Raw genomic sequence first — 143,023 nt, 5'->3', positions numbered from 1 at the left:
GCCCGTCGTGTAGTGCATGTCGAAGGTATGTGCACTCAGGTCTAGTCCGATAGGCCATAAGTGCGTCGCAGACCAAGATGTGTGTGAGCCATTAACATGGTGTAGTCGGGTGGGGGGCTCGTAGGTCATGAGTGGGAAGTGGGCCAGCGCTGCGCTGTGGCTCGGTGTCAGGCGAGGTTAAATGCGGTCAACTATTTATGGCAAGTCAGTCTGGGGCCAAGCGCGGCATCCACTCGAGTGGTTTCCTTCCAACACGCCCGACCTCCCCTATCAGGTTCTGCCATGCCCGATCCCAGGCTCGGTACCGCAGGGTTTGACTGGGGGTGGGCTCTTTCAGAGTTAACGTATCTGCCACTTCCAACAGACTAATGTGCCCCATCGATCAGGGGCTCTTCCCTCATTGCACTGTCTGACTGGCAAGTTTACTCATATAATAACACTTTCATATGACAAGTTGTACATTTAATACTCGGTCCACTTCTCTCTCACACAGAGAGCCTGAGTGCGTTTGGTTGCAGGACAGTCAGTACAAGGACGTCCTCTCCCGCCCCTACAATTTTGAGAGATAAGTGGAGACAACACTAGGATAGTCCTATCCCAACCCTTGACCCTGAACCAAACAACCTTATTTGAGGGATCGTTCCATCCCGTCCCGTCCTGTCATTGCAACCAAACACACCTGTTGGAGACTTGTTCTCAAATGCTAAGAGTTAAGAACAAGGCAACATAAAAAGTGTTAAATACTAAAGTCCTTCGTCCTTCAAGACATTATGTCCCTTCGGATATAATGAATTCCGGATGAAGGTTGTGAAGGAAAAACCTTCGTAAACACAATAAATGATAAGGAAGAATTCATATACGAAATAAAAAATAATATAAACATTGTCATCAACTTATTTTTATTTGCATTACCATATTCAAAATAACAAATTATAAATGTACCTTCGGTTTGACGGAAAGTAAAGATACAGGCGTGATGCAAAAAGCGAATGCCAAACAGTACGGGGGTACTGTTCATCTATTTATAGGCAAGGGACGCAGCCCATGTAAAATTACATTCATGCCCTTTACATTTGCTAATAACTCTATAGTAATCCTTCGAGGTCTAATTTGCCTTTTCATCTTTAAGTCGGTTCCCCTTTTCTGCTGTCATGTCGAAGCTTTCCTGCGCGCAGCTTCGTGATCACCTTATCCTTCGTCGTAATCATCTTTCGTCTGGCTCAAGCTTCGTCTTAACCATGCTCTGTATGCTCATGATCCGAATCCGAAGATACCTGTTCGCATGTTTCACTTGAAAAACATTGTCAAATCATATTTTTGAGGACCTTCGGAAGCCGAAGGCCCCCAACAACACCTATGTGCATCCCACTCTCAGCTGGCTACTAATGAACATGTCGTTCTCTCTCTCCACTTTATTTCTCTCACTATACCATAAATCTAACTTGACATCCTTTAGTGGCTTATGTCACCTTATTATCCTTGGGTACGTGACATTCTAAGACTAGCTCTAACAAGGAGCTCTAAAGGGTTCTGTACCCTAAATTTAGAGGACGATGACGTCCTCTACTCCCTCTAGCAACGTCCTCTAAACGGTCCTCTAAATTTAGAGAACGCTGCTGGATCCTCTATATGTAGAGTTTCTCTAAACGGTTCTCTATCTATTTGAATACTTTAAACAACCGGTTAAAATTAAAATATGTACAATACATTTGAAAGTATGACAAATACGTATGTACAAAAATTAAAAAATAAAAAATATCTTTAATATAGGTATTTACATATAGAGGACGTGATTTAGAGGATGTTGTTGGAGAGAAAGTAGATATAGGAGATGAAATCTTTTAGAGAAGACTGTAAAGAACGGATATAGATGATGTATATAGAGGACGTTGCTGGAGACAGTCTAATAATCTTTTCTATCGACCCATAATCTTCGGGGCTTCTCTTGCAAGTTCGAAGCATCACTCTTTTATAGATATAAGCGGTTTTAATTAATTTTGTAAATTGATTTTTAAAAATGCATAGAAGAGTTGTGGTTAGAAGTGGTAATGGACTATAATTTTTACACTATAAAATTTAAAAATTGTTAGACTATATTTTACTCATTTTAAACTAAAATTAATTAAGAGCTAAATAATTATTTAAATGATGACCCGTTACTATCCATGGTTGGGATCCATCTTAATTCACTCAATATCAAAGCACTTTCGTCATAAAGATCCCGACTTCCCGAGGGTTCCGCCTCCCTCCGGTGCTTGCATTGCAACACTTTATTTCATCTCTCTATCCTAAAAATAAATGTACTTTCCAATTTAAAAGTAGAAAATCAATATTGTTAAGATAGTATTTTTTATGAAGATGCAATCATTATATTTTGAGAAGGAACAAAGTAAAGGTATGTTTAGAAGCCCTCAGCTTTTAAGAATCTAGTTTATAAAAACTAAGGTGGTTATAAACGTACCAGTTTATAAAAACTGAATTTAGTCTTCCTTAGCTAAAACTAGTTTGTAGAAATTGAGGTGGTTTTCAAACACTATTAACCAATTTTTTTTATAAACCATTTTGTAGAAACTGGTGATAGAACCTGAATTCTTAAAAACTTAGGTCATTTTTGGAAGCAAACCATTTTTAAGAATCTAGTTTGTATCTCCAGTTTATAGAAACCGATTTAAAAAAACTAGTTAATGGTGTTTGGAGCCACCTCAGTTTTTATAAACTGCATTTAGCTAAGTTTATATAAATTAAGGTGGTTCCAAATATACTAGTTTATAACTCAGTTTATAGAAATTAGATTCTCGGTTTCTTAAAAACCAAGAAGCTGGCCTCTCTTAGATAAAACATAGAAACTGGTTTTTTAAAAAATTGGGTTACTTCTAAATAGGACCTTAGTTTTTATAGAAATTAGATTCTCGGTTTCTATCTCTAGTTTCTATAAACTGGATATAAACTAGTATGTTTGGAACTAGTTTTTTTTTTATAAACCAGTTACTTAATTCGATGCTTCCAAACATGTCTTTACTCGCTTCGGAACAGGGCCTAAGAAAAAAGTTGTCTTACGTGTATAGAAAAACTCATTTTGAAATAAATCTAAGGTTAATCTAGAGAATCCGTTGTGCCCGTAGATCAAGTCGGCCATTGGGTGATTGGGTCTTGTGAGCCATTGTGCCCGCCGATCAAGTACATTTTTGCATTGCCATTCAGTGTTTCGATTAATTGCTTTATTTATTGAACCATGGCCTCCATACAACATAATTACTTTATAATAATAGAGCCGGGCAACTTACAACATAAATTGTATAGTGTATACCACTACATAATACAATCGTTTAAACTTTTAAAACTCACCGAACCAAATTACGCCTACACTCATAACCTTCACTAAATCCACTAAATAAATTATACCCAAATTTAAACAATTCAAATTAATAGATAATCTTCTCTTTTACTCAATAAAATTAAATAAATAATATTATTTAAATCATTTCTCATCATCTCCGCGACCCCACAATCCCTCCTTCACTCACTCAGCGCCGCCGTTGTGATTTGTGAACCCATTTACTCTTTAGTATCGTAGCAGAGTCGTAAAGCCGTAAGTACCTTTGTTTCTAACTTTTACGAATCATGTTTCACGCAAACCCTTTTTACTACGGTAAATATCTTTGTTAGCATGACGTTAATTAAAAGGTGATGTGACCACATACTTTCCGTCTTTAAAACCGCAAGCAGGCGTCGGTGTCAGGTCCAGCTTCTGGAGCCTTCGCGTTTAGCGTGGAACCGCAAGCCAGCCAAGCAACTTGCGCCACTCGCCTCGCCTCGCCTCGCCTCGCCCCTGTTTGTTTGCTTCTGGCCGGACCCCTTCCCCTTCTCCGGTGCACGCCACTCTGCAACCCCCCTCCTCTCGAGCAGAGCAGTCGAGCAGAGCGGCAGCCTCGGCGCGCGCCGGCGCCAGCCGACATGACTGCCGGTCAGTGCGGCAACATCCAGGACCAGGAGGCAGCTCCTGGCGCCGACCTCTACGCCGTGCTCGGGCTCAACAGGGAGTGCACCGACGCCGAGCTCAGGGTCGCGTACCGGAGGCTCGCCATGGTACGCCTTCCTTTCGAGCTCGCCAATCAACCGCTCCAAATCGGGAACCATTCCCACTGAATTTATCTACACCTGGTTGCATGCAGATATGGCATCCGGACAGGTGCTCGGCGTCCGGCAGCTCGGCGCGCGTGGAGGAGGCCAAGGAGCGGTTCCAGGAGATCCAGGGCGCCTACTCCGGTGACCACTTCCCGTCTCCCCCTCCTTGCTCCTCCATTGATCGATCATTAGCTTGGCCGCCCAAAAGCGAATTTCTTACATTGCATTACATGATCCATACCGGTCGAAGCAGTGCTCTCCGACTCCAACAAGCGGCTCCTCTACGACGTCGGCGTCTACGACAGCGAGGACGACGACGCTGACGTAACTACTCGACCGAACTCAATCGCATGCATGTGCCCTCAGTATCGTATTTTCCGGCCCAACCGGTGTTCTTCAGGGGTTTGGTTCGCGGGGGAAATTCGATTCGATTTGCTTTGCTGACAGTCTCTTTCTTCTCTGATCGTGCATGCAACATGCATCATCCATACCATACCTTACCATCCGCAGCTGTCGGGGATGGGCGACTTCCTCGGAGAGATGGCCGACATGATGAGCCAGGCCACGCCAACGGTAACGCCCGCACCCGCTGGCCAAGATCTGGAGCACCCCTCACGCGTCGAGATCCGTGCGCTGACCCAGTCCAGTCCATCCGTCAACGTGCAGGAGAGCTTCGAGGAGCTGCAGCAGCTGTTCGTGGACATGTTCCAGGACGACCTGGACGGCGCCGGGTTCTTCGGCGGGCTTCCGACGAGCCGCAGTGCCCAGGGTCCTAGCAGCACCTCGTTGCCACCGTCGACGTCGCCATTGCGGCCGACGCCTCCTGCAAGAAGTAAGGGTGCGCAAACACCGTCGTCGTTTAACGGCGCTGGGAGGCGGGGTTCGACGGCGAAGCGGCCGAGGACCGGTTGGGCTGGCCTGGAACCGGATCTGGGCCTCTCTGGATTCTGTTTCATGGTAAGCTCTTGTTTTGTTGCTCTTTTTTCACAGTTGCCTGCTTTTTGGCTCTGCTGAATGCGATGCGCTCGACGCAGCTGTTAAATTATAGTACACCCCATAAGAATTTTTTAAGTTTTGAGATAAAACAATGGTATTGAAGAATACTGTAGTATTTTTTTTATCGAGAGGTGTTTGGCTATATTGTAGAAAACTCTGTTTTGAATATCATGATTTTGTAGATACTATGGTTTTTTTTTGAGTATTTGAAACCCCACTCTAATCCAAAGTTTTTGTCTATAACTAGTCTAGCACATGTATATAAATAATATGGTTTAAGACACTTTGTCTCCAAATACGTATAACTAGGAGTGATATAAAAATATTATAATTGTGTCATTGTTAAAACCATGGTTCGGAAATACTTCGCTTCTAAACACACCCTCATTAAGGTGTATCTTAATATTACTCATTGTTTATATATTTTATTAGAGTTAGAATTCTTTGACTTCTTGAAAACAAATTTTTTTGAAGTGTGAGAGTCGCCGCGTATACAAATGGCATTCCAAATTGTACTTCAAAAGATCTGTCGCCTGTTGAGATGCAAACATGTTCAGACATGAAACTTGCATGCTTCTATATTCAATGTTAGAATCTTTAGTCGCAAATAATAAACACTACCATCTTCCGTGCAGGTGAGCAAGTCGAAGGAGAGGCCGGCGGCATGGGCGTGCGACGGCGGTGACGAGAGGAGCGGCAGCAAGCAGAGGCTGTCAACGAGCCGCGACGTCTCCGGCTCCGGTGGTGGGATGTCGCGCTCGCGCGGCAGAGCCAAAGCAGTAGAAACTTGTGGGCAGTGAACGGCCTCTAGTCTTGAATCTTGATTAGAGCACCGTTTATTCACTTACTGGCTCGCGTCAGTCGTAGTAGCTCGAGGCACGTTGAAAAGGAGAGAGAAAAGATCTGTTTCATTCTTCAATCTATTCCAAGCTAGCCATAAATAGCCAATCTCTTGCTGCATTGTTTCGATGAATTTTTATTTGGGAGAAATTGAGAGTGGTTGGTAGTAAACTAGTAACAACTTTACGAAGAGATGCGGCCATCGTGCCGAATTAATTGGGCGGAGGTACGGTACGGATAAATAGCGGGTCGTGTCGTATTCGTGGATCAAAGTCTAAGCTTAAACACGGACTAATTAGTTTTTAAACGGTCATGTCGGGCTATTATATCGTATCGTGCTAAATCTAAGGCCTGACTTGTAACAGAGTTCAAAAATAACATGTTTTTTCTTGTTTATTTTTCTATTTTTATAGCATAACTCGAAAATAGCATGAAAGTGATGGTCGAATTGGTCATAATTATATATATGGTGGGCTAAATTAGAATAAATAAGGTTGAGCCACACATGGGTCGTGATGTGTCGTACTTAGTTTGATGAGTTGTTCGTGCCTATCATTGTGATAAATGGACCGGGAGTAAATGGGGTATACTCATGCCGTTCGATGGGCTTGTACTCAATCCCAAACACAGCCCATAACAAGCCTCGTGTCAACTCAAACACTATTACTATCGTGTCGTGCCTGTGCTCGAGCCAAAATGGTCGTGCTTCGTGCCGGCCCATATAGCCCAATCTATTGGTCACCTATAGACCCACCTGTTACTGACTCTGACCTTCTGTGTATATGGTCAAATCTTCAGGTGGCCTAATCTACATGTTCATTTTCATGGTAAATCTCTTTCTATGATTTTTCTAAAGAAAACAACCTTTTATGTTTTTAAACCATAACTCACAAAATTTCTATATAACCAGTGGCTCATATTTAACTCAGGCGTGACAAACCACATAAGTCATACTCACAAAAAGTTTCACACCAATCCCAGTGAGTTTGCTATTTATCTACTAATTTAATCAGCAACTTCACTTTTTAATTCACAAAATTCATTTTCTCAGTAAACATACCACTAACATATTTATCACAGATAGATAATCTTAGGAGAAACATAAAAAAATTAGAATCATATTTTTCTGACCATTATTCAGTCACCAATTTTTTTAGAAGAAAAGCTTGGTTTCCTTGTTTAACTCAAAACTGTGCATAAAAGTATTAGGAACTCGATATGCAACATATTTAAACTTTAGATCTATTACATAGAAGTACCACAAAATTTATTTCATGAAATTTTGTGCTCTAAAACTCGTCGAGTTATGAATTTTCCAAGGTTCTATGCGGTTTAAACCGAAAGAAAAGAAAAGAAAAAAAGGGAAACCCGTTTTGCATGTTAGACCTCGGGTTTTAACCATACACAAATCCTTGATTTTAGGTCCTCGGACACTATTCCCCTGAGTCTATGATGCTTTCCAGAAAACCCCTTGGGTTCTACCCCATTTTCGTCTGCTACCCTTGTCTCCTTTCATAGAACAGAGAGAGAAAGAGAGAGGGAGCAGATTGGCCGGAGGCTCACCAGCGTCGAGGTGGAGAGCAGGGCCGGTCCTGAGGGGGTGCGGCGGGTGCAGCCGCACCGGGCCCCCAAAAACAGAGGGCCCCTCTGGCCACGGACGTTAGCACTTTTTTTTCTGCTAAGCATATCTTCCCTAAACATAAATACGCAAGAGCGATGCGCTATCGATCAGTTTCGTTTAGATTGTTAAACTAATGTCTCAATTACTTATCTAATATTCACTTCGTTCCAAAATAGTATTTATTTTAACTCTTGATTTTTATGTCTATATTCAACTAGATGATGAGGAATCAACTAGAGAAGCAAAATAAATTATATTTTGATACAGAGAGAGTATTATTTACTATATACATGATGGTTGCATCGACAGAGAAGATTTTTAAAATTGAAATATTTTTTGAACTATTTAAGGTCAATAATGACTTATGAGAGGTTAAATGGTTTGGCGATTATATTTATCTAAAAGAAGTTGTTGGATGTGATTGATCTTAATGGTATAAGCGATGATTTGTATCATAAAATATTAGAAGATATTTTTAATGACATCAGATAACAAGTATGTGTTTTTGCTATATTTTATATTTGTCATCTTATAAACTTGAAAATAATGCATAATAATTTGTATACGTTGAATATTATATATATTGTGTGTGGATGGGGTCTCCATTTCAGATTTCGCACCAGGCCCCTAAAAAGTCAGGAACGGCCCTGGTGGAGAGGAGGCGTGGCCGACGAAGGCGAACTTGATGGCGACCTCGGTTTGACGGATGGCGGACGAAGTTGCTCTGTCCACGCGCGCTGGCATGAGCCGAAGCACGGCGATGCCGACGACGAAGCTCCGACGTTCTTCGAGCTTAGGAGAGAGGCATTGGGGCTTCCACCCACACGCGACACTAGATTTTGGTCGTGGAGGATGGAAATGGTGTGGCCACGGAGCTACTCACCGGCATCCATGGTGGCGCTGTGTCGGAGTGGTGGAGAAAGGGAGAGCGAAGGTGAGCAAGAAGGTGCAAAGCGAGAGCGGAGGAAGACGAGAGTGTTGGCGTGCATGACGCAAATGTAGCGGGCGCGGTTGTGGGCTTGCCAACGCGCGAAGACAAGGCGCGATGCGCGCAGAGCGCGACGTCCATGCCTCCAGGCGAGCGCCACCTGGCGAACGCGATCTACCGAGATTGTAAGCGCGAAAACGACAAGAAGACGAGCTCCTCAAGCGTCAGTCACTGTGGATGGATTGTTCCGCACTCTAACAGCTACAACTTTGTTATGGGGCTTAGGGTGATTAGGTTGTTGGTTTACAAGCTAATGACCTTCAAATCTGGGTTTGTCAGGGCTGCGCAAATCAGTGGAAAATTGAAGTCTAGCCATGTCAAAACATATCAAACAATTTCAAAAGTTTGCCAACTTTTATAGGGTGTGACTCGAGTAATTATCTACAACTTTTGTAATTGGAGAAATTTGTTTTGAAGATTATCTTTAGATGGACAGGCCAATGTTTGAAGAGAGGTAAAGAAATGGACTTAGAAAAATTCAGATTTTTCCTATTTCTTTTAACCCATTTCCCCAAATATTTATTTCTGTTGGACTTCATTTCTTTTATAAATTGAGTCCACATACTTAGTAGTTTTATGGAGTTAGATACTTACTCCTTAGGTTTTGGTTCTTAGTAATATCCTTACTTATTAAGCAAAACATTTACTAAACCACACATATCACATACAAGTTTAGAAGATATCATCACATGAAATCAAGTTGAAAAACTAAGCAAAACAAAATCTAAATTTCTTCAAGTTGGTTTAGCTACACATAAGTACTTCTTAATAATCTAAGATTCCATCATATAGGCTTTCCATTAATTAAAGCATGAAATCACTTCACACCAAACAACAAACAATTCAAGATTTTGATGTAAGTGATGCATGATCAATGATGCTTATGATGATGCTTTCATGATGCATATGAAATGTATAAGCATGCTTAGCACCAGTGATGTTACAAGCAGGTATAGGTCCGGGGTCATCACGTGTCTCGGAGGGGGAGACACCTGGGAGCTTCGTCCGCAGGGCTGGTCATGTCGGACTCGGACCCGCGCAGGGGTAGGTTCAGGGCCGCCAAGTGTCTCGAAGGAGGAGACATCTGGGAGTTGTGCCCGTGAGTCCAGACGCCATCGATGGAACTGACGACGTTCGATCCAGATTCGCGTAGGTGGCAGGTCCAATGTCCCTGTATATGTCGTCACTTGCTCACTGTGCTTCTTGACTCCCAAACCCCTTATAAGTAGGGTCTAGGTTCTCGATTCCTTTTGAGATTTTTATCAGGTGCACCCAATGGGTGTAGCCCCCAAGCTTCGAGTCGACTTGAGTAACAATCAACTTGAAGGTCTCAGAAAAAACCCACTTTAGTGGATCATCCTGCAGTCTTCATGCTTGGTTGTCTCGCTAATTGGAATCTGGCCTTCTTGTTCATGCTCGAGGGAAGACCACCTATTTGAGACCCGACCAAACAAAACTTGATTGACTGAAATGTGCTTAATAAATATTGTTGAGTTTGCCAACTAAAATTCAACCGATAAAGGTCGGGCTGATTTTTTCTAGAAAAAGTCTGTCATGGCACCAATGGGTGTGCCCAATCAATGGGTATGCCCAATTTGTGGTTTTGTTGTATTTTCCGTAAAACAGTCCCTGAGTTTACATAGTGTAATGATGTGTGTGAAGCGGTGATCAATCCATTTACTGACCTCTGATGCTGTGTTCGCCGCGTTGTGCTAGGGATATGCTTCTTCATGGAAATCAAAACGGTCTCGATTGCTTGCGACTGTTCATTGTACAATTGGGAATGAAGTGAAGTGACGTCCTTCTTGAAAGGGAATTAGGCTTACACCTAGTTCCTAATTGATTTTGGTGGTTGAATTGCCCAACACAAATAATTGGACTAACTAGTTTGCTCTAGATTATATATTCTACAGGTGCCAAAGGTTCATCTACAACTATACTGAATCGACTGTCTGGAATACCGTAGATTATTCCGGACAGGAGAAGCTTTTTGGAAAAACTGGCCAAGCGCGGATCGTCCGGGCCCTTGCGGCGGACCGTCCGCAACACCAGGATGACCCTCGGACAGAACCAATGCACAAATACAAGTCTACACTACGGACCGTCCGGAGGAAAAAGAAGGACCGTCCGAGACCTTGCGCGGACCATCCGGCCTCAGGCGCGGACCGTCCGGTAGTGAAGCGCCCCAATCCTCTGGGACTCAAATGTGATACAATTACTAGTCCCAGGAGGCTAGTAAACACATTTATACATCAGATGATTACAGATCTGCTTAAACGAGACAAACCTATAAAGGTGGCGATCAACTTTAAGAGTTGGTCCACAACTCGGGACATATCATCAGAGTGGGGCTGAAGCAGCCCGATATACGCAGTGAAGCAAATCAGCGGTCCAACAGCCACAGACAAGGTTGGGAACAGTCGTAACTCTTACCCGATCTCCTTTTTCTGAAAAAATAAATAAATAAGCAAGGGTGAGTACAAACGTACTCAGCAGCCCACCTTCACCCGCGGAATGGGGAAATCAGATATAATGCATGGAATATGTGGAGCTCAGGATATTTTGCAGAAACAGCAATATTTTATGCAGGGTTGTTTTGAAAAACATTTTGTATTTTTGCAAAGCGCATCCTCTCCAAAAGGAGCAGGAAGTTTTTCAGTATTATAACAAAATCCCCTGGACTAAACCATCCAGGTATCTCAGCAGTTTCCCACTGGTTTTCCTTTTCAAAAACAGCTACTGGACTTCCCGTCCACCATAGCTCACGGCTCAACCGCCGAACCTTTTAAAAACCACTTTTCTCAAACGCACCCTTTTTCGAAAACAAAACATTAATTGCCATACCATACCAGACTCGTCCATTCCTGTGGACAGGGACTATTTGAATAGGTTTTCAAACTCTGCGCAGAGGTGTACACTTTACCCACTAGTCCGACTCTGCGATCTCATGATCAGTGAGATCCGAATCCGAATCTCTTTCTTCCCTTGCACGTCCTAACCTTAACGGTTATACCGGAAGGAGTCAGGCCACCGCCATGTCCAAACCGGACAAAACATTCCCCCTCCTTATCCTCCTGGTGCTCCCTAGCCTTTATAACCCTAGGGTTGGACCGTACGAGTTCAGATTGAGTGACTGCCCACACAGTCTCGAGTGGTTGTACTTATCATGAGTACATGTAGTGAAAGATGACAAACCGGTCCTTATATGAGAGGACAATCCTTCTGCTCACGCCTAAACCAGCTGAGCCATCACCTTAGGCCCTCCCCTAAACCAGGGAGTCCCTGATTATCCCTACTCAAAGGTGATAAGGGTGAAAATCCTTCATCATACACATTTTAAAAAGCATTTTCTTTTGAAAACTCACACCTTTCCTCAAATCATTTGTAACAAATATATCAGGGATTGATTGTGGCAAGCGGCTGGGTGGCCATAATAACTTGTCTCAAAACCATATCATGCATAAAATAACAGGCTGAGGGTTGTGGTTGAAAAATCATAGGTAATTTATGCATCAAAGGGATCCAGTGAGCTTGCCGTGCTTATTCGGCGAAGAGGGAAGAGGAGCTCGCGGAACTGGCTTCTGGCTCCACCGCCTGGCGTAGACTTGCAGATCTGGCCTCCACGAGATGGCACGAACGCTCCGATAACAGGAGGGTGGACTGGAGGCGAAGCGACACTATGCGTGTAGCCGGCAGAGCGGAGTAACTGAGTGGGTGGGGTGTTTTCCTTGGCTGAGGGTGTTGAGTGTGTGTGGAGAGGGAGAGGGTAGCTAGGTGTATTTATAGCTGGGTGTATGTGGTGTAGCACAGTGAAGTTCACTGTTGGTGAGAATAGTGACGAATAATCGTCTGACTTAGTATGAACAGGAGAGTTATAGGCAGAATATGGGACGAGAGTATTTTGGGAGTTTTCTGGAATATGAACCATGCTTAAGGGATGACATGGTTGGATAGGGAATAGTTTGATAAGAATTTAGAAACGAGAATTATTGGAATCTGAGTTTGGAAGCCTGGTTCGAAGGAATCTCAAGTTAAGCGTGCTCAACTTGGAGAAACCTAGGATGGGTGACCAGATGGGAAGTTCCTACTAGAAGGAAAATCACAGTCACCGGAGTTTGTATAACTGGAATATGGGTCTGGCTAGTCTTAGGTGGACTGGACAACATGATGGATGAGTAGTTGAAATTTAGGGTGATCGGATGGTCGATGAATAGTAACGGTAAATAGCAACGGTAAATAGTGACGGTAAATAGTAACGGTAAAATAGTGACGGTAAATAGTAACGGTAAATAGTAACGGTAAATAGTAACGGTAAATAGTAACGATAAAAAGTAACAGTAAATAGTAACGGTAAATAGTAACGGTAAAATAGTGATGGTGAATAGTTCGTATGAACGAACGATGAACGATGAATAGGAACTCTGAACGAACGATGAACGATCGAATGATCGAACGAACGGACGATCGGGATTTCGGCAGCATAACGACAGGAAAAAGATTATTTGGACGAACGAACGGACGAACGATCGAAGGAACGTACCATGAACGATCGGACGAACGATCGAACGATCGGACGAACGAACGAACAACTAAGAATAGGGGGACAAACGATCGAAGAATGACCGAACGATCCTTGTGCTAGTGTGTGCTTGTGTGGAACATGGAGTGGGAGTGGTCGTGTGGGTGTGTGGGGGGGAGAGAGTTGCCATGAAATGGCTTGGGGTGGGATGAGAGGAGGCCCTTGCCCCTCTATTTATAGCCATGGTGGGTGGATTAGGGGGAGGGATGAGAGGATTAGTGGGAGGATGAGAGGATTAGTGGGAGATTAGCATGGATTTGTCTTATATGAGTGTAATTAGCTTGTAGAGCTCAACGTATGACACCGGAGGTATACGTATATGTATGAGCATGAAGAAAGTTATGAAGAAAATATTTGTGGGGGCTTGAAAAATGATTCTGAAGGTATTTCTTAGGAAGAAAATACTTGGAGATATATCGGTGGAATATTTGGGTAGTATTTCTGAAAAGAATCAGAGGAGATCTCTGGGGAAATATTTGTAGGATATTTTGAGGAGGATTTTGGAGAGAATATATACCACTATAATTTATTTGTTGATATCAACTTGCAAACAAACATTTTGAACGAAATTTGAAAATCATTTTGAATTTAGAGCGAGTTTGAGAAAATTTCAAGATTTGAATTTTTGGGATGCTACAAATCTACCCCACTTAAAAGGAATCTCGTCCTCGAGATTCGGCTTAGAAGGGTTATGGGTATAGCTTTACTTCAGCTACATATCTTCACTTTGCAACTCTTCGAGGAGATGGAACTTCAACAAAATCTGGCCCTTGCGGAGCATCCGGTTGCTGATTGCAAACACTGATTCTAGCTAATCAAAGATCATCTTCAGGCTTCTAGCTTTCGCTTGGCAGCTAGCTTATTGAAGAAGCAACGATGCCAACATGCAACCTTTCTCTCGCGAACTCCCACATGGATTCCTTCCTTGATTAGTTTTCTGGTGCTTCATCAACAAAACTTGGGTGATCACTTCTCATCCAGAAACTTATATGCTTGGATGATCGGGTCCTCCACAAGCTTGCTACAGGCCTTCTTCTTTTTCTCCAAAGCAGGAACTTTACTGGAACACTACCCCACTTAAAAAGAATGAGGGTAGAACTCTTGAATCTTGGGGATTTTGAAATCCTTGAAGTACCTCATAACAAGGGTGTTACGGGGCCTTCTTCTGCTGTTGCTACTTGAACAGGCTGCGGAGAGATGATTGTCACAGGGTTGATTCTGGGAGAACCTTCTTCTCATCTTCTCTTCGCTATCTTCTTTTCACTTCTCACTTTTCACTTTTCACTGCCTCTTTCTTTCTCTTTGCTCTTCCCACTGGAGGATTCTATCGATGAGTATTACCATCATATAGAGGAGGAAGCCAAAGACTATGAACCATGTACAACAGTCTTCAACCCAAGAATCACCAAGCATTGTGATCTTAGGGGCGAGGGAGTGGGAAATGGGGTTGCTTGCGATTATGACAGAGGGGATTTATCTGGAGTGTGCTTTGCTTTGAGCGAGATGGGAGTTGAGGGAGATGGTGGGGGTTTTATAGGCGAGTGTGGGTGCTCGGGTGCGGAGTGGCGGTGATGGAGTAGGTGACACGAGGCAACAGGTGCGATGGAGAGGGGGGCGGTGTTGCTGGCGGTAATGGCGACGATGGGTGCGCTGCAAAAGGGGGTGGGGCAGTGGTGGTGCGCTGCAAAGGGGGCATGGGCGGCGGTAGTGCGCATGGAGGCGGGCACGCGTGCGGGGGGCACGGGTGAGTGGTGGGGTCGATGACCCTGATGTTTGTGGTCTCTGGTTCCAAGAATCTTTGCCTCTCTGTATGGTAATAACTCCTTTTGTCCTTTTTTCCTGTTTACTTTGACTCACGGCCAGTGCTTTGATTCTCACGGTCGGTCCTTTTGACTGAGCGGCTGGACTGGTTTCTTCTGTAGCTTGTTCCAGGCTTCAAGGGTAAGCTTCCCGGTATCTTCTTCGATAAGGCACTTTTCTCTTGAGATGGGTTAAGGTGAGAATGGGAGCATAAGGTAAGGATTGGATCTAATTTGTGATCTATGTTTTTAGAGAAAACCTTTTTAAGAAAAACGAAAAGAAAACACACAAGCTCAGCAATGATAAGCACAAACAAATCAAATGTTTTGAATAAGGGAAGAATAGAGTTTTTCCAAAGCACGGACTACTCAGATTCGGGGGCTAAGCATAACTACTATTGCTCAGCTCCTAAATTGAGGACTATGCTAACTAGGACTTATGAGCACTAACGTTAAAGCATCACATATGCACTCAAAAGAGGAGAAAACATCAAGCGAAATTCATTTTGAAATGCCCTAGGGGGCCACACAATTAGAGTTTTGCAAAACACGAGTCTACACGATTACCTCTCATACACGCAGGGCTCTAGCCAAAGTGAAGAAAACTTCACTACCCAATGCATGCAGAGGACTGGGCATACTAACTCAGATCTGGCAGCTTCTCTTCTGGCAAGGCTGGCTCACAACTTCAATCTGAGATATCTCCTGGATGGGTCAAGAGGGAGCTGATGTTGATGACTTCTTCTAGCAGCGACTGAGATGGCAGCACGGGGTCGAACTCTTCTTCAAGCTGGACTGGCTCTTGTAGTTCCTCAGAGGGTGGTGGTGCTGGTGGGGTGCTTGCAGCTTCTTCCTTGACTTCAAGGGATGGTGCTGGAATCTTCTTCATGGTGAGGGGCTCAAACAACTCTGGTGGGGGGTCTTGGGAGGACTCGGGGTGCTCTTGCTTATCCATAGCCTTAGGGGAGACTGGAATTCCTTCCAAGACTATGGCTCCTTCCGGTAGTTCCCAAGCCTTCTTCTCTCCTCTGATAGAGACCGGGTGACCTTCAAGAATCTGGGGGTCTTCAGCTCTCCTTGGTTGAACTGGGTTGGATGGAGCGGGCTCTTGGATCCGCAGGGCTCTACGTTGGTTATGGGTTACCATGTAGGCCTCCATCAACTTCTGGACGTGCTCATCCTTGGCTTGCTTCAGGGCTTCAACAACAATGACTTCACGACTTTCCAAGGCAGCTACACGGGCTTGAGCTGTGGTGAGATCCACATGGAGCTTACGGTTGCGCTTCTCTGCTTCTTCTGCTCGGGCAATCATCTGACGGTGGTGCCGAGCCAAGAAATCATACTGGGCATCCAGGGTGAGGAGGTATGTAGTGAGGTACACGACTGTGGGGTCGTCCTCAAGCAGCTGCTGCTCTTCCAATGCACGCATCCTGGCCATCCAAGCGGGACGGTCTCTCTGAAAGGGCGGAAAGAATCTGAGCGGGGTGTCGGCCACTTCTTCTTCATAGATCTGACACAGGGCCCTCAATGCCTTGCGGGCGACGACTTGGCAGGTGTCTCTGAATTTGTGCCCAGCAGCAGTGACACTCCATTCCACATGGTGCGGACTGGATCCAATGTACACAGTCACGACACATTTCTCTGTGCCATGCTCGACAAATTCACGACCATCATACTCTGGCTGGCTCCTGATTCCGAGGCGAACTGTGCATGCTCTCAGCAACTTGGGGAAACCATCTTCATTTTGGCAAAAGCTGGTTTGGCAACGAACCTCCATCTGACTTCTGAGAGAAGGAAAGGGGAAAGCATTTTTGAAATGAACGGATGAGAGCAAGATTTTTTTAAGAAAATAGTTTGGACTCAAAAACTTTTGATCAGGCTAAGGGTTACGTCCTGCGGCCAACCTAACAGCTCTGATACCACATGAAGCGCCCCAATCCTCTGGGACTCAAATGTGATACAATTACTAGTCCCAGGAGGCTAGTAAACACATTTATACATCAGATGATTACAGATCTGCTTAAACGAGACAAACCTATAAAGGTGGCGATCAACTTTAAGAGTTGGTCCACAACTCGGGACATATCATCAGAGTGGGGCTGAAGCAGCCCGATATACGCAGTGAAGCAAATCAGCGGTCCAACAGCCACAGGCAAGGTTGGGAACAGTCGTAACTCTTACCCGATCTCCTTTTTCTGAAAAAAAAATAAATAAGCAAGGGTGAGTACAAACGTACTCAGCAGCCCACCTTCACCCGCGGAATGGGGAAATCAGATATAATGCATGGAATATGTGGAGCTCAGGATATTTTGCAGAAACAGCAATATTTTATGCAGGGTTGTTTTGAAAAACATTTTGTATTTTTGCAAAGCGCATCCTCTCCAAAAGGAGCAGGAAGTTTTTCAGTATTATAACAAAATCCCCTGGACTAAACCATCCAGGTATCTCAACAGTTTCCCACTGGTTTTCCTTTTCAAAAACAGCTACTGGACTTCCCGTCCACCATAGCTCACGGCTCAACCGTCGAACCTTTTAAAAACCACTTTTCTCAAACGCGCCCTTTTTCGAAAACAAAACATTAATTGTCATACCATACCAGACTCGTCCATTCCTGTGGACAGGGACTATTCGAATAGGTTTTCAAACTCTGCGCAGAGGTGTACACTTTACCCACTAGTCCGGCTCTGCGATCTCATGATCAGTGAGATCTGAATCCGAATCTCTTTCTTCCCTTGCACGTCCTAACCTTAACGGTTATACCGGAAGGAGTCAGGCCACCGCCATGTCCAAACCGGACAAAACATTCCCCCTCCTTATCCTCCCGGTGCTCCCCAGCCTTCATAACCCTAGGGTTGGACCGTACGAGTTCAGATTGAGTGACTGCCCACACAGTCTCGAGTGATTGTACTTATCATGAGTACAGGTAGTGAAAGATGACAAACCGGTCCTTATATGAGGGGACAATCCTTCTGTTCATGCCTAAACCAGCTGAGCCATCACCTTAGGCCCTCCCCTAAACCAGGGAGTCCCTGATTATCCCTACTCAAAGGTGATAAGGGTGAAAATCCTTCATCATACACATTTTGAAAAGCATTTTCTTTTGAAAACTCACACCTTTCCTCAAATCATTTGTAACAAATATATCAGGGATTGATTGCGGCAAGCGGCTGGGTGGCCATAATAACTTGTCTCAAAACCATATCATGCATAAAATAACAGGTTGAGGGTTGTGGTTGAAAAATCATAGGTAATTTATGCATCAAAGGGATCCAGTGAGCTTGCCGTGCTTATTCGGCGAAGAGGGAAGAGGAGCTCGCGGAACTGGCTTCTGGCTCCACCGCCTGGCGTAGACTTGCAGATCTGGCCTCCACGAGATGGCACGAACGCTCCGATAACAGGAGGGTGGACTGGAGGCGAAGCGACACTATGCGTGTAGCCGGTAGAGCGGAGTAACTGAGTGGGTGGGGTGTTTTCCTTGGCTGAGGGTGTTGAGTGTGTGTGGAGAGGGAGAGGGTAGCTGGGTGTATTTATAGCTGGGTTTATGTGGTGTAGCACAGTGAAGTTCACTGTTGGTGAGAATAGTGACGAATGAATCGTCTGACTTAGTATGAACAGGAGAGTTATAGGCAGAATATGGGACGAGAGTATTTTGGGAGTTTTCTGGAATATGAACCATGCTTAAGGGATGACATGGTTGGATAGGGAATAGTTTGATAAGAATTTAGAAACGAGAATTATTGGAATCTGAGTTTGGAAGCCTGGTTCGAAGGAATCTCAAGTAAAGTGTGCTCAACTTGGAGAAACCTAGGATGGGTGACCAGATGGGAAGTTCCTACTGGAAGGAAAATCATAGTCACCGAAGTTTGTATAATTGGAATATGGGTCTGGCTGGTCTTAGGTGGACTGGACAGCATGATGGATGAGTAGTTGAAATTTGGGGTGATCGGATGGTCGATGAATAGTAACGGTGAATAGTAACGGTAAATAGCAACAGTAAATAGTGACGGTAAATAGTAACGGTAAAATAGTGACGGTAAATAGTAACGGTAAAATAGTGACGATAAATAGTAACGGTAAAATAGTAACGGTAAATAGTAACGGTAAATAGTAACGGTAAATAGTAACGGTAAAAAGTAACGGTAAAAAGTAACGGTAAATAGTAACGGTAAAAAGTAACGGTAAATAGTAACGGTAAAATAGTGATGGTGAATAGTCGTATGAACGAACGATGAACGATGAATAGGAACTCTAAACGAACGATGAACGATCGAATGATCGAACGAACGGACGATCGGAATTTCGGTAGCATAACGACAGGAAAAAGATTATTTGGACGAACGAACGGACGAACGAACCATGAATGATCGGACGAACGATCGAACGATCGGACGAACGAACGAACAACTAAGAACAGGGGGACAAACGATCGAAGAACGACCGAACGATCCTTGTGCTAGTGTGTGCTTGTGTGGAACATGGAGTGGGAGTGGGAGTGGTCGTGTGCGTGTGTGGGGGGGAGAGAGTTGCCATGAAATGGCTTGGGGTGGGATGAGAGGAGGCCCTTGCCCCTCTATTTATAGCCATGGTGGGGGGATTAGGGGGAGGGATGAGAGGATTAGTGGGAGGATGAGAGGATTAGTGGGAGATTAGCATGAATTTGTCTTATATGAGTGTAATTACCTTGTAGAGCTCAACGTATGACACCGGAGGTATACGTATACGTATGAGCATGAAGAAAGTTATGAAGAAAATATTTGTGGGGGCTTGAAAAATGATTCTGAAGGTATTTCTTAGGAAGAAAATACTTGGAGATATATCGGTGGAATATTTGGGTAGTATTTCTGAAAAGAATCAGAGGGGATCTCTGGGGAAATATTTGTAGGATATTTTGATGAGGATTTTGGAGAGAATATATAACACTATAGTTTATTTGTTGATATCAACTTGCAAACAAACATTTTGAAACAAAATTTGAAAATCATTTTGAATTTAGAGCGAGTTTGAGAAAATTTCAAGATTTGAATTTTTGGGATGCTACAGGTAGGTGAGGAACCGAAAACCCGAAGGTAACGGGTTCGGGAAAATGAATTATAGCGCCCTCGCGGACCGTCCGAGGTGCACGACCGGACCGTCCGCGACTGGCTTTATCTGACATCTGACAACGCATTAAATGCAATATAGCCGTTGATATAGCCGTTACTGCTGACCGTTGCGTTTTCAGCCGTTGATCTACAGGGGCGGACCGTCCGGACCAGGGGCGCGGACCGTCCGCGGTCGGCAGAAAGGTGCAACGGCTAGGAAGTGGTTGGTGGCTATAAATACAACCCCAACCACCTCCATTCACTTCACCCAAGCATTCCAATCTTCAACATTCAATACAAGAGCTAGCAATCCATTCCAAGACACATTCAAAGCCTCCAATCTCTCCAAGTTCCAAAGTTGAGACAAGTGATCATTAGTGATTAGTAACTTGAGAGAGAGAAAGATCCGTGTGTTATTTGCCGCTCTTGTTGCTTGGCTTTTGCAATCGTGCTTTCTTTCGATCTTTCTTGCGATCAACTCAATTGTAACCAAGGCAAGAGACACCAATTGTGTGGTGGTCCTTGCAGGGAAGTTTGTTCCCGTTTGATTGAGAAGAAGAAGCTCACTCGGTCTGAGGGGCCGTTTGAGCGAGGGAAAGGGTTGAAAGAGACCCGGTCTTTGTGACCACCTCAACGGGGAGTAGGTTTGCGAGAACCGAACCTCGGTAAAACAAATCCGCGTGTCACACTCTTTATTCGCTTGCGATTTGTTTTGCACCCTCTCTCGCGACTCGATTATATTTCTAACGCTAACCCGACTTGTAGTTGTGATTAACTTTGTAAATTTCAGTTTTGCCCTATTCACCCCCCCTCTAGGCGACTTTCAATTGGTATCGGAGCCCGGTGCTTCATTAGAGCCTAATCGCTCGAAGTGATGTCGGGAGAACACGCCAAGAGGGAGATGGAGACCGGCGACAAGCCCATCGGCGACAAGCCCACTACAAGTCACGGGAAGGCTTCATCAGAAGAGTCCCGCAACAAAAAGAAAGGGAAGGAAAAGAAATCCTCTTCCCACAAGTCGCATCGGAGTTGCGACAAGAAAAAGAAGATGAGGAAGGTGGTCTACTTCAAGACCGATACTTCATCACCTTCCACCTCCGGCTCCGACGCGCCCTCCATAACTTCTAAGCGCCATGAGCGCAAGAAGTTTAGTAAGATCCCCTTACACTACCCTCGCATTTCTAGACATACTCCATTACTTTCCGTTCCATTAGGCAAACCGCCAACCTTTGACGGTGAAGATTATGCTAGGTGGAGTGATTTAATGAAATTTCATCTAACCTCACTCCACAAAAGTATATGGAATGTTGTTGAGTTTGGAGCACAGGTACCATTCATAGGGGATGAGGATTATGATGAGGACGAGGTGGCCCAAATCGAGCACTTCAACTCCCAAGCCACAACCATACTCCTCGCCTCTCTAAGTAGGGAGGAGTACAACAAGGTGCAAGGACTAAAGAGCGCCAAGGAAGTTTGGGACGTGCTCAAGACCGCGCACGAAAGAGATGAGCTAACCAAGATCACCAAGCGGGAAACGATCGAGGGGGAGCTCGGTCGCTTCCGACTTCGCAAAGGGGAAGAGCCACAAGACATGTACAACCGGCTCAAAACCTTGGTGAACCAAGTGCGCAACCTCGGGAGCAAAAAGTGGGATGACCACGAGATGGTTAAGGTTATTCTTAGATCACTTATTTTCCTTAACCCTACTCAAGTTCAATTAATTCGTGGTAATCCTAGATATACACTAATGACCCCCAAGGAAGTAATCGGGAATTTTGTGAGCTTTGAGTATATGATCAAGGGCTCAAAGAAAATCAATGAGCTAGATGATCCCTCCACATCCGAAGCACAACCGGTTGCATTCAAGGCAACGGAGGAGAAGAAGGAGGAGTCTACATCAAGTAGACAACCAATCGACGCCTCAAAGCTCGACAATGAGGAAATGGCGCTCGTCATCAAGAGCTTCCGCCAAATCCTCAAACAAAGGAGGGGGAAGAACTACAAACCCCGCTCCAAGAAAGTGTGCTACAAATGTGGTAAGCCCGGTCATTTTATCGCAAAATGTCCATTATCTAGTGATAGTGACAGGGGCGACGACAAGAAGGGAAGAAGAAAGGAGAAGAAGAAATACTACAAGAAGAAGGGTGGCGACGCCCATGTATGTCGCGAGTGGGACTCGGACGAAAGCTCCTCCGACTCCTCCTCCGACGAGGACGCCGCCAACATCGCCATCAACAAAGGCCTTCTCTTCCCCAACGTCGGCCACAAGTGCCTCATGGCAAAGGACGGCAAAAAGAAGAAGGTTAAATCCAAATCCTCCACTAGATATGAGTCTTCTAGTGATGATAATGCTAGTGATGAGGAAGATAATTTGCGTACTCTTTTTGCCAACCTAAACATGCAACAAAAATAAAAATTAAATGAATTGATTAGTGCCGTCCATGAGAAGGATGATCTCTTGGACACCCAAGAGGACTTCCTAATCAAAGAAAACAAAAAGCATGTTAAGGTTAAAAATGCTTATGCTCTAGAAGTAGAAAAGTGCAAAAAATTATCTAGTGAGCTAAGCACTTGCCATGAGACTATTGACAACCTTAGAAATGAAAATACTAATTTGTTAGCTAAGGTTGATTCAAATACTTGTAATATTTCAATTCCCAATCCTAGAAATGATAATGATGATTTACTTGCTAAGATTGAAGAATTGAACATTTCTCTTGCTAGCCTTAGAGATGAAAATGAAAAATTGCTTGCTAAGGCTAAAGATTTTGATGTTTGCAATACTACCATTTCCGACCTTAGAAGTAAAAATGATATATTGCATGCTAAGGTTGTAGAATTTAAATCTTGCAAAACATCTACATCTACCGTTGAACATACTTCTATTTGCACTAGATGTAGAAATGTTGATATTGATGCTATTCATGATCATATGGTATTAATTAAGCAACAAAATGATCATATAATAAAATTAGATGCTAAAATTGCCGAGCATGAACTTGAAAATGAAAAATTTAAATTTGCTCGTAGTATGCTTTATAGTGGGAGACGCCCTGGCATTAAGGATGGCATTGGCTTCCAACAGGGAGGCAATGTCAAACTTAATGCCCCTCCTAAGAAATTGTCTAATTTTGTTAAGGGCAAGGCTCCCATGCCTCAGGATAACGAGGGTTACATTTTGTACCCTGCCGGCTATCCTGAGAGCAAAATTAGGAGAATTCATTCTAGGAAGTCTCACTCTGGCCCTAACCATGCATTTATGTATAAGGATGAGACATCTAGTTCTAGGCAACCAACCCGTGCTAAGTTGTCTAAGAAGAAAACTCCTAGTACATCAAATGATCATGACATTTCATTTAAAACTTTTGATGCATCATATGTGTTAACTAACAAATCCGGCAAGGTAGTTGCCAAGTATGTTGGGGGCAAACACAAGGGATCAAAAACTTGTGTTTGGGTACCCAAAGTTCTTGTGTCTAATGCCAAAGGACCCAAAACCATTTGGGTAACTAAAGTCAAGAACTAAAATTGTTTTGTAGGTTTATGCATCCGGGGGCTCAAGCTGGGTAATCGACAGTGGGTGCACAAACCACATGACAGGGGAGAAGAAGATGTTCTCCTCCTACGAGAAAAACCAAGATCCTCAAAGAGCTATCACATTCGGGGATGGAAATCAAGGTTTGGTCAAAGGATTGGGTAAAATTGCTATTTCACCTGACCATTCTATTTCCAATGTTTTTCTTGTAGATTCATTAGATTACAATTTGCTTTCCGTTTCTCAATTATGCAAAATGGGCTACAACTATTTATTTACTGATGTAGGTGTCACTGTCTTTAGAAGAAGTGATGATTCAATAGCATTTAAGGGAGTGTTAGAGGGTCAGCTGTACTTAGTAAATTTTGATAGAGCTGAACTCGACACTTGCTTAATTGCTAAGACTAACATGGGCTGGCTCTGGCATCGCCGACTAGCACATGTTGGAATGAAGAATCTTCATAAGCTTCTAAAGGGAGAGCACATTTTAGGATTAACAAATGTTCATTTTGAGAAAGATAGGATTTGTAGCGCATGCCAAGCAGGGAAGCAAGTTGGTGCTCACCATCCACACAAGAACATCATGACGACCGACAGGCCACTGGAGCTCCTACACATGGATCTATTCGGCCCGATTGCTTACATAAGCATCGGCGGGAGTAAGTACTGTCTAGTTATTGTGGATGATTATTCTCGCTTCACTTGGGTATTCTTTTTACAGGAAAAATCTCATACCCAAGAAACTTTAAAAGGATTCTTGAGACGGGCTCAAAACGAGTTCGGCTTAAGGATCAAGAAAATAAGAAGCGACAACGGGACGGAGTTCAAGAACTCTCAAATTGAAGGCTTCCTTGAGGAGGAGGGCATCAAGCATGAGTTCTCCTCTCCCTACACGCCACAACAAAATGGTGTAGTGGAGAGGAAGAATAGAACTCTATTGGACATGGCAAGAACCATGCTTGATGAGTACAAGACCTTGGATCGGTTTTGGGCCGAGGCGGTCAACACCGCTTGCTACGCCATCAACCGGTTGTATCTACACCGAATCCTCAAGAAGACATCATATGAACTCCTAACCGGTAAAAAGCCCAATATTTCATATTTTAGAGTCTTTGGTAGCAAATGCTTTATACTTGTTAAAAAGGGTAGAAAATCTAAATTTGCTCCTAAGACTGTAGAAGACTTTTTACTAGGATATGATTCAAACACAAGGGCATATAGAGTCTTTAACAAGTCCTCGGGACTAGTTGAAGTTTCTTGTGACGTTGTGTTTGATGAGACTAACGGCTCTCAAGTAGAGCAAGTTGATCTTGATGAGATAGGTGTTGAAGAGGCTCCGTGCATCGCGCTAAGGAACATGTCCATTGGGGATGTGTGTCCTAAGGAATCCGAAGAGTCTCCAAATGCACAAGATCAACCATCCTCCTCCACGCAAGCATCTCCACCGACTCAAAATGAGGATGAGGCTCAAGTTGATGAAGGAGAAGATCAAGCAAACGAGCCACCTCAAGATGACGACAATGATCAAGGGGGAGATGCAAATGATCAAGACAAGGAGGATGAAGAACAGAGACCGCCACACCCAAGAGTCCACCAAGCAATCCAACGAGATCACCCCGTCGACACCATCCTCGACGACATTCATAAGGGGGTAACCACTAGATCTCGGGTTGCACATTTTTGTGAGCATTACTCTTTTGTTTCCTCTACTGAGCCACACAGGATAGAGGAAGCACTACAAGATTTGGATTGGGTGGTGGCGATGCAAGAGGAGCTCAACAACTTCACTAGGAATGAGGTATGGCATTTAGTTCCACGTCCTAATCAAAATGTTGTAGGAACCAAATGGGTCTTCCGCAACAAGCAAGACGAGCATGGTGTGGTGACAAGGAACAAAGCTCGACTTGTGGCCAAGGGATACTCCCAAGTCGAAGGTTTGGATTTCGGTGAAACCTATGCACCCGTAGCTAGGCTTGAGTCAATTCGTATATTATTAGCCTATGCTACTTACCATGGCTTCAAGCTTTATCAAATGGACGTGAAGAGTGCCTTCCTCAATGGACCGATCAAGGAAGAGGTCTATGTTGAGCAACCTCCCGGCTTTGAAGATAGTGAGTACCCTAACCATGTTTATAAACTCTCTAAGGCGCTTTATGGGCTCAAGCAAGCCCCAAGAGCATGGTATGAATGCCTTAGAGATTTTCTTATCACTAATGGGTTCAAAGTCGGAAAAGCCGATCCTAGACTCTTCACTAAAACTCTTGAAAATGACTTGTTTGTATGCCAAATTTATGTTGATGATATTATATTTGGGTCTACTAACGAGTCTACATGTGAAGAATTTAGTAGGATCATGACACAAAAATTCGAGATGTCTATGATGGGGGAGTTGAAGTACTTCTTAGGATTTCAAGTGAAGCAACTCCAAGAAGGCACCTTCCACAGCCAAACAAAGTATACTCAAGATATCCTAAGCAAGTTTGGGATGAAGGATGCCAAACCCATCAAGACACCCATGGGAACCAATGGGCATCTCGACCTCGACGAAGGAGGTAAATCCGTCGATCAAAAGGTATACCGGTCGATGATAGGCTCTTTGCTATATTTATGTGCATCTCGACCGGATATAATGCTTTCTGTATGCATGTGTGCAAGATTCCAAGCCGACCCTAAGGAAGCTCACCTTACGGCCGTGAAACGAATCTTGAGATATTTAGTTTATACTCCTAAGTTTGGGCTTTGGTATCCTAGGGGATCCACTTTTGATTTGATTGGTTATTCGGATGCCGATTGGGCGGGGTGTAAGATTAATAGAAAGAGCACATTGGGGACTTGCCAGTTCTTGGGAAGATCCTTGGTGTCTTGGGCTTCAAAGAAGCAAAATTCCGTAGCTCTTTCTACCGCCGAAGCCGAGTACATTGCCGCAGGCCATTGTTGCGCGCAGCTACTTTGGATGAGGCAAACCCTTAGGGACTATGGTTACAAATTAACCAAAGTTCCTCTTCTATGTGATAATGAGAGTGCAATTCGCATGGCGGATAATCCCGTTGAGCATAGCCGCACTAAGCACATAGCCATTCGGTATCATTTTCTAAGGGATCACCAACAAAAGGGAGATATCGAGATTTCATATATTAATACTAAAGATCAATTAGCCGATATCTTTACCAAGCCTCTAGATGAACAAACTTTTAACAAACTTAGGCATGAGCTAAATATTCTTGATTCTAGGAACTTCTTTTGTTGATTTGCACACATAGCTCATTCATATACCTTTGATCATCTCTCTTTTTTATATATGCTATGACTAATGTGTTTTCAAGTGAATTTCAAACCAAGTCATAGGTGTATTGAAAGGGAATTAGAGTCTTCGGCGAAGACAAAGGCTTCCACTCCACTCCATAACTCATCCTTCGTCGTCGCTCCGAGCAACTCTCCAGCTTTGGTATAATCTTCACTCATATGTTTTATTTGCCAAAGGGGAGAAAAGTAGTTCAAAGGGCTCTAATTATTCTGTTTTTGGCAATTTATGCCAAAGGGGGAGAGAGCATAAGCCCAAAGCAAAAGGACCGCACCACCACCTAATTTTAAAACTAAGGATTTTCAATTGGTAAATTTCAAATTGGTACCTTATTGTGTTCAAAAAGGGGAGGTAGTAGTACTTTCAAAACTGATATCTTAAAACCCTCTTGAACACTAAGAGGAAGATTTTATTTAGGGGGAGTTTTGTTTAGTCAAAGGAAAAGCATTTGAAACAGGGTGAGAAAATTTCAAATCTTGAAAATGCTTCACAAAATCTTATTCATTTACCTTTGACTATTTGCAAAAGGACTTTGAAAAGAATTTACAAAAGAATTTGCAAAAACAAAACATGTGGTGCAAGCGTGGTCCAAAATATTAAAAATAAAAGAAACAATCCATGCATATCTTATAAGTATTTATATTGGCTCAATTCCAAGTAACCTTTGCACTTACATTATGCAAACTAGTTCAATTATGCACTTCTACATTTGCTTTGGTTTGTGTTGGCATCAATCGCCAAAAGGGGGAGATTGAAAGGGAATTAGGCTTACACCTAGTTCCTAATTGATTTTGGTGGTTGAATTGCCCAACACAAATAATTGGACTAACTAGTTTGCTCTAGATTATATATTCTACAGATGCCAAAGGTTCATCTACAACTATACTAAATCGACTGTCCGGAATACCGTAGATTATTCCGGACAGGAGAAGCTTTTTGGAAAAACAGGCCAAGCGCGGACCGTCCGGGCCCTTGCGGTGGACCGTCCGCAACACCAGGATGACCCTCGAACAGAACCAATGCAAAAATACAAGTTTACACTACGGACCGTCCGGAGGAAAAGGAAGGACCGTCCGAGACCTTGCGCGGACCGTCCGGCCTCAAGCGCGGACCGTCCGGTAGGTGACGAACCGAAAACCCGAAGGTAACGAGTTCGGCAAAATGAATTATAGCGCCCTCGTGGACCGTCCGGGGTGCACGACCGGACCGTCCGTGACTGGCTTTATCTGACATCTGACGACGCATTAAATGCAATATAGCCGTTGATATAGCCGTTACTGCTGACCGTTGCGTTTTCAGCCGTTGATCTGCAGGGGCGGACCGTCCGGACCAGGGGCGCGGACCGTTCGCGGTCGGCAGAAAGGTGCAACGGCTAGGAAGTGGTTGGTGGCTATAAATACAACCCCAACCACCTCCATTCACTTCACCCAAGCATTCCAATCTTCAACATTCAATACAAGAGCTAGCAATCCATTCCAAGACACATTCAAAGCCTCCAATCTCTCCAAATTCCAAAGTTGAGACAAGTGATCATTAGTGATTAGTAACTTGAGAGAGAGAAAGATCCGTGTGTTATTTGCCGCTCTTGTTGCTTGGCTTTTGCAATCGTGCTTTCTTTCGATTTTTCTTGCGATCAACTCAATTGTAACCAAGGCAAGAGACACCAATTGTGTGGTGGTCCTTGCAGGGAAGTTTGTGACCGTTTGATTGAGAAGAAGAAGCTCACTCGGTCCGAGGGACCGTTTGAGAGAGGGAAAGGGTTGAAAGAGACCCGGTCTTTGTGACCACCTCAACGGGGAGTAGGTTTGCGAGAACCGAACCTCGGTAAAACAAATCTGCGTGTCACACTCTTTATTCGCTTGCGATTTGTTTTGCACCCTCTCTCGCGACTCGATTATATTTCTAACGCTAACCCGACTTGTAGTTGTGATTAACTTTGTAAATTTCAGTTTCGCCCTATTCACCCCCCCTCTAGGCGACTTTCACTTCTATTTCTTTAAGTAGGCCAACTGTCTATTGTGTGCTTCTACATTCTGCTTCGCCTCTATCTTCTAGGTCCCTTTTGAACCAAAGAAAAATCACTCCCCCAGCACCATGTCCGGCAATAGGTAAATCAAAACCAGAGCCTCCGAGTAGGAGTACTTCATCACACCCTCCTCTGAGCCTTTCGAAGACTCAGAGTACTCCGAGTAGGAGTACTCCAGCTTCGGGAGCGAGTGAGAGCACCTAGAAGTGGGTGAATAAGTGATCCTGAGAATTTGCTAAAAACAGTACAAACTTGGTCTATAATGAGTTGGAGTAAATCAAAACCAGGTTTGAGAGTAGAGAGAATGGAGATTAGAACTCTTCACTTGATTGTTCACTTAAGATAAGTATTAAACTAGGAGCAAGGGGGAATGTCTTTAGCTTCAGTCGCGCGGTATCATGCTTGGTTCGCGACGCGCGCGACACTATGATGAAGTCCCACCTCCGTCGAGCAATCACCGACGTCCCGGCCCCCTGCGCCACGAGTCATGCCGCACACCTTCCCTAGGTCCCTTGTGATAGTCGCCTAGAGGGGGTGAATAGGCGAAACCTGAGATTTACAGACTTTAAACGTGCACTATGCTCGGGGTTAGTGTTAGAAATAATTCGGAGTGCGGAAGATAGTTACCCTTGCTAAGAGTTCTCAATCAATGCGGATAACTTTGGGAGTCAACTCAAATTAATATAAGCAAGGGAACTTTTAGAGAGAGGAAAGAAGGGGAAACAAATCAAGTGCAGATCAACACAAGTGAACATGGTGATTTGTTTACCGAGGTTCGGTTCTAAAGAACCTAGTCCATGTTGAGGGGGCCATAAAGGCCGGGTCTATTCCAACCCTTTCCCTCTCTCAATTAGTCACACAGACCGGTCGAGGTTTCTCCTTAATCACTTGGGTCACTAAGACCCCACAAGGATCACCACACACTTAGGTGTCTCTTGCTAACTTGACAAAGCACTTAGAAGAATAAGAATAGGAAGGAGAAAGCAATCCAAGCAACAAGAGCAACAAAAGAACACAAATGATCCTCTCACAAGTCTCTAAGCAATATAGTTGATTTTGGAGTTTGGAGTGGATTGAATGCTTTGATTTTGTCTTTGGAGTGTTTGCCTTAGCTCTTCCAATGAATGTGAAGTTTAGAAAACTTGGATAGCTTGAATGGTGGTGGTTAGGGGTTATTTATAGCCCCAACTACTATTCTAGCTGTTGGTGTTGATAGCACACCGAACAGTCCGGTGGTGCACCGGACAGAGCACTGTTCACTGTCCGGTGCCTGCTATGCCAGCAGACCATTGGGGTTTGGAGCGGTTGACCATTGAAGTCCCTTGTCCTCATGCTGCACTAGACAGTCCGGTGGCGCACTGGACATGTCTGGTGCGTTCTGACATCGCAGCTCTAACTTCTGACTTATGCACTGTGCACCTTTTTACTGTTCACGCAGTCGACCGTTGGCGCATCTGACCGTTGTTCCGTTGGCTCATCGGACATGTCTGGTGCACACCGGACAGTCCGGTGAATTCTAGCGGAGTGGGTCCCTGAGAAACCCGAGAGTGGCCAGCTCGGGAGGTGCTGGGCCTAGGCACCGGACAGTGTCTCGTGCGCCATTGGCAGCACTATTGCTAGTCTTTGCTCCAAACTTTGTTGAGTCCCTAACTTAATTTCTTTGTTGGTTTATATTGTGAGGATTTATGGGCTAGGCCCAAATTGAGAAAATCAAATAAATCCCAGGAAAATCTCAAAAGCCCATATAAGTGGATGGCTAGGGAATAGGTAGAACCAATAGCACCATATTGCTAGTTCTAGTGGAGTAGAGCTAGCTTAAATATGGAAGCCACACTCACTCACCAACTCATGGATGAGAGGAGAGAGTGTGGAGAGCCACACACGTGCGCGCGCTCGCCTGGCCTCGCATGGCCGGGCCGGGGCGGGGCGAAGGGCACGGGCGCACGAAATGTGCGTGAATGGTCCGCCAAAATCCGGCCCCTCGCCTTGCGGGGGTGCGGCTTCCTTTTGTCGTTTGAATTTTTGGTTACTTGGCTGTTAAGTTTAGAATCCTAACCGATCGCTATAAAATCTAAACTGAACGCGAGATTTTCGCGGGCAAATAAGATCGATGGTAGCTATCTGGTCGTGGACTCGGCCCTATAAAAGGCGCCTGGCAACTAGCATCCAACTCATCCTAGTTTCGCTTTTGCCTCTCGTCATAGCTGAGCCGCATTCCAGTTCCCTTCATCCCGACCGCAGACGTGCATCTGCGATTAGGAGAGCAGGTCTCCGGAACCCTTCGTCTTCTAGATCCTACACCGGGAGAGGGCGAATAAGGTTTTTGGGAAGCATCTTCACGCGACTGCTCATGATCTTCTGACCTCGTAGACCCTGCTGATTTCGCTGCTTCGTCGTCGTCGACCCTGCTGATTCCGGCGCGCGCCATCTATCAGTATGTCTAATTAGTACGCATCATCTGATTTAGCTTTTTACTTCAGTTCTTCTGATTTGGTCATGATTTATATTCGGAATTTAATCTGGAATTTGTCTAATTATTCAACAATCCAAAAACCTTATTGTAGACAATTTCCTAGTTTTTCTATGGCTGCTTTTGCCGACGCGCTGAAGCCAGAAAAGTTCAATGGTATGCACTTTAAGAGATGGCAAGTCAAGGCCACGCTCTGGCTTACTGCTATGAATGTCTTCCATGTTAGTAAAGGCAGACCTGAGGGTCCACTGACTCCTGAACAGGAGAAAGAGTACGACCATGCCAATACTATCTTTACGGGAGCCGTTCTTAGCGCCCTTGTTGATCGTCTGGTTGATGCGAATATTTAGTACACAGATGGGAAAGAGTTGTGGGATGCACTTACTACTAAGTATGGTGCATCAGATGCTGGCAGTGACCTGTATATCATGGAGAGCTTTCATGATTATAAGATGGTTGATAATCGCTCTATTGTAGAGCAAGCTCATGAAATACAGTGTATAGCCAAGGAGCTCGACCACCTTAAGATAGTCCTTCCTGACCGATTTGTGGCTGGGTGCATTATTGCAAAGTTGCCTTCTACATGGAGGAACTTCGCCACATCTCTGAAACATAAGAGACAGGAGATATTAGTTGAAAATCTGATAGCGTCTCTGGATGTTGAGGAGAAAGCTCGGGCTAAGGACACGGGATCTAAAGGAGGCGAGGGCCACTCCAGCGCCAACATGGTTCAAAGGAACCACAACAAGGGCAAAGGAAAACCAAAATCTAACAAGCCCAACAAAACTACCAACTTCAAGAAGAAGAAGAACAAGGCTGAATTGACATGTTTCGCATGTGGCGAGGCGGGTCATTTTGCCAAGGATTGTCCTGATCGAGCGAATCGTCGTGGCAAAAAGGGCAATGTCAACACAGTGGTCGCTAGCAATGAGGAAGACAAAGGGTATGGTAATTTACCTTTCATCTTCTCAGTATTTCAATCACCTAGCTGGTGGCTTGATACTGGTGCTAATGTTCATGTGTGTTCTGACATTAACTTGTTCTCTTCTTATCAGGGCGCCCAAGATTCTTCCGTCCTAATGGGGAATGGGTCACATGCTTCTGTTTATAGCACTGGCACGGTGGATCTGAAGTTTACTTCGAGAAAGATCGTGCAACTGAAGAACGTGCATCATGTCCCTTCTGTACACAAGAATCTCGTTAGCGGAACCCTTCTATGTAGAGATGGGTTCAAGGTAGTTTTGGAGTCCAATAAATTAGTTGTGTCTAAGTCTGGACAATTTATTGGTAAAGGCTATGATTGTGGAGGCTTGTTCCGCTTTTCTCTGTTAGATTTCAATAATAAGTCTGTGAACCATATTTGCGCTAATGTTGATGATCTTGCGAGTATTTGGCATTCTCGTTTGTGTCATATTAATTTTGGCTCTATGTCTCGGCTTGCAACCATGAGTTTAATTCCGAATATCACCATAGTCAAAGGTTCTAAGTGCCATAGTTGTGTGCAGTCGAAGCAACCTCGAAAGCCTCACAAGGCTGCTGAGGAGAGACACCTGGCACCTCTAGAACTCATACATTCTGATCTTTGTGAGTTGAATGGTGTGTTGACAAAGGGTGGTAAGAGATACTTCATGACATTGATTGATGATGCGTCTAGATTTTGCTATGTATACTTGCTAAAAACTAAAGATGAGGCTTTAGACTACTTTAAAATCTATAAGGCTGAAGTTGAAAACCAACTAGAGAGAAAGATCAAACGTCTTAGATCAGATCGTGGTGGCGAATTCTTTCCCAAAGTCTTTGATGATTTCTGTACATAACATGGCATTATTCATGAGAGGACGCCTCCCTATTCACCCAAATCAAACGAGATTGCTGAAAGGAAAAATCGTACATTGACTGATCTGGTGAATGCCATGTTAGACACTTGTGGTTTATCTAAGGCATGGTGGGGGGAGGCAGTCCTGACTTCATGTCATGTTCTGAATAGAATTCCTATGGGCAAAGAAGAGAAAACCCCTTATGAGAAGTGGGTTGGGAGAAAACCATCACTTTCATACTTGCGCACTTGGGGGTGCATGGCGAAAGTCATTGTACCAATTAATAAAAAGCACAAGCTTGGTCCAAGGACAGTGGATTGTGTCTTTCTTGGATATGCGTCGTGTAGCATAGCATATAGATTTTTAGTAGTTAAATCTGAAGTTCATGATGTGTATGTTGATACTATTATGGAATCACGTGATGCTACTTTCTTTGAACATATATTTCCAATGCAAGACATTCATAGCAATTCTAGATACTCTTCTGAGATAACTCCTGAACATAGTACACCTATTGAGAGTTTTGAACAGCCACATGAAACTGTCCTAGAGGAGGATGACAATGATGCTCCTAAAAGGAGCAAGAGACAAAGGGTTGAAAAATCCTTTGGTGATGATTTCATTGTGTACCTTGTGGACGATACTCCTACTACCATTGCAGAAGCATTTGCATCTCCAGATGCAGATGATTGGAAAGAAGCAGTTAATAATGATATGGACTCCATTCTTTCAAATGGTACGTGGGAAGTCACTGATCGACCCTATGGATGCAAACCTGTGGGTTGTAACTTTGTAAGTGGGTGTTTAAGAAGAAGCTCAAGCCTGACGGTACAATTGAGAAGTACAAGGCTAGGCTTGTGGCTAAAGGCTATACTCAGAAAGAAGGAGAAGACTTCTTTGATACTTACTCACCTGTTGCTAGAATGACTACTATTCGAGTACTACTTTCTTTGGCTGCCTCGTATGGTCTCCTTGTTCATCAGATGGATGTAAAGATAGCTTTTCTTAATGGAGAGCTGGACGAGGAAATCTATATGGAACAGCCTGATGGATTTGTAGTAAAGGGTCAAGAAAGCAAGGTGTGCAAGTTATTGAAATCTTTGTATGGTCTGAAGCAAGCACCAAAGCAGTGGCATGAGAAGTTTGACACGACTCTAACGTCTGCAGGCTTTGCCATTAATGTGGCAGACAGGTGTGTATATTATCGTTGTGGTGTGGGCGAAGGAGTTATATTGTGCTTATATGTTGATGATATATTGATATTTGGCACAAACATTGATGTGATCAATGAAGTCAAGTCTTTTCTATCAAAGAGTTTTGATATGAAAGATCTGGGGGAAGCTGATGTGATTTTAAACATCAAGCTGATTAAGACAGATGGTGGGATGACTCTCTCGCAATCTCACTATGTTGAAAAGGTTTTGAAGTGATTTGGCTTCTCTGAGTGCAAACCTTCTCCAACACCTTATGATCCCAGTGTGACACTGCAAAAGAACAAGAGAATTGGTTTAGACCAATTGAGATACTCTCAGATCGTCGGTTCACTCATCTATCTTGCTGGTGCAACAAGGCCCGATATTTCTTTTGCTGTGAGCAAATTAAGTAGGTTCATGTCAAACCTCGGGACTAATCATTGGCATGCACTTGAGCAGGTTATGCGCTACCTGCAAGGTACAATGAGTTATGGAATTCACTATTCTGGTCAGCATGCAGTACTTGAAGGATATAGTGATTCGAACTGGATATCTGATGTAGACGAGCTTTACACCACCAGTGGTTATGTCTTTACTATTGGTGGAGGTGTGGTATCATGGAGGTCATGCAAGCAGACCATCTTGACGAGGTCAACCATGGAAGCTGAGCTAGCTGCACTTGACATAGCAACCGTTGAGGCAGAATGGTTGTGTGAACTCTTGATGGACTTGTCGGTGGTTGAGAAACCAATACCAGCTATCCTTATGAACTGTGACAATCAGACAGTGATTGTGTCGGCGTTTCGAGACAGGGGGGTCCCTAAGCCGACGAGTGAGTGTGCTGCGTGCCCCAGCCCAGATGGGTCGAGCGCGTGGGCGAGCGCGAAGGGGGGAGAGGCGAGGTGGCCGGAGTCGAGCGTGAGAGAGGTGGAAGTCCCGCGGCCTTCGTGTTCGTCCCGCGCCCAGGTCGGGTGCGCTTGCAGTAGGGGGGTTACAAGCGTCCACGCGGGTGAGGGAAGCGAGCGGCCCCAAGAGAGCGCCTGTCCCGTCCTCGGTCCCGCGCGGCCAACCTTCTCTGAGAAGGCCCTGGTCCTTCCTTTTATAGTCGTAAGGAGAGGATCCAGGTGTACAATGGGGGGTGTAGCAAAGCGCTACGTGTCTAGCGGAGGGAGAGCTAGCGCCCTAGGTACATGCCAATGTGGCAGCCGGAGAGATCTGGGCACCCTGCTGGTGTGATGTCGTGGCTGTCGGAGGTGCGGCGGAGCCTGGCGGAGGGACAGCTGTTGGAGCGGTCGAGTCCCTGCTGACGTCGTCCTGCTTCCGTAAGAGAGCTGGGGGCCGCCGTCGTCATAGAGCTTGTGGAGCGCCATCATTGCCCCTCTGGCGGAGCTGGCCGGCTGGGACGCCGGTCTTGTTCTCCGTGACCCGAGTCGATTCGGGGTAGGATGATGATGGCGCTTCCTGTTGACGTGGCGGTCTATGCCCTAGGCAGGGCGACGTGGGGGTTCCTCCGAAGCCGAGGTCGAGTCCGTCTTCTGTTGCCGTAGCCGAGCCCGAGCCATGGGGTCGGGCGAGGCGGAAGTCGTTCGGCCGAGGCCAGGGCGAAGTCCGAGCCCTGGGGTCGGGCGAGGCGGAGTTTCGTCGTCTTCCGGGTCTCAGCCCGAGTCCGAGCCCTGGGGTCGGGCGGAGCGGTAGTTCGCCGTCTTCCGGGTCTTAGCCCGAGTCCGAGCCCTGGGGTCGGGCGGAGCGGAGTTCGCCGTCTTCCGGGTCTTAGCCCGAGTCCGAGCCCTGGGGTCGGGCGGAGCGGAGTTCGCCGTCTTCCGGGTCTTAGCCCGAGTCCGAGCCCTGGGGTCGGGCGGAGCGGAGTTCGCCGTCTTCCGGGTCTTAGCCCGAGTCCGAGCCCTGGGGTCGGGCGGAGCGGAGTTCGCCGTCTTCTGGGTCTTAGCCCGAGTCCGAGCCCTGGGGTCGGGCGGAGCGGAGTTCGCCGTGGCGCCTTTGTCAAGATCTGACTGCCGGTCAGACTCACTCTGTCGAGTGGTGCTGCAGTCGGAGTGGCGCAGGCGGCGCTGTCCCTCTGTCAGACTGGTTAGTGGAGCAGTGGAGTGACGGCGGTCACTTCGGCTCTGCCGGGGGCGCGTGTCAGGATAAAGGTGTCAGGCCACCTTTGCGTTAAATGCCCCTGCAATTTGGTCAGTCGGTGTGGCGATTTAGTCAAGGTTGCTTCTGAGCGAAGCCAAGACCTCGGGCGAGCCGGTGATGTGTCCGCCATAAAAAGGGGGCCTCGGGCGAGACGGAAGTCTCTCGAGGTCGGCTGCCCTTGGCCGAGGCTAGGCTCGGGTGAAGCATGATCGAGTCACTCGTGTGGACTGATCCCTGACTTAATCGTACCCATCAGGCCTTTGCAGCTTTATGCTGATGGGGGTTACCAGCTGAGAATTAGGCGTCTTGAGGGTACCCCTAATTATGGTCCCCGACAGTAGCCCCCGAGCCTCGAAGGGAGTGTTAGCACTCGCTTGGAGGCTTTTGTCGCACTTTTTTGCAAGGGGACCAGCCTTTCTCGGTTGCCTTTCGTTCCGGCGGGTGCGCGCGAGCGCACCCGCCGGGTGTAGCCCCCGAGGCCTCGGAGGAGTGGTTACACTCCTTCGAGGTCTTAATACCTCGCGTAACGCTTCGGCTGGCCTGGTCGTTCCCTCATGCGAACTGGCCGTAGCCCGGGTGAACGGTCGGGGCCCAAGCTCTCGGGCTGGTATGTTGACGCTGTCAACGATTTGGCCGGAGCCGGTTTTTGCGAGAGCAGCCCCCGAGCCTCCGCACAGGGCGAGAGTGTGGGGGATAGATATCCCCTGGGTCCACCAAAGAAGTAAAAGGCCTCACGAAAGGCCCAGGGGCCCAATAATTCGTAAGGTCATTCTTTTGTGGGCCTAGGGAAGGACAGCCAGCAAAGAAAAGAAGACGTGAGACTGATCAGTGCAAACCCAGACGGCCCACAAACGTCGAACGAATGAATCGCAACAGAGACCCGACTTTCCCGCGCTGAAGCCCCCATGCAACAGAGCCATGCGAGGATAAGTCGGCGAGGGTTACGTAGGGATAAACTCAAGAGGTTCACTATCTTTTAGCTACTTGTTGTTATCATATCCACATGTACTGCCCCACGGTCGATTATATAAGGCCTAGGGGGCACCCCTTCAGGACGATCGCTCCTGTTCTACTTAGCCATACACATAAACTCTCTACGGAGGACCCTCTTGTAACCACGCTCATATACTCACCAGGACGTAGGGTGTTACGCACTTCTAAGCGGCCCGAACCTGCAAATCTTGTCTACTGTTCCTCGTGCGACCGGCACGAACCATTTTGCTACAGTCGTCGACACCGTCCTACTCCTAAAAACACCTTGAGGGGCAACCCCGGGTGTGCGGTCGGACCCAAAACACCGACAGCTGGCGCGCCAGGTAGGGGGTGTGTCGACGATCCAAGCTAGCTCAATGGCCGTCACCTTCCACAGCAAAATCGCCGTGCATCCCGGATCTGTATTCTGCTTCGGGACAATCTCGTCCGTAGCAGATGAAGAAGGAATCCTACACCGCCTTGCAGATCTGCCGGAACAGAAGTCTCCTCCAACAAACTCCGAAAATACTGGAAAGACGCTACCTCCGGCTCTTCGGAAAAAGATCGTCTCCGGGGAGGCTGGAGCTAGAAGCTCGCTGACCCGGAAGACTCCGCTGTCTACTTCCCCGATGAAAGAATGGACACGGGTCGTGAGAAAGAAGGAGACCAGGGAGAGGCAAGTCGTTCTTCCCGTTCCTCCGACCTCAAAGGAGAACGGAAAGAAAGTCACCGCGGCAGCAATACCGTTCTACCCCGACGTCCTCTTCATCGGGAGAGCAGAGTCGCCCGCCATCTCCGACGATGAACCGACCGCGCCTGGAGAAGAACCGCCTCAGCGAGAATCCCGCCGACGAAGGAACCGACGCAGGAACGTTCGACGACATCACGCAGCTGGAGAAAGGGATCCGGAGCAGCCTGTCTCGTGAGACGAGGTCTCAGAGATAGGGGAAACTCTGGAAGAACGCGTCTTCAGGGAACGAAGGAACTCTCGACGACGGGATCGCCGTCGGACTCAGGAGCAAGCCGAGCAAGATGCAAGGCAACGACGCGAGAATCCGCTCTTCGGGCGCAACTTGAACCCCGACTTCGCTCGAGCTATGAACACGCCGAGCGAAGTCGGAGGCGTTCTAGCTCGGATAGCTGACGGACTTCCTCGGACTCCCGACGCCGAGGGATACCGACGCCTGTTTACTCAGGCGGCCAACCATCTTCTACCGCTCGCTCACCCGCCGAACGATTTGCGACACACCATCAACAGTCGCCGAGACGCGCGAAGCTCCATCAATGCTTCGCGCGAACGGCGGCATGAGAACGAAATTCGCCGTCGGGAGGAGTATGACCGAGATCATGGCTTCCCGACTCAAAGCCAGGCCACCAGGACTGAGTCGGCAACAGCTTCAACTGGCGGTACCACCCGGGGACGGTCGAGGGACCGCCACCACCACTCCCCTCCCCGGGACAGACGTCATCCCCGACGACAGGAGGACACGTGCGGAGTATCTGCACTTACTCCGCGCCTTAGGGCCATCCAATGGCCTCCCAACTTCAAGGTATCCAATGTTGACAAATATGAACCTAAGCAGGATCCAGGGGGTTGGTTAGCCGTCTACACCACTGCCGCTCGAGCTGCCGGAGCATCCGAAGACGTCATGACCGCGTATCTGCCCATCGTCCTTGGGCAAGATGCGCTGCAGTGGCTGCGACATCTACCCCGACACTGCATCGACGACTGGGGAGACTTCAGTCGACGTTTCATCGCCAACTTCCAGTCCCTCTCTGACAAGCCGGCGCAACCATGGGACCTCAAATCCATCAAGCGCCAGGGGGACGAGACTCTCCGGTCATACCTTAAAAGGTTCCAGACCATGAGAAACCGCAACCCCGAGGTCACGGAGGCAGCCGTGATCGAGGACTTCTACAGAGGATCCAATGACTCGGTTTTCGTCCGAGCCATACTACAAAAGGCGCCGACTACCTCCGAGGAGCTGTTCCGGGAAGCCGACCTCTACATCACCGCCGACGAGCGGGCCCAGGATCTCATCGGAGGAGCAAAGCCTGCACCGGCAGCGCCACGACGTGACGCGAACCCGCCGTCCGACAAACGCTGGGAGAAGAGGCCTCGAGAAGAAGTACACGCCGCCGGACCACCCGCCTCTCGCGCCCGAGGAGGACCTCGTGGAGGCGAGCGCACGCTGGACGACATCCTCGACGCCCAGTGCCCGTACCACAAGGACATGCGCCACACCCTTCGAAACTGCCGGGACTTCAAGCACTCTGTCGGGCACGGCCGACCCTTCCAACCTCTACCGCCTCCTCCGCCGAGGGGAGGACCTGATGAACCACAACAGCCCCGTCGGCAGGAGGAGGGGGGAGGAGGAGCTTTCCCGCGCGTTGACAGGGAGGTCAACGTCATCTTCGGTGGACATGGGTCGCAGGAGAACAAAAGACAACAAAAGCTCAACGACCGCCAGATACTGGTGGCGACCACCGGACCTCCCGCCCCGTACCGGTGGTCGGAGCACCCGATCACTTTCACTCGGGAGGATCAGTGGCTCAACTTCGACCATCCAGGCAAATACCCGCTCCTCGTCGATCCGGTGATCCGAGAGAGCCGGGTAAAGAAGGTGCTAGTGGACGGGGGGAGCAGCATCAACGTCACCTTCCCCCGTACACTCCAAGGCTTGGGGGTTCACCTCAAAGAGCTCCACGAGTCGGACACTCCTTTCTTCGGCATCGTGCCGACGGAAGGGGAATACCCGCTGGGCCACATCTACATGCCGGTCACCTTCGGAACTCCGGAGAACTACAGAACCGAGTTCCTGAGGTTCGAGGTGGCGAACTTCGACTGCGGGTACAACGCCATCATCGGGAGGCCGGGACTGGCCAAATTCATGGCCATTCCGCACTATACATACATGATACTGAAGATGCCGGGACCACGAGGAATCATAACTGTGCGTGCCGACTTCCAAGGCGCCGCAGAGTGTTTCCGAGTGGCCATTCAGGCAGCCCTCACCACCAAGCCGTCGACGGTTCCTTCTACATCGGCGAACTCTAAGCCTGAGGAAGGCCTCACGGTACCAGCGAATGAAACTCAGGCCGCGACCTCTATGCGGCCGACTAAAGAAACCAAAAGAATCAACCTGGGGTTCGCTGACGAGCGCAAGACGGCTGTCATCAGCTCCAGTTTGGACGACAAATAGGAAAGCGCGCTCGTCCAGTTTCTGCAAGATAACCGGGATGTATTCGCGTGGCAACCTGCGGATATGCCGGGAGTCCCAAGAGAACTGGCCGAGCACAAACTGAAAGTCTACCCCCAGGCGAGACCGATTCGACAAAAGCTACGTCGTTTCACGCCCGACAAGAGAGAAGCCATCCGTGCCGAATTAGCTCGCCTAGTCGCGGCTGGATTTATTAGAGAAGTATTACACCCTGAGTGGTTAGCCAATCCTGTTCTTGTACTCAAAAAGAATAAAGTGGATTGGCGCATGTGCGTCGACTATACCGATCTCAACAAACACTGTCCGAAGGATCCCTTCGGGCTCCCGAGGATAGATCAGGTGGTGGATTCCACCGCTGGATGTTCCGTGTTGTCTTTCTTAGATTGCTATTCCGGGTATCATCAGATTAGTTTGGCAAAAGAAGACGAGAAAAAAACGGCGTTCATCACTCCGTTTGGTGCCTTCTGTTATACCTCCATGCCGTTCGGCCTCAAAAACGCTGGAGCGACTTATCAGAGAGCCATTCAAACATGCCTAGCCGATCACTGGGGCAAGCGTGTGGAGGCTTACGTTGATGACGTGGTGATCAAAACTAAGAATCCAGAAAACTTCATCGAAGATTTACAGCTGGTTTTCAACAGCCTGAGAAGATATAGATGGAAGCTCAATCCTGAAAAATGCGTTTTCGGGGTACCAGCAGGAAAGTTGCTCGGATTTATCGTCAGCCACCGGGGAATTGAGGCTAATCCAGATAAGATTGAAGCTATCATGAAGATGGAAGCTCCTCGGTCACAAAAGAAGGTTCAGCGACTCACAGGATGTATGGCAGCTCTAAGCAGATTTATATCCAGACTGGGGGAGAAAGGCTTGCCGTTTTACAAGCTGCTTAAGAAGGTGGATAAGTTTCAATGGACTTCAGAAGCACAAGAAGCTCTAGATGCACTTAAGAAATTCCTGACAACACCACCAGTACTAAAGCCGCCCCGGCGAGCTACGCCAACTCAACCAGCTGAAGATTTGCTGCTATATATCTCTTGCACGACTCACGTGGTAAGCACTGCGTTGGTAGTCGAACGAGTGGAAGAAGGGCATGCTCATCCGGTACAACATCCTGTCTACTTCATCAGTGAGGTTCTGGGTCCATCGAAGAAAAAGTATCCTCAAGTTCAGAAGCTATTATATGCAGTACTTCTAACTGCCCGCAAGCTACGCCACTACTTTGACGACCACAAAGTCATAGTAGTTACTGGTTTTCCAATAGGGGACATTCTTCACAACAAGGAAGCCATTGGCCGAATAGCCAAGTGGGCTTGCGAGTTGGGATCCCATGATATCGAGTTCCGACCTCGCACAGCCATCAAAACTCAAGCACTGGTTGATTTCGTATCAGAGTGGACAGAACAGCAAGTACCGGATAATCCAGAAACCGCAGAAGTATGGCGAATGTATTTTGATGGCTCGCTGAAACTGCAAGGAGCAGGAGCAGGAATTCTCTTCACTGCACCTGGAGGCGAGCACCTCAAGTATGCTCTCCAGCTGCTATTCCCGGCCTCTAACAACGCAGCCGAATATGAAGCTTTGATACACGGATTAAACATCGCCATATCACTGGGCGTCAAAAGATTGATGGTATATGGAGACTCTCTGGTAGTCATTAGCCAGATAAACAAAGAATGGGATTGTTCAAGTGATTCAATGGGAAAATACTGCGCTGCCGTCCGAAAGCTGGAAGATAAGTTCGAGGGTCTGGAATTTCATCATGTGGAAAGGGATCGTAACACAGCAGCTGATACACTATCCAAGCTCGGATCCGGTCGAACTCAGGTCCCACCCGGAGTTTTCGTGCAAGAAATTTACACGGCCGAGTATTTCAATAGACCAAACAGAAGAGTGCAACATCGTAGATCAACCCGAGTCAGACTCTGATGACTGGAGGAGGCCGATCATTAAGTACATAAAGAACGAAGAAGAGTCAGACGACAAGAACTCAGCAGAGCGCATTGCCAGACAGTCGGCTCACTACACACTCATTGGGGAGATATTATACAGAAGGGGTGCATCAGGTGTTCTCATGAAGTGTATTCTCCCGTCCACTGGGAAGCAACTTCTGGAGGAAGTCCATGCAGGGCAATGTGGAATACATGCAGCCTCCAGAACACTAGTCGGGAAGGTCTTCAGGTCAGGATTCTATTGGCCGACGGCGAAGAACGACGCAGCCGAGTTAGTTCAGAGATGCGAAGCTTGTCAATACCTGTCAAAGCAACAGCACATGCCAGCACAGCAGCTATAGACCATACCAGTAACTTGGCCTTTCGCATGCTGGGGATTGGATATGATTGGACCTTTCAAGAAAGCTCAAGGAGGTTATACCCACGTATTGGTGGCAATTGACAAATTCACTAAATGGATAGAGTTCAAGCCCATTGCTTCTTTAACCTCTGCTAAGGCCGTGGAATTCATACAGGATATAATATTCAGATTCGGGATACCAAACAGCATCATCACTGACTTAGGATCCAACTTCACCAGCTCAGAATTCTTCGACTTCTGCGAGCAAAAGAGCATTCAGATCAAATACGCATCTGTAGCGCATCCAAGAGCCAACGGGCAGGTTGAGCGAGCCAACGGAATGATATTGGAGGCACTCAGGAAAAGGGTCTTCGATAAGAATGAAAAATTCGCAGGAAAATGGATAAGAGAACTACCTTATGTCGTTTGGAGCCTGAGAACCCAACCTAGCCGAGCCCTGCATGGAAACACTCCTTTCTTCATGGTCTATGGGTCGGAGGCAGTGATACCTGCTAACCTCAAGTTTGGGGCGCCAAGATTGATCTTCGAAAGCATAGCGGAAGCTGAGGCCACCAGGCTGGAGGATATTGATATACTTGAGGAAGAACGACTGAATGCGGTAATCCAATCAGCACGGTACCAGCAGACTCTAAGGCGCTATCACGATAAGACTGTGCGGCAAAGGTTCTTTTCAGTAGGAGACCTCGTCCTCCGCCGAATTCTAACGGGGGAGGGACGACACAAGCTATCACCCTTATGGGAAGGACCCTTCATAGTAGCAGAGGTCACTCGGCCCGGATCATATCGCCTCACCCAGACGGATGGTACAGAAGTTGGGAACTCTTGGAACATAGAGCACCTCAGAAAGTTTTACCCCTAGCTGTATTTCAAAACAGCCGGGGCGACCATGTACTCTGTAAAGTGGAAATATGTCATCAATAAAGATAGATTTCAAAGATACTCGGTTCGTTTATGATTGACTTGCATTCTTACTTAACTCGGGGTGACCACTATGCCCTACAAACGGAGCAATCGACTTAAGTCGGCAACGACTTAAGGCGGTGCAACATGCTCACGCTTACTTAACTCGGGGTGACCACTATGCCCTACAAACGGAGCAATCGACTTAAGTCGGCAACGACTTAAGGCGGTGCAACATGCTCACGCTTACTTAACTCGGGGTGACCACTATGCCCTACAAACGGAGCAATCGACTTAAGTCGGCAACGACTTAAGGCGGTGCAACATGCTCACGCTTACTTAACTCGGGGTGACCACTATGCCCTACAAACGGAGCAATCGACTTAAGTCGGCAACGACTTAAGGCGGTGCAACATGCTCACGCTTACTTAACTCAGGGTGACCACTATGCCCTACAAACGGAGCAATCGACTTAAGTCGGCAACGACTTAAGGCGGTGCAACATGCTCACGCTTACTTAACTCGGGGTGACCACTATGCCCTACAAACGGAGCAATCGACTTAAGTCGGCAACGACTTAAGGCGGTGCAACATGCTCACGCTTACTTAACTCGGGGTGACCACTATGCCCTACAAACGGAGCAATCGACTTAAGTCGGCAACGACTTAAGGCGGTGCAACATGCTCACGCTTACTTAACTCGGGGTGACCACTATGCCCTACAAACGAAGCAATCGACTTAAGTCGGCAACGACTTAAGGCGGCGCAACATGCTCACGCTTACTTTACCTAGGGGGACCACTATACCCTACTAACGGAGTTATCGGCTAAAAGTCATTTACGGCTTAAACCGGTATAGCATACTCGCGCTTATGCAGTTCAGGGGATGATTTCCATATCCCACAAACAAACTTCATAATCATCATGTAGCGTTACCACAAATTCGAAATTCGGATACAATAAGAAAATGATGATGTCATTTGAATGATAAGCCGATAACCTCTAGCGAGTACTTGATCATGCTAACTGCGCGCTCAGAGCACGCGAACTGTTTCTTTATTTTCCAATGTCTTTCTCAGGAACGACTGACGAAGAAGGGCGATTCGAGGAGTCAGGGGCAGCATTCACATCGGCTCTTATATCTTCAGGGACAACCATGCCGGGTCTTCTCATCAAGATTCGTCCCGCCCGAATGGCCTTGTCCAAGGCCTTATCGCGCTGAGCTTTGAAAGTGGCAGCAGTTTCTTCGGCAACTTTAACAGCCTGCTGGGCAGTTTCTAACTCTTGAGCAATGGATTTCTTAGAAGCTCGGAGTCCCTTGATGATGGTATCCTTTGCTGATAGCAACTGTGTAAGGCGGGTCACTTCGTCCGAGGATTCTTGCAGCTGACGACGCTGATTGTCCAGCTCCTCCATCGTAAAGCGGTGGCTCCTCTCCAAGATGGTCAGCGAGTTGCTGGAATCTTGGTACAATCTGTCGAGGTTGTCGCGAGAAGCAGCAAGGATGCGTTTTTCTTCCTACAAGCAAAAAATCAACTCATTTAGAATCCAAGAGCATGATAAGGCGAAGCACGGGTTCGTAAGCTACCTTCTCAGAGTCAAGCTGAGCATGAAGAGAAGAACTCAGAGCGTTGGCATCATCCAAAGCCGCAGATACTTGACTCAACTCGATCTGACTCTGAGAATACTTCTCCTCGAAGTCAGCGCACCGTTGAGCCATTTCAGCTTGATCTTGGGAATGTTTTTCTTCAAGAACTGCAATCTGCCGAGTCATTCCTATCAAAGGGGAATCAAACGAAATAAGGTCAGAAGGTAAAACAATCCACGAGCAAAGGCAAAGAAGAAGAAGGAAAAGAACACCGACCAGCATTTGTTGCCTCCAACTCAGACACACGACGTTGAAGCGACACTGGATTCCAGCATGCAAGAGACGAAGCCACTTCCGGGACAGAAGCACCATGCAATCTCAGCTGGCTGGCCATCCCATTCACTAAAGCCTGATGAGAAGAACAGATGAGTAGAATGGCAACAGTTCATACAATGAAGAGATCAAGCTACAATACAGCACAATTACCTGGAGGTTGGAGAAGAACGAAGATATTCCCAAATCAGGAGAGATCAGTGGATAATCAGGTGTAAGACCACCACCCGAAGCAGCTTGCAGCAGACCAGCAGGAACGAGCTCAGTACATTCAGCAGAGCCTAACGCCAGACCAGTGGGGATGCTGCCCTCTAAAGCGACCCCCTGATCTGGAGTTTGAGCCACCACCATGCCGCCAGAGTGTGGAGGTGAACCCGCGTGAACGTCCATAGAAGTGCAGGAAGGAGACCCTGCTCGGGCACCCTCGGGGGCTGGGTCACAGTCGGCACTGCCCACCTGAGCCGGATCATCCCCGGCAACACCCTCGGGGGCTGGGCAGTGGCCTACACTCTTCGCCCGAGCTAAGTCACTCCCGACGACATCCTCGGGGGCTGGGCATATATCAGCGCCATTCTTGGGACCCAGGCTCTCTACCGTGACCACCTCTAAGGTTGACGGGCCTTCAACTACTTCCATGGGATCAGAACGATCCAGGTCAGCATCCCGACCCTCGGGATCATGCTCTAAGGTCGACGAGGCACGGGATGACCTCAACCCAGCATCTGGCACGGCTGCACAAGTTTCTGTCGCATCAGCATCTGCAGGTTCCAACAACAAGTTCTCAGGGACCATATCCTCTAGAGCTTGATCAAAATTGGCCATGGACAGTTCTTGCAGACCAATAAGGGCAGACAAGGCGGGAGAAGGAACTCCACTACTTCCACCGCTAGCAACGAACCGCCGACTGTTTTTCCGAGTTAATGGAATTTCATTTTCTTCCTCCTCATCCTCCACAGTAACAGCACAAACAACATCCTCATTGGGGTCAGCAGCAGGCGAAGCACACCCATTGGGATCAATGTCAGCAAGGCCAGTTGCAGTCATTTCTTCGGCAGCAGGAGCTAAGGTACTGGCATCCTCGTCAAAGCTGGACACTCGCCGGAGGCGTCTTCTCTTCTTTTTCTGCTCATCAGCAGAAGGCTCGAGCTGACTGGTTCGGCTAGGGCGCCTCGGGCGAGTACTGACAGGTTTTGGGACATCCAAGGTCGCATCAACCTCTGGAAGGGGCACCACTGCCAGTGTACCATCAGGAGCAACATCGGATGAATCCTCAGCTAGCAGATCGAGCATATCATTTATGTCAGCATCACTGGGGTTCAGAGGCACTTCGAAATAAACCTGCCGTTCATCATCAGGAATTGCCCCGAGCGAAGCAACCAAAGCACTGACTTCCTCGGCAGAAGGTCGCACTCTAAGACCCAAATTGCTATCAGTCACGGGTGGATTGGACACAAAAAGGGTGAAAGCTTTGGGAGAAGGAAGGTTCCAAGCCGAGTAAGCCACTGGAGCACCAACGTTTGAAACTTTACCCCTGAGGATCAGTTCGAGTCGACTTACCAAATCAACAGAAGGAATTCTCCTATTGGTAACTCGGGTTGAGTCGGCCAGCCCTCGGTAAAGATATGCCGGATAGGCCCTGTCTTTCAGCGGTTGAATGTTTTTGAAAACGAAATCTGTGACCACCGCTTCGGCAGTCAGACCTCTCTCTTTCAGTAATCCGATTTCAGTAAGCAGCACACCCGCCTCGGCCACTTCTTGATCCGTGGGAGACTCAGTCCAACTCAGAGTACGAACATCTGGCTGTCTTCCTGAGCGGGGAGGGAGAGAATTTCCATAATTATCAATTATAAACCACTCCAGACGCCAACCTTTAATGCTGTCCTTGAGGGGTATCTCGAGATACTCGGTCTTCCGCCCACGGCGCATCTCCAAACTGGCACCTCCGACCAACTGATGTTGCCCCCCGGCCATCCCAGGACGACAGTGATACAGATATTTCCATAAGCCAAAATGCGGCAGCACGCCGAGATAAGCTTCGCAAAGATGAACGAAAATAGAGATTTGGAGAATGGAATTAGGGTTCAAATGAGTCAGGTTGATGTGATAAAAATCAAGGATGCCACGGAAAAAAGGAGATATGGGAAGGCCGAGGCCGCGAAGAAGGAAAGGAGTGTAAACTACTGACTCGTGGGTATCTTCGGTTGGAACAGTAGTCCCGTGGCAAGCCCGCCAAGAACAGAGTTCCCGCGGAGGAAGAACCCCGATGGAGACAAGGCGGAGAAGCTCAGCTTCAGAAATTACAGACATGTGGTTACCTGCGAAGGGTAACTGGCTGTTGGGGTCGATTGCGGGGATCACTGCAGCAGACGAGTTCGCAGTTTTTCTCTTGGGCGCCATCTTGCTTCTCACTGGCGAAACAGAGTAGGAAGCGGGTGGCAGAGAAGATTCAGATGCGGAAATGCAAGAACTAGGGCACGGAAAGCAAAGGCGGCTAAAAGCGCGACTCTTAGGGAATATTCTTGAGCCAGATACCCTTTCAAAAAAGTGCCCAGTCATCACCCGGCGGTCATCTCCGAAATTCCAGCATGCCACGTGGATATCCGACAGTTATTTCCAAGAGAGCCGACGTGCCATCTCATCACTCGGTTATTTTCCTCAAAATAACTTATAAAGCTGGCTATCATTCGGCGTTACCTCTAAAACGCCAACCACGTGTTCAATCGCTCGGCATTACTTCTAAAATGCCGATGCCGACCTTCAATCACTCGGCGTTACCTCTAAAACGCCGACCACGTGTTCAATCGCTCGGCATTACTTCTAAAATGCCGATGCCGACCTTCAATCACTCGGCGTTGCTTCTAAAACGCCGACCACGTGTTCAATCGCTCGGCATTACTTCTAAAATGCCGATGCCGACCTTCAATCACTCGGCGTTACCTCTAAAATGCCGACCACGTGTTCAATCGCTCGGCATTACTTCTAAAATGCCGATGCCGACCTTCAATCACTCGGCGTTGCTTCTAAAACGCCGACCACGTGTTCAATCGTTCGGCATTACTTCTAAAATGCCGATGCCGACCTTCAATCACTCGGCGTGTCCTCTAACGCGCCGACCACGTGTTCAATCGCTCGGCATTACTTCTAAAAATACCGACGCCGACCTTCAATCACTCGGCGTTGTTTCTAAAATGCCGACCCTGTATTCTTTCGCTCGGCATTACTTCTAAAATGCCGATACCGACCTTCTATCATTCGGCATTGCCTCTAAAACGCGGATCTTGTGTTCGATTGCTTGGTGTTACTTCTAAAACGCTGATGACAACCTACACATCGCTCGGCGTTGTTTCTACTACATTAAAAGAATCAGTTCAACGTTCAGGAAAAGCAACGACAAGTCATCGAAAAGGGGGGATCAACGATAGTTCTTCATTAAAGGGAAGTTAACGAGTTTACAAACCAACTCTTCACGAGTTGGTACTTCCCTACTTCTACTCTACATTATTACTACTACTAAACTACACTAATTACTACTACATTATTCTAACTATACTAAACTATACTAACATCTAAGAAGACCAGTGGCGTCTAGCCACTGGCCCTGCCCCTGCCGCCGTCGCCGCCCTTGGTGCTGCCCTTGCTGCTGCCACCCTTGGTGCTGTCCCTGCTGCCGTCGCCGCCGCCCCTGCCACTGCCGCTGCCGTCACCGTCGCCGTCATCGTCGTCGTCGTCATCGTCGTCGTCGTCGTCGCCTTCACCCTCGCCGCCGCCGTCCGAGTCCTCCTCATCAGAGGAGTACTCCGACTCATCCGAGCCTTCAAGCCCGGAGCGCTCGACGGCCCGGATGTACGTCCAGACCTCCGCGGCTATCCCCTGGGAGTCGTCCGAGTCATCGGACGACGCCGGGGGAGAGACGGGAGCCGGAGACCCCTCGGACTCGGAGGAGAACTCCTCCTCCGAGTATTCCGAGTCACCGAAATCCTCCGATGGAGGAGTCGGCTCACGCTTGCGCTTGTTGTTCTTGCCCATGGCGGAAGCAGACAGAGGGGAGGAAAAGAAGGCAGTAAGGAGCAGCGAAGAGATGTGGAGAAACCAGAGAAGCAAAGGGGTTATTTATAGAAGGGAAAGGCAACCGCTCACTTCTAACCGCGGTCACTGAACAGTCGCAAGGCATTCAATAAGCACTTCCACCCATCTGAAGACACGTCAGACGGCGGACGCCGTTTCATGCAACACTACACCCATTGGGACTCCAGTCAACAGCGCAAAGGATATGATTACACTAGCCGTCCCATCGCATTACTACTCAGAGGCAACCGGCTAAAACACTCAGCGTACCAAGCCGTCCCTTGCCCACACCCATTGGGGGGGACGCCCAAGAATTATCAGTATATTTTTCAAAACGGTCACATCCGTGCAGGGCACGCAGTGAATACCTCAAGACAAAAATGAGATATCAGTAAGGATCAGTGGAAAGCCAAATATAGCCAGCAAAGTACAAGATATGGCCGACAGAAGCGACGTGAAGACTAGACAGAGAACGTCTGTCAAACGTCTAATCAATCACAGAAGCAAATAAATTGCACTACCTAGCAAGATATGGATGGATTGCAAACTCGGCTGCTCAAGACAAAATATACGCTGACCTCTGCAGCAAAATATTGATGACATAATGCTGACCTCCAAAGCATAATGCAAAATAGCCTCGTGCCAGTTTCCACAAGCGAAAGGAAGACCTTCGAATGGATTATCCTTAAAAAATCCATTTGAAGGTCGGGGGCTACACCCATTGGGTGCACCTCCGGTGCACCCCATGGAGTATTATTCTAAGCCGATATAGCGCCGACTTCTAAGGCGTAGAGCAAGACTGAAAAGACCGATCTTCAACCGAGATGCAGGAGCGCGAATGGAGATAACCTTGGGAAGAAGACCTTCGAGTAGATTATCTTCTAAAATCTACTCAAAAGTCGGGGGCTACACCCATTGGGTGCACCTCCGGTGCACCCAATGAAGTCCAAAGTCTTACAATCCAAAAATGCCGACCTCTAAGGCACAAGCACAAAACCAAGCTTTGGTCGAACGAGTGATCAGAGCTAGAGAAGACAGCAGGAAGTCATTTTTTGGGCCTTGGATCTTTAAGTTGATTACTTCTAAATCAACCCAAAGATCGGGGGCTTGTGGGGGATAGATATCCCCTGGGTCCACCAAAGAAGTAAAAGGCCTCACGAAAGGCCCAGGGGCCCAATAATTCGTAAGGTCATTCTTTCGTGGGCCTAGGGAAGGACAGCCAGCAAAGAAAAGAAGACGTGAGACTGATCAGTGCAAACCCAGACGGCCCACAAACGTCGAACGAATGAATCGCAACAGAGACCCGACTTTCCCGCGCTGAAGCCCCCATGCAACAGAGCCATGCGAGGATAAGTCGGCGAGGGTTACGTAGGGATAAACTCAAGAGGTTCACTATCTTTTAGCTACTTGTTGTTATCATATCCACATGTACTGCCCCACGGTCGATTATATAAGGCCTAGGGGGCACCCCTTCAGGACGATCGCTCCTGTTCTACTTAGCCATACACATAAACTCTCTACGGAGGACCCTCTTGTAACCACGCTCATATACTCACCAGGACGTAGGGTGTTACGCACTTCTAAGCGGCCCGAACCTGCAAATCTTGTCTACTGTTCCTCGTGCGACCGGCACGAACCATTTTGCTACAGTCGTCGACACCGTCCTACTCCTAAAAACACCTTGAGGGGCAACCCCGGGTGTGCGGTCGGACCCAAAACACCGACAGAGAGGACGATCAGGGACAGACTCGACTTTTTACATACGCCCCTACGTCGCCTTTCCGGAAGGAGGAGGGGGGAGTGCGCCATGTTACCCTCGATGGGCACCGAACATGGTGTCTCCGGTGAGCTGCAAGCGGGTAATCCGAGTGGACGTCCGTGCCCCGTTCGTTGGGGGTCGGCTAGGGGCCCGGAGGCACGCCCAAAAGTACCTGCGGGTGATTTGCCGGACCCGGTCCCCTGGCGACGGGGTCCGAGGGCTCGATGCCTCCCTCCGATGGGATTCCGTTACAAGATCGTTCCCGCTGGTCTCGGAAATGTCCTAGGGTACCTCGGGAGCGCAGCCCGAGCCTCGGTTATGTATCGAACGTACCCCTGGTCATCCCTCGCTCGGTGTCTGAGGCGACTGTGAACCCTTCGGGGGCCAGCCTTCGAACCCCTGATCAGTAATGGGCGCGGAGCCCGAGTAGCCTGAGGCGGCCATGGAACCCTTCGGGGGGCTGGCCTTCGAACCCCTGACCAGTAGTGGGTGTCGGGCCCACGCAATCTGAGGCGGCTGTTGAACCCTTCGGAGGGCCAGCCTTCGAACCCCTGATCAGTAGTGGGGGGCTCGGAGCCCGGTTCCTTCGCGGAGAAGGATCCCTTTCGGGGCATCCCCCTTTCCCGGTCCCTGTTGCAAGAGATAGAGAAAGAGGAAAACGGAAAAGGATACGAAATCGGACGACGTGGCGTACCTTTTCTGACGCGGTTATTATGGCGAAGGTGAAGCGTCGCGCGCTCCTCCCGTCAGAGACGCCGCCTGTCCCGCCGCGGAGTAAATGCGACGGGGCGAGTGGTTGGCGGGGCGGCCGTTGCGCGTGTGCGATCCGTTCGAGGAACGGGTCACGGGTGCACCGTTTCCACGCCGTGAGAGGAGGCTCTCTTGCTGTCCCGGGATGGGACGTGAGCCTGGCTGACGACGTGACCGCTGCGCCCGCCCGCCGGCCACCGCTATTACTGCCGGCCCACTTTCGGTCGCTTTGACCGACGCGCCAGGCTGGCGCTGTTGGGTTGCCTCGAGTCGCGGCATTGGCTCCGCAACCGAAGAGGCGCGATGGTGGCACAAGTGGCGGTGCGGTTGCTTGCATGCAGCAACTGACGCGCCGGTTGCTCGACGCGTGGGCCTGGGTTCCCAAGCTGACGTGCCAGAAGTTGGAGAAGCGCGTCCACCTGGCGCGGTTGCATGCCGCCTGCATGGCTGCCCGCCCCTTCTGCCCGTTGGTCTGGGCGGAAATGGGGGGTCGCTTGTAACCGCTGGACGGTCGTGCGCACCACGCGCGGCGGTTTGGCTTCTTCTGCCCTGAGCCGGTTTGCATGACATGCGGGACCCAGCCCCCGAGTCGCAGGGGAGGGCCTTGGAGCGTGTTGGAGAAGACTCAGCCTGTGGCGCCTGGGGGCGCACGTAGGGAGAGTTGCCTTTAAAAGGAGGGAGACTCCTTTCGGAAGGCAACCATGTCTTCTTCCTCCCTTAAGCGTCGTGTCTTCCCATCTTCCAAGCCCCCGGATGGGGGGTATCCGCCGCCTTTCCGCCTCCTCGTTGGAGGAACGCAACTCCATGGGAGTTGGTACCTCTCAGCCATCGTTCGGCTTCAAGGATTTTCATCATGCTGCCCGGCTGCTCCCCTCCGCCGGCGGTCACCTGGGATGGCGACCTCCGGCTTGATGGTGGGGGAAAGCGAGCCGGGCTGCGGCCTCTTCCCCTCCCTCAGCCTCAAGGATTTTCATCACCAGGGCTGGGGAGGGGAGTGCGCCGAGTTGAGGTCGGCCCCCGCGGGGGCGGCGGCCCGCTCCTTCACTCAGTGATCGGAAGGAAGGGCGGCCGCCGTCCGTGGCGCTGGCAGCTGCAGCGTGCCTGGCTTTCAGGCGCGAGTGGCTTCGGAGCCGCTCGCGGTGCCGGCATCCGCCACGGCAGCTTGAAGAGGTTCTGCTGCCGGCGGGATAGCCGGGGCCGGCCACGGGCTGACCTCCAACTCTACGGCCTTCTGCCCGTCCTTGCCTCACAAGTTTTGGCATGGGCGGGGGCCTCCTGGCAGCGGCATCGAGCCTGAGGTCGGCGTTGCCGCTGCTTGGTCCCTCGGAGCAGAAGGCGTCGTCGTCGCCGCTGCTGGAGCGGGTGACGGCGCACCATTCGTCGGCCTTCCGTTGCTCCGCAGGCCTTCCCCCTCGGAGTGGGGTTGTTCGTGCCTGCGGAGGGGGGAACCGGAGTTCCGTTGGTAATGGCATCTCGAATGCCAGCGTTTTTTGTTCATTGTGGCTGTCGGGGCCTGAACATGTATGTAATTTCGGCACGGAGCCGTGTTTTTTCCTTATTTTCGAGCACTAAGTCTCGCCGGTTGATTATCTGAACCGCTTTACCAAGCATGAGTCGCCCCGTGTTAAGGTGACGGGTGAGGTATCCGTATCCCGGAGGCGTAGGAATCCCTCGGCCCGTTTGGCCTTGTTGTCTGGGGCTCCTCTAGCTTAGTTAAAGAGACCCCTCGGCCGCCCTTCGGTGGACCGAGGCCAGGGGTAGCGATATCAGTATAAACAGAGGCGGAGTTGGCTCGAGAATGGGTACCTGGTTGGCCGGAGCCTAGTCGTGTTGTCCGTCAGCAGAGCCGACGCCAAAGTCGATCAGTTGAGGCCTCGGGTCGGGCTGGCGCCCTTGGAAGCCGGTTGACCGAGGCCCCGGGGGTAACCGGTTGAGCCGCCTGCTCGGGCCGGATTCCCGGAGGAGTCCCTGGATCACGTCGCCGCCCAAGGCTGGGTCGGACTATGCTGAAGACGTCGTCGATGTCGAGGGTGCTATGGCTCCCTTCAGCGTGAAGACCCGAGCCTGCAGGATCAGATCATCTTGCAGCGTGTGCTTTCTGCGGCCGCCGAGGCCAGAAAAAACACACCCTCGCCGCGCTTGTGAAGCTGCGCCTTTTTTCCTCTTGTTTCGAGCATCTGGACTCTGTCGGTAACAGGGATGTTTGTGTGAGCGAGAGTTGTTTTTCGCGGAAGGGACGAGCGAGGTATCCGTATCCCAGAGGCGTGGGAATCCCTCGGCTCGGTCGGCCTTGCCGCTTACGCGTACTTTCACCCGTCCATGAGGCCCTGTCCCCGACTCAGTCGAGAAAGCTTGAAGGACTGCTTCGGCAGGAGAACTTCCGAACGTGAAGACTTGTTCGGTCCACGGGGTCGCTTTATCCGAGCGCAAGTTACTTATCGCAGAAGGTGATGAGTGAGGTATCCGTATCCCGGAGGCGTAGGAGTCCCTCGGCTCGGTCAGCCTTGGCTGCTTACGTGTACTCCGTCGTTTCCAGGATCCGCTTTTCGAAGTAGTCAAGAAGCACGAAAGAAATCCTGCTAAAAAGAGATCCTTTTTCGAGGAAAAATTCGACGCAGAGGGGGTCTCCCCCCTTTTAGCCCCCGAGGGAGGGTCGGGCTTTGCCGAGGCTAGGCCGACCCTTCCTTGACGACTAAACTTTGCGTAGGTGCGAGGTATATGAACAACTTGAAAGCATCTTAAGGGTAGAAGCGACGTAGCTGTTTGATGTTCCAAGCGTTGCCGTAGATTTCGCCTTGATTGTTGGCCAGCTTGTATGTTCCGGGCTTCAGAACTTTGGCGATGACGAATGGCCCTTCCCAGGGGGGCGCGAGCTTGTGCCTCCCTCGGGCGTCTTGCCGCAGCCGGAGCACCAGATCGCCCACCTGGAGTTCTCGGGACCGGACCCCTCGGGCGTGGTAGCGTCGCAGGGACTGTTGGTACCGCGCCGAGTGTAGTAAGGCCCTGTCCTGAGCTTCCTCCAGCTGGTCCAGCGATTCCTCTCGGCTAGCCTGGTTGCTTTGTTCGGTGTAGGCCCTCGCCCTCGGGGAGCCGTATTCCAGGTCAGTGGGCAAGATAGCTTCAGCCCCGTAGACCAGGAAAAACGGCGTGAAGCCCGTGGCACGACTCGGCGTCGTCCTTAGGCTCCAGACCACCGAGGGGAGTTCCTTCATCCATCGCTTGCCGAACTTGTTGAGGTTGTTGTAGATTCGAGGCTTGAGCCCTTGTAGAATCATGCCGTTGGCACGCTCTACTTGCCCATTCGACATGGGATGAGCCACGGCGGCCCAGTCCACCAGGATATGGTGATTCTCGCAAAAATCCAAGAATTTTTTGCCGGTGAACTGGGTGCCGTTGTCGGTGATGATGGAGTTCGGGACCCCGAAGCGATGGATGATGTTGGTGAAGAATGCCACCGCCTGCTCGGACCTGATGCTGTTCAGGGGTCGGACCTCGATCCACTTGGAGAATTTGTCGATGGCGACCAGCAGGTGCGTGTAGCCCCCGGGCGCCTTCTGCAAGGGACCGACGAGGTCCAGACCCCATACAGCGAAGGGCCAGGTGATGGGTATTGTCTGCAGAGCCTGAGCGGGCAGGTGTGTCCGCTTCGCGTAGAATTGGCACCCTTCGCAGGTGCGGACAATTCTAGTGGCGTCAGCCACCGCCGTTGGCCAGTAGAAGCCTTGCCGGAAAGCATTTCCGACAAGGGCTCGGGGCGCTGCGTGGTGGCCGCAAGCCCCCGAGTGTATTTCTTGCAGCAGTTCCCGACCTTCGGCGATGGAGATGCATCGCTGGAGGATGCCCGAGGGGCTGCGATGGTAGAGCTCCTCTTCGTCGCCCAGCAAGACGAATGACTTGGCGCGTCACGCTACCCGCCGAGCCTCGGCTTGGTCGAGGGGTAGCTCTCCTCGGTGGAGATATTGCAGGTACGGGGCCTGCCAATCTTGATCTGGCGTGGCCCCGCTCTGCCCTTCCTCGATGTTCAGTGCCCCGCCCTCGGGGGCCGAGGGTACCTCGGGCTGTGCCGAGGGTACCTCGGGCCGAGCCGAGGGTACCTCGGGCTGAGCCGGGGGTACCTCGGGCTCGGGCGCGTCGTCGAACTTGACGGAGGGTTGATGCAGATCCCGGGAGAAGACGTCCGGGGGGACTGTCGTTCGCCCCGAGGCTATCTTAGCCAGCTCGTCTGCGGTTTCGTTGTAGCGCCGAGCGATGTGGTTGAGCTCGAGCCCGAAGAACTTGTCTTCCAGGCGCCGAACCTCGTCGCAGTAGGCCTCCATCTTCGGGTTGCGGCAGTGGGAGTTCTTCATTTCCGAACGGCATGGTGACATAGCAGTACATGCCGAACGGCGTGATGAAAGAAGTCGCGAGCTGGTCGGACTCTTTCATCCGGATCTGGTGATACCCTGAGTAGGCATCGAGGAAGGACAGGGTTTCGCACCCAGCGGTGGAATCCACGATTTGGTCGATGCGAGGCAGAGGGTAGGGAACCTTCGGGCATGCTTTGTTGAGACCAGTGTAGTCTACACACATCCGCCATTTCCCCCCTTTCTTCCTCACAAGCACAGGGTTGGCAAGCCATTCGGGATGGAATACCTCTTTGATGAACCCTGCTGCCATTAGCTTGTGGATCTCTTCGCCAATCGCTCTGCGCTTCTCCTCGTCGAATCGGCGCAGAGGCTGCCTGACGGGTCGGGCTCCGGCCCGAATATCCAGCGAGTGCTCGGCGACATCCCTCGGTATGTCGGGCATGTCCGAGGGACTCCACGCAAAGACGTCGGCGTTTGCGCGGAGAAAGTCGACGAGCACTACTTCCTATTTGGGGTCGAGCCCAGAACCGATCCGGATCTGCTTGGTGGTGTCGCCACTGGGGTCGAGAGGGACAGCCTTGTCCGTCTCCGCTGGCTCGAAGTTGCCGGCGTGGCGCTTCACGTCTGGCACCTCCTTGGAGAGGTTCTCCAGGTCGGCGATGAGGGCCTCGGACTCGGCGAGGGCCTCGGCGTACTCCACGCACTCCACGTCGCATTCGAACGCGTGTTTGTACGTGGGGCCGACGGTGATGACCCCGTTGGGGCCCGGCATCTTGAGCTTCAGGTAGGTGTAGTTGGGGACGGCCATGAACTTCGCGTAGCATGGCCTCCCTAGCACGGCGTGGTAGGTTCCTCGGAACCCGACCACCTCGAACGTCAGGGTCTCCCTTCGGAAGTTGGAGGGTGTCCCGAAGCAGACCGGGGAGGTCGAGTCGCCCGAGGGGCTGGACGCGCTTCCTAGGGATGATCCCGTGGAAGGGCGCAGCGCCTGCTCGGACGGAGGACAGATCGACGCGCAGGAGCTTGAGGGTCTCGGCGTAGATGATGTTGAGGCAGCTGCCCCCATCCATCAGGACCTTGGTGAGCCTGACATCGCCGACAACGGGGTCGACGACGAGCGGGTATTTCCCCGGGCTCGGCACATGATCGGGGTGGTCGGCCTGGTCGAAAGTGATGGGCTTGTCGGACCAGTCTAGGTAGACTGGCGCCGCCACCTTTACCGAGCAGACCTCCCGGCGCTCTTGCTTGCGGTGCCGAGCCGAGGTATTCGCCGCATGCCCTCCATAGATCATGAAGCAGTCGCGGACCTCGGGGAATTCTCCTGCTAGGTGATCTTCGTTCTTGTCGTCGTCGCGGGCCCTGCCACCCTCGGCGGGTGGCTTGGCCCTGTAGAAGTGACGCCGCAGCATAACGCACTCCTCGAGGGTGTGCTTGACGGGCCCCTGATGGTAGGGGCACGGCTCCTTGAGCATCTTGTCGAAGAGGTTCGCACCTCCGGGGGGCTTCCGAGGGTTCTTATACTCGGCGGCAGCGACAAGGTCCGCGTCAGCGGCGTCGCGTTTCGATTGCGACTTCTTCTTGCCTTTCTTCTTGGCGCCGCGCGGAGCAGACGCCTCGGGAGCCTCTTCCGATGGGCGGCCCTGGGGCTGCTTGTCTTTTCGGAAGATAGCCTCGACCGCCTCTTGGCCAGAGGCGAACTTGGTGGCGATGTCCATCAGCTCGCTCGCCCTGGTGGGGGTTTTGCGACCCAGCTTGCTCACCAGGTCGCGGCAAGTGGTGCCGGCGAGGAACGCGCCGATGACATCCGAGTCGGTGATGTTGGGCAGCTCGGTGCGCTGCTTCGAGAATCGCCGGATATAGTCCCGGAGCGACTCTCCCGGCTGTTGCCGGCAGCTTCGAAGGTCCCAGGAATTCCCGGGGCGCACGTATGTGCCCTGGAAATTGCCAGCGAAGGCTTGGACCAAGTCGTCCTAGTTGGAGATCTGCCCCGGAGGCAGGTGCTCCAACCAGGCGCGAGCAGTGTCGGAGAGGAACAGGGGGAGGTTACGGATGATGAGGTTGTCGTCGTCCGTTCCACCCAGTTGGCAGGCAAGGCGGTAGTCCGCGAGCCACAGTTCCGGTCTCGTTTCCCCCGAGTACTTTGTGATAGTAGTCGGGGGTCGGAACCGGGTCGGGAATGGCGCCCGTCGGATGGCCCGACTGAAGGCCTGCGGACCGGGTGGTTCGGGCGAGGGACTCCGATCCTCCCCGCTGTCGTAGCGCCCCCCACGCCTGGGGTGGTAGCCTCGGCGCACCCTTTCGTCGAGATGAGCCCAACGGTCGCGTCGATGGTGCTCGTTGCCGAGGTGGCCCGGGGCCGCAGGCGCGGTGTTGCGCGTGCGCCCGGTGTAGACCGAGGCTTCCCGCATGAATCGGGAAGTCGCGGCATGAGGTTCCGAGGGACAACCTTGCCTTCGGGAGGCAGTGCTCTCGGCCCGCCGGGCCGCAGCGCCTTCCAAGAGATTCTTGAGTTCTCCCTGGATTCGCCGACCCTCGGTGGTTGACTGCTCCGGCATCGCACGGATGAGCATTGCTGCGGCTGCCAGGTTCTGACCAACCCCGCTGGATGCGGGCGGCGGCCTGATCCTGACATCGTCGGCGACACGGTGCTGGAGACCTCGGGGCAGGTGACGTATTTCTCCGGCCAGGGGTTGGCCCACCCACGCCTGTCCGACGTCCCGACGGATCGGCTCAAGCGCTCCTGTTCCCTCGTTGAGCCTGGCCTGCGCCTCGCGGACTTGCTCGAGTTGTGGGTCGTAACCCCCCGCCGGAGCGGGGACCACAGCTAGCTCTCGTGGGATGTCGGCGCGAGGCACCGGCCTAGGGAGATCACCGTCCTCCGGCATGCCAAGATGGTTGCCTTCGGAGGGATCCCCTAGCTCGATGTGGAAACATTCGCGGCTTGGGCCGCAGCTCTCGTCGCCAAGGCTGCGGCTTCCATCGGAACAGTCGGATAGGCAGTAGTCACATGCGGTCATGAAGTCCCGCACGGCGCTGGGGTTGCCAAGTTCGGAGAAATCCCAACCGATGCTGGGATCGTCATCTTCCTCGGACCCAGAGGGCCCGTAGGTCGAGACGTCCGTCAGTCGGTCCCAAGGCGACCGCATACGGAACCTCAGTGGGGTTGCACTCGCCTCAATGAGAGCGCCCGCCAAAACGAGGTCGTCTGGCGGGTTGAGGCCGAGTCGAAATGACGCAAGATGGGAGTTAGTCGTTACCTTTTGGTCGACGAGGAGCGACGTAGTCACATCGGGGACTGGTTGCACCATCATCTCTGGTCCGAGGGCGACGTCCTGCAGGCTTTCCGCGAGCGCGCCGGCGCCGTCTTCTTGCTCGGGGTCAGCGTACCGCGGGGGGACGGCGCTTGCTTCCGTCTTGAACGCGAGGTCGACGTCCAGCGTGCCTTCCGTCGGGGTGTCGGGGGCGTCGATTTGCTCGACGGCCGACGAAGCGCGGCCTCCCACCTGGCCTTGACGGCCCCGTCTCCTCCTCCGTTGGCGGGGGAGAGAACGGAGCGAGCCCGAATGTTGCCCTTCCACCACGCGGGGAAGACGTCGTCGATTCCGCCGCCGGCTGGCGGGTTGTCGGTCGCCATTGTCGTAGTCGCGCGGCGGTGGAAGGAGTATCATGTCGTAGCTGCCGTCGAAGGACATGAACTCAAGAGTCCCGAAACGAAGCACCGTCCCGGGGCGGAGAGGTTGCTGGAGACTGCCCATCTGGAGCTTGACGGGGAGCTGTTCGTCAGCACGCAGCGTGCCCCTACCTGGCGCGCCAACTGTCGGCGTTTCGAGACAGGGGGGTCCCTAAGCCGACGAGTGAGTGTGCTGCGTGCCCCAGCCCAGATGGGTCGAGCGCGTGGGCGAGCGCGAAGGGGGGAGAGGCGAGGTGGCCGGAGTCGAGCGTGAGAGAGGTGGAAGTCCCGCGGCCTTCGTGTTCGTCCCGCGCCCAGGTCGGGTGCGCTTGCAGTAGGGGGGTTACAAGCGTCCACGCGGGTGAGGGAAGCGAGCGGCCCCAAGAGAGCGCCTGTCCCGTCCTCGGTCCCGCGCGGCCAACCTTCTCTGAGAAGGCCCTGGTCCTTCCTTTTATAGTCGTAAGGAGAGGATCCAGGTGTACAATGGGGGGTGTAGCAGAGCGCTACGTGTCTAGCGGAGGGAGAGCTAGCGCCCTAGGTACATGCCAATGTGGCAGCCGGAGAGATCTGGGCACCCTGCTGGTGTGATGTCGTGGCTGTCGGAGGTGCGGCGGAGCCTGGCGGAGGGACAGCTGTTGGAGCGGTCGAGTCCCTGCTGACGTCGTCCTGCTTCCGTAAGAGAGCTGGGGGCCGCCGTCGTCATAGAGCTTGTGGAGCGCCATCATTGCCCCTCTGGCGGAGCTGGCCGGCTGGGACGCCGGTCTTGTTCTCCGTGACCCGAGTCGATTCGGGGTAGGATGATGATGGCGCTTCCTGTTGACATGGCGGTCTATGCCCTAGGCAGGGCGACGTGGGGGTTCCTCCGAAGCCGAGGTCGAGTCTGTCTTCTGTTGCCGTAGCCGAGCCCGAGCCATGGGGTCGGGCGAGGCGGAAGTCGTTCGGCCGAGGCCAGGGCGAAGTCCGAGCCCTGGGGTCGGGCGAGGCGGAGTTTCGTCGTCTTCCGGGTCTCAGCCCGAGTCCGAGCCCTGGGGTCGGGCGGAGCGGTAGTTCGCCGTCTTCCGGGTCTTAGCCCGAGTCCGAGCCCTGGGGTCGGGCGGAGCGGAGTTCGCCGTCTTCCGGGTCTTAGCCCGAGTCCGAGCCCTGGGGTCGGGCGGAGCGGAGTTCGCCGTCTTCCGGGTCTTAGCCCGAGTCCGAGCCCTGGGGTCGGGCGGAGCGGAGTTCGCCGTCTTCCGGGTCTTAGCCCGAGTCCGAGCCCTGGGGTCGGGCGGAGCGGAGTTCGCCGTGGCGCCTTTGTCAAGATCTGACTGCCGGTCAGACTCACTCTGTCGAGTGGTGCTGCAGTCGGAGTGGCGCAGGCGGCGCTGTCCCTCTGTCAGACTGGTTAGTGGAGCAGTGGAGTGACGGCGGTCACTTCGGCTCTGCCGGGGGCGCGTGTCAGGATAAAGGTGTCAGGCCACCTTTGCGTTAAATGCCCCTGCAATTTGGTCAGTCGGTGTGGCGATTTAGTCAAGGTTGCTTCTGAGCGAAGCCAAGGCCTCGGGCGAGCCGGTGATGTGTCCGCCATAAAAAGGGGGCCTCGGGCGAGACGGAAGTCTCTCGAGGTCGGCTGCCCTTGGCCGAGGCTAGGCTCGGGTGAAGCATGATCGAGTCACTCGTGTGGACTGATCCCTGACTTAATCGTACCCATCAGGCCTTTGCAGCTTTATGCTGATGGGGGTTACCAGCTGAGAATTAGGCGTCTTGAGGGTACCCCTAATTATGGTCCCCGACAGATTGCTAAAGTGACGAGTTCTAAGGATAATGGGAAGTCATCAAGACATGTCAAAAGACGATTGAAGTCTGTCAGAAAGTTGAGAAACTCCGGAGTTATAAGTGTGACTTATATTTCAATAGATAAAAATCTGGCAGATCCTTTTACCAAGGGACTACCACGTAATGTGATAGAAATCGCATCAAGAGAGATGGGTATGAGACCCATATAAGTTGCCATGGTGGAAACCCAGTCTATGTGATCGGAGATCCCGTGAATTAGGTCCTGGGAAGAACAAGCCTTTGGTGAACTGAGGAGAGTAACCTTTGACCCTCTCTAAGTAAAGATTCAATACTCTCAAATGTTGTAAGGCAGGTTGGCTTTGTGCCTTAATGTGTTCTGTTGGGTTGTATTAGCGAAGATGTTGTCCTGCAGAACATTCTTGAAAGAACACATCTATATGAGTTAGACTGTCTAACGTCGCAGTCTATGGGATTTGGGTGATCTCTAGTAAACTCATGAAGAGACCTTGGAGTACGACGTATATGCTCCACCCGAGAAGGGGACTACTGGTAGCCAAGTACTGGTCATGACTTCAAGTGAAACCCATTCACGCAAAACTTGCAATTCAAGGCATAGTCCATTGTCCAAGTTGTGGGTTGGTGTAGCTTGGAGTTCTAGGCGGAAGTTCAACTTAACAGTCTCTGCTGAAAAAACTAGTATATTAAACAATAGTGAACAGTGGCGAAAACTGCAGATGGGCAATTGAAATCTGGTGGGGGATTGTTAGGATTTATGGGCTAGGCCCAAATTGAGAAAATCAAATAAATCCCAGGAAAATCTCAAAAGCCCATATAAGTGGATGGCTAGGGAATAGGTGGAACCAATAGCACCATATTGCTAGTTCTAGTGGAGTAGAGCTAGCTTAAATATGGAAGCCACACTCACTCAACAAGTCATGGATGAGAGGAGAGAGTGTAGAGAGCCACACGCGCGCGCTGGCTCGCCTCGCCTGGCCTGGCGGCGAAGGGCGCGGGCGCACGACATGCGCGTGAATGGTCCGCCGAAATCCGGCCCCTCGCCTTGCGGGGGCGCGACTTCCTTTTGCCGTTTGAATTTTTGGTTACTTAGCTGTTTAGAATCCTAACTGAACGCGAGATTTTCGCGGGCGGATAAGATCGAAGATAGCTATCTGGTCGCGGACTCGGCCCTATAAAAGGCGCCTAGCAGCCAGCATCCAACTCATCCCAGTTTCGTTTTTGCTTCTCTTCATAGCTGAGCCGCCTTCCAGTTCCCTTCATCCCGACCGCAGACGTGCATCTGCGATCAGGAGAGCAGGTCTCTGGAACCCTTCGTCTTCTAGATCCTGCACTGGGAGAAGGCGAATAAGGTTTTTGGGAAGCGTCTTCACGCGACTGCTCGTGATCTTCTGACCTCGTCGACCCTGCTGATTTCGCTGCTTCGACGTCGTCGACCCTGCTGATTCCGACGCGCGCCATCTATCAGTATGTCTAATCAGTACGCATCATCTGATTTGGCTTTTTACTTCAGTTCTTCTGATTTGGTCATGATTTATATTCGGAATTTAATCTGAAATTTGTCTAATTATTCAACATATTGAACTTTATGTATCTGAGATAAATGTCATCTATGCAAACAAGTTAATCTACGTGATTTGTGATGTACGTCAAACACTAAAACTGATTATAGAAAATGTTTTAACCCCCATTTCCCTTTCACCCTGCTCCCTCTTGAGTCGATTTCCGAGGCCGGACCGGCGGCAGAGGCGGGGTCAACGACGGCCTGCGCTCTGTTGGATGGATGGATGGATCTGATATGGCGAGATTTGCCGACCGGAAGCAACAAACCTGCCCTGGATCCTTGACGATCCTAGCTGGCGGTCAATTCGCCGTAGCCGATTTCGGTTAGGAAGAGGAATCTGGAGCCCGAGGCTGGTAGCAGTAGGGGGGGGGGGGGGGGGGCGTTGTCAGTGCCAGGGTTAATCACTTGGACTGTTGCGGGGGAAAGAAAAATACGGGCGGAAATTGGCCCACGATAGTAAGTTGCTTCTTCTTTTTCTACTAGGTATATGCCCGTGCGTTGCAACGGACGACACTTATACACGCATAGATCATTATTTAGTGTTACTATCAAGAATCAACTTAACAATCGTAACAAATGTCAAAGTCTGTCATTTCGAACAATCAAAATGAATGCCTCACGATTGAAGGCCCTTTTTTTACCTCCTCTGTTTTTACTCCACGCCTCACGCCTGTTTATCTAGAAACATAAATATCACTTGCTCTGTTCTTAGTACTCACTTCCATTCCCTGTGCCCAAAGAGTTTAAAAGTTAATCACAGGTGCTACAGACATCATCATACCAGCCAAATCAGAAAGAAAGTTAAAAAAAGAACTTGCTTTCTGCTCTTTCTGAATTCGACGGTGCCATTGGTTTCTGTGTTCAGAAAATGGGAACTGTATGTATGTTCTGGCCTCTGCATCCTCAGCGCACTTGGCATCTCTTTTGTTACCACTGCACGTCATCGTAAACGCAGGGTCGATGGTTTCAGCCTTTGAAGTAATAAGGGGTGTTTGAATGCGCTAGAGATATTACTTAACTGTTTAAATTAGCTAAAGACATCAGCTAATAGTTCAACTATTAGTTATTTTCAGCAAATTAGCTAGTAGTTAACTAACTATTTATTAGCTACCTAATTCTCCTAGCGATTTTTTATTAATACGATGCAAGCTACCAAAAGATATTACATGGTAGAAATATTAAGAATAATGTACATGTAGAAAAGTGGACCTACACGATAATCATTAGAATGACATCTCAGTAAGCAATGAATCCAAGTGTTTGCACGACACTAAAAAGAGCACAACAAAAGTGAAGCTGTATCGTACCAGGTAGCTTGCATCATATTAATAAAGCTCGTTCATGATGGTTGACTTGCCTACACCGGGCAGCCCAATTACCCCAATCATCACGAAATAATTGTTCTCGGTCAGATACTGCAAAAACACGGAGAGGGTTAGTACGTTTTGAGGGAACAAAATTTATATGTACATATGTATGTATTTAAAAAACACCTGCCATAAATTTTATCACTATTTAAAACCCCATCTCCAACATAGAAGGCATGTGTTGCTCAATGAATCTCAATTCACATCACAGATGCATATATAGGCATGATCAGCAGAAGCCAAATATAACATCTTGCGTCATTATGCGAGAAGGAAGGCATCTACGAAATGATTAAGAACTAACCTAACAAATTAGAAACATACCAACACTCAGAGGAGTCTTTAAAAGAACTAAAAGCAACACATGAAAGACATCGCCAAGAAGTTTGGCGACTCTCCTGCCGAAGGCGTCGTTGGCCATATGCACAAAGCTTCTTATCTATTTGATTGAGGCAACAAAATATAGTAGACAGTCATGCTCTCTATCTCAAAGTGGAAAGTTAAGACATGTCACTGAGATGATAATGTCCAATTGTTACAGATGAGAATTACGTGATAACGTAGTTAATTCCAACTATATCGATGGTGCTAACGTGGTAAAGACATTCAAATGTTCGATGTGACACGTACTAAATTTTAGTTATGAATTACGTGATATTGTTAGCCTACAGATTCTCATCACGTGATAACGTAGTTAATTCACTGAGGGTAGGCCATGTTTGTATCTAAACTTTACACTTTTAGATTTAAAACCTATGAGTCCTTGCCAAGCGAATCTGCGGTATTCCGGTTCAAGTCCCCCCCAGCTTTTAGCAGTTTTCATTTAATTTGATTTTTTTATTGGATTGGTTTGTTTCTGGATATTCACATACTATCTGGATTAATTTTTGGAATTAAGTTGAGTGAAAACATTTCCCACCTACATCCGTCCGTGTCGATGGTCACCTAGCTCGTAGTAGCCCTCGTCAGCCAGCTCTGCTCGATGGCAAGCAAAGTTGTTCGGTCGGGCAATACGCACAAGAGAACAAGGTTAGCAGCTCGCTCGCGAGGCAATATTATTAGGCCACCTAATCCAATTATTTCTCCCGATACCGATATCACATGATAAGGTATCATCGTGAGCAAACAAATTCAGAGGGGCTCCATGTACTGGCCGGCCGGCCGGCCGCGAAATTGTATGAACCGGCCAGCAGGCACGGCAAATCGAATTTGATTTGTGCCTGGGCCCCCCTAATGGTGGTTGTGATTCTATGCTTGTGGAAGTTTTCAGTTTTCAGCTTAATAATGATGTCTATAGGCATATATAATCTGAGTATCTGGATCAGTTGTTTTCAATTATAAGAGACATCCATCAATTGTAAGAAACATCCGGGAGCCTTCGTGATACAATATGGTGTCTTTAAAATCGGTCGCATTATAAATGTAGTTACCATATAATATGTACGAAGGGTCAGATAGAGATGTTTTTTACAAAGAGATCCTTCAAAAAAACATTATATTAAATGAGGTTATAAGTTCCTGAGAGCAAGTGACGGTTTGAACGAAGAAGTGGAGAATCCCGAGGCAATTAAACTCCCGCATTACTGCTCGTCGTCATTAGCAGCGACAATTAAGGTGGATGCGCGGGGCGGCGCTACACACGCAGCGAGCAGGGCTCCCGGGCCGGCCCCCGAGACCCATGGAAGGGGCACGGGGGTGGCCGTGAACCCGAGGCCAAGAACAGAAGACTTTGGAAGGTGAATGGAGCGGATCGATGGCCTCGGTTCCAGGCCGTCGGCCCCATCTTTGCCGGGTGTGGCTTCTCCGATGTCAAACACCCACCCGCCCCATAATCCGAGCGAGCACGGAGCATGCATAGAAGAGAGCTGACCTCCGTACTCTGCATGGCCATGGCTCTTGCTCTTGCACTTGCATTCCAGGTGGCGGCACGATTTTAGAGCTAAACTTGGCTGCGACTGCGACCGTGCGCCAGCTCAGCTGGAGTCCGGTCGGCGGAGCTGTTCTGCGCTTTTTTACTCGACGACTCTACGCATCGGTGCTGTTCTGTGGCACTGTAACTTTTCCGCGATCTTCGTTTTCCCTTTCTGAACCTGTCCATTGTCCAAGCTTTGTCCCGCGGCGGCACAGTTGGCTGGCTCGCCTCAAGCTTTGGGTCTCAGACTCTCTGTCCAGCCAGCCAGCAGCCCAGCACCCAGCAGAGAGTATCACGAGGCAGAGCAGGAGGTTGGCTCCGCTTGCGCGTGTCTTGCTGCACGAGCAGGGGATCGATGGACGCTTTTGGGGCCTGACGCGGCAAAAGGTTTCTGGAATCTGGCCAAGTCAAATCACTGAGCAGTACAGTGGTAGCAGTAAAATCCTGAGCAAATCACCATCGTCCGTCAGCCGGTGGTCAAGTCCACCCACCGGTACAAAAGAAGCATGCGGATCTGAAAGCCGCGCCTAGGGATTGGGGACCATCGTCTCCCTCCTCCGCTCCCTTTGTAAACCGTCTCTTGGTGCTCTACGGGAGGTCGGACGGGAAGATGACAAGCGACGAGGGCAGACGATCGACGACGATATGCGCCCCAGCAGCTCCGGCGGACGATCCGGTCCGTGAAACGCCCTCCGCTCCATCGAGACTCACGGACGGCAGACATTAGTAGAAATATAGGATCACAATATGTACTTGTTGGAATTATAGATTCAAATTTATCTTCTATTGATGGAATTACGTGATATTGTGATGTGGAAACAGGATAGAATAGTCTATGACTGAGCCTAGAGGTTGTTATGATTTGCACAGAACTCGAGATTTTGTGAGCGATAAATATTGTAACTTTGCTACATATGGTGTAACGACGTATGTCGTGTGCACCTATTTCCAAGCTTGGATGCTCATTATTACTTGTACCAAATATTTTAGTTTTGTGGAACTTTGATGCTTTGGCATGCAGGTTGGGGCCATCACCTGGTCATGGACATTCCTCTGAGATTTATGGCCCTGGAGATGGAGTAGGTGGATGCCATCTATCTTGCTGTTCTTATGGTGGACACCGTGGTAAATATCATGCTTGCCACAACCATTCATCGGAATGGGCCAGGCACAACATTTCACCTGAACCTGGTCCTATCAGATCTTACTGGTGATCTCTTGTTCTGACAGTAAATGTTTGTCGTTATGGCATTTCCAACAACTTTTCATACTATTTAGTCCTGGCCATTTAAATAGTTTGTTCCTTAATCTAGGATAACGAAAAGGACTTCCTCCGATCATGTTTCTCATTGTGCAAAAGGATCTGACAGACAGATACGCCCAGCAGGAGGTTATAGGAAGAATTATTCTGCTAACCAGGGGAGTGGCAGTCAGAACAGACCGTATCATGATGATAGCTATCTACCAACTAAATTCCTGGATGACCATTTTCCTGAGATAGATGCTGCAAAACATCAGTCTTACTTATGCGATTTTCAATCTTCAAGTAAGCATATTCCTGTTCACCCCTCACATGGTCAATCATGTCAAAGGAATGAAGTAGCAGAGACCAGTTAATCGATTTCATCCCATCCACCATAAGCAACTTGAGCGCCGTCCCAATGAAGATTTTCATGATTGCTTTGATAGCAGTCAGAAATTCAGAAATGCTTATAATGACAAGGTAGTAAAAAGGAAATTTATAAAACAAGATTTCCTTGGAAACACTTACAATGGTGCTTGTGTTGGTAAATATGATAGAAACAGTTGCAGGAAAAGGAATGCATATCATTTTGGTGGAGAGAAAACCAGGAAGAATGACACAAATAAGGACAGGTCTAAAAGGCTTCGCTGCCCCCTTGAGCAGGACCAACGGCAACAGGTTGAGTGCAACGAGATGAGAAATGATAGTCGGGAGGGAAATGTTGAAATGACCAGGTTAGTGTGTCAAGATGGAGCAAAACGGAACTTCAACCAAAAGAAGAATGCTACAGCTCCTGCTTCTAGTGACTCAACAAAGTGTGATGGGAAAAATATATTAAGTCCCAAGTGCAGCAAAACTATTGCTTCATCACACACACCAAATTTGAGCGAAGGAAGTAATGACATGGATCCAAAATCTGACAACTACGTTGATGGTTGCACTGAAAGAGGTATACTGCAGCATATTCCAGTCACCCATACAGAGAGGAATATACAACTGAAAATATCAGATAATTTTACTCAGTCTGAGGCGTTTCGCCGAGATTGTTTAATCCTGTGGAGAGAAAGACAATTAAGAAAGGATAGTGCTGCTAAGGCTGATAACATCGTGAAACCTGACCAACAACAGACTGCACAAAGAAGCAAGATGTCAACTGGAAGAAGAGTGGGGAGTGGAGGATCTGCTGCGTCTTCTTGCTCAAAAAGCGATAATAAAGACGACTCTGCTCCAGAGTGTTCTGACCAATTTAGTGGTGCAACATCATCTGATAAACTACAAAAGTTTGGTGAAGGAAGAGCTAACAAAAAGTTAGAGCAGACCATCAAATTCCCCAGTAACAGTAAATGCAACAAAAGGCCTCAAGACGCAACAGCTGAGAAAGTATTGAAGTGTAGTCTCAAGCTTCTGTCAGAAGCAGATCCTCTTGAAATTGCACAACCTAAAGGAAAGGAAAAACTTGTTGACAGGAGGCAGGTATCAACCGAACATCAAGATGCCAAGGCGCATAGTAGTTTGAATGGTTGTTCTGACACTTGTAAGGTGGATCAAGCAGCTATTTCACACTGTCATAATAGTGCACATCAGAATATTTCTCAACAGGAGAAAAAAAGTGCTGTTTCGGATGCAAGAAGGGAAGAGAAACCAGGTGTAAAATGTGAAAAGAAAGCAGCAGGCCATGGTGCCAAACTGGCTGAACAATCTACTGGTCTGTATAGTGACCCAATATCACTGGACAAAGAGACTGTTGTTAGTTGTTCAAAGCATGGCACTTCGAAGGTAAATGCACTAAAGGTTCCAGATCATGAGATTGGGAGTACTTCACTCGATGGGTCAATGCTGCCTCGAGGAACTGTGCAAATCATAACGTTGGGGGAGGGGCGGTGGAGGCAAAGGGAGGAGGTGAGGCGGAGAGAGGTCGTGTCGGCGGTGGAGGCAGGGGGCGAGCAACGCGGCAGAGAGGAACGTGCGGGGGGAGGTTAGGGATTGGGTGGTCGCGTGGTGGAGAAGGATGGAGTGTGGGAGACGCAGACACACGATGCGATATGGACGGTCCGGATCCATGGACGGCAGAACGGCAGAACCAGGGAGGCAGACTACTCTTGCTCTCTTAATATGTTGTACAGATATCCTCCACTCCTTTCGTGCTAATGCATACTTCTATCTACCATCATGTAGAGCCTCTGTCAACAAATACATTTACCTAATTGTTGATTATTTGTTTGTTGCTGGTCTTTGTCATAACATTCACACTGTATTTCCTAATAGACAGTGCTGCAGCTGTTTGGTTGCATTTTTCAGTATACGATTTTATATTAAATGCGAATTGATGCCTATTTTATTGTACAGTCACAAGCCTTTTTCTCTACAAGTTCAATGAAATTTGAATATATCCACAATGAGTTTCTCTTAGTCAAATGCCTTGATTATTTTTTTGCACACCAAGTGATCTAGTGGCTCCTTGATGATCTATTCAAGCTCGCAACCAGAAACATGTTTCAAGTAGAGAAGAGCTTGTCAAGGATCAGGTGAGGCGACTCACTTTGTGTATCTGAAATTATGAATGCTTTAAGCGAGTTTTTTTATTTTATTTTTTTAGTTTTAGATAGTGACAAAATTTGAGAGGAAAAGGAGCTTGAATAGCAGGGCTCTAATAACATGCAAAAAGGTGAGGCGACTCACAGAGAGAATGTCTAATGCCTCCCCACTATCATTTTATCTAAAAATTAGCATCAACCGATATATACCGGAAGAATGCATATAAACTTTATACCCCAATAAAAAACCCCCAATACACATAAGCTCGGCATTGTATTACTTAACATATGTCGTATAAAAGTTAAGTATTGAAAAGAAGTCAGTTCATTTTATGTTTGAGCGACAAATTCACTAACATATCGCAGGCTACTAAAGATTAGTTACAGCGACAAATTCGCTTGAAAGTTCAGTGCATCACCGCTGATATATGCCATGATATATTTGAACATAACTGATTGGCGACCATATAATGAACACGCCATGATTTATCCTAAACAAAGCGAGTATATGCAAGTAGCATTTATCAGCGGTGATGCACTGAACTGCAACAAGTTGCAAAACTAAGAGGCGACTCCGAGAAATTATCAACCTCTAGCAACTAAAAACATGTCTCCCAATAATATATCCACAAAGAAAGCAAATTACTTGCTGCAAAATGGAACTACAAGCCAACATGAGAGCAATGTACCTGGTAGAAATTGACAATGACCGGAAGAATGTGAGCTACATAATCTTGTGGCTCCAACAATTTACCAAGAGCAGCACAACCTTCAACAGCCAACAAACGCACTGAATCTTGATCTGAAAATAAAGACCACGATGTTTTAGACATAGCCCGCGAATCGCCCACAAAAGTGTATGACTATATGCAAACACTAACTCAATGATTCAATAATGATTAGATTGTTTCAAAACACAGGTAGATTTAGGTTTTCTTTAGTATGCCTTTCAGAGAAAGATATCTGGCTTTAAGGTATTCAAACATTGCCAAAAAACCGGGCGCGTGTGTTGGCCTAGTGGCGCCACCAACTGATGATGTTCAGGAATTAGAAAATAGATATAACCATTGATCGTCAACGTCTCAATTATCCGGATTCCACGCGCGGATCAGATCGTTCTACCAGCAAGATCCATAATCATTGGCCAGTAACTTATATATTAAACTGGATCCGATTATGATAAACTGAACACAGAGAACAATAGTAGCACACAGTGCGTAATGAATACCTACCCCAGTAAACCCAGTATGAATGAATCAGAATTATTCATAGGATATTACCGTCATGAGGAGGTGATGATAATGATATAATGTCGCCATGATTAAGCTTGGCCGGGGATGAATTTTTCTTGGCCTTTTTCAGTTGATGAATGTGCCATTTGAGCTACATCAGAGATTAGTTCAACAAATGTAGGAAAAGAAAACAGAACTGACAGATAGAGGAAGATTCAGAAGAAGAAAAAACACCTTGTGTCCTTGAGGAAAACAGGCACAGGCTCGTGGCGGTTCAGCTCCCCTAAGACAGTGTCCCTGTATATCTTGCAATGCATCCCGCTGATCAGCTGGGCCGCCACACGTCTTGCAATGCGTTGCAACGGAATCAATATGAATACATTGATATACAATGTCTCACAATCTAGCATAAGTAGAAATAATTGTATAAAGCAGCTGCCGCTATTAAACAAAGATGAGATGGATAATAATACATGTTGCAAAGACCATCCCTTTCATCAGTTCTAGGCTATCAGGCTTGTCATTGCGTTTCCTCGGTCCATGCGTTAATCCTGCAAAAGTAGAAGTCCACTTATTCATAGCTCATGAGAGATGAACTGAATGGAATCACTGGTAAGGAATACAAGATATCTAGGGATCACCTTTCATCGAATGCTTAAACCAGATCTTCAACTCAGTTTTAATACAACAAACTTGGAGTTGGAGAAATGAAACTGTCCAATACAGCAATCGATTTGTCTTTGGATTGAATTCCTCAACCATAACTTTGGGACAACAACTGAATTATCTACAAGGTAAGTAGACAGCAGCACGAATCACTCGTCTTAATCCCTAATAATCGCAGCGTACCGATCGCACTAATCGCGTGTGATCCATCCACAATGGGCCCTACTAACAAATCGCTCGCGCTCATCAACCCTGATATCCGAACACCATGTCACAAAATTCGAAGCTCAAAGCAACAAAAAGGCGCAGAATCTTACCCAATCGCGTTCATGGAGTTCGTCTCGATCCGAATCGTGCTGCCTCCTGTCTTGATCATGCTCACGGCCGCCGCGGCCGTAGTCCCGGTCTCGGCCTCTCCCATCCCAGCGGCGGTCGCGGTCGTCCCTCATCGGAGCAGGAGGGGCCGCATCAGCATCCGCTCGAGCTCGAGGCGGAGGTTGCGGGCATGGTCGGGGTCGTCGGGGCGGGCGAGCCCAGGGAATTTGGCCGACTCCGCGCCAGCAGGGCCCTCGGCGACGGTGGCAGAGCTAGGGTTGGAAGCCGTAGGCTGGAGGATGGCGTGGATGATGGTGAGGAGCGTACGGACGAAGTAGTCGGGGAAGTCGGCGCCCTTCTCCTTGAGCTTGGCGTCGAACTCGGGGACGGTTGTGGAGTCGCGGCCGAGCTCGGTGATGAACTCGGTCAGCACCTTGTCGCCGACGCCGATGTGGGTTTCGAGGTCGGAGCAAGGATTCTTGCCTTCTTCGACGGCGACAGCTTCATCGTGCCGGTGGCCATGGCTCTTCCATCCGTCCTCGCCGCGTGGTGTAGTGCAGGTCGTGCGTGCGTAAGTGGCGGAGCGGTTGAGGTTGTGCTCGTGGGGAGGAGGTCGAGGAGTGCGGCGCGCCGTCGTGGAAGGGAGGCCATCGCCCACACCGAGGATGGCAGGCGCGCTGGGCTGCACAATGGGCCGCACGAAACACTGGGCCGCACGAACACTGGCCTGTATAAACCGTGGCGCTGCTATGGAGTTTTTTTATTAGTGCCATACCGCCCACGGAGAGTATCGAAACGTGGCTTATAAACGTTAGTGTATGTTGTCTATTGTTCAGACTAAAAGCATTAGTGTTGTCTGTTATTCAGATTTTTTGGCGGCGCGAGGCTGTCCGTCGATGGCAGAACGGGCCTTTGGCAGAACAGGTCAAAGGCAGAACGGTCAAAGGCAGACTACTATTGCTTACTTAATAAGTAGTAGAGATTTTTCTGTTTTATATTTTTATTTTTAATTTATTATTCAAATTCAAACTCAAGTCAAGGTTCCAAACCTGAATTAAATGCATCACTCAAGAATTCAGCATGGGTGCATGACTTTATTTTAAATTATTATTTATTAATTAATCTAATCACTTGGACATGATGACTTTTATATATATATATATATATATATATATATATATATATATATAGTTATAGTATTAGAAACCCTGGGCTTCTAGTAACTAGAGGAAGCCCTAGTCTGATAATATATTCTGGTCCATTCATGCCACAATCATTACTGATCGAACCAGATTTTTATTTGGAGGCCCATTATTTCAGCACAAACCACCAGCGTGTTTCTTTACCCTAAACACCGCCCTCGTTTCTTCGTCTCCCATTTTCCTCCACGGCACCGCGCCGCCGCCATCTTCCTCCATTCGCTGATGGGCACCATGCCTCCGCCCATGGCTAGCCACGTCCTCCGTGATGGCATCGATGCTAGAAGCTAGATATCGTCCGTCTGCGCAAGCTTTTTTTGTTGCGCGCTTCCAACAGGTAACAGTCCTTCTCCACAACACCTCCTTTGATCCTCCTCCGTTCTGCGATTTACACAGCACGCCACCAGCACAAGGAGCCTCATCCCTCAATCGTATCTTCACGTCGAGCTGCGTACCCTTAGGAGCCCATCCCCATCCTACCACACATCGCTGCAAGCTCGCCCAGTTCTAGAAGTAGGTCTGCCTCCCTCTCGCTTTGCCTAGCCTTCCATGGCACCCTGCTCTATCGTGAGCTATGGATGGTCACCGAAGAGGAGAAAGCAAGGAGTTTATGTAGGGAGATAGTGAATCATGTACGTATGCTACAAGATCTATCAACACTGCACATTATGTTGTACATTCTGAAAAAAATGTTTTCATTTTGAATTGAGATAAACTTCTTTTTTTTGTTAGTCAACAATCACTATCTGTATCTCAGCTCTCATGACTTGGCTAACGCACTAAAATCTGTACTTTGGTTCTGAGACATGTTTTGTATAATTGCTCTCTTTTAATTTTACCAAATGATTTTTTGTAAGAGATTATAACTATGTGGTCATTTCTCCCTTTTAGTGGATCAGTAAAGAACTCCAAAGGCTAGAAAGATTAATTGACAGGGCGAGTAAGAAAGGTTGGCGCAAGGAATATCCTAAAATCTATATATTGCCTTCGTCCCCTTCATCACTGCCAAAAACTAGCCAAACTTCCTCTATTTCTTCAATTTCAGACCTGCTATTTAGGGTATGATGTTTTTGTTTCGAAATTTCTTAGCATAAGTTCATAATCAAAATTCCACATTTAACTATTACAACAAACCAAGTAAGTAATGATTATATGACAGTAATTGTGTTAAAAATGAACTGTTGATTTATATCTTTATACTGCTACGTTCATCTACATATACCATAAATTCTATGTGTGTGTGTCTCTATATATAGATGTAAAGTCAGATCAAGTATATACATCTGTAGTTTATACCACAAAGGGAAACTAAAAATTAGTTTAAAGGATGGGATAAAGACAAATATGTGAAACATACTCAGCTCTAATGTCAACTTCTATACTTTTGATACATGGATAAACGATGTCAGGAACCAAACCAGGATTTTGTGCAGGTATCATCAGCTCAATACCATCAACATTCTTGATTTTTTTGTCCAGGGAATAACAGACTTGTCCTAAAGGGCATCCGGCAGACTGGCTCATGAGTTATGTAATGAAGTGATGCAAGTAAGGGTGTGCAAGTGCGCCTTCAACTAATAAGAGAAAAGAAGAAAAAAATAGAGCATTCATCAACTTCAGACTTGGGTGAGAAAATCAGCAAATTAGGAAGAATATTGTGTTAATAAAAGGCATGTGTTTTTGACTGTATGCAATACCTGAATCTGTTTGTGATATCTTGCGTGTGATGCCATGTTTACACCTGCATATTGTTCCTAATTTCCTGTTTCCGTTATGTATTTTTTAGTTTCTTGTGTAGGAATAGTAGCAGCAGAATATTTTACTGAAAATCTTAGTTCTGTCAGGCTTCAATTACTTAACAACTTCTCATGCTTGTCTATTTGTTCCTCCATAATTCAGTGCAAGAGAGATGCCAAAGAGAAGTAATTTTGATTAATTGTAGATACTACGCAGAAACTTATAATACTTGATATTCTCGACTAAGTAATATGATTTAATGGACTGTCTCTATCTTGCAACACGATTAGCTTGTTTGCAGTATTTTTTTCTTCCTGCATTCCGGCTTCCAGATTAATACGATGTAGCTGCACTTACGATAGCTGAAGATGTATTATAATTTGTTTACACAAATTGCTCAGCTCATGAGCAACTATTGCAGAAATTGTTTTGCTTGTTTTTGTTGTCTAAATCCAAATAGACCTCATCTATGTTATCCAAAGAAACTAGTGGACTCCAATTGGATTTTAGATTATCCAAATCCACTACCACATATTTGGCTTATAATATCATGGTCCTGCCTATTGCTCTCTATAATGCTTTCTCGCCATTTTTTATTTGTGTAGTAAATCTTATAGTAGTTACATAAATGATGCAGGAAAAGATGGTCGATCTGATCGAGGAGGCTTTTAAATGATCATCGACACTTATATATTTTTTCTCTTTTCCTATAGTTTTGTCTTATTGTAGGTAACATGTGGCGTGTAAATGTAGCCCTCAAGTGTTGCATTCAATAATTTATCTGAATTCGTGAATTAATCTTTTATAGTTAGAGTTGGCAGTATGTTGTGCCTTGACTAAAGGATGCATAATAGATCCTTGGTTCATTACTTTAGGATACATATTTGTATGTTGTTTGGCTTCTCTTGCCTAGCTAATACATTGAGAACTATTAAAGGTCTGCGCGACGATTTATGCTAAAATTCACATTTATTTACGCTGTTTTGGTTTACGTTTTACGCAAAAATCTGCTCGAGCCAGAACCCGCGCACGATCGGACACGCACGATTTTTACACCGTAATTTTTGGGCCACATTCGTCATTATGAAACAGATCTACAATTTATGCTAAAATTCGTACACATTTACCCTGTTTTGGTTCACATTTTACGCAAATATCCACCCGAGCCAGAACCCGCCCACGATCTGACGCACACGATTTTCACGCCATAATTTTCGGGCCACATTCGCCGTTACAAAATAGATATATGATTTACGCTAAAATTCGTAATCATTTACGCTAAAATCTGTCCGAGTCAGAACCCGATTACGATGGGACACACGAGATTTTTACGCCGTAATTTTCGGTCCGCATACGCCGTTTCGAAACAGATCTACGATTTACGCTAAATTTTGTATTCATTTATGCTGTTTTGTTTCATGTTTTACGCTAAAATCCGCCCAAGCCAGAACCTGTGCATGATCGAACACGCGCGATTTTTATGCCGTAATTTTTGGGACACATTCGTCGTTATAAAACAGATCTACGATTTACGCAAAAAATCGTTATCATTTACGCTGTTTTGGTTCACGTTTTACGCTAAAATCTGTCCGAGTAAGAATCGTGCACGATGGGACGCACGCTGGTGCGGGACGTGGCTATACCTGGCTGGGGCTTCCTGGTACTAATGGAAGCCCTGGGCTTCAATTACCTCGTCCCTATATATATATGTTAAATAAGAAAATCCGTATAATGTGCAATCAAAATCCTATCCCTTCTGTTTATTAGGAGGACTCAGGATGACTTATACCAACAACCGGAGGACTACGACTCATGGTGAAGGCCAAGCTTAACCCACACCCTCTGTCTGGAATTGAAAAAATCGTCGAGCAGAGGCATTGAGGTGTAGCGAACAGGACCGTTACTAGATTCAGTCCGTCGTCCCTGACTACCACTGCAGAAAAATTGAAGGGGACAATTTCATTACCAGTCGCCTGGAAATCCATGGATGGAGGGAGATAGTCACTGCATCTGAACGTCGAAGCTGCTAATGGATCCGAATCATCCCTGGAACGAGCTGACATCGGTGGTCGTGGTAGACCTCCACCTCGCGGTTCAACTCCGCCAACGGGAACTCCAACCCCGACCATATGCAATTGGTGGGAAACGTGTGCCGCCGAACACCATATCGTGACCGTCCGAAGCAACTGCTCTTGAGCCGCCAGCGCCACGCAGTGAAGAACAGCAATGTATTCCTTCAATGACGATGGTGTATCTGCCGTCGCCGCCCACCTTTCGTCGAACAAAACCGCGCGCAGCTGGGAAAAAAATTGGTGGGAAGCTACTTGATTACGCGCGCTCGACCGGATTGGGAAGAGTTTTGCTCGCGCATATATATACGGGATCCATCGCTGCCTTTGTGGAAAGCCGAAAAAAATGAGGAAAGGAATAACAGTCTCTTGGAGGCAAGAACGGTGGAGTTTGGACGCTAAAAACGCTATTCGCGTTGATATGCTGCAGCTCTTGGAGTTGCTCTTATGCAATTTTGTCCCTTGCGAAAGCGGAGGAGGAGAAGGTGGTTCGTGCGTAGGCCTGCTAATGGCAAAAAATCCAATCCACTCCCACCCATACCCAAATCTAATTACTTTGATATCCATCCTACACCCAACCAAAAATACTAGAAGTTAAACCCAACCCATCCAATAACATTATTGGTCCCAAACCAACCCGTAATTGGGTGGAAACCCATGGAAAACTCGTGGGTTTAGCTTATTGTCTCACATCAAGCCAACTGCATACACTGATACACAGTGATAATTTTATAGGTAGTTTCAGTGACATACAAAAACATAGTTACATACACAGTGACAAATTTGGTCAATGAACATTTAGATCTCGAGAAAATAACAAAAAACATTTGTTAAAGATCCTTAATCCATCTATGTTTAAAAGAAAAATAAACAAAGTTAACAATTCAATTAACAAGGAGATACATAAAAAAGCCTTTGCTAAACGTGAAGTAGAAGACTTAGAGTAAAATAACTGAATGGTATGTGGTGGTGCTGTGGCCTAATTATCCTGTGTTCAGCCTGTAGTAGCATTAGTAGCTGTACAGCCTGTAGAGAGCCGACATGGCAGACACTACCGGAATTTCTCTCTTTGCCGAGTACCAAATACTTTGTCGAGTGTTATTTTTCGGGCACTCGGCAAAGAAGCTCATTGCCTAGTGCCACACAAAAAACTATCGGTAAAATAAAACACTCGGCGAAGAAGCTCTTTGCCAAGTGTTTTTTTGACACTCGACAAAGAGCTTCTTTGCCGAGTGTCAAAAATATAACGCTCGGCAAAGAGCTCTTTGTCGAGTGCTTTTTTCCAACACTAGGCAAAGACAATTTAAAAATCATATTTTAAAGCAGTAAATTAATTCAAATGAAAAAGTTTTCAACTATAAATTTGTATAATTCATCATGATGTACATTTTATATTTTTAACATTTCTTCATATGACAAACTAAAAATAAATTTGTTCATAAAACCTATATTTCTCTCGTAGTTTATGGAATTACGAGAGATGTGTATAGAATTTGTGCATATTGTTAGAACTATCATGTGAGATGAACAAATGATCAAACAACCAAAATAAACTTTGTAGATCTTGAAAAGTTATAGAAGTTTGTAGTTGACAACTTTTTCATTTGAAGTCATATTGTCAACGAAAACTATGTCTGAATTTAAAAAATTTAAAATTTGAATTTTGAAAACAACCTCAAAAGAAAAAACCACCAACAGGAAAGTTGTAGGTATTGAAGAGTTATGAAACTTTGTAGTTGACAATATTTTGGTTTGAAATCATCTTGTCATGCAAAATTATGTTTGAATTTTGAAATTTGAATTTTTCAAACTACCTCGGATGGAAAAACCACCAAAATAAAAGTTGTAGGTCTTGAAATGTAATGAAACTTTGTAATTATCAACTTTTTTATTTGAAATCATCTTATCATTGAAAAATTCGTGTGAAGTTTTCAAATTTAAAATTCAAATTTTGTAAACGGCATTGGATGTAGAAACTATTAAAATAGAATTTGTAGATCTTAAAAAGTTATGCAACTTTATAGTTGGTCACATTTTCAAATAAAATGGTACTGATAAAATGGTATAGTATAGTGTGTTGTGTGTGACTAAAGAAATCAAATACTTCTCTAAACCTGAAATAAAATGGTACTGATTAGGGTGGTAGTCTGATTGGTGAATACCCATGGAAACTCATACCTATACAAATTCATCTATACCCATGGGTATCAACCATTTTGACCCGTAATATAAAATAAACCCAACCAACCCGTTAATAATTAAAACTCATTACAACCCACTAAAACAAAACTATTTCTTAAATCCACCTAAAATATCCATTTACACCCACCCCATTTACAGGACTATTCGTGCGCGAAACGTGTGTGCGCGGCATATTTCTTTGAATCAACCAGACGCCGCTCACGGGAACCGGAGATTTCTGACCTCGACCACCGCAGGCCCAATTCAGCGAATCCTGATCTGACGGGCACGCTACGTAACGATGGAACGCGCAGTTTTTTACTACAAGGCAAGGCAAGCATCCATCTCTGTGGAGGTTTTAATCCTGCTTGGCTGCTTTCCATACAATCCAACCGCTCCCGTCACTTCACTTCACTTGCTAGTCGTCCTCGTCCCCACCTCATCTGGCTATTTATTATTTTTCGCAGTAGCAGCAAGAGAATATACGCCGAAAGACGTAGCAGTATTTGTATTTCTCATGGTAGGCCTTAGCACGGAACCTTGGAAAAATAAAGACATCGAAAAAACGAAAATGCATCCATCCATCCCAGCATCTCTCTCGGGTTTACTTGCGATACCCAGAATCATCCCGTTTAGATCCGCTCGCGATCCCAGCATCGAACGGCTCAGATTCATTCAACGCCTCCTCCCACTCCTACTGTCCGCCATTTAAATACCCCACCGCCCCTTCCTCTCCCCCACTCCACTCCAGTCTCCACTCACCAAACCCAGCCCAGAGCAGACAAGCGTCTTGGTCCAACCAAAGCAACCGAGAGCTGCGAGTCCGGGAAGCCGGAGAGACAGAGGAGAAGCGCACAGGCACCGCTCGCCGGCGAGACCGACGACGGATGGGCCTCCTGGAACACCCCCTGGAGGCCGTCGCCTTCCGCCTCTACTCCCTCCCAGTCCCGGAGGCCTCCGCGGCCACGGGCGCCGCCGCCGCCTGGACCTGCCTCGCGGCGGCGGTCCTGGCCGCCGCCGCTGGCGTCTGGCGCCTCTGCTTGTCCCTGTCCCCACCCCCGCCCCCGTCCGCCGCCGTTGCCGCCGCCGCCGCGAATGCTTCGGAGCCGGATCGGTCTCACGTGGCGGAGGCGTCGCCGGAGCCGGCCGCGGCCGCGGCGGCGACGCCCAAGGAGCGGTACACGGCGTACTACCGCGACGTCGGGTGCTGCTGCTGCGGCGGCGAAAGCGATGACGAGGAGGACGACGCGGAGGAGCGGGGAGACGGCGACGTGTTCCTTTCGGACGACGACGGGCCGACGACGGATCCTTTCGGGTGGGAGTGGGAGGTGGTGTGGTCGCTGCAGCCTCCTCTCAGCCCGGTGGCGGAGACGACGGGGGGGAGGTACCGGAGGAGCCCGACGACGGGGCTCGGCGGCAGCGTGGTGCAGCTGTGGGACTAGGGCGCCGTGCGCGGCCTGACGCCCGCGGCGCGCCCGCGGCCGAGGGCCCGGGTAGTCGTCGGCACCGTCGTCTCGGCCTTCTGAAAACATATCCGGCGTCCAAATGTGCAATAAAACTGAGCCTTTTCGTGGGAAGAAAGAAGAGATAAGATTATTACGCAGTTGTAAATATGAATCTATCTATCTAATCAGGGGTTCGAAGGCTGGCCCCTCGGAAGGGTTCGATAGCCGCCCCAGAGCACTCGGGCTCCGCGCCCTCTACTGATCAGGGGTTTGAAGGCTGGCCCCTCGGAAGGGTTCGACAGCCGCCCCAGAGCATGCAGAGTGAGGGATGACTCTGGGTACGTCTGTTACATGGCCAAGGCTCGGGCTACGCTCCCGAGGTACCCTAGGACATTTCCGAGACCAGCAGGAGCGATTTTGTAACGGAATCCCACCAGAGGGAGGCATCGAGCCCTCGGACCCTATCGAATGGGTCTGGGTCCGGCAAATCACCTGCTGGTACTTTTGGAGCGTGCCTCTGGGCCACTAGCCGACCCTTATCGAACGGGACACGGGCATCCACTCGGATCACCCGTTAGCAACTCACTGGAGACACCATGTTCGGCGCCCTCCGAGGGCAACATGGCGCTTTCCCCCTTACTCCTTGCGGAAAGGCAACGAAGGGGCGTATAACAAAAGTCGAGACGGTCCTTGATCGTCCTCTCGCTCCGTGCAGAGGCTCGGGGGCTACTCTCGCAACCCGGCTATGGCCAAACCGTTGACAGCGTCAACAAACCAGCCTAAAAACTCGGAACCTGACCATGCACTCGGGCTACGGCCAGGCCGCATGAGGGAACAACAAGGCCGACCGAAGCATCACGAAAAGCATTAAGACCTCAGAGGAGTCAAACCACTCCTCCGAGGCCTCGGGGGCTACACCCGGCGGGTGCGCTCGCGCGCACCCACCGGAACAAAGTATAACCGAGAAAAGCCGGTCCCCTTGCAAAAAAAGTGCGGCAAAGCCTCCAAGAGAGTACCAACACCCCCTTCGAGGCTCGGGGGCTACTGTCGGGTACCGTAATCAGGGGTACCCCCAACACTCCTAAACACGGCTGGCGCATTCAATGCGAGGATCGCCTGACACCTTATCCTGACACGCGCGCCTCAGTCGGCAAGGTCAGAGTGACCGCAGTCACTTCACCCTTTCTCTGACCGATCTGACAGGAATACAGCGCTGCTCACCCCGCTCCGACTGCTGTGTCAGCCACCCGAGCAAGGCCGACAACAGCAAGTCCAGCCTCGGGCGCAACAGGAAGCTCCGCCTCGCCCGACCTTAGGCCTCGGCCTCGGGAGGAGGTCTCCGCCTCGCCCAACCCCAAGACTCGGCCTCAGCCTCGGGCGCAACAGGAAGCTCCGCCTCGCCCGACCTTAGGCCTCGACCTCGGGAGGAGGTCTCCGCCTCGCCCGACCCCAAGACTCGGCCTCAGGAGAAGTCTCCGCCTCGCCCGACCCTAGGCTCGGATCGATCGCGCCACAGGGGATACATCATTACCCTACCCCTAGCTAGCTCAGGCTACGAGGGAACAAGACCGGCGTCCCATCTGGCTCGCCCCGGTAACAGGTAATGATGGTTCCCCGCGTGCGTCCATGACGTCGGTGGTTCTCAGCCCCCTACGGAAGCAAGGAGACGTCAGCAGGATCCCAGCCGCACCGCCAGCTGTGCTTCTACAGGGCTCAGTCACTTCTCCGACGGCCACGTTATCGCGTACGCAGGGCTCAAGCCCTTCTCCGACAGCCACGTTGGCATGTACACAGGGCTCAGGCACTTCTCTGCTAGACACGTTAGCGCATAAGCTACACCCCCCCATTGTACACCTGGACCCTCTCCTTGCATCTATAAAAGGGAGGTCCAGGGCCTTCATGCGAGGGGGTCGCGCGGAGGGACGAGCAAACGAACAGGCTCACTCTCTCTCTCTCTCGCGAACGCTTGTAACCCCTACTACGAGCACCCCCTGGTGCGAGATAACACGAGACGCATTTCCCTCTTGTGTTCCATATTGCGCCAACCCATCTGGGCAGGGGCACGCAGCGACAAAATTCACTGGTCGGCCCGGTTGAGGGTCCCCCGGGGTCCGAAACGCTGACAAGTTTGATCTTTGGATCACTTGAGTGCAACCCTTGACCAAAGGAGGTCACCACAACGTGGAGTAGACATTGGCCGAACCATGGTAAAATTAGTTGTGTCTCTTGTCCATTTTACTTGTTGCGATTACTGTCTTCTTGAGTTCTCTACTCACTTGCAATACTGTCTTCTTGTGTCTCTTGAATTCTCATTCATCTCTCTTCTCCTAACTTGGTTTTAGTTCTCACCAACAGAACTTTGTACAAACCAAGTTTGTGTTGTTTAGAGTTAATTTTGCAGGATCACCTATTCACCCCCTATAAGTGCTCTCAATATATCAAAATCACAATACTTTATTAATAGTGAATAGTAATGTTATACATAACTAGATATTTATAAAAGTCTCCACTAGTAGGCAATCCCCTATAGGCTATAGGCATCAACAATGGAAGATATCAATAAAACCGCATGAGTGTCGACTGGTTGACCACGCGCTTTAGAACTCATGGTATTCTGGAACTCATGATTCTAGGTCTTCTGTTCTCCTCCTTTTGAACAATGATAATAACATGAATTGTGGTAGAAAAAGTAAGATGAGCACTTCCACACGCATCAAGTATCCTATCTTGGGTAAAATGAACTGGCTTTATAGTGGATTAGCTCATGCATTTGCTTTTACTTGGTCAAGTTTGATTCAGTAATGAAAGCATAACTAACATCCCCATTTTGTCAAAACAGTAAGTATCATAAAACAATCACCCTCTGATGACCACAAAGCATTCACTATGCTCCCTAGCGAACCAAGTTTAACAACACTATGTACTCCGTATATAACATTTTAGCTTTATTCCAATTTCACAAACTCCAATATGTAAGGGTCGAAGATGCTCTTAATCGTAAGCATGACTGATATATTAGTTTACACTGTACAGAGGTCACACACATTTACCCGGAAGTTCTATTACCAATATACCATGGTTTGCAAGGCGCATTAACCTCTCCCAAGAAAGTGTGGCAGGGTTCACTACTATAACCTTACAAAGAGCCATCCCATGTGTGTCAGTTCATATCCGCATTACTTAGAAGCAATCTCTCATAACTCGTCCACCCTTGTACCCTTCTACTATGTAGGATCTTGAAGCGCACTTCTGTCCCCTAATATACCTAGCAAAGGATAGAAGTGTCCATAAAAGCAGTTTCCTGTATGATCTAGTGACCACACAAGACTTTCCTAGTTACTTAGTCAAGACTAGATCCCATGATATCATCTTATGGTTGCACTGTTTTCTTGGTTGCACTGTTGTCAAGCCTACATGGCGTCCGGTCGTCGCTGTGAAATTAGTACGGCCGGACTAATATGTGTGGTGTAACCAGAAGAAGCTGGTAAGCTTGTTCGATCCCTTGAGACGATTTTGGCTCGTCTGATCGACCAGCCTATCTTCCTGTTTGTCACGGTCGGTTTCAGTTTGTACTGCTAGTGTGATCGGCAGAGTCAGATGTTGCAGCTTGTTGGACCCAAGCAAATGGGGTATTTATTTGTGTATATGCACTACTTCTTCTTCTTCTTTGGCACACTGCTTATGCAATTTTGTGAAGGTGGTTCGTGCGCGGCATATTTCAGAATCAACCAGACGCCACGCACGGGAACTGGAGATTTCTGACCTCGGCACCACAGGCCCAATTCAGCGAATCCTGACCTGACGGGCACGGTACGTAACGATGGAACGCGCAGTTTTTTTTTTACTACAAGGCAAGCATCCATCTCTTTGGAGGTTTTAATCCTGCTTGGCTGCTTCCAAACAATCCAACCGCTCCCGTCACTTCACTTCACTTGCTAGTCGTCCTCGTCCCCACCTCATCTCATCTGGCTATTTATTATTTCTCGCAGTCGCAGCAAGAGAAGAGAATATACGCCGAAAGACGTAGCAGAATTTGTATTTCTCATGGTAGGCCTAGCACGGAACCAGGAAAAACGAAAATGCATCCATCCATCCCAGCATCTCTCTCGGGTTTACTTGCGATACCCAGAATCATCCCGTTTAGATCCGCTCGCGATCCCAGCATCGAACGGCTCAGATTCATTCAACGCCTCCTCCCACTCCTACTGTCCGCCATTTAAATACCGTCCCCACCGTCCCTTCCTCTCCCCCACTCCACTCCACTCACCAAACCCAACCCAGAGCAGACAAGCGTCCAAGGTCCAACCAAAGCAACTGAGCTGCGAGTCCGGGAAGCCGGAGAGACAGAGGAGAAGCGCACAGGCACCGCTCGCCGGCGAGACCGACGATGGGCCTCCTGGAACACCCCCTGGAGGCCGTCGCCTTCCGCCTCTACTCCCTCCCAGTCCCGGAGGCCTCCGCGGCCACGGGCGCCGCCGCCGCCTGGACCTGCCTCGCGGCGGCGGTCCTGGCAGCCGCCGCGGGCGTTTGGCGCCTCTGCTTGTCCCCGTCCCCACCCCCGTCCGCCGCCGTTGCCGCCGCCGCGAATGCTTCGGGGCCGGATCGGTCTCACGTGGCGGAGGCGTCGCCGGAGACGTCCCGGCGGGCGCCGGAGCCGGCCGCGGCCGCGGCGGCGACGCCCAAGGAGCGGTACACGGCGTACTACCGCGACGTCGGGTGCTGCTGCTGCGGTGGTGAAAGCGATGACGAGGAGGGCGACGCGGAGGAGCGGGGAGACGGCGACGTGTTCCTTTCGGACGACGACGGGCCGACGACGGATCCTTTCGGGTGGGAGTGGGAGGTGGTGAGGTCGCTGCAGCCTCCTCTCAGCCTGGCGGCGGAGACGACGGGGCGGAGGTACCGGAGGAGCCCGACGACGGGGCTCGGCGGCAGCGTGGTGCAGCTGTGGGACCAGGGCGCCGTGCGCGGCCTGACGCCCGCGGCGCGCCCGCGGCCGAGGGCCCGGGTGGTCGTCGGCACCGTCTCGGCCTTCTGAAAACATATCCGCGCGCCCGGGTGTCCAAACGAGCAATAAAACTGGCCCGTCTCGTGGGAGAAAGAAGAGAGAAGATTATTAGACTGTGTTCAACGGTGTGCGCTGGGCTCCCCCTCCCCTAGCACTGTAGCAGATTTAGGGGCTACAGTGCGCCCCCTACTCTCTTCAGACTGTCTTCAGCGGTTCCCCCTAAATTTCTCCCCCTATATCCCACTCACGTGCCACGTCAGCGATCTCTCTCCCCCTATATCTCCACGCTCTACAGCGGTTCCCCCTATATGAATCCTCTATACCTCACCACATTAATATTATATTCTTTCATCATCAACTAACTCAACTACCATCCAATATTAATTTTATTTTTATTTATTCTTTGCACAGTACACGGGCGTATTTTTGGTCCACAATTAATTAGCAAACTTCATAATTACTATTAATACATTAGTATAAATACGGTCGAATTATATGTTATTTTATAAATACAAATTCGCATTCTTCCAGTACACGACTACACTGCTCTGCACAGTAATAACTAATAACAGTGACATGGCATATGCCATACGGAACCTAAGCCAACTTTACTGTCTTTCACATGTTCATGTCATCAGAGCATGACAATCATACTAAAATTTGATAAACAAAGGATACACACCATCCAAACAGTGATTGTTTGTATCTCCTTATTGGAGCTTGGTGCAGTGCAAAGATGCAGTAATGCTCCCTGATTCCAACCCCATAAGTCATAACACGGCAGCCAAAACAAAGAAACTGAACTATGCAAGGTGGTCAAACGCACTGATTCAGATAGAACATAACAGATCATCCTACACGAAACCAAATTGTAAAACAAATGGCTTCATTTCTCACATAAATAATATCTAAAAAAGCAGCAGCAAGAAGCCTAGGAATGGCAAACACTCAGGATGCAAATTAAGAACTAACAGCAAAAAAAGGTAGGTAGCCAAGGCTTCAAGCTGCCTGCAACATAGTGGATCACTAGCGACTAAAAGGACATAATCAACTTTTAGGACCTACTGTAAAATCCCAGCCTCATCACATGCTGCTGGGCAAACAAAACTAGAGCTGAACCAACGCAATAAAACTGACTGCGACATACACTTGATCACGACTCACATAAAACAATAACTGCCTTTTAGCAGCTGTTCCAACTAAGTCAATACTCAATAGATCAGTCTACCTGAGCACAAAATTACAAGAATTTCCACTTGATCCAACGCATTGAACACTCTCATATGATCCTGCACACCAGCACCCTCTCGATGCGTATGAGGTCTGCAAGACCCTACGGGCGAGGCGAGCCGAGGAAGTGAGGACCGGGCGGATGCGGATGCGGTGGCGAGCGCCTACCTGATGAAGGATGAGGAGTTGGATGAGAGGTCAGATGCGTAGAGACCCTCGCTCCCGCCGTGGAAGGAGTTGGCCCGCGGCGCGAAGCCGCCGCCGGCGTACTCATGGATTGAGGCGTCGGCGCCCCGGGCAGCGAGGAGGGCGATGAGGGAGAGGCCGAGCGCGACCGAGAGTGTGGCTCGCCGCATCGTCGCGAGGGTGCGTGCGGCGCCGCCGTAGCCGTCTGGTAGTCGGCGGCAGCGGATGGATGGAAACAGAAGGAGAGGCGGCTCGTCTTGCTGCCAGCCGGTGGAGGATGGTTGCCCTAGGTTCGCCTGGAACTCCGTCGTCGGAGTATTCCGAGCGCGCGCGCTTGTGTGGGAAGCAACCGGCTGCGGGGGACTGAGCGTCCTAGCGTGCCCATCCATTTAGCGGGAGAGAGAAGGAATCGGGAGGGGAGAGGAGGAGGAAGAGGCAAGCGGTGAAGGGGAAGGGGGTGAACTGTAGCCCCTACATGGGCTACAGTAATAGGGGAGGGGGAGGCAAGCGGCGTCCGTTGAAGACAGTCTCACCGCCTTCCTCCTCCTCCTCCTCTCCCCTCCCGATTCCTTCTCTCTCCCGCTAAATGGATGGGCACGCTACGGCGCTCGCGTGCCCTCCGGTTGCTTCCTTCCCAGTGAAGCCCGCGCGGGCGGAAAACTCCGAGGAGCGACCACCACGCGACTCCACGGCGAGCGCACCACCGCCGGAGATTTTTGGCGTCGATCCGCCATCCGCCGCGATTGATTTGGCTTCCTCTGGGCGGCGAGAAGCACACGCCGTCGTCAACGCGGATCCGCTGGGGAGCTTCGCCGTGCGGCGTCACGGTCGATCCGTGCGAAGACGCCGCCGTCGGTCCTCGTCCCACGCCAGTTCGTCGTCAGCGGTACTCACGTCAAGGGGTCATATTCCAATCGGCGACACATCGACGCGCACCAGATCTGCTTCTTTCGAGCTGCGACGTCGAAGGTACGGCCCTTTCTCTCCTCCCATTTTTTCATGTCGGATTCAATCCGTGACCCAAATCCATGTCCGTGTCATTAAACCGCACCGTTTACATGTACATGTACTAGATTTAGTAGCTGGATTAATTTTTTCATGGCGATTTCGCCAGTTAGGGTGTACTGGTTGTCCCCATCGCCTATTGTTAAGCTTTAACACTGACCTGATCCGTCGTTAAGTTGTAGAGCATGTGGAAGCCTAATAGTTTTTCGAGCATACGCAACAACACAAAGAGTCCGGTGTGATTTTCATAGTCGTCATCATGGCGTGCTTATTGTTTGTTCCACGCCCTAAGTCCATCAGCTGAAATAATATGTGGTAATGTCAGACCTGATGTTCATTGCTCAGTCTTCCTGGTACACAAATCATTGTTCATATTGTAATGCCAACAACAAAGCACGAATTACCGTTTATTAGGTCATGAAAACCCCTTTGTTTGATACATATCACTTTTTTTGTATTATGAACAATTTACTATTTTTATGAACTCCACTTAGTTAACATAGAACCCCTTTGTTTGATACATCAGTAAACATTGCATGCAACTAACGAACCCTTCACTTATTATGCAGCTTCAAATATTTATTTCATTATTTGACGTCCACTTCAACTAACTGAGGTTCTAAATCCTTTTTCGCTTTAGTTATTTGTTTATAAAGAACTTGTTAAGTGTACTGTCCATTTCTGAAGTCTGTGCTGCCATGTTGGTTGTGCATGTTCATTAAATTTACAAGCCCCGAACATGGTCACCCAGGCATGGAAAATGTGTATCAAATATGGTAGATGCCATACACATTGCAACCAATAATTGTTGGTAACTAGCAACAATTGTTTATTTGTAACTGTTTCACATTTTTTTTATTGCATTGGTACCAACTTTTCTTTCCTAACTCACATTAACACTTGAATGTACCCAAAAAGTAACCGAAGTGCCCCTAATTTTGTGATCTATGCACCTTGTCTAGCCAAGGAGGAAGTTCTTGATGATTGAAAACAAGATGAGCAGCCATGATGTCAAACTCGTGCAAAACTTGGTCCTCAATCTTGCTTCCTCAGTGGAAAGTCGTGCAGTCAATATTAGGACCTTTTTAGAAGAGGCTTTCCGTCATTTGGGTGACGAGCATTACCTTCTGAATGCTCTACTTGCTATTCGAAAAGAGGTAGACCTGATGGAACAAGATGCAATTGAGAGCAAAGCAAGGTCTGACCCAGAGAAGGATAGGATGGAGGAAGAAATTACCCTTGCTCAGGATGCCAATCCCGTGCCTAGACAAATAACTTTCACTCCCCCATCCTCACCAGAATTGTATGAAGCCAGTGACAATGACTCCTACGATTCCGACAGGTCCACTAGGTATAGCATTTGGAACCTGTAATAAGGGTACGTAGATCCTGCTCGTAGTAGTACTAATGCATCCAAATAAAGTAGGAACCACAGTGGTATGTGTTTGATGCTTGCAGTAACCGATGTAAGAACGGTTCCAGCTTATCTTACTTTTGTACGAACCTGTTCTGGGATGCTTTATCATTTTGTACTAAACTTATTTCCAATGCCTCTTCTCTGTTGTTCGTAATGTCTCAAGCCGATTTCCAATGCTTTCAAGTCTGACGTTTACAGTTCAAGTTTGTTTTGTGTTGTCCAACTTAATGTATTCATGTATTTCATTCCAGAATGGCTGACAACAACTCAAACACTCCTTATCGACCACCTGCTGCCAGCCCCAATACAGGTAACCAAATTTTCCCCCCACCCTTGTGGGATCCTCAGATGTGGCAGCCCCAAGGGTTCGACCCAACACAGGCTTCAACATTTACTAATCCATCAAATTCCCAAATGACAAATCCTACCTGGTCCCAGGGACCTAATGACCCATCTGGATATACATTTCGTACACCATGGAACCCATATTTTGGTATGACAACTCCTGGGGGTCCTCCTACACAAACATGTTTCGGTCCACCACAATTGTATCCACACAATCCATGTCCACCGGTGCCCACCCATGTTCCCAACCAGACTGAACCTACAGCATGTGAATCCGAAGCAGAACACAGCGTCCAGGAAGTTAACAGCCCTAGCAAGCCGTCAGATACACCAGGGACATTTAGGAGGACGAAGGAACAAAACTTCAAACCTGATGAAGACCTGTTGCTTTGCAAAACATGGTTAGAGATTAGTAGTGACCCAGTGATCAGCACAGGGCAGAGGAAGGAGGGGTTGTGGGCTAGAATAGAGAAAAGGTACAACGAACTTAGAGGTGAGTTTCCATTGAGACTTAATAGGGCTCTCAGCAGCAGGTGGGACAAAATAAGAGCTGAAACAGGGAAATTTGCCGGATTCTACGCAAGAGTCCTCAGGGAAAACCAAAGTGGCCTTACAGATAACGACAAGGTAAAGTTATATTCAGTTGTAAAAGTAAATGTATGTTCATGGTAGATGTCAACGTAATGTTTTTTGTGCACTGACAACTTGTCATACATCTTGTGTAGACATCGAAAGCTGCAACTTTGTATGCAACATCACAGAAAAAGCCATTCCATTTCATGCACTGCTGGACTCGCCTGAAAAACGAACCCAAATGGGATGCCATGGTTCATGGAAGCCCCTGGAGAGGAAATGCGGGGACCGAGCCAGTACGTAGTCTTACACCGACTGGTTCTGTTAATGAAGTTCACACTGATGAAGGTGGTTCAAAAGGCAAGAGACCACTAGGACGTGACTCGTCGAAAGCCTCAAGGAAGAAGTCAATGTCCAGTGCATCCGAATCCACGGACTACCTGTCAAGAATCCATGACATTCAGATAGCACGATTGAAGCAAAGTGAAGAAAAAACAGAGCTGAAACAACAGAACATTGAGTTCATGAAGGAAGTTGAACTGAAGAAGTTGGAGGTTCAGTCCAAGGAAATAGAAGTGCAGCAAAAAAAGTTGATGATGGAAGATAGGAAGCAAAAGGCAGAAGAGCTCAACAAACTGTTTGCCATGGATATGGATGCTTTACCAGAAGAGATGAGAGCTGTATACACGGCGATGAAACAAGGTTTAATCGAATATTTCATCAACAATCCTGTGTGACGAGTACTACTGTATATCATAAGATGTTTGTCACCTTTGTATCGGCGAACCGTAGTCCTCTGTGTTTGGACATGTCTATTTTAGAGTGGTTGAACAATTCGTTATTTGTTTGACTTAATCAGTTTGTTTTCGAACATTGTTTCAGTTGACATTATTGATATTGATAATAAGGATTTTCATACATTACTTGAGGTTACGAAACATATTGAAACTTATTTGTACCACAGCCATTACACTAACAAGGAACCATGACTTATGAACTACGGACATACAAACCACAGACGACTACTAAACCTGGTACACATCATGTAGTTCATAATTCAAAGAACATAACATTGGTGTAGCACTTAATTCGGAAACAAAGCATCAACCCATGGCGCCTCGACGAGCCCAGAGGTGTTCTACGAGGTTGTGCTGTAAAGACAAGTATGTTGCCTGACAAGTGATGTCCTGCTCCGGATCGTTGGGTAACTCCGAGCGGATATGATTGTTGAGCCATTCGTTGCGGCCCTCACCAGTATTGTTGCACGGTTCAGGAGGCCCTGTAGGCCCAATGAAGTCGACATTAGCTGCACCATCTCCTTCGTCCTCGACAATCATGTTGTGCATAATAATGCAAGCAGTCATCATCTCTGCGAGGTGATTACGATCCCAACCGTAAGCAGGTCCACGTAGAATAGCCCACCTTGCCTGCAAAACTCCAAAAGCTCGCTCAATGTCTTTGCGACAACTCTCTTGCTTGGTTGTAAAGTGAACCTTTTTCTCCTCAAATGCGTGGCGAATAGCTTTTACAAATGTAGGCCAATTTGGATATATTCCATCTGCTAAGTAGTATCCGAAATTGTAAGTAGTCCCATTAATAGTGAAGTTCACTGGTGGCATCGTCCCATTACGTAACGGATCAAACACAGGTGACCGATGAAGCACGTTTAGATCATTGTTGGTACCAGGCATTCCGAAGAAGGCATGCCAAATCCACAAATCGTACCCAGCGACTGCCTCTAGTATCATTGTTGGCCTAGAATTGCGCCCACAAAATTGTCCGCGCCATGCAGTAGGACAGTTGCGCCATTCCCAATGCATACAATCGATAGAGCCTAGCATACCAGGAAACCCCCTCTCTGCGTTTACACGTAGTATGCGAGCAATGTCGTCGTGGTTAGGGATACGAAGGTATCGTTCGCTAAACGAAGATATGATTGCGCGACAAAAACGGATAAGGCAGTCCCTAGCGGTAGTTTGTCCAATCTGTATGTACTCATCTACCGCATCGGTGGGTAACCCGTACGCAAGAATACGCAATGCTGCACAAACTTTTTGCAATGGACCAAGCCCTGCTAAACCTGTTGCATCACAACGAATAGTGAAGTATTCGTCTTCTCGCTGAACGGCACGAAGGATACGTAGGAACAACGGACGATGCATCCGAAACCTATAAACGAAAATAAACCAAAAAATGAAAAAACAAACCTACAAATGAAAGTAAAATCATAACTTAGGAAATGTACCTTCGACGAAAAACATGTGCTGGATACACAGGATTTGGTCCGAAGTATTGATGTTTGATGAGATTTTCTCCAGCACCGTGGTCCCTATGGATGACTCGGCGAGGCAATGAGGAGCGCCTACGACGCGTGCTCGTGTCTCCTTGTACAAGGTGCTCAACATGTTGGGCAAGCAACAAGGTTTCAATCTCATCGTCGGAATCGTCGGATGACGAGGAGAACACAAGGCTTTTCAGTGACTCCATGACGACCTCAACTACGAGTACGAACTACGGACTTCTTATGGAATGGCGGATGATATAGAAGAGGTGAGTGTGTAGATGAGTGGAGCTAAACCCCAGGGTACCTTATTTATAGGTGCCCTAGGTGTGTGAAGGAAGCCAGACGGTTGTGGCTTCCGGTAGAAGCCAGTCGTGTCGTGCAAGCCACTGGTGTCGTGTACTGGAAGAATGAGAATTTGTATTTCTAAAAACCATAAAATCGTAACGTATTAAAACTAACGTATTAATAGCAATTATTAAGTTCGCTAATTACATGTGGACCGAAACTCGCCCGTGTACTATGCAAATAATTAATAAAAATAATTTTAAGATTTCATGGTAGTTGAGTTAGTTGATGAGGAAAGTATATAATATTGGTGTGGTGGGGTATAAAGGATTGTTATAGGGGGAACCGCTGTAGAGCGTGGAGATATAGGGGGAGAGAGATTGCTGACGTGGCACGTGAGTGGGATATAGGGGGACAAATTTAGGGGGAACCGCTGAAGACAGTCTTATGCAGTTGCTCTCACTCCTCCCGCATCATGTAAATATGAATCTATCTATGGTTTTCGCATTCTCTACCACATTTTTGTACGTGCATGCTAATATGCTATGCTCTCTCGTCTCGTCTCGATCGCTCACATTAATTTTCCTGGTACTTGCAAACGGCATCACATAAATGCCCATGTCTCCTTTCTGCTTGGCTGGGCCCTGGGCCCTGGGCCAAGGCCTAGTACTAGTAGTGTGAAGAAGCATGACCATGAATGAGTATAGTACATGACGTTCGTTTCAATGATGAGCACATCCAGCCAGTCAGCCACAGCGAGACGGACAAGATCCATCAGAAATCCCTTTCACGCGCCTCAACGTGCGGTGCCTCACCCGCACCTACCTTTGCAGGCTTCCAGAAGCCCCCGGCCGTTTTTTTCCCCATCCTCTTCCTCCAGCGCATTCATCACTACTACCACTACTCGCACTGGCAGCTTGTCTCTGCCGTGAAGCGCCACGTGTCCCGTCCGATTGACCGGCGGTGCCCGAGCTCAGCAGGAGTACACCTAACACCTGTTACTACGACAGCGAGCCAGGACAAGTCAGTGAGTCACCCACCGACTGACCGGCGGTATCCGTCGATCGTGATGGATCGCCGTGCGTTTGTTGCTGCTGTTCCAATATACGAGTAAGAGAAAATTCCATCAGTGCCATCAAAATATAAGCCGAATCCCTGTATGCCATCAAAAATTATAGATTCCTTCAATACCATCGATTTAGATTTTAAGTTCCTTCAACCATCACTGTTTATGGTCAGGGGTGGTAATGGATCACGATCTAAATGCTTCTTCGCAATAAGTTAGTACCCTTAATTAAATTTAGTTAAAAAACAAATATAAATAGAGTCCGATCCTAATTTGATTCGGTCATTAGATTTTTTTAGTGTAAAATCTAGCGCCCGTTACCACCCTAGGTATGGCCCATGATCGTGCACAACAATATCAGACTCTAGACGCACACTCTAGACTAATGACATTGATACAACCGTTGTCGATGCAATAACAATAATGCTCACTATTGCACCGCTGTTTAATATAGGCTGAATGGACTTGTGTCGTCGTACATGTGTTGATGCGGGAAACCGGTCGATAGTTGTCGGTACGGTCAACACAGAGGAGCCGGGACATGTCGTTGTTGTTGGGATTGAGTCTCATGTGGCGTGGCTTTGATCGGATACGAGTGCCGGAAATGATCGAACCGAACGTGCCACATGGCTTCACCTGCTAGCCAGGGAACATTTAACCGCCTACCCTGATCACGTGGATTGGCCTATGATAGTCATGTGGATTGGCTCATTTAAGCCAATTTTATCTAGGATCCAGGTAAACAGATATATAAATGTGCATTGAAGGTGACAAAAAGTACAATCCTACTTAAAAACATGTTTTAAACAATCGACTATCCTAGATTGATATATGCTACATGCATAGACAAAAGCAAAAAAAAACGGTCTAGAGAGCCACACTAATTACTCACGCTGGAAACTAATCTCAGGGCCAGATAAACAAAAGATTTGTTTATAGGAACATCCCAAAAAGGAACTACAATGTGCATCTCCAAGATACCCTAGGAATGTCTGCAATCGTGAGCCAATGATCGCACACATGAACTTGGATCCATACATCCAAGGAAGTCAATCTAAAATGTGTCTTGGTGGCATCGCGGGGGGGGGGGGGTATATGCTTCCTGGACACTAACATCATTAATCAACAAAACCAAACTAGGGCATATATGCTTTCAGAAGGCTTGTTGCCCATCTTGGAAACTAGTGGACACCTCTTCAACACCTTACCATTTTGGTCCCTTTCTTCAACCATGGGTACCTTGTGATCAGTACTTCATCCAGTCATCATGCCACTTATTGTTCATGGTAGGATCAATTTTCTTCGCATTTCAACGTAGCTTGAAGCTGTAGCATCCAAGATAGTTAATAACTTTAACACCTTCATTGATGTGGTTCTTAACCTAACAGTACATCTCATTTAGATAATAAAAAGAAGGCATATTGGGAGTTAGTTCTTGAAATTTGATGGCCCAAGTAAAAAGTGTAATCTTTAAAAGACCATTAGGCATCGAACATCTCGGTATTGTATGCACTTAGAATCTCTTCCAACAACCCCTAAATAGGACAACAAAGCCCTACAGTGAAGAATTGTCTAAAGATAACACATTCATCTGCTTCAAGCTTTAAAATTATCTCATTCCATGGAGCACGACATGCCTCATCCGTATGGGACTTGCCAAACCTCAATCATTTGGTTTCATCATCAACAAATTCTAACTCAAAGACTTCGACATCTGCTAAATCATTCTTAATATCAGGTAAAGTCACATGGGGAATCTCTTCAACACCAGACATCTAATACAAAAAGGAGTAAAAACCCATAAATACAACAAACAAAAACAAAGTGACAAGTTAGAAAATTACCTTAGCAAGGCTCACAAGTAACAAGGAGAAAACTTATTCACAAGGCCCACAGACAGCTTAACAAACATGCTTCACAAAAAACTTTGTTTTGTAAAAAACAAACAACAAGACCTCTCTTTTTTCTGAAAGGTATTGAACTGTGGCCCATAAATATAGTATATATAGGCGGTTTCGGTCAAAAGTGTATGCTCATTTTCCATTCCTTGCATACTCGACTTTGATCAAACTTGACTGTTATAAATTTCAAATTGAAATTGTTCACCTTTTAACATCCAATGGCCAAGTTTGAAGCTTAGGGATGATGGTTTACCATTGTTCAAAATCATGATTTTGTGTGATTTATACCTTTATGCTCATTTAATGAGCACTGACTGTATTATGTCTTGAAGAGGACTCAAACCTCCATGCTCATGACTACCATCTCACGATAAAGGCATCTTGAAGTGAATTGTATTCCATGAATATGATACCAATCGAATGTGATATATTTAATATATCACAATTGTGGAGTATTGGAGTATTTCAATCGATTATACATATACATATACATATAGGCTTGTGTCAGGCATCACAAATTCATTTAGTCTTTGGATACTAATCACAAGAATGTGTATTCTTCCTTAATATGCTATTGAGAGGAAAAGGATTAAATGAAGTAAAGTTTTATCAAAACATGGATATAAAAAACTTATGTGTGCCTTAAGTATATCACTTCAAATTCAGTTATTAAAAGAATGAATCACACTTTTACCACTAAAATATACCTCGCTATGTGTTGATTATGATATCAATGGTGCCCTTTATCAAGGAGCAGGCCTTTACCCACGAGCGTCCGGATAAACAGTCCCTAATGTTTTAAAGTTGATTAACAACTTCTTTATTATCTACTTACAGAGATTACTTTGATCGTGTTCTAACATCAAAATAACATCATAGATGGAAGAACCACTTCACAAGATCACGAAGACAAAGAATAATATACAAAGTCATTTAATCCTCTTCGTCGATGTTCAAACGGTAATGCCTATATGAATACTTTCTTGATAGACAAAGTCAAAATAGACAGGGATGACTTAGCTCGCTCTCACAACAACATGAAGCCTCCTCAACGAAGAAGGAAAAAACTCAGAGCTTAAGTTTAGAATTAAGTGACTAGATTATTCGAATTATAAGTAAACAGTGTAGTAGTGATTGGTCCTCGGAAATAGGATACCTCAAATGAGCCCATCACCCATGGCGGCCCAACAAAGGCAAAGGGCCACAAGAGTGAAACCGACCAACTCCCGTCGATCAACTCAGCGAGGTAGAGACGCAAGGGACCACGAGGGAGGCTAGTACGCTTGTGGGCCTTAGTTCCATGACTCCCTAACATGTGTCAGGCAGACGCACGCATGTACCCGTCGAGCGTGGAAATGAGGGGGCACTCATGACCTACGCCAGCCACGATGGGGGCGCCGCCATCTAATGCCATCCCAGTTGACACGACGACACGACCAAGCAGACATCGAGAAGTGAGCATAAACGGGACGGGGCACGCCCGTGTACGGCCTTGGACATCCCCTACACTACGATATGAGACCCACCAGAGCCTGCATCAGGAATAGAGTTCTTGAGATGGGACTTAACAGAGTAACACACCATCCCGTGTGTGCGCCTACACACGCATCAGAAGACGACATCACCAGAAGGACTTCTGTAGATAGTAGGCCCCACTCTCATTTGTTGTAGCCAACCCATTCTCATGTAAGCTTTTCTCTTGAACTATAAAAGGGGGCCGACAGAATTGGAGGTCTCCGTTTTCTAGGACCACGACAATTTATATAAAAATGATAGTAATTGGATAACATGAAAGATAGCATCATTTTGCCTATCGAATAACATGAAAGATGGTATATCATGTGCAACCGAGCTAATTGGTGCAACCATACAATCAAGATACAAGGATTAAGGTAGAAATACCTTCGAGAGAGAGGTAGGAGAGTTGTTTTTTAAAAAATGATATTGTTTTTTTAAATACTCCCACCTCCATCCTTTAACCCTGTGTCTTGGTTGCCCCCATTGATCTGGGCGCATGCACCTAATACGTCCCAACATGAAATAAGAATTCAATTAATCATATTTTATTATTTCAGTTCTTGCCTAAACGATTTAGCCAACATGCTCTGGTTCAGTGGTTGTACGATAAAAAAAAGCATGCTCTGGTTCTAGCTTGCGGCTCTCGACGCTCGTACGGCCATACGTGCTTTGTGGTGGGGGTAGGTCGTCGTCACCGTCGTAGTACTCTACTTTGCGTCGAGAAAAATATGCTACACGATTACAATCTGCCAGAGGAGACGAGAGATGGCGTTTGACGGCGCCTCCCGCAGGGCATCGGCGTTTTGGCGGCGTATGGCCTTGCCCGCACGGTCGGCGCACGTCGGGCGGCGGGCGCCGACGCGGCGCGGTGGCCGTTGTGGTCGCGCTCCGTGCAATGCACACGGAGCCAGTTTTTTATGCTGCCACTCAGCTTCCGATCGGGCTGGCGAGAGATAGGACTGAGCGATGGTCCACCCATTTCTTTGTTTAGATCTCTGGCTGCTAAAGTTTAGCTAGTAGATCAAAACGGGACTACCTCTGGCCTCGAAATGAACAGCAGCATAGGTTGCAAAGGACCAGATATTGGGAACGCTACGACAAATGTTTGTGAGTACACATTGCACACAGAACGGATGTTTATTCGCCCAGATGAAGCACTGTTCTCTCTTCTCTGCAAGTAACCAAGGGATTCATCAAATGAACAAACCCTCAACAAGGTAGTCCGAAGCCACCCGGACCGGACTACAAGTAACAAAGCTGTAGTTAAGTTACAGGTTATAAACTACAAAATTGACTGCTGTAAGAATCCGTGTTCCCCGATATGACCGTCTCTTCAGTGTGGTAGATGACCGTCTCTTCAGTGTGGTAGATGACCGTCTCTTCAGTGTGGTTTCGGTACATAGCCATCTACTGCGAAGTTTCTTGTGGCTACAGGTAGCGCCAGCCGCATGCCATCAAGCTCAGGCTTCGCGATCACTTGGCAGCCAAGGCGTGATCTGAATACAGTTCCAACAAGTCAGATTAGAGTGAAGAAACTACTTTTTTTCTAGATCACTTAGGCCCCGTTTGTTTCCTTTCATTTCGAGGAATTGGAATCTTACTAATGGAATAGGCTATTTTTTTAGAATATGACATTCCACCACTTTCCAAAGTTATCATATAAGCCTACCTCAAATTCATGGGGTGAGAGATGGAAATTGATTCTATAGATTTACATGCTATTTTTCCGATGTACAACTTATAGCACATTCTTCTACTTGCGCCTATATAACATAAATGTAGTATATAACTATCTCTCTCATATGATTTAGGATAATATACAAATATATTACATATATAAATATATAAACTTAATTAGTTTTGTCTAAATTATAATTATTAACATGGAATTCAATTCCAACGAAACAAACGGGCCCTTAGGAGAATTGCGCCTCATTATATATTAAGAATGAAAATAAGGTCTAGAGAAACCAAATACAAGGCAAACAAGCATACAAAAAAGGATCCATCTAGGGATGGCAATGGGTACCCGAAACCCGAAATCCGATGGGTAAAAACCCTATTAGGGCACGAGTATGGCGGATTTTGATACCCATGAGTATTTTATTGGGTCATTTGTTATGCCCATCGGGTACGGTGGACGTGGGTATGTTCTCCCTTACCCCATACCCGCTACCCGATGGGGAACCCGCTAATATATTCAAATATTAAGTATTGTGTATTGAACAATTAGATTTGAAGGCATGATTTTGTCCACAATTTTGTAGAATCAATGCTATGTTTTGTGTGATTTGAAGGCATGATGTTACCATTTAATGTTGAATATTGTTGAACCTGTGATAAAATTATGTTGGGTTCGATACATTTGTTACGCTGGTACTTATTTTTGCGATTCAAATGATCATGTCTATCGTAATGTTAATGGGTATGGGTACCCGCTACCCATGGTGGGTATGGGTATGGCGTAATTTTGTATCCACGATGGGTAGTGGGTATGGGTCAATTTTTTTCTAGTGGATATGGGTATGGCTTCGTGTGCCCACTGGGTACCTTACCCACTGCCATCCCTAGATCCATCAAAAACAACCACACCACGCTAAAAATTGCCCTCAAGACTCAGGCAGAGGGGCTGCCAGATAGGAGAGAAACTATGGCAACCCACCTCTAATAATACTTTGGGTGGGGTCACTGGTCAGCATGAATGAATTTCTTAATGTTGTGATTCATCTAATGTATTATTTCATTGTAAATATGAATTAAAACAAACATTCTGAGCCATCCGTACAGAAGGACCAAATTATTATTTCTTACGTATAAAACTAGCTGGAGTTGTCAATAATTTCGATTTTCATGAACATACTTATTATGCCTACTGCCTAGGTGCCACTACAACATCAGTTAGTTCATGCAGACTACAAACTGGTTTTGGAAACTTTCAAGACTAGTACTGAAAAATACTCAAAATTGAAATGTCTGTCTCCGTTATACAGAGATAGCAAAATTCAGGAGACAGTATAATAAGAGTTACTCTGTTCAAAGGATCTTGACTTACGTTTCTGTGAGCCCAAATGCAAGGTCAAGCATATCGTTTTCTTCATCTGCTGGATCTTCTAACTTGTTATAATATTTTACATCCTGGATAAGACAAAAAATTGTAGTTAGCAGTGAAACTAGAATATCAATGGCAACAATAACAAAACCCCAAGAAAATTAGGGCAGGTTAGACTGCTAGAGATGGAACCCAACATGAGCCACCAGCCCAAAAGAAAAAACATTGATAAAATAAAAAAAATTCATTACTAATAATAGTATATATTAATATAAATTTGAGAGTACATTACGATCATACCATTACTATTACATGACAAGTAGAACACGCAAGTGAGCCCTCACATGCTCCTGCAGTAGCCACAATAGCAGGGAAGGTTATCATGAACTACAGCTGAAAATCAGTTGATGGAACATAAAAAGGAATGATTACAATACCTAATGTACTGATGAAAAATGGTAAAACCACGGAACCAGGTAAATGAACAAGACTAGTTTGTTTTTATTTACAAAAAAGGTGCATATATTCTTATCACCAAGCATGAACTGACTATAGAACCATAAAGGCAAAAACCACAGTGGAAGGGAAGTGCACATTTCCTTAATATCTGTACCTTCAAGCTCTATGTCGTTTTCATGAGCAGCTTCTAACATGGACATTCCAACTGGAACACATATTGTCTTTTCTGAGCCATCCTTGTTGACAAATGTTACCGAGATTCTGTTCACAGTATGGAGAAAAATAACCTCAACAATCATCAGAGGACTGCTTCTACCCTAAATAATTATTGAAAGCTCAACACTAACAATTCAGTAAAACTGATGCATTTAGTGCCATCTATTCCTCTAGATGTGGAAGGAGCAGCTCCTTAAATGGAGAGACAACAATAACAAAAGAATTCCATGTTAGAAGGATCTGGGTAAGGTGGTACCTGGTTCCAAGCTAAAAAGACAACCAGGGAGTTCAAATTTTGTGATATATAAGACTATAAGAAAACAAGAGACAAATGCACTTACTTATCTTTTGCCTGACTACTTTCATCCTGATCACCACTTGTTGCAGTTGACAAAAGGGCATTCCGCTAAAAAGTATAACCAAAAATTAACACAAATAAACTTGAGAGATAAATCATCACTCCTGCGGTACAAAGGCTTTGCTTACAGTTCTCCAAAATTTTAAAAACTAACATGTTGAGGTAAAAGAATGCCGATCTTCTTTTGCAACAGCTATTTCAGGTTGTGAATGTATAGGTAGATTTATTGAATAGAAACCAAATGATGAAAATAATAGATATAGTCCAAATCAAAGTCGTTTTATGAAGCAAATCAATAGCTAGTAACATATTTAATATTAGCGGGAAAGAAGTGCAATTGGGGTCATGTTCAACTAAATAAATTCTACTACCAATCTTTATTTCTTACCATCGATAATACAGCAGGAGTCACCACTGGGATCGAATGCCGGTTAACATGATCTTGAAAGAAAATGCGTTGACTGTTTAGCAAGTTTCCTGCCAGATAAAAGTAGCAACGATCACCAACAGATAAGGAGACACTAAGCCTGCAGTGTTACAACATTAGCAACACATAAACTCAGGAGAATCCCAAAGCCAAAACGCAAGAAACATTAGTATCAACTGCAAGATAAACACAAGTTAGCAAAATTTCACCACAGCTGATGAGCAATAAGCCAATAACGAGTAGGCCACCAATCATAGAGGGAAATGAACTAAGAGGAAAGTAAAGATACCAACCAGCTCTTGTCTCGGCTCTAGACTCGCGCAGGAGCCGCGCCCCGAGCCGGGAAATCCTGGGGAACATCGCGTCAGCTGATCCTGCTCCCTACGAACCCTAGAACAGCTCACAAGACAACGAATCAGCGCAACAGCGTGCTAGGCGAGCAATCAGCAGGGCTCAGCTAGTCGGTGTCACAAAATGAGGTGTACTCAAGGGGAAGCTGGGAGACAGAACCGATCGCAAGCGGCGGGAATCAGCCGCGTGACCTCCTCTCCGCGACGAAGGGAATGACGAGGAAGGCGACGAGTTGGGGTGAGGCTGTGAGACGCCGTGCCGTAGATGGACTTTGGACACACAAGCCGCCGCCACCGCAGGAAATGGACCGCATGGCCCATTGAAGGAAATATGTGTATAACCCGAACAAAGCCCAGCCCATCAACGCCCAGGCTATAAGACCATCGGAGAAACCCGCCCTAATCTTCCCGTCCGCCGCCAGAGCGGGGAACACCTGCACCGCCTTCACCAGCACTTGCCGGAGAGGACGTGACCTCTCCCGCCGACAAATCGGTCCTCTTCGTCCGGGCGTTTATCAAGGTGAGCAGCGCTTTGTGCCCATATACTTTTCATCCTTTCTTCTTGCGCGTGTGCTTATCCATGGGTTTATCGGTCTGAGCTGTTGATAATTTTGTGTTGTGGGATCTGGTGTGCTGTTTTCTGTAATCCGTAGTGACCAGTTAGATATAGTTTTCATGGTTTCGTGCGAGCCTTGAGTTGTTTGATCGATGTACGACCCATTAGCTGTCCTCGCCGTATTCGGTTTATAGCACCCTTGTCGATGCTCGCTGGCATCACGCTAGGGAGGAAAACTACCGGACCCTCTTGCCAACCACACCTGAGACTTGATGCCCTCTCCTCCAAGCAGCAATATTGTGACTGACAAGTGTTTCTTAGTGACAACATCATCTCTTAGTCCTTCAAGCGTTGGTCTCCTGCTCTAATGCTAATGTTGAGTACCGGGCTATCGCTAATGAGGTGCTGAGGCGAGTTGGCTACGCTAGCTCCTCTAGGAGCTTCACTGTACCCTCTCCATGAGTACACTTGTCTACTGCGACAACGCCGGCATTGTCTGCCTCTCCATCAACCATGTCCAACACGAGCGCACGAAGCATGTTGAGATCGATCTTCACTCTATTCGTGAGTGTGTGGCTCTTGTGGTCTCGTGGACATTCGTGTTCATCATGTCATGACAAGCTTGCAGTTTGTCGACATCTTCATTAAAGGTCTTCTCTTGTTGTTCTCGGACTTTTGTCCAGTATAAACATCTATCGTGGCTAGAGGTTTTACTACGGGGGTGTTAAACTACTTGTATGTGTGTGTTATGAACCTAGAGCTCAGGCCATTAGGGGTAGAATATATGTAGTACATGTAATACTGCAGCCTATCTATCTATAAGGGTTTCTTTCTCTAACACTATCATGTAATTCTTGTTTGATCTCTCCCACTTAATGCATTTAAGATCATATGCAATTGTCAAGGTGCATTATTAGTGGCGTCCAACTTGGTCCCATGACCGAAACCGATGAGATCAACCCAACAGTATCTTGCCTTCCTTAACTTAGCTTTAAGCGAAAATTCATTCTTGCCTGCAGGTGATGCAATATGATTTGTGTTTGCCTTTGATTTTGCTGATTCCAGTTTCATTTGCTTTTACTTTTCTGATAGTATCATTACCTGGCATCATAGCAAGGTGCTGTTTAATATAAATTGGTTCATCACTTCATTGCCGTCGAGTATTCTAAAGCAATAATTTCTCAGTGAGACAATTGCATGTCCAATTTAATATGAAAATCGGTTTCTCTTTATGTTTGGTTGGATTTTGCCTTGTCAACTTAATTTGTACCTTCTCGTGGAGATGCATATTGATTCCTTTTGTATTCATTTCTAAATAAATGCTTGCAAACTTTGTTTGTTGGTTATCATCTTAGAATTTCGTGTTCCTTATTATTATGCTGTTTAGTGTTCACGTGCGTTGTCTTGTTTTACAGGAATAGGTATTCAAGTTTTGTATCACCAAGATGGTGCAGTACAATTTTAAGAAGATCACGGTTGTCCCTCCTGGGAAGGACTTCATTGACATAATCCTGTCCCGCACCCAAAGGCAGACACCGACAGTTGTCCACAAGGGATATGCTATCTCCCGCATTCGTCAGTTTTATATGCGCAAGGTTAGGTATTCCCAGCAGAACTTCTATGAAAAGCTCTCGACCATCATAGATGAGTTTCCTCGACTGGATGACATCCACCCTTTCTATGGTGATCTCCTCCATGTGCTCTACAACAAGGATCACTACAAGCTTGCCCTGGGTCAGATTAACACAGCTAGGAACATCATTGCAAAGATATCCAAGGACTACTTGAGGTTGCTCAAGTATGGAGACTCTCTTTACCGGTGCAAGTGTCTGAAGGTGGCTGCACTAGGTCGCATGTGCACTGTCGTTAAGAGGATCAGTCCTAGTTTGGCTTACTTAGAGCAGATCCGACAGCACATGGCTAGGCTTCCATCCATAGACCCAAACACCCGTACTGTGCTGATTTGTGGATATCCAAATGTGGGGAAGAGTTCTTTCATGAACAAGGTTACAAGGGCAGATGTGGATGTCCAGCCGTATGCCTTTACAACGAAATCCCTGTTTGTTGGTCATACAGATTACAAGTACCTGCGCTACCAAGTGATTGACACACCGGGTATACTTGATCGGCCTTTTGAAGATAGGAACATCATAGAAATGTGCAGCATCACTGCTCTGGCACACTTGAGGGCTGCAGTGTTGTTCTTTCTGGACATCTCTGGATCTTGTGGATACAGTATTGCTCAGCAAGCTGCTCTCTTCCACAGTATAAAGTCTCTGTTCATGAATAAGCCTTTGGTCATTGTGTGCAACAAGACTGACTTGCAGCCACTTGAAGGGCTTTCTGAGGATGACATGAAGCTAGTCATGGAGATGAAGGCAGAGGCTTTGAAGACTATAATCCAAGCTGGTGGTCCTAATGATGAGGGTGTTTTGTTGACTATGAGCACTTTAACTGATGATGGTGTAATGGCTGTCAAAAATGCTGCATGCGAGAGGCTTCTTGAACAGAGGGTGGATGTAAAGATGAAGTCAAAAAAGATGATGGATTGCTTGAATAGATTTCATGTTGCTCTGCCAAAGCCTCGTGACAACAAGGAGAGGCCTGTTTGCATCCCTCTGGCTGTTCTGGAAGCTAGGGCTAATGCTGCTGCAAAGGAAAAGAAGCTTGAGAAGGACATTGAGAATGAGAATGGAGGTGCTGGGGTCTATTCTGCAAGTCTCAAGAAACATTATATTTTGGCCAATGATGAATGGAAGGAGGATATTCTTCCAGAGATACTGGATGGTCACAATGTTGCCGATTTTCTGGATCCAGATATCCTTGTAAGGTGTGAAGAGTTGGAAAGGGAGGAAGGGCTTCGTCTGGAAGAACAAGCTGCAGAAGATGCTTTCCAGATTGATGGTCATGAACTAACTCAGGAACAGAAGGAGATTTTGGCTCAGATTAGGAAGAAGAAGGCATTACTTATCCAAGAACATAGAATGAAGAAGAGAACTGCAGAAAGCCGTCCTATTGTCCCTAGAAAGTTTGACAAAGATAGGAAATTCACAACTGATAGGATGGGACGCCAGCTTTCATCCATGGGTATGGATCCTAGTGCTGCCATGAATAGAATTCGCAGTCAGTCTAGGGGTCGCAAGCGTGAGAGGTCAGTGAGCAGAGCTGCAGCGGATGGTGACGGTATGGAGATAGATGGCCAGCAAAGCAACAAGAAATTGCGTCGGACATCAAGGTCTAGGTCTAGGTCTAGGTCACGTGCTCCTGAGGAAGTCCTTCCTGGAGAAGGATTCAAGGACTCTGAGCAGAAGAAAAAGGCTATCAAGAAAGCAAAGGCCGCTACTAGGAACAGGAACAAGGAAGCTCGTCGTGGAGAGGCTGACCGTGTTATTCCCACTTTAAAACCAAAGCATTTGTTTTCTGGGAAACGCACTCTTGGAAAGACAAGCAGGCGATAAGCTCAGTACCTCACTGGATCTGGTTAGTTATTTTTGTGATCAAACTTCTGTAGTGTCTTTCTTTGCTCTACTATTGTGTCCTGATTGAGTTTTCCTTGTCTTGCTAGTGAGTTTTCCCTGTCTTGCTTTCTTTGTTCTATTATTCTGTTCTAATAGAGTTATCCTGTTTTTTACAATTGCAGGTAGTAAAGGACTGGTGCAATTTTGGTGTGAGCAATTTGATGAAACGGGAGCTTTTATGTCTAGCACTTATGTATGCTACTTATTTATGAAATGTCTTGCTGTTGCTGTATCATGGTCCTCTTTAAGACAGTTTTACTAGTTTATACATGTATTACTTCGAATTGGTTGGGTTACTATATATTAGCTTTCTGGTGTTTGATTCTCTTAATGGTACGAAGTTATTCAACTCTCCTACTTAAAAATGTTTGTAATGCATCTGTTGGATCTCACCATCGGTTCTTCCCTCCGCAGCTTTGAGGCAGGAACTTCTCATAATGATTAGTTGCTTAATGATTTGGTTCTTTCTTGAAATTGGTAATGTGGTCCATGTCAGTTGCTACTGTTTTTGCTACTCCTAGATTCAGGTTCAGAGTTCTAAACTTTTAATCCAGTGGTGTACTCTTTAGGTCATATTCTCATGATAAGTTACATGAAAGTTAGATGAATAGTACATTAGTACTCTCTGGTGTCATTAATGTACATCAAACAAAGCTAGCGAAATCATTGCTTCACCAGAAAGTTTTTTTTGACTCTCTAGCATGCCTGGAAGTCTGAAATTGCTCAGACTTCTGGATCTCTGAAGGAAAAGGGCAACTGGTATCGTTTTTCTCAATTTGTATTTCATTTGAAATAAACAACCAAAGCGGTACTTTGTGGTAGGAGATTGTGGTCTCCTGTAGAAATAGTAGTTAATGTGATGCTGATCCAGAAATATATGAAAATATACTGGACTAGTCAAGTGGCTACTACTACATCCGTCCCAAAATTCCATCTGTTCTAAAATAATTGTCACTATAGTATTGGTGTCGGTCAACCTTTCTGACTAGATTTATAAAAAATATTAGCAATATTTTTATCTCCAAATAATTTTACTACAAAAATAGATTCAAATACCTATCTAATGTTGCTAGATATGTATTGTCGGGTATCATAAGGAATAATAAGGCAAAAATGCGCTCCCCGAGGTCACGCAGGATCGGATCGAATCACCCGAGACCCCGCTTGTCCTTGTTGACTGTCCAAAACTACGCCTCACCTGAGCCCATCCTCGGATGAAGGTTGTGCCCGCATGGATGATGGATCCTCAACTCACGGAAAGCAAAAAAATCTGTCTCGCTCTAGGGCAACTCGGGCGAAGGCCTAGCCTCAAGCCCGGCCTCGGCCTAAAGTTCTGCAGAACCGCAAAGTGTGCACATTAAATGCAACTGGTACAAACACCTGCTTCGCCAATAACACCACAATTAACAAAGGATGATAGGACTGCAGTCAAATCTACTTTTACCGCCCACGATGACGCACGCCTGCGAATACCAGACACTGTTCCCCCGCTTCGGTCACTGTTTTCAACAACTCCAGACAGGACATACGACGACTAGACATAGTTTTAGCCTCGCGAGGAAACTCCGCCTCGCCCGAGCTCAGCCTTGGCCAACTTTCCTGGCAGTGGCGCATAAATGCCACCAACTCCCAGCGAATCCCGCAAGAGGCAACTCCGACTACTGTACTCCGACTACTGTTCTGACCACTCCCAGCATGATTGTGTGCCCATGCCCAGACTCGGCCTCTGGAGAAGTCTTCGTCTCGCCCGAGCATGGCCTCATCCAATAGAATCAATAGAAGAACACCCAACATCGTCAACCCACCCGCAAAAACCACTAACAACGGGATGGCTACAGAAACCACAAGGCTGGTGTCAAGTCTGTTTTACACCATTTCGTGTGACACATGGGCCGAATTACCATGCACTTTTCGCCATGTTGATCCCTATTTCAACCACTACGGCTCAGACGTCTCGTCCACAAAATGGGCTCAGGTACGCATCCGAGCCCCCGACCCTGGCCTTGCCTCTCTGCTTGGTCAAAATACGGAATACAGGAACAGGACATCCTCCTCCTGATCAAAGGCAACAACCAGGACAAGGACCATCCCGACGACCATACTGCTACAGGAGCTCGAGTTCGCCTCCTCTCAACATTACGACAACCCTTGTACTCTTGGGCTCCCTCCTTGCGGCTATAAAAGGAGGAGTCTAGGGTCCCCAGGAGACAGAGGACAACACCTCATCGTTTGCCCTCCACTTTCGATATTGTCCAAACCAGGATAAATCTTGTGTCTTCTTGCATCACCCATCTAGACGGGAAATGTAGCATAAATACACTAGTTGGTTAGTACCCCTCGGGTCAAAACACCGACATATACTATAAATATTAACATTTTCTTATATATACTTGATTAAATTTAATAATGATTGACTCCTCAAAAAGTGAGAACTACGAACATTTTGGACGGAAGGAGTACTATGTAAGGAGTTAATCGTTAACCATCATATTGCTCACTGCAAAGTGCAAATACATTAACTTTTATGTTCAGTAGTTATTGAAAGGGAAATCTGCCCTTGGGCCATTTCTATATTGTTTTGGTGATTAAATGCTCAACACATTTTGTTTAGACTAACATCATCTCGTATGAGAAATGAGCATAGGTACTTAAAAGCAAATTGAGCTTGGAAGAGGGAAAAATACAAATCTATATGGGACCAAGTGAAAAAGGTAAGCTTTGGACACTTAGTTAATTATTTTGGGTACTAATCATATTTGTCTAAGTGCTAGGGACTTTATGAAGTCAAACCAAAAGGAGCAAAAGAGATTAAGATTGAAAAAGGAGAAAGCGGACTCGTCTGCGTAGCACCACACGGTCCGGTGCATAGTCTGTCGAACAACCAGCTCTTGGGAAAAATCAGCCTTTACCGGCTATAATTCACTAGACCGTCCGCACGGTGCGCCAGATAGTCCGGTGTGCCAGGTAGCCAACGGCTAGTGGACACATCGGGCTCGGGCCAACAGTTAAATGGTGCACCAGACGGTCTGGTGCCACCCACTGGACAGTCTGGTGCCCCCAGAAGCATAAAGTAGCCAATCAGGGGATTCTTTGTCGTTGCACTGTTCACTGTCCGGTGTGCATCGGACAGTCCGATGCACCCACGGACAGAAGGCAACCAAAGCCTGCCAAATGGAGCTCCAATGGCTCCTAGGTCCCTTAGGGCTATAAAAGGGACCCCTAGGCGCATAGAACATTAACCAAACATCTATTGAACATTCTACAACACCGAGACATCACATTCACGCCTTTGCTTCGCCAGATGAGATTTGAGGAAGTGTTTTGAGCTGTAATTCTGTTGTGTTGTCTCTTGTGCTTCTCTCTCAACTTGTGTGCGTGTGTTACTGTGATTTTGTCTCTTGTGTATGTTTCTACTCCTTACTCTTGTGGTTTATTTGAGATCAACTGTGTAAGGTGTGAGAGACTCCAAATTGTGGAGATTCCTCGCAACGGAAAAACTTGAGATAAGAAAGAGAACTGTGGTACTCAAATTGATCATTTGCTCACTTGAGAGGGGTTGAGTGCAACTCTCGTCCGTTGGGATGCCACAACGTGGAGTGGGCAAGCATTTTACGTTTGACCGAACCACGAGATAAAAATCATTGTGTCACTTGTCTAAGTTACTTTACCTTATTGCGATTCTACTCTTTCTAGCATTTCAGTTCACTTACAATATTGCTCCAAGTTTAATACTCACCTTGTGAGAGCAATTAAGTGAAGAAGTTCTCTCCTCTCATACTCTTCATTCGAACTTAATTTTTTGATCTCACTAATCCAATTTTAGACCAAGTTTATTTTGTTAAGCTATTTTTACAGGATCACCTATTCACCCTCTCTAGGTGCTCTTAGTTATAAAGCAAATGTTATCTATATTGGTCTGTGCCTTTCTGTCCTATGTAAGGAGTTGATCGTTAACCAACAGATTGCTCACTGCAAACACTATAACTTTTATGTTCAGTAATTATAAAGCAAATACTATATTGGTCCGAGCCTTTCTCTCTACAAGATCTCTTAGATGATCTCGTATTGTTGACAAATTTTCTAAACCTTAGTTTGATTAGCAGTGCATTAGACCCCCCTGCCTCCTATTTGTGTAAAACCCTTTCTGGAGGTGTATCAGACTTATGACATGTTTGGTTCGGGGCTATGTGCACCACACTTTGCCTAATGTTAGTCGTTTGAATTGAAGAACTAACTTTAGGCAGAAAAGATAGATAAAATGTGGCAAGTTAGGCAGCGAACCAAACAGACCTTTATCCTATTGTTTGAGCAACATTCTGCACATTTTGAAGCTTATAATATTTACAAGTGGAGACAAGGATAGAGAGACAAGTGGTGAAGCTCTAATGATAGCTTTAGTGAGGGGCTTGAGAAAATGCTTCTTGGGTTTGGTCAGCTACATTTTGCTATGTTGCTGCTTTTCTGCATCCTTCGGTGTCTTTGCCATCCTGATGCAACCGGGTGTCACTACTCTCGCTCGGCCTCTGGTTCGGTCCTGTGCCAGGCAGTGCCATTTAGGGATGGCAATGGATCGGATTCGGATAGGATATTGCAAACATCCGACAATCATATCCGCAACTGCAACCAATATCCGTCTGCGACCATACTCGTGGGTACAAATTTATATACATACCCGTGCCCATAAGATTTCGATCGGGTTTTGCATATCCGTCGGATATGCAGAAACAATCATTTTTCAACAATTCAATAGCATAATTAATCAAATTTCTTCTCAATTCACCATCATACACAATTAAAACTTAACAAAAGAATTATTATGCTTGCGGGCCACGGTTAAAGGCTCTAGAGCTTGAAAGGGCCAGCCACCAGCGGTGTTGCGGCCTATGGGACTTGGAGGGGGCCATGGGGCACAACGCAACAAGCCAGCAAGGCTAGAACGAGCGGCCAACAGTGGGGAATTGGGAGCATTTGGCGTCGGGTTCATTTTAAGAGCATCTCCAAAACGTCCCTTAAAATCCTCCTTAAACAGAAATTTGGGGAAAAGTGAAAAATGAAGCCTTCAACAAATCCCTTAAACATCTCCCGTCTTTTTGATAGCCCTCAAACCTCCCTCATGTGTAGCTACTAACATGGAACATTTTGGTTGACCCAAAATAATCGTCGTCGGCCCATCCATCTCACATCGGCCAAGAAATACGTCAGCCAAGAAATATGTCACGCCAAGAAATACATCAGCCAACATAACCGAAAACAGGCCACTGCACAAAAAATTCATTGAGTGAAACTGGGCTCCATGTTCACCGGTCCATTTCATATTTTCCATCCTATTTTACGTCACATGTTGTACATAGGAGGAAAAACTCTCGATACTATTTACCCTGCACCTAAAACTACTTTTTCGGGGTCGTTTTTTAATTCTCTTGGAGATGCTCTTAGGGTTTGTTCTTTGCTATATAATATGGACTAGACCAAAAAAAGTACACTATGGGTCAATTTCGGATATCCAACGGATAACCCGCGGGTGGAAGGTAATATCCTAATCCCTGCTCATCCGGCTTCGGGTCGGATTCGGATCTAACCCATGGGTCAAAACATGTATCTATACTCGGCTTCGTCGGGTCAGATATCCGACAGGTATCCAAATCCACGGGTGAAATTGCTATCACTGCCATTGTGACTGCGGAGCTATCTGAACTGGGAGCACTACTACCGCTATTACTTGGACCAAAGCTGGTGTCATCCATAAGGTGTTTGACGAAATGTATCAGCCAGCAACTGCTTCAGGGTTGTTCAAAACGTGGCGTACCCTCTAAAGTTTTAGGGGCACTCTAAAACCGCAGGGTGTCCTTAAAAGCACTATTGAAGATAGTTCTTCGTGCCTCTAAATTTAGGATGTTCTCTCTCTTTCTCTCTAATTTTTTATACTCTAAACTACAAATTAAACATAATTAATATGTATGTACATTTTGGGAACATATCTGGTGCAACCTTGCAACGAAGACGATGTTTAGAGTTGGGTTGTTCAAAACCCTCCCACCCCTTCCTAGATTTTTTTAAAAATGTCCTCCCACCTCCATTCATGTGTCTTTGTTGCACGGTTGTACCAATTGGCCTGGTTGCACCAGATACGTTCTCGTACATTTTAAACCGACAAATACATATATAAAAAAACTAATTTAAAATATATCAGGAATATATGATGTATTGTGCATAGGGATGACATCTTTTGGATATAGAGTAACCACTGCAAATAGTCTAAGGCCCTATTTGAATGCACTAACTAGAACTAATAAGATGTGTTTAGCTCAGACATCCAAACACCCTCGTACCCTCAACTATCCATTAGTTCATTAGCGGGTCCAATCTAACTAAAATCAACTAATAGTTAGTCAGTTAATTCAACTAGCAAATTTTTTTAGTCAATTAACTATTAGCTATAGTACATTCAAACATGGCTTAAGTTCATGCTCAAAAAATCCACTTCCAAAGTTCATGAACTAAAATCATCCCGTAAGTAAAAGTACCTTTCTCGCATTTACCATGACATTATAAAACTAGGTTGAAAGAAAATATATACATAACTTTATGGGTTTAATATAATATTTTGAAGTAATTCCTAGTCAATTTCTAAAAGTTCGGCAAAAACCAAATGCTCAAAATGGCATTCCTTAGGGTCTGTTCGTTTCATCTCAATACATATGGGTTGGATAAAATTGAATGAGTTCAAATTTATAGTGAGTCAAAATTTCTATTAATTTTTTTTTCAATCTCATCTAAACCATATGATACAGAAATAATCAAACAAGACCTTAATTAGAGGGGCAGTTACGTATCTGGTAGAAATTTAGACCTGTCAGACATCTAGGCTATCTAGGCTTCGGACCAAGTGTTTTGTCGTCAGTCGAGCTATAAAGGAATAAAATCCGAACATCATCGATTGCCATATCAGGCCGTCCAGGAAGTTTTAAATGCGAAACGTACAGAATCTGAAATGCACAGCAACTGCCTAGCCAGTGTTCAGTATCGATTGTCGCGGTTGGACAACATCAATTCTTTTCTTGTCAAGATCTATATAAATAGAGTCTAATAAAGAGAAAAAATTATCGTCGCTATACAGCCATAAAAATTACAGTGCTATTCTTAGGAGCTTCGATCATGAGTTTTGGCTGACATTTGGTATTAGATTCGTACGAGTCAAGGATGGATCGTCACTCTGCTCTTTTCACGTGCACCAACTATTAGGAGACATGAGTAAGCGATGTTGATCCGCATGAAATTAAGGTGACGTGGTGGATAACTAGTAACATTAAATCATATTTATTTAAGTTTAACTGTAATCAGATATCACAATACAAATTGATATCGACCTATTCAAACTTGTTAACATTAGTATCAAGTATGAATCATTACCACTATTTTCGTTGAATCAAATAGCACCTGAATGCGATAATATAATGGTACACCTAAGATCTAGAAGAAAGAGAGCCTTACCGCTCAACATTTTGGTCGGACTTCAAGAAAGAAAATATGAAGACAAAAGAACCCCCACCAATTTTATGGGTATGGTATGGAGAAATTTCTTTCCTAGTAGCCATATACCTAAAGAAGCATTGTTCATAGACATCTGCATCTTTGATGTCTCTGGTTTTTTATCTCCAACTTGTGCGGCTGTTTTTTAATGATTGATTTCTCCATCTTCTTAATTTCATCATAACCTAAATCCATCACTTAAATACTCTCTCCAATTTTTTATTTGTCGCATTTTATAGTTCAAAAATGAACTAGAGGATGACAATTATTCGAAAACAGATGTAGTATGTTATTAATTAACCACCAAAATCACGTTAACCTCCTTCAACACCACCCACCAACAAATGCTTGGTTCCCCCTTCAACACCTTGGTTCAACACCACCAGTGACAAAAATGGTTTTGTGAAGACATTTTTTTTCTCATTCACAGTTAGCTTATTCGGTTGCATTCATGGCTTCAAACGTATTCAAGCATACTTTCCAAAATATTATACTAGTCTGTTATTGAGATAGCGCACGTTTCTCTCAAGCGCGCGTGTAAATTATATATATTGCCATTTCAAAAAAAAAAGTTTCCATAAAGCGTCCAGATCCAGCAGCAGGGACACAATTCCTACCCTCCAAATTCATTTGTGTGGTATTGAACTAGAACTCTAGAAGGTCCAAATGTGCTTCTTCTACAGAACCCCTCTTCCATTACATGAAAAAACAGTACAATCAATTACAAATGATTCAAAGCAACGTTGTACAGCCGCGCACAACCTAAGTGAACCTGGAGTTATCTAAAAAGCAATGTATCTCAGCTTTAGTTCATTTGTAACGTTGCCGGCTCAGATCTGACATAACTTCCCCTAAAGAGAACACATGAAAATTGAACGCAGAAACTCCTAAAGATCCTCGTTGTTCTGACCAAGGTTTGTGAGGCCAGGAACACCTTATGGCTTAAATGGCGCAAATACTACGACAGAATTGTGACCTCCAAATCCAAAAGAATTTGAGATGCCTGCATGGCAATACAAAGAAATATAAGTGGGAGAAAGAAGTCTTGTTTGGGGGGAATTAAGGTGCCTTGAAATTGATACCCACCAACGTTCACTTCATGCTGCTTTTTTACATTAGGTACTGTGTCGAATTCAACCGCTTCCTCTGGGTTCTGCAATCAAAAGAGATTGCAGCTCAAATTTAGTGTCAAACAGATATAATAGAATTGTAGTTAAATTTACAGATGTTACTTACAAATTGGTTTATGCTTGGATGCACCCATCCAGTAGTTATCGCTTTGACAGTAGCAATGGCTTCCAAACCACCTGCTGCACCAAGGCAATGTCCTATCATGGACTGCAAATGGAAGATTACATCAGCCATCAGAAAAGGGCAATGAATCAATATCTGAAATAGTATTAATAAGTTGAAATACCTTGGTTGCATTTATTTTGATCCCAGATGGGTCCTTGAAGACTTGCTTGATGGCATTCACCTCTGCCAGATCACCAGCAAGGGTTGATGTTGCATGAGCATTAATATAGTTGACCTGCAAATAGTTAGCAAGTGTTCCACTAGATGAGTGAAAATAATGTCTGAACCAAAAAGTGTGGCAACCATGCCAAATTGCACAACTATGGATCACTATTTAAGAATCACAGACAACTGACACTCTAGAAAGTTAGATATATAGTTGCAGACAAGTTTAAGCATAACGGAACAAATATGAAATGAAGTGGTATTTTCAACAACTGAAATCCATATTACCTCCTCAGGAGCCACACCAGCATCTTCGAGACTTTGCTTGATGCAAGATGAAACACCAAGACCATCAGATCTCGGGTCAGTCATATGGTAAGCATCACAGTTCACAGCACCTCCTAAATACTCCGCAATTATTGGTGCATCACGTTTAATTGCATGCTCTAGGCTCTCCATGACCTTTGTCAAATTGAAAGAACTAGGAATTAGAATATTAGTGAATTGAAAAATCATAATTCCATGGCAAAAAGGAATGACAAGCATGAAACATCTTAATGTCGTGCCATAGAAATATGCATGGCAGAAGATGAAAGATCAATTGAATATATAAAGCATTCATCGCAACTTAAGTATTGGAGCAGCTAGAGAAGACCCTGGGTGCATTAAAACTGGGTGGAAGTTACTCCTAACAAGCTGTTAACAACAACGACAACAAAAGTCTTTAATCTCAAGCAAGTTGGGGTAGGCTAGAGTTGAAACCCACATAAGCCACAAACTGCTAAACAAAAAATAATTCCTTTTGCAGTTTATAGGCTTAACAAAATATCAGATAATGTTAATATATCATACCAGGACTCCAGCTCCTTCACCCATGACAAAACCATCACGATCCTTGTCCCAAGGCCTGGATGCTGTTTTAGGGTCATCATTCCTCTGTGACAGTGCTCTACATGCAACAAAGCCACCAACACCAATTGGAATAATTGCAGCTTCAGTGCCTCCAGCTATCATTATATCCGCTTCGCCTCTACGGATATGGTTTGCTGCAGCATAGAAACAGTAGTTCGAGGTAGCACAGGCAGTTGAGATGGAGTAGTTTGGACCCATGAAACCAATATCCATTCCAAGCAGGGCAGAACCCATGTTTGTTATAGCATATGGGATGAAGAAAGGAGTTATTTTTCTGTAGCCCTTCTCAATGAGATTCTGAACACCATCAGAAAACACCGTGAGGCCACCCATACCAGTGCCCACAAGCACACCAGCCCGGGTTTTGTCAATCTGTCAGAGAGAATGTTTTACCAATTAGCATCAAATGTAGTATCAACAGTAAAAAAATCTTATAGGACCAGTGAAAATATGAAACTAGCAGATAAAACTGGTGAGATTTGTCTCACTAAGTCACCAGGTCGCGGGTTTCAACTTTGAAGCAGCCTCTCCGCATTTGCGGGTGGAAGGCTTGCCTCCGTTTATCCCTTCCCCAGACCTCACACGTGTGGAGCCTCCGACACTAGGCCTACCCTTTGGCAGATGAAACTACCATCAAGAATGTACAAATCATTTGCTAGAAGAGAATTTGATTTAACCCAGAAATGCTACTCCCTCTGACCTGTAGGGCATGTTTGTTTTGAAGAAATCATACTTCGTATGCCTCGGCAACAATTAGTCAAATTATGCATGTTGAGGAAATAAAAGTTATATCAATAGATTTATACGAACTACTTTTAATGCAACATTGGTTTTGTAGAGATCAGCAATATTCTAATACAAACTAATGATTAAAATATACTTTTGATGACATTATCCCACCACAATAAGCCTGGAAGAAGAGAGAACTTTGCTAGAAAAAACACCATAGTGCAAGTGAATCATCAAATGAAACAACAGATTTTCGCAAAGCTTGTACATTACTCTGAATTAAACCTGTTGCACCAATCATTCTTTTTAATTAAACTACACCTTTGTTTCAGTTAAAACTAGTCACAAATATATTATACTGAGTTCTACTAAGTTTAAATGAATTTTCAAAAGGCATTGTTGCAGCCATGATTTATTAAGCACTAATCTTCACTTATTTTACCTTGAAAGTAAGAGCCAAGCGAAGGCAATTTACTCACAAGAGTAATTTCCAGTACACCACATTTGGCATACTCACAAGAGTAATTTCCAGTACACCACATTTGGCTTTGAGTGGCCTCAAAGCATAGTAGCATGCCATTATTATATATGCCATTTAAAAGTCACCCAGTTTTTATATCAGATATACACTAAAAATAAAGAAGATTAAATATCATTCTAAATGCAGGACATTTGCTCTTTTGCCCTATAAGACACCACATTTACAATGTAAATAAAAACTGAGCACAAGTGTTACTCCTCAGGCCAAGCTAAGATGGCATATCCTGCCACTACTTGGCGTCTCTGTATCTAAGCCATCAAGGTGACGAATCTCATTATCCCCGGAGATCACATCTCAATCCAAAGAAAAAAGGAAATTGTAATCACCATCACACAATGAACCAAGCAACGTCCCCTGGTTTATCAAAAGTGCGATACCACAGGACAGTTAATATCTGACGGAAAGATCCCAACGTAACTAGGCAATTGGCAGCTCTACTTGCCACTAAAAGTGCAGCATTTAGAACAAAAGGCATTCCGAGGTGTGTTTCCAGCGCTAGCTACCTTTTCCATGGGCTTGGAGCCGTGGGCAATACCGGCAGCCTCGAGAGCCTTCTTGCCACTGACGATGCAGTATCGGAGGCAGTCGTCGAGGCGGCGGTCGTTCTTTCCGTCGATGTAGCCCTCGGACGAGAAGCCCCGGATCTGGCCGGCGAAGCGGGTGGGGAACTTAGAGGCGTCGAAGCGGTCGATGGGCCCGATGCCGCTCTCCCCGGCTAGCAGGCGGTCGTAGTAAGCGTCTACGTCGTTCCCGAACACGGAGACCAACCCCATCCCCGTGATCACCACCCGCTTCTTGGGATCCGTCTCCCGCCGCGGTGCCGCTGCCGCCGTCGCGGAGGCGCGGACGGAGAGGCGCATAGGGAGATTCCGCCGAGCCCGCGGAGCCGCCACCGGGGCCGATGCAGCAGTGGGCACGAGGAGGCTCTGCATAGCGACGGCGGTGGCGGTGGCGAGGGATGGTACGGGGGAGCAAGAGAGTGGCGGCGATGGAAACGAGGCGGGGGGGAAGGAAGATGAGTGGTGTCCTGCTGGCTGCGAGGCGGAGCGTTACCCCTGTGTATATGGAGAATGGGTTCGCGGGCCCACAGAGTTTTGGGGTCGTGGGACTTTGGAGGCGCCGGAGACGGGCAACACTGCAACAGGCTCACCTCTTCTCTTTCTCAACGCAACAGGGCGGACTTCGCAAGGCGGACTTCTTGTCTGCCCATGCCACTTGTGAATTGTGATGCGTGTTGTGGCAATCAGGTTAATCATCCCGTTTTTTACTAGTTTCTCGCTAATCGCCCAGAACGAAAAAACGAACGGTTTTTTTCAAATTTCCTGGCCTGTTTTCATTTTTAAATTTAAGAAAACGGTTTTTGACTGTGTTTTACTTAAAAAATGCGATAAATTTTTACTTAAATAGAGAAATTTGATTTGACCAAAGCAAAATCTATGTTTTATATTGTATGTACATAAACGGTACGAGAGGGTTAGGGGGACCAAGGCATCTGCCCGCCCTGCGCTGGTCGCGGACGTCTAGCCCGGACCGTGGACCACTTCTGTGTTTTACTTTAAAAATACAACAAAATTTTATTTAAATAGAGAAATTTATTTTGACCAAAGAAAAATCTATGTTTTATATTGTATGTACATAAGCAGTACGAGAGGGTTAGGGGACCAAGGCCCCTGCCCGCCCTGCGCCAGGTCGCGAACGTCCAGCCCCCGACCGTGGACCGTTCGTAGTTTCACAGGAAGCACCACCGTCAATACTCATCATAGTGATTGGCACCCGGATCGGCGTCAACACATTTTTTGGTGACTCTGTTGGGGACATCGTGTGAGGACCTATCAGATCGGCTCTTAATGGCCGGTTCAAAAGGTAGCTCTGATGTCTCCCCATCAATATCATTGAGCTAACTTGGGAAACCTTGTCGGCTCCAGTTGATCAAGGAAGCAAAAGCAAAGTGACTAGCCAACTTCAAAGTGAATAGAAACAACAAGGTCGTTCGACAACTGGTGACTGATCTGGCTTCGCTCCGATCTACTACAACTACCCCAAAGTAAGTGAAACAAACGAAATTCAATCCCTTAGATCTTACTAGATGAGCAACGAGAACACATGCAACAGATACTAGGGGTATGCAAGAGGATTATAAGAGGCTAGCACGTATATTTGGTAAATCCGATGTTGCTAATTTTTCATCGCATGAGGGTAAGACTAGGGAAAATGCACACGATCCATCGACTACAAATTGACATGGCCAATCCCAACCACTTTATGGGATGCCGATAGATACATATCTTGGACAACCACGGTCTCCTGCACAAATCGGGGGTAAATTCGTCGATCTGCGCACGGCCAGACCATCCGCGCCTGAGTGCGGACTGTTCGGACCAGCTGCGACCGGCCCCGTTTTCCGAACCGAGTTACCAAAGTCCGCGCCATGGCCACCATATTTTGCACAAACCCTAACAGACCCTTTCGGACCGTCCGCGCATATGGTCCAACAGTCCGAATACATCACCGGAAGGTCCGGCTATACGATCAGACAGTCCGCGCACACAGCCGGACGATCTGATACCAGACATTCCGACACAGAGTATATGGAACGTAATGTTAATTATCATTCCTCATCTTTATGTCTGTCCCAGCCAAACCTTCTGTTACACCCCATGGCACCTCAGTACCATAATACGACAGTCCAGACACGTGGGGATGAGTACTTTTCGGCCCCCTAGAAGGCCGGAAAGAGACGACCAGCCATATGAGCCACCAGGGGCAACATTAATGTTCCACATAACCCAACCACATGGGCAGTAAGACAACATAATACCCAAAACACCCACACTTGTGCTGGACCAAAGGGTCGGTGGACTAACACCACCCGCTATTGACATAGTAAGAGAAGAGATAGTTGGGCGTTCTGAGATAAGCTCGAAGTTAGCATGATCCCGGGGGAGGACAATCATATCGAAAACCCTATGACAGTCGATTTGACTACACTCGTACCCACAAGGAACAAGGATACCCAAATTTGCAAAATTTTTGTGTGAGCAAGGTAAAAGCATGCACGAGCACATAGGACAGTTCCTATCATAGTTAGGAGAATTGGCCGATACAGAGGCATTACGCGTCCGTTTATTTTCATTGTCTCCAACTGGGACTACATTTGCTTGGTACGTCACGCTGCCGCCTAACTCTATTTATTTGTGGAAGAATTTAGAACTAAAATTCCATGATCACTTCTTCTCTGGCTAATATGAGTTAGGCCTGATAGATCTAGTAGCTCTTGGGTGGCATTTCGATCCCAGAACAACCCCTAGGATCTCTCTCCCCTACGGGGTCCCTCTCGAAAGCGTGATCTAGGTGTTGTTCGACGAACTCCGCTGCCTTTGCGCACACGTGGATCATCCGGCTCGTTAGGAAGGAACCCTAACCTCCACGTCAGGTCGCGGACCGTCCGGCCCTCGGTCGTGGACTGTCCGCACTTTCGCAGAGAGTGCCGCCGCCAGTACTCATTGCAGTGATTGGCGCCTGGATCGGCGCCAACATAATCATTTGAGCTTCAATTCTATGGATTGAGTTTCAATTGGCATGTATTTGTAGCTAAATCAATTTTATTTGCAATATCTTATAATCTTAAATTTATATCCTAATAGGCAGAAACCTGGAATATAAACATGTTTGCTTGTTCCAAAAAAGTTTTAAAATATTTATGTTCCCACTTATAAAATATTGTCTTAAGTTCTGGTTTTTATTTCATATTTTCCTTCCCCTTCACAAACATGGATGCAACATTCTAAACCCAAGAAAAAAGTAGCATGTGTGTATATGAATATATCATAACACCAATGAAAGGGAAATAGGCTCACACCTTTTCCTAAAATAATTTTGGTGGTTGAATTGCCCAACACAAATAATTGGACTAACTAGTTTGCTCTAGATTATAAGTTCTACAGTGCCAAAGGTTCAACACAAACCAATAAAAAGTCCAAGAAAGGGTTCAAATAAAAAGAGCAAAAGACAACCGAAGGCAGCCCTGGTCTGGCGCACCAGACTGTCCGGTGCACCAGGGAGAATCACTCTGAACTTGTCACCTTCGGGTTTCTGGAATTGCCCTCCATTATAATTCACCGGACTGTCCGGTGTAGCACCGGACTGTCCGGTGTGCCAAGCGGAGTAACGGCTACAGCGCCAACGGTCGACTGCAAAAGTAAACAGTGAACAGTGCCGACTGCGCGCGCAGAGTCAGAGCAGGCGCCAAATGGCGCACCGGACGGTGAACAGGACCTGCCCGGTGCACCACCGGACTGTCCGGTGGCCCACATGTCAGAAGCTCCAACGGTCGAACCTTAACGGTTGGGTGACGTGGCTGGCGCACCGGACAGTGTTCGGTGGTGCACCGGACTGTCCGGTGCGCCATACGACAGCAGCCTTCCCTAACGGCCAATTTGGTGGTTGGGGCTATAAATACCCCCAACCACCAACACTTCAAGGCATCCAAGTTTTCAGCCAACACATTCAATACAAGAGCTAGTGTATTCAATACAAGAGCTAGTGCATTCAATACAAGACACAAATAGAGTTAATCAAAATCTCTCCAAGTCCCAATTCCACTCAAAGCAATAGTGACTAGAAGAGAGAATTTTGTTGTGTTCTTTTGAGCTCTTGCGCTTGGATCGCTTTTCTTCTTCCTCTATTCTTGCTTCCAAGTTCTTTGTAATCAAAGCAAGAGACACCAATTGTGTGGTGGTCCTTATGGGGACTTAGTGTCCCAAGAGAAGAGAAGCTCACTCAGTCTAGGTGACCGTTTGAGAGAGGGAAAGGGTTGAAAGAGACCCAGTCTTTGTGACCACCTCAACGGGGAGTAGGTTTGCAAGAACCAAACCTCGGTAAAACAAATCACCGTGTCATCCGCCTTATTTGCTTGTGATTTATTTTTTGCCCTTTCTTTCGGACTCGATTATATTTCTAACGCTAACCCCGGCTTGTAGTTGTGCTTAAACTTTATAAATTTCAGATTTGCCTATTCCCCCCCCCTCTAGGCGACTTTCAATTGGTATCAGAGCCCGGTACTTCATTAGAGCCTAACCGCTCGAAGTTATGTCAGGAGCTCACGCCAAGAAGGAGATGGTGACCGGTGAGAAGCCCGCCACAAGCCACAGGAAAGCTCCATCAGGAGAGTCCAACAACAAGAAGAGGGAGGAATCACCTCCCTGCGTCAAGTCACACTGGAGTGGCGACAAGAAGAAGAAAATGAAGAAGGTGGTCTACTACGAGACCGACTGTTCGTCGCCTTCCACCTCCGGCTCCGACGCGTCGTCCGTCACTTCTAAGCGCCATGAGCGCAAGAAGTTTAGTAAGATCCCCTTACGCTATCCTCGCATTTCCAAATGCACTCCTTTACTTTCCGTCCCACTAGACAAACCACCGGTTTTTTACGGTGAAGACTATTGTATGTGGAGTGATAAAATGAGGCACCATCTAACCTCACTCCATGCTAGCATTTGGGACATTATTGAATTTGGTGCGCAGGAACCATCCGTGGGGGATGAAGGCTATGACTCGGACGAGGTAGCCCAAATCCAGCACTTCAACTCCCAAGCCACTACTATACTCCTCGCCTCTCTAAGTCGAAAGGAGTATAATAAGGTGCAAGGGTTGAAGAGTGCCAAAGAAATTTGGGACATACTCAAGACCGCGCACGAAGGAGATGAGGTGACCAAGATCACCAAGCGAGAAACGATCGAGGGGGAGCTCAGTCGCTTCATGCTTCATCAAGGGGAGGAGCCACAAGCTATGTACAACTGGCTCAAGACCTTGGTGAACCAAGTGCGCAACCTCGGGAGCACCAAGTGGGATGACCATGAAATGGTCAAGGTTATTATTAGATCACTCGTTTTTCTTAACCCTACTCAAGTTCAATTAATTCATGGTGATCCTAGATATAAACTAATGTCTCCCGAGGAAGTAATAGGAAAGTTTGTGAGCTTTGAATTAATGATCAAAGGCTCCAAACAAATCATTGAGCGAGGCGCCACCTCCACACCCGAGGTGCAACCCGTCGCATTCAAAGCGATGGAGGAGAAGAAAGAAGAGTCTACATCAAGTAGGCTCCCCATCGACGCCTCCAAGCTCGACAATAAGGAGATGGCTTTAATCATCAAAAGCTTTCGACAAATCCTTAAGCAAAGGTGGGGGAAGGACTACAAGCCCCGCTCCAATAAAGTTTGCTACAAGTGTGGTAAGCCCGGTCATTTTATTACAAAATGTCCAATATCTAGTGATAGTGATAGGGGCGGCGACAAGAAAGGAAAGAGGAGGGAAAAGAAGAAATACTACAAGAAGAAGGGCGGCGATGCCCATGTTTGCCGGGGGTGGGACTCCGATGAGAGCTCCACCGACTCCTCCTCCGACGACGAGGACACCGCAAACATCACCGTCAATAAGGGCCTTCTCTTCCCCAACGTCGGCCACAAGTGCCTCATGGCAAGGGACGGCAAAAAGAAGGTAAAATCTAGAGCCTCCACTAAATATGCAACATCTAGCGATGAGGATAACTCTAGTGATGATGAGGATAATTTACTTGCCCTTTTTGCCAACCTAAACATGCAACAAAATGAAAAATTAAATGAGTTAATAGGTGCTATTCATGAGAAGGATGAACTCTTAGATAGCCAAGAGGACTTCCTAATTAAAGAAAACAAGAAGCATGTTAAGGTTAAAAATGCTTATGCTCAGGAAGTAGAAAAATGTGAAAAACTAACTAGTGAGCTAAGCACTTGCCATGATATTATCTCAAACCTTAGAAATGAAAATGCAAAACTAATTGCTAAGGTTGAGAAGTTTGATGTTTGTGATGATTCCATTGTTAGTCTTAGAAATGATAATGCTAATTTGGTTGCTAAGATTGACAAATTGAATGCATCGCTCTCTAGCCTTAAGATTGAGAATGAAAAACTAATTGCTAAGGCTAAAGACTTAGATGTTTGCAATATTTCTATTTCCAATCTTAAGAATGAGAATGCTATTTTACATGCTAAGATTAATGAGCTAAATGTTTGCAAACCCTCTACATCTACCATTGAGCATGTTACCATTTGTACTAGATGTAGAGATATTAATGTTGATGCTATCCATGATCACCTAGCCTTAATTAAACAACAAAATGATCACATAGCTCAACTTAGTGCCAAAATAAATGAGCATGACTTAGAAAATGAAAAAAATTAAATTTGATAGAAGCATGCTCTATAGTGGGAGACGCCCTGGCATTAAGGATGGCATTGGCTTCCAAAACGGAGACAATGTCAAGCTTAATGCCCCTAAGAAATTGTCTAATTTTGTTAAGGGTAAGGCTCCCGTGGTTTAGGATAACGAGGGTTATATTTTATACCCTGCCGGTTATCCCGAACACAAAATTAGGAGAACTCATTCTAGGAAGTCTCACTCTAGCTCTCATCATGCTTTATGTATAAGAGCGAGGCATCTAGTTCTAGGAAATCCACTCATGCTAAATTGCCTAAGAAGAAAACTCCTATTGCATCAAATGAGCCTATTATTTCATTTAAGACTTTTGATGCTTCATATGTTTTAACTAACAAATCAGGCAAAGTAGTTGCCAAATATGTTGGGGCCAAACACAAGGGCTCAAAGACTTGTGTTTGGGTACACAAGGTGCTTGTTTCTAATGTAAAAGGACCCAAGACCGTTTGGGTACCTAAGAACAAGGCCTAAATTTGTTTTGTAGGTTTATGCATCCGGGGGCTCAAGTTGGATCATTGATAGCGGGTGCACAAACCACATGACTGGGGAGAAAAGGATGTTCTCCTCCTATGAGAAAAACCATGATCCCCAAAGAGCTATCACATTCGGGGATGGAAATCAAGGTTTGGTCAAAGGACTTGGTAAAATTGCTATATCACCTGACCATTCTATTTCCAATGTTTTTCTTGTAGATTCTTTAGATTATAACTTGCTTTCTGTTTCTCAATTATGCAAAATGGGTTACAACTGTCTTTTTACGGATATAGGTGTTACTGTCTTTAGAAGAAGTGATGATTCAGTAGCATTTAAGGGAGTGTTAGAGGGTCAGCTGTACTAAGTTGATTTTAATAGAGCTGGACTCGACAATTGCTTAATTGCTAAGACTAACATGGGTTGACTCTGGCATCGCCAACTAGCCCACGTTGGGATGAAGAATCTTCATAAGCTTCTAAAGGGAGAGCACATTTTGGGACTAACAAATGTTCATTTTGAGAAAGACAGGGTTTGTAGAGCATGTCAAGCAGGGAAGCAAGTTGGTGTTCATCATCCACATAAGAACATCATGACGACTGACAGGCCGCTTGAGCTACTCCACATGGACCTATTCGGCCCGATAGCTTACATAAGCATCGACGGGAGTAAGTACTGTCTAGTTATTGTGGATGATTATTCTCGCTTCACTTGGGTGTTCTTTTTGCAGGAAAAATCACAAACCCAAAAGACCTTAAAGGGATTCTTGAGACAGGCTTGTCGGCGTTTCGGACCCGCGAGGACCCTCAACCGACCAGTGAATTTGTCGTTGCGTGTCCCTGCCCAGATGGGTTGATGCAAGATGGAACACAAGCGAGAGGATGAGGCTTATATTATCTTGCACCGGGGTGCTCGTAGTAGGGGTTACAAGCGTCATGAGAGAGAGAGAGGGAGAGGGTTCGGTCTTGAGGTGAGGTGTCTGAGTTAGCCTCCACCGCGTCTCTCCTACTCTGCCTGCCTCTCTTCGCTTGCCCCGTCCGTCTTTTAGGAAGGCCCTGGACATCCCCTTTTATAGATACAAGGAGATGGTCGAGCTGTACAATGGGGGTGTAGCTACGTGCTAACGTGGCTGTCGGAGAAGTGCCTTGAGCCCTGTACACGTGCTAACGTGGCCGTCGAAGAAGTGCTTGAGCCCTATAGAAGCATTGCTGGCGGTGGGGCATGGATCCTGCTGATGTTTCCTTGCTTCTGTAGGGGGTTGAGAGCAACTGACGTCATGGGCGCACACGGGGAAGCATCATTACCTGTTACCGGAGTAATCTAGATGGGACACCGGTCTTGTTCCTTCATAGCCTGAGGCAGCTAGCTAGGGGTAGGGTAATGATGTATCAGGGGCGCGGTCGGTCCGAGCCCGAGGTCGGGCGAGGCGGAGACTTCTCCCGAGGCTGAGGCTGAGGCCGAGGCCTGAGGTCGGGCGAGGCGGAGCTCCCTGTTGCGCCTGAGGCTGAACTCGGAGGAGGTCGTGACTCAGTTTTGCCCGGGTGGTTGGCACAGTAGTCGGAACAGGGTGAATAGTGCTGTTTTCCTGTCAGAAAGATCAGTAAAGGGGCGAAGTGATTGCGGTCACTTTGACCTTGCTGACTGAGGCGCGCGTGTCAGGATAAGGTGTCAGGCGATCCCTGCATTAAATGCGCATGCGATACGGTCGGTTGGTAAGGCGATTTGGGTGAGGTCGTTGCATGACAAAGTTTGCCGGAGCTTGGCTTCGGGCGAGCCGAGGGTGCGCTCACTTCCTGAGGAGGCCCTCGGGCGAGGCATGAATCCATCTGGGACTACTGTTCTCGCCCGAGGCCGGGCTCGGGCGAGGTGAGGTCGCGTCCCTTGGTAGACGAGGCCTTGACTTGAACCGTGCTTATCAGTCTTTGTGGTTTGTTCTGAAGATGTTTTCCAGCCAGGTTAAGGAGCATTGGGGGTACCCCTAATTACGGTCCCCGACAGTAGCCCCCGAGCCTCGAAGGGAGTGTAGGTATTCGCTTGGAGGTTCTGCCGGAGTTTTTGCAAGGGGACCAGCCCTTCTCGGTAATGTTCCGTTCCGATGGGTGCGCGCGAGCGCACCCGTCGGGTGTAGCCCCCGAGGCCTCGGAGGAGTAGTTTGACTCCCCTGAGGTCTTAATTCTTTTTGTGATGCCTTGGTCGGCCTTGTTGTTCCTTCATGTAGCCTGTCCGTAGCCCGGGTGCTCGGTCAGGCTCCAAGTTTTTAAGCTGGTTTGTTGACGTGGTCAACAGTTTGGCTGTAGCCTGGTGCGAGAGCAGCCCCCGAGCCTCTGCACGGAGCGAGAGGACGATCAAGGACCATCTCGACTTTTATTGTACGCCCCTTCATTGCCTCTCCGCAAGGAGGAAGGGGGGGGGGAAGCACCATGTTACCCTCGAAGGGCACCGAACACGGTGTTTCCAGTGAGTTGCTAGCGAGTGATCCGAGTGGACGCCCAAGCCCCGTTCGATAAGGGTCGGCTAGTGGCCCAGAGGCGCGCTCCAAAAGTACCTGCAGGTGATTTGCTGGACCCTGACCCATTTGATAGGGTCCGAGGGCTCGGTGCCTCCCTCCGGTGGGATTCCATTACAAATCGTTCCCGCTGGTCTCGAAAATGTCCTAGGGTACCTCGGGAGCGTAGCCTGAGCCTTGGCCATGTAACGGACGTACCCAGGGTCATCCCTGACTCTGCGTGCTCTAGGGCGGCTGTCGAACCCTTCCGAGGGGCCATCCTTCGAACCTCTGATCAGTTAAGGGCTCGGAGCCTGAGTGCTCAACAGTTTGGTCGTAGCCTGATGCGAGAGCAGCCCTCGAGCCTCTGCATGGAGCGAGAGGACGATCGAGGACCGTCTCGACTTTTATTGTACGCCTCTTTATCACCTTTCCGCGAGGAGGAAGGGGGGAAAGCACCATGTTACCCTCGGAGGGCACCGAACATGGTGTTTCCAGTGAGTTGCTAACGGGTGATCCGAGTGGACGCCCGAGCCCCGTTCGATAAGGGTCGGCTAGTGGCCTAGAGGCACGCTCCAAAAGTACCTGCAGGGGATTTGCTGGACCCAGACCCATTCGGTAGGGTCCGAGGGCTCGGTGCCTCCCTCCGGTGGGATTCCATTACAAATCGTTCCCGCTGGTCTCGGAAATGTCCTAGGGTACTGAAAGTCGCCTAGAGGGGGGGTGAATAAGGCGAAACTGAAATTCTCAAAAATAATCACAACTACAAGCCGGGTTAGCGTTAGAAATGTACACGAGTCCACGAGAGAGGGCGCAAAACAAATCGCAAGCAAATGAAGAGTGTGACACGCGGATTTGTTTTACCGAGGTTCGGTTCTCGCAAACCTACTCCCCGTTGAGGAGGCCACAAAGGCCGGGTCTCTTTCAACCCTTCCCTCTCTCAAACGGTCCCTCGGACCGAGTGAGCTTCTCTTCTCAAATCAAAGCCGGGAATAAAACTTCCCCGCAAGGGCCACCACACAATTGGTGCCTCTTGCCTTGATTACAATTGAGTGTTGATCACAAGAGCAAGTGAGAAAGAAAAGAAGCAATCCAAGTGCAAGAGCTCAAAAGAACACGGCAAATCTCTCTCGCTAATCACTAAAGCCTTTTGTGGAATTGGAGAGGATTTGATCTCTTTGGTGTGTCTAGAATTGAATGCCTAGCTCTTGTAAGTGGTTGAGAAGTGGAAAACTTGGATACAATGAATGTGGGGGTGGTTGGGGTATTTATAGCCCCAACCACCAAACTTGACCGTTGGTGGAGGCTGTCTGTTCGATGGCGCACCGGACAGTCCGGTGCACACCGGACATGTCCGGTGCCCCAGCCACGTCACCAATGCCGTTGGATTCTGACCGTTGGAGCTCCTGACTTGTGGGCCCGCCTGGATGTCCGGTGCACACCGGACATCTCCTGTTCATTGTCCGGTGCGCCAGTATGGGCGCGCCTGCCTTCTGCGCGCGCTGTGCGCGCATTAAATGCATCGCAGGTAGCCGTTGGCGCCGAAATAGTCGTTGCTCCGAGGATGCACCGGACAGTCCGGTGCACACCGGACATGTCCGGTGAATTATAGCGGAGCGGCTGCTGCGCGTTCCCGAGGCTGGCGAGTTCCGGAGACCGCGCTTCCTTGGAGCACCGGACACTGTCCGGTGTACACCGGACAGTCCGGTGATTTATAGCGCGCCGGCCTGAGAAATTCCCAAAGGTAGCAAGTTCGAGTTGGAGTCCTCTGGTGCACCGGACACTGTCCGGTGGTGCACCGGACTGTCCGGTGCCTCCAGACCAGAGGTGCCTTCGGTTGACTCTTTGCTCCTTTGTTGAATCCAAAACTTGATCTTTTTATTGGCTGAGTGTGAACCTTTTACACCTGAATAATCTATACACTCGAGCAAACTAGTTAGTCCATATATTTGTGTTGGGCAATTCAACCACCAAAATTAATTAGGGACTAGGTGTAAGCCTAATTCCCTTTCAATCTCCCCCTTTTTGGTGATTGATGCCAACACAAACCAAAGCAAATATAGAAGTGCATAACTGAACTAGTTTGCATAATGTAAGTGTAAAGGTTGCTTGGAATTGAGCCAATCTAAATACTTACAAGATATGCATGGATCGTTTCTTTCTTATTTAACATTTTGGACCACGCTTGCACCACATGTTTTGTTTTTGCAAACTCTTTTGTAAATCCTTTTCAAAGTTCTTTTGCAAATAGTCAAAGGCAAATGAATAAGATTTTGAGAAGCATTTTCAAGATTTGAAATTTTCTCCCCCTGTTTCAAATGCTTTTCCTTTGACTAAACAAAACTCCCCCTAAATGAGATCCTCCTCTTAGTGTTCAAGAGGGTTTTGATATATCCTTTTTGAAATACTACTTTCTCCCCCTTTTGAACACAATAGGATACCAATTGATAATATTCTTGGAAAACACGAAGTTTTTGAAATAGGTGGTGGTGATGCGGTCCTTTTGCTTTGGGCTCATACTTTCTCCCCCTTTGGCATGAATCGCCAAAAACGGAATCATTAGAGCCCTCGAAGAGCTATCTTCCCCTTTGGTTATAAATAAATGAGTTAAGATTATACCAAGACGAAGTCCTTTTGCTCTCTCCCCCAAAGATGGAGAGTCTCTTGGAGCGACGGCGAAGGATGAGTTACGGAGTGGAAGCCTTTGTCTTCGCCGAAGACTCCAATTCCCTTTCAATACACCTATGACTTGGTTTGAAATAGACTTGAAAAACACATTAGTCATAGCATATGAAAGAGACATGATCAAAGGTATATAGAAGAGCAATGTGTGCATTTTAACAAAAGAAGTTCCTAGAATCAAGAATATTGAGGTCATGCCTAAGTTTGTTAAAAGATTGTTCATCAAGAGGCTTGGTAAAGATATCGGCTAATTGATCTTTAGTATTAATGTATGAAATCTCGATATCTCCCTTTTGTTGGTGATCCCTAAGAAAATGATACCGAATGGCTATGTGTTTAGTGCGACTATGCTCGACGGGATTATCCGCCATCTTGATTGCACTCTCATTATCACATAGCAAAGGGACTTTGGTTAATTTGTAACCGTAGTCCCGCAGGGTTTGCCTCATCCAAAGCAATTGCGCGCAACAATGTCCTGCGGCAATGTACTCGGCTTCGGCGGTGGAAAGAGCGACCGAATTTTGCTTCTTTGAAGCCCAAGACACCAAGGATCTTCCCAAGAACTGGCAAGTCCCCGATGTGCTCTTCCTATTGATTTTACACCCCGCCCAATCGGCATCCGAATATCCAATTAAATCAAATGTGGATCCCCTAGGATACCAAAGCCCAAACTTAGGAGTATAAGCCAAATATCTCAAGATTCGTTTTACGGCCGTAAGGTGAGCTTCCTTAGGGTCGGCTTAGAATCTTGCACACATGCATACGGAAAGCATAATATCCGGTCGAGATGCACATAAATATAGCAAAGAACCTATCATCGACCGGTATACCTTTTGATCCACGGACTTACCTCCCGTGTCGAGGTCGAGATGCCCATTGGTTCCCATGGGTGTCTTGATGGGCTTGGCATCCTTCATCCCAAACTTGTTTAGAATGTCTTGAGTGTACTTCGTTTGGCTAATGAAGGTGCCCTCTTGGAGTTGCTTCACTTGGAATCCTAAGAAATACTTCAACTCCCCCATCATAGACATCTCGAATTTCTGTGTCATAATCCTACTAAACTCTTCACATGTAGACTCGTTAGTAGACCCAAATATAATATCATCAACATAAATTTGGCATACAAACAAGTCATTTTCAAGAGTTTTAGTAAAGAGTGTAGGATCGGCCTTTCCGACTTTGAAGCCATTAGCAATAAGAAAATCTCTAAGGCATTCATACCATGCTCTTGGAGCTTGCTTGAGCCCATAAAGCGCCTTAGAGAGCTTATAGACATGGTTAGGATACTCACTGTCTTCAAAGCCGGGAGGTTGCTCAACATAGACCTCTTCCTTGATTGGTCCATTGAGGAAGGCACTTTTCACGTCCATTTGATAAAGCTTAAAGCCATGGTAAGTAGCATAGGCTAATAATATGCGAATTGACTCAAGCCTAGCTACGGGTGCATAGGTTTCACTGAAATCCAAACCTTCGACTTGGGAGTATCCCTTGGCCACAAGTCGAGCTTTGTTCCTTGTCACCACACCATGCTCATCTTGCTTGTTGCGGAAGACCCATTTGGTTCCTACAACATTTTGATTAGGACGTGGAACCAAATGCCATACCTCATTCCTAGTGAAGTTGTTGAGCTCCTCGTGCATTGCCACCACCCAATCCGAATCTTGTAGTGCTTCCTCTACCCTGTGTGGCTCAATAGAGGAAACAAAAGAGTAATGTTCACAAAAATGTGCAATACGAGATCTAGTAGTTACCCCCTTATGAATGTCGCCGAGGATGGTGTCGACGGGGTGATCTCGTTGGATTGCTTGGTGGACTCTTGGGTGTGGCGGCCTTGATTCTTGCTCATCCTCCTTTTCTTGATCATTTGCATCTCCCCCTTGATCATTGCCATCATCTTGAGGTGGCTCATCTTCTTGATCTTGCCCTTCATCAACTTGAGCCTCGTCCTCATTTTGGGTTGGTGGAGATGCTTGTGTGGAGGAGGATGGTTGATCTTGTGCATGTGGAGGCTCTTCGGATTCCTTAGGACACACATCCCCAATGGACATGTTCCTTAGCGCTATGCATGGAGCCTGTTCTTCACCTATCTCATCAAGATCAACTTGCTCTACTTGAGAGCCGTTAGTCTCATCAAACACAACGTCACAAGAAACTTCAACAAGTTCTGAGGACTTGTTAAAGACTCTATATGCCCTTGTGTTTGAGTCATATCCTAGTAAAAAGACTTCTACAGTTTTAGGAGCAAATTTAGATTTTCTACCTCTCTTAACAAGAATAAAGCATTTGCTACCAAAAACTCTAAAATATGAAATATTGGGCTTTTTACCGGTTAGGAGTTCATAGGATGTCTTCTTGAGGATTCGGTGTAGATATAATCGGTTGATGGCGTAGCAGGCGGTGTTGACCGCCTCGGCCCAAAACCGATCCGGTGTCTTGTACTCATCAAGCATGGTTCTTGCCATGTCCAATAGAGTTCGATTCTTCCTCTCCACTACACCATTTTGTTGTGGGGTGTAGGGTGAAGAGAACTCATGCTTGATGCCCTCCTCCTCAAGGAAGCCTTCAATTTGAGAGTTCTTGAACTCCGTCCCGTTGTCGCTTCTAATTTTTTTGATCCTTAAGCCGAACTCATTTTGAGCCCGTCTCAAGAATCCCTTTAAGGTCTCTTGGGTATGAGATTTTTCCTGCAAAAAGAACACCCAAGTGAAGCGAGAATAATCATCCACAATAACTAGACAGTACTTACTCCCGCCGATGCTTATGTAAGCAATCGGGCCGAATAAATCCATGTGAAGGAGCTCCAGTGGCCTGTCACTTGTCATAATGTTCTTGTGTGGATGATGGGTGCCAACTTGCTTCCCGGCTTGGCATGCGCTACAAATCCTGTCTTTCTCAAAATGAACATTGGTTAGTCCTAAAATGTGTTCCCCCTTTAGAAGCTTGTGAAGATTCTTCATTCCAACATGGGCTAGTCGGCGGTGCCAGAGCCAACCCAAGTTAGTCTTAGCAACCAAGCAAGTGTCGAGTTCAGCTCTATCAAAATCTACCAAGTATAGCTGACCCTCTAACACTCCCTTAAATGCTATTGAATCATCATTTCTTCTAAAGACAGTAACACCTACATCAGTAAATAGACAGTTGTAGCCCATTTGACATAATTGGGATACGGAAAGCAAATTGTAATCTAAAGAATCTACAAGAAAAACATTGGAAATGGAATGGTCAGGTGAAATAGCAATTTTACCCAAACCTTTGACCAAACCTTGATTTCCATCCCCGAATGTGATCGCTCTTTGGGGATCTTGGTTTTTCTCATATGAGGAGAACATCTTTTTCTCCCCTGTCATATGGTTTGTGCACCCGCTGTCGAGTATCCAGCTTGAGCCCCCGGATGCATAAACCTACAAAACAATTTTAGTTCTTGACTTTAGGTACCCAAACGGTTTTGGGTCCTTTGGCATTAGAAACAAGAACTTTGGGTACCCAAACACAAGTCTTGGAGCCCTTGTGTTTGCCCCCAACAAATTTGGCAACTACCTTGCCGGATTTATTAGTCAGAACATAAGATGCATCAAAAGTTTTAAATGAAATGTCATGATCATTTGATGCATTAGGAGTCTTCTTCTTAGGCAACTTATCACGGGTTGGTTGCCTAGAACTAGATGTCTCACCCTTATACATAAAAGCATGATTAGGGCCAGAGTGAGACTTCCTAGAGTGAATTCTCCTAATTTTGCTCTCGGGATAACCGGCAGGGTACAAAATGTAACCCTCGTTATCCTGAGGCATGGGAGCTTTGCCCTTAACAAAGTTAGACAAATTTTTAGGAGGGGCATTAAGTTTGACATTGTCTCCCCTTTGGAAGCCAATGCCATCCTTGATGCCCGGGCGTCTCCCATTGTAGAGCATACTTCTAGCAAATTTAAACTTTTCATTTTCCAAGTTATGCTCGGCAATTTTAGCATCCAGTTTTGCTATATGATCATTTTGTTGTTTAATTAAAGACATGTGATCATGAATAGCATTAACATCAATATCTCTACATCTAGTACAAATAGTAACATGTTCAACATTAGATGCAGAGGGTTTGCAAGATTTCAATTCTACAACCTTAGCATGTAATAAATCATTTTTAGTTCTAAGGTCGGAAATAGTAGCTTTGCAAACATCAAAATCCTTAGCCTTAGCAAGTAATTTTTCATTTTCAATTTTAAGGCTAGCAAGAGAAATGTTTAATTCTTCAATCTTAGCAAGCAAATCATCATTATTATATCTAGGATTGGGAATTGAAACATCACAACCATGAGAATCAACCTTAGCAATTAAACTAGCATTTTCATTTCTAAGGTTGGCAATAGTGTCATGGCAAGTGCTTAGCTCACTAGATAGTTTTTGACATTTTTCTACTTCTAGAGCATAAGCATTTTTAACCTTAACATGTTTCTTGTTTTCTTTAATTAGAAAATCCTCTTGGGAATCCAAAAGGTCATCCTTTTCATGAATGGCACTAATTAGCTCATTTAGTTTTTCCTTTTGTTCCATGTTAAGGTTGGCACAAAGAACGCGCAAGTTATCCTCCTCATTGCTAGCATCATCCTCATCACTAGAGGTTTCATATTTAGTGGAGGATCTTGATTTTACCTTCTTCCTTTTGCCGTCCTTTGCCATGAGGCACTTGTGGCCGACGTTTGGGAAGAGGAGTCCCTTGGTGACGGCGATGTTGGCGGCGTCCTCGTCGGATGAGGAGTCGGTGGAGCTCTCGTCGGAGTCCCACTCGCGGCACACGTGAGCATCGCCGCCCTTCTTGTGGTACCTCTTCTTTTCTCTTCTCTTTCCCTTCTTGTCGTTGTCCCTGTCACTGTCACATGATAATGGACATTTAGCGATAAAGTGACCGGGCTTACCACACTTGTAGCAAACCTTCTTGGAACGGGATTTGTAGTCTTTCCCTTTCCGTTGCTTGAGGATTTGGCGAAAGCTTTTGATGATTAAAGCCATCTCCTCATTGTCGAGCTTGGAGGCGTCAATTGGTTGTCTACTTGGTGTAGACTCCTCCTTCTTCTCCTCAGTCGCCTTGAAGGCCACCGGTTGCGCCTCGGACGTGGAGGGTTCGTCAAGCTCGTTGATCTTCTTTGATCCTTTAATCATACATTCAAAGCTCACAAAATTCCCGATAACTTCCTCGGGAGTCATTAGTGGGTATCTAGGATTACCACGAATTAATTGGAGAGGATTTGATCTCTTTGGTGTGTCTAGAATTGAATGCCTAGCTCTTGTAAGTGGTTGAGAAGTGGAAAACTTGGATACAATGAATGTGGGGGTGGTTGGGGTATTTATAGCCCCAACCACCAAACTTGACCGTTGGTGGAGGCTGTCTGTTCGATGGCGCACCGGACAGTCCGGTGCACATCGGACATGTCCGGTGCCCTAGCCACGTCACCAATGCCGTTGGATTTTGACCGTTGGAGCTCCTGACTTGTGGGCCCGCCTGGATGTCCGGTGCACACCGGACATCTCCTGTTCATTGTCCGGTGCGCCAGTATGGGCGCGCCTGCCTTCTGCGCGCGCTGTGCGCGCATTAAATGCATCGCAGGTAGCCGTTGGCGCCGAAATAGCCGTTGCTCCGAGGATGCACCGGACAGTCCGGTGCACACCGGACATGTCCGGTGAATTATAGCGGAGCGGCTGCTGCGCGTTCCCGAGGCTGGCGAGTTCCGGAGACCGCGCTTCCTTGGAGCACCGGACACTGTCCGGTGTACACCGGACAGTCCGGTGATTTATAGCGCGCCGGCCTGAGAAATTCCCGAAGGTAGCGAGTTCGAGTTGGAGTCCTCTGGTGCACCGGACACTGTCCGGTGGTGCACCGGACACTGTCCGGTGTACACCGGACAGTCCGGTGCCTCCAGACCAGAGGTGCCTTCGGTTGACTCTTTGCTCCTTTGTTGAATCCAAAACTTGATCTTTTTATTGGCTGAGTGTGAACCTTTTACACCTGAATAATCTATACACTCGAGCAAACTAGTTAGTCCAATTATTTGTGTTGGGCAATTCAACCACCAAAATTAATTAGGGACTAGGTGTAAGCCTAATTCCCTTTCAGGTACCTCGAGAGCATAGCTCGAGCCTCGGCCATGTAACAGACGTACCCAGGGTCATCCCTGACTCTGCATGCTCTGGGGCGGCTGTCGAACCCTTCCGAGGGGCCAGCCTTCGAACCCCTGATCAGTAAAGGGCTCGGAGCCCGAGTGTTCTGGGGCAGTTGCCGAACCCCGCAGGGCGCAACCTTCGAACCCCTGATCAGTAGGAGGGCTCAGGGCCTGTTTCCTTTGCTGAGAAGGATCCTTTTTTAAATATCCCCTTTCCCGGTCCCTGTGGTAAGAGAGAGAGAGAGGAAAAGGAAAAGGATACTAATTTAAATAATGTGGCGCACCTTTTTTGATGCGGTCATCATGACGGAGGTGAAACGTCGCCCGCTTCGCCTGCCAGAGGTGTCGCTTGCCCTGCCAGGGAGTTAATGCGATGAGACGGGCGATTCGCGGGGCGTCTGTTGCGCGTGCGCGAGTCGTTCGAGGAACAGAAAAACCGTTTCACCTTCGAGTTTTAATTTCGCGACGGGTTCGGGCGAAATTTTGGGTGGATCTCGCCCGGGCCTTTATTTACCCGAAAGGGGGGCCGGTGGTTGTTCTTTACCCTGCCATTTGCGCTTGCTTTCTGCTTTTGTTTCCGCAACCTAAGAGAGTAGACAGAGAAAACCGCGCACCTCATCCCCTCCGCCTCCACCACCTCCGTTCGGCGATGGCTGACAAGGTGACCGTCGTTCCGCCGCGCGACCCGTGGCCTTTCTCCACCGTTGTTGTGGAGGATCTGGAGGCCCTTATTACCGATGGTTTGCTCCGTCCTCTCTCCGGCGGGCCGCAGCCGGAGTGGATGGCCCCGGGAGCGAGGCCGACCCGACTCCGCCGCCGGGGTATGTGGTCAGTTTCATCCCCTTCCATGAGCGGGGGTTTGGAGTGCCAGTGAGCCGATTCATGCGGGCGCTTCTGCACTACTACGGGGTGGAGCTGCATAACTTCAACCCCAACTCCATTGCGCAAGCGGCCATCTTCGCGGCGGTTTGCGAGGGTTTTTTGGGGATTGACCCTCACTGGGACCTGCGGACCCATCTCTTCTCCACGGAGTTCTTCGCCTCATCGACGGACGTGAAGAAGGTCCGTATGGCGGTGCGGGCTGGTGGCGGCACCCTCCAGCTGAGGTCGGGCCGCACAGCAGTACATCCCTGCCTCCCTTGTATCTTCGAACAAGGGGTGGCAGAACCGGTGGTTTTATCTCCGGAACGACGACGGGATGCTTCCGTCGTTTTATCAATGAGTGGTGACAGCCGCCGGCAATAACTGGCGCTGGGGGGCCACACGTGAGAACCAGGAGAAGCTCTAGCCTATTCTGCACGCCTTGCAGAAGTTACGAGATGAGGGCCTTACCGCTGCGGGGGTCGTCGCCGCTATCCATCACAAGAGGGTGCTCCCTTTGGCAGAGCGGCGGTTGCGGCTCTCGGAGATGAAGCCGGGGGCCGATTTGGAGGGCTTGCGGATGTCCTCGACCTCCCTCTCCGCCGACGACCTCCTCAAGCGGGTAGTGGGTACGGTAGGGAGGCTGGATGCTGGCGCCCTTAGCCAGCCCACGATGCGTCCTTACCGTGGGTATGTGTCCCTGGTAAGTGTCTGATCCTCCTTTTGTTTTGCGCCGAGTTTTCTACGCCTTTGACTCTTACTGTTGGGATTTTTGTTCGTCCTCAGGGGTTGATGAGTTTTAAACTCGCCCGGCCACCGGTCCCGGAGGACGCGGGGGACCGAGCCGTGCGTAGGCTCGCTGCAGAGAAGGAAAAGGAGAAGAAGGATGCGGAAAAGGCCCAAGCTTGTGAGAGGATGCGAGCTCGGGAAGCCTTGGAGAAGCGTCGTTGGAGGCAGGCGAGGGATGGGCTCCCGTTGGAGCCATCGCCGGAGACGCCTGACGACGACGATGATGATGATGATGATGTCGACGACGAAGACGACGACATGGCGGCCCGACTTGGCCTCAGTCGGGACCCGAGGCTGGGCCAGGGGTCGCCGAGCCAGCCTCCAGATGGGTTGGCACCATCAGTGCTTGGGGCCGGGACACCAAGGTCCCGGTCCGAGGAGCGGAGGCAGGCCGAGGGGGTACTTGACCCCTTGGCCGAGATGATTGGGGCGACTCCGGGGGGTCAGGCCGAACCGCATGCCCCCAAGAGCAGGTGCCCGCGCCGATCGTACAGGAGGACGGTCCCTCGTCCGTCGTGATGACGCCTGGGCGGGCCGCTCCCTCGTCGCCTCGGGCGCCCGAGGCAGAAGCGGCGTCGAAGCCGGCAGCGGGGCAACCCTCGGCAGCGCCTGTGGAGACCGGGGCCCGAGGGGCCTCTCCGCGGGCATGATTGGCCTTGCCCCGGAGCGGGTAAGTATCTGAGGATACCTCTGTTTTGGTTTTTTCTCTGTGTGTCTTGAACTTGCTCTCTCTCTTTCTTTCAGCAAGCGGAGGCAGGGCCCGGCCGGTCTGGCCCCAAGACGGGGCCAGCCTCTGCAGCCGGTGCTGCGGCGCGCCATGCCGGTTGGTTGGCCTCTGCACAAGGCGCCCTTCGGCGGGGGGCCCAGGCGGCACGAGTTGCCACGAGGCAAGCCTCCCAGGATGACCCCTGTTGGAGCGACCATCATGCCGGGGGAGGCCGCTGACACGGCCGCGGCCCTGAGCCCGTCTGACTTGTTGCCGACGCCGACATCGACTCCTGCCGGGGCCATCGCTGATTCGCCCGCAGGGCCGCCCGTCGCCGCCGACGTCGGGATGGTTGAGGCGCCGCCGACCGTGGTCATCCCCGACCTCCCCGTTCTCGGCCATGAGGAGAGGGCGGCCATCGTTGCCGAGGTCGGTGATCGGAGGCCTGCCACCTTAGCCGAGGAGAGGCCCAGTACGTCGACGGTGGTGGTACCCGATGCATCGACTGCCGGGGGACCCGACGCCTTGGTGGAGGGGCGCAAAACCGTGGCCTGTCCTGGGGAGCAGCGGCCTTACCTCTGCGCAGCTCAATCCCAATGAGTGGTGTGGGCAGCCGCTCCGGTTCTGGAGCCGCGACACCTCGGAGCCCCTCCTCTCCCTCAACGATGAGTTGGAGGAGAAGTCTCGGGATAGTTTCCGTGAGTATACCGAGGCGGCGGTGAGGTCGCTTTGATCGACCATGGAAATCCTTTCCAGGGACGTTACCAGGGTTTTCCAGGTAAGGATTTAGACGTACACCTTGCGTGACCAGGGCATTCTTTGTGACATCTTGTTTTCCTTCCTCAGGAGCTTGCGGACGTGAGCACCGCCAAGTCGTTGTTCATCCGCTGCGAAAGCGACGTTTGGGAGTCGCTGCGATCCCAGCGGGCCGCGCTTACCGAGGCCAATGAGCGCCTCGCCCAACGGAGCGCTGAGGTGGCAGACCTTTGGTCGCTCTGTGATGAGCTGAAGTCGGAGGCAGCGGCAACGCGGACAGAGGCGGCGTCGGCACGAGCGGAGGCTTCGTCGGTGCGGGAGCAGGTGGCTTCTCAGGCCGAGGAGATGCAGCAACGGCAGCTGGAGCTTAGCCAGGTCATCGACGAGTGGGACCAATCTCAGAGCCAAGTTGCCGAGGCCGTGAGCCGGGCTGAGGCCCTTAAGGGGTCAGCTGGCTGAGGCTACAGAGCGACTAGACGAGGCGTTCGCTCGGGCCGGGACCCTTGCGGAGGGCCTGGCCGTGGCCGTCGGGTCTGCCCAGTCCGCCCAAGCTGTGGCCTCGCAGCAGCGTGCCCGGGCCAAAGGTATGTTTTGCCCGCTTTGTGACTTTGTTTTTTGTCTTCATTCTTCTCTTCATGTCTGAAGAACATTGTCCGGTTGTCTGCAGGGTTCGAGATGGCTCTTAACAAGTCCGTCAAGAACTTCAAGGCGCTTGCCCAGGCGGCTGAGCAGAAGGAGGCCGACCACGTGGCCATGTCCGAGGCCATCTCGGCTTTCTACCGGACCTTTGGCCTTGACGACGTCCCCTCTGGTAGCTCCCCCAGAGTCACCTGTGGGCCTTGGGCGGCCATGTGCGCAGCAGACTCCGCGGGGCGCTGCACCACGGCGTTAGGAGGGCCTTCGTCGTGCTTGCTTCCCACTACGGCGTGGATCTGGAGCGGGTCAGCGAGGGGTACTGCTTACCCGATGAAGAGGAGGCCGCCTTAGCCGAGGTCCAGAGGCTTGACGCGACTGTCGAGGGCCCAAGCGCGGTGCTGGCTTCCTCCTTTGAGGTGGAGATCCTTTCGCCCATGTTGCCGTATGAGGCCGGGCCAGATTCTGCCGAGGGTAGAAACGACGCCAAGGGTGCTGCTCCTCCCCCTGCCGATGTCTGAGCCTGCAGGAACAGTCTGTTTTAAGTGCGCGTATGTTTTTTGCGGTCTGAAAGGGAATTAGGCTTACACCTAGTTCCTAAATAATTTTGGTGGTTGAATTGCCCAACACAAATAATTGGACTAACTAGTTTGCTCTAGTGTATAAGTTATACAGGTGTAAAAGGTTCTCACTTAGCCAATAAAAAGATCAAATATTGGATTCAACAAAGGAGCAAAGGAGCAACCGAAGGCACCTCTGGTCTGGGGCACCGGACTGTCCGGTGTACACCGGACAGTGTCCGGTGCACCAGAGGACTCCAACTCAAACTTGCCATCTTCGGGAATCTCCAGAGGCACTCGCGCTATAATTCACCGGACTGTCCGGTGTACACCAGACAGTGTCCGGTGCTCCAAGGAAGAGCCGCCTCCGGAACTCGCCAGCCTCGGGAATTCACTTCAGCCGCTCCTCTATAATTCACCGGACTGTCCGGTGTACACCGGACTGTTCGGTGTAACAGCGGAGCAACGGCTATTTCGGCGCCAACGGCTACCTGCGACGCATTAAATGCGCGCGCTACGCGCGCAGACGTCAGGCGTGCCCATACTGGCGCACCGGACAATGAACAGGACATGTCCGGTGTGCACCGGACATCCATGCGGGCCCAGAAGTCAGAAGCTCCAACGGTCAGAATCCAACGGCATTGGTGACGTGGCTGGGGCACCGGACATGTCCGGTGTGCACCGGACTGTCCGGTGCGCTATCAAACAGACAGCCTCCACCAACGGTCAAGTTTGGTGGTTGGGGCTATAAATACCCCAACCACCCCACCATTCATTGCATCCAAGTTTTCCACTTCCCAACTACTTACAAGAGCTCTAGCATTCAATTCTAGACACACCAAAGAGATCAAATCCTCTCCAAATTCCACACAACACCCTAGTGATTAGGAGAGAGATTTGCTTGTGTTCTTTCGAGCTCTTGCGCTTGGATTGCTTTCTTCTTTCTTGATTCTTTCATTGCGATCAAACTCATTTGTAATTAAGGCAAGAGACACCAAACTTGTGGTGGTCCTTGTGGGAACTCTGTGTTCCAAGTGATTGAGAAGAGAAAGCTCATTCGGTCCGAGGGACCGTTTGAGAGAGGGA

General features: G+C 47.6%; 7 protein-coding genes across 12 annotated transcripts; 5 read left to right on the top strand and 2 right to left on the bottom strand.

Annotated features, from left to right (window-relative positions):
* The first annotated feature begins 3,746 nt into the window (after positions 1-3,746).
* On the top strand, positions 3,747-6,132 carry LOC103637950 (dnaJ homolog subfamily B member 3). The gene is made up of 6 exons (XM_008660950.3): positions 3,747-4,086; positions 4,173-4,266; positions 4,379-4,449; positions 4,636-4,698; positions 4,792-5,082; positions 5,757-6,132. The coding sequence occupies exons 1-6, from the start codon at positions 3,955-3,957 to the stop codon at positions 5,919-5,921; spliced, it is 816 nt and encodes a 271-aa protein (XP_008659172.1). The 5' UTR covers positions 3,747-3,954; the 3' UTR covers positions 5,922-6,132.
* Positions 6,133-67,625: 61,493 nt separating this feature from the next.
* Positions 67,626-70,278, top strand: LOC109942465 (uncharacterized). Its single transcript, XM_020544514.1, has 2 exons — positions 67,626-68,265; positions 68,369-70,278. The coding sequence occupies exon 2, from the start codon at positions 68,992-68,994 to the stop codon at positions 70,276-70,278; it is 1,287 nt and encodes a 428-aa protein (XP_020400103.1). The 5' UTR covers positions 67,626-68,265; positions 68,369-68,991.
* Positions 70,279-80,958: 10,680 nt separating this feature from the next.
* LOC103637945 (uncharacterized) lies at positions 80,959-81,815 on the top strand. Its single transcript, XM_020544096.3, has one exon. It carries the CDS (start codon positions 81,119-81,121, stop codon positions 81,671-81,673), a length of 555 nt encoding a protein of 184 aa, XP_020399685.1. The 5' UTR covers positions 80,959-81,118; the 3' UTR covers positions 81,674-81,815.
* A 3,903-nt stretch (positions 81,816-85,718) lies between these two features.
* LOC103637946 (uncharacterized) lies at positions 85,719-87,039 on the top strand. The gene has a single exon (XM_008660948.3). The coding sequence runs from the start codon at positions 86,064-86,066 to the stop codon at positions 86,709-86,711; it is 648 nt and encodes a 215-aa protein (XP_008659170.1). The 5' UTR covers positions 85,719-86,063; the 3' UTR covers positions 86,712-87,039.
* Positions 87,040-99,572: 12,533 nt separating this feature from the next.
* LOC100216688 (uncharacterized) lies at positions 99,573-103,681 on the bottom strand. 5 transcript variants are annotated; one of them, XM_008659931.4, is made up of 9 exons: positions 103,511-103,617; positions 103,294-103,390; positions 102,962-103,050; positions 102,557-102,621; positions 102,347-102,407; positions 102,154-102,260; positions 101,841-101,890; positions 101,544-101,626; positions 99,573-99,987 (listed from the first exon to the last, which is right to left on the bottom strand). In XM_008659931.4, exons 4-9 carry the CDS (start codon positions 102,615-102,617, stop codon positions 99,873-99,875), a joined length of 477 nt encoding a protein of 158 aa, XP_008658153.1. In that variant the 5' UTR covers positions 102,618-102,621; positions 102,962-103,050; positions 103,294-103,390; positions 103,511-103,617; the 3' UTR covers positions 99,573-99,872. The 5 variants fall into 5 exon arrangements, with proteins under 5 accessions (XP_008658153.1, XP_035817972.1, XP_008658150.1 ...); XM_035962079.1 differs by having other exon boundaries at positions 103,294-103,681; XM_008659928.3 differs by lacking the exon at positions 102,347-102,407 and having other exon boundaries at positions 103,511-103,638.
* A 40-nt stretch (positions 103,682-103,721) lies between these two features.
* LOC100273647 (uncharacterized) lies at positions 103,722-107,789 on the top strand. 2 transcript variants are annotated; one of them, NM_001360285.1, is made up of 3 exons: positions 103,760-103,870; positions 105,322-107,386; positions 107,547-107,789. In NM_001360285.1, exon 2 carries the CDS (start codon positions 105,352-105,354, stop codon positions 107,362-107,364), a length of 2,013 nt encoding a protein of 670 aa, NP_001347214.1. In that variant the 5' UTR covers positions 103,760-103,870; positions 105,322-105,351; the 3' UTR covers positions 107,365-107,386; positions 107,547-107,789. The 2 variants fall into 2 exon arrangements, with proteins under 2 accessions (XP_035818045.1, NP_001347214.1); XM_035962152.1 differs by lacking the exon at positions 107,547-107,789 and having other exon boundaries at positions 103,722-103,870; positions 105,322-107,388.
* Positions 107,790-115,718: 7,929 nt separating this feature from the next.
* On the bottom strand, positions 115,719-119,461 carry LOC100279707 (uncharacterized). The gene is made up of 7 exons (NM_001152667.1): positions 119,101-119,461; positions 117,268-117,699; positions 116,704-116,877; positions 116,372-116,485; positions 116,191-116,292; positions 116,041-116,107; positions 115,719-115,957 (listed from the first exon to the last, which is right to left on the bottom strand). Exons 1-7 carry the CDS (start codon positions 119,455-119,457, stop codon positions 115,890-115,892), a joined length of 1,314 nt encoding a protein of 437 aa, NP_001146139.1. The 5' UTR covers positions 119,458-119,461; the 3' UTR covers positions 115,719-115,889.
* Between the last annotated feature and the right edge of the window lie 23,562 nt (positions 119,462-143,023).

This window comes from Zea mays, chromosome 9 (genome assembly GCF_902167145.1).
Source record: "Zea mays cultivar B73 chromosome 9, Zm-B73-REFERENCE-NAM-5.0, whole genome shotgun sequence".
Classification (NCBI taxonomy): domain Eukaryota; kingdom Viridiplantae; phylum Streptophyta; class Magnoliopsida; order Poales; family Poaceae; genus Zea; species Zea mays.
This window is presented reverse-complemented; position numbering and strand designations above follow the sequence as displayed.

Coding starts and splice junctions, on each gene's coding strand:
- LOC103637950 (XM_008660950.3), top strand. CDS start 3,955: ATGACTGCCGGTCAGTGCGGCAACATCCAGGACCAGGAGGCAGCTCCT. Junction 4,087..4,172: donor CGTACCGGAGGCTCGCCATG/GTACGCCTTCCT, acceptor GGTTGCATGCAG/ATATGGCATCCGGACAGGTG. Junction 4,450..4,635: donor GCGAGGACGACGACGCTGAC/GTAACTACTCGA, acceptor TACCATCCGCAG/CTGTCGGGGATGGGCGACTT.
- LOC109942465 (XM_020544514.1), top strand. CDS start 68,992: ATGAGAAATGATAGTCGGGAGGGAAATGTTGAAATGACCAGGTTAGTG.
- LOC103637945 (XM_020544096.3), top strand. CDS start 81,119: ATGGGCCTCCTGGAACACCCCCTGGAGGCCGTCGCCTTCCGCCTCTAC.
- LOC103637946 (XM_008660948.3), top strand. CDS start 86,064: ATGGGCCTCCTGGAACACCCCCTGGAGGCCGTCGCCTTCCGCCTCTAC.
- LOC100216688 (XM_008659928.3), bottom strand. CDS start 103,360: ATGTTCCCCAGGATTTCCCGGCTCGGGGCGCGGCTCCTGCGCGAGTCT. Junction 101,891..102,153: donor AAACGACATAGAGCTTGAAG/GTACAGATATTA, acceptor TGGCTACTGCAG/GAGCATGTGAGGGCTCACTT. Junction 99,988..101,543: donor GCATTTGGGCTCACAGAAAC/GTAAGTCAAGAT, acceptor AACTGTATTCAG/ATCACGCCTTGGCTGCCAAG.
- LOC100273647 (NM_001360285.1), top strand. CDS start 105,352: ATGGTGCAGTACAATTTTAAGAAGATCACGGTTGTCCCTCCTGGGAAG.
- LOC100279707 (NM_001152667.1), bottom strand. CDS start 119,457: ATGCGCCTCTCCGTCCGCGCCTCCGCGACGGCGGCAGCGGCACCGCGG. Junction 116,486..116,703: donor CTGGTGTGGCTCCTGAGGAG/GTAATATGGATT, acceptor AACTATTTGCAG/GTCAACTATATTAATGCTCA. Junction 116,293..116,371: donor TCAAAATAAATGCAACCAAG/GTATTTCAACTT, acceptor TTCCATTTGCAG/TCCATGATAGGACATTGCCT.